A 144,179-nucleotide genomic window follows, 5' to 3' on the forward strand; every position below is an offset into this window, starting at 1 on the left:
TTAATATTTACGCATTAGTTCAACACATACAATCCTAAAAAGATCTATATGAAATCCCACATGATTAGCTCGGAAGTTCATGCCCTAAAAACTATGATATATGCATGCAAATATGCTCTTCAAAACTTGAAAATATGCACTATTAAAATGAAAAAATGGCAGTAGACAAGTCAGGTTAGTAAACTTACATTTATTCATTGAAGGTTGTAGCAGAAATGGTCCCGCTTTCAATACTGAGTGATGAATTGCAGTTTACTTGCACAAATTTTCAACTGAAAAACATCGTCTGTTGTCTCGCAAAACACTTTTGTAACGTTAGAAACTTCTTTCCGCATCACAAGATTTATTGGGGCATATAACTGCTGTACAGAAAGAGGCAAGCCTCTTGGTGTGACAGACGGTTTTCCTTCGAGAATGTCTCGAATATTGCACAACTGTTTATAACCAGGATTTTTGAAGTTACATAATTTATCTTTTCTTTCACTATTTGTTTTATACTACCAGGAAAATAATTTAGATTGGATATTGTTTTTTCGAAAACAGTAAGCATTTCCTTTAAGGGAGATCCTACAGTTTCCACTGGCGTTGCGGCGGTTGTCAAAAAAAAAGAAAAATGGGCATTTATAAAAACAAGATTCTCTTCTAACTCAATGCTTGATGAGTTTGTATTGTTGCAGCTCCATTCGTGTCCAATGAATTAACAACCTCTTTGAATACTTCTATCAGCTGAGCTGCATCCAGCCATGTCCCCCATCGTGTTAACATTGGCGAAGGGAGGAAGTGCTGACTTGACTCTTGAAGGAGATTTAACAAAAATTTTCTTTGAACAGGCCACAAATCGATCTGCCAATGGGAAAGAATTGCGTATTGTCTCAGCAATGCGACTAAGAGCATTGCCAAATAAGTTATATGAATTAAGTTAGGAAAAATACCTTTCAGTGTTTGTCCTGATTTTACCATATAAGTACCTGCAGTGGTGAAAAATAAAAGTAGCCGGTCGTATTTGATTCCAGATGGCGATAGTCCATGACACACTGCGGTTAGTGGCCGGCAATTCACAGACATTACGGTATCGTCTTTTGTTCCTTATTTACGGCGCCTACAATTACACTAGCAATAAATCGGCCCTCAGAATCACCGGTTTCATCTATAGACAATCACACAAACTGATCTGCTAATTCGGTTTGTAAATTTGAAAATACGTTATTGTAACAACGCAATGTACTTGCTTCAGGCACATGTTGTCGAGTGTATTTGGCAAGAAAATGTTTTATGTGGGGTTATTAATTTTATACAAGGGAATATCAGCAGCTAAAAATGCTTGGCACAAGTCGTAAGAAAATTCACTAATCCTACTTCCTCAACACTCTAATAGTTCTTTTTGAACAGGCTCTTTATTTGCGAGTTAAGATGTTAAATTCTCCTTATGTTTTGCTGTGTTTATGTGTCGAAATATATTTCTCACTCCCCATAGTTTTCTCACACGCTCCACAGAACAGTACCCTATTATCTGTAGATATTAAGTCACCTGAACGAGGCTCCGTGGCCCAGACGGCAGCGCGTCGGCCTCTCACCGCTGCGTACCGTGGTTCAAATCCCGGTAACTCCGTGCGAGATTTGTGCTGAACAAAGCGGAGGTGGGACAGGTTTTTCTCCGGGTACTCCGGCTTTCCCTGCCATCTTTCATTCCAGCAACACTCTCCATTATCCGTTCATATCATCTATCAGCCATTAATAAATCACTATGGGAGTGGTGACCCTATCGTACTAATAGCCTACTTATAATTCATTCATCACATCCCTGACCCGATCAAAGACTGGAAAACCGGTTGTAGGTTTTAATTTTCATTAAGTCACATGAAAACTCCTGTAAATAAGTTAAACTATAACTCGAAGTTGCTCTTATTTTCGGCAGTTAAAGAACTTTTTAACGGACACTTTATGCGCGAAACATAGTTTGGTCACAACCAGTTCACAACACCGTTACACGACTGAACAGACAGCTAAGATGATGAAACAGGGGATTCACTGCGTAACATCATAACTCTTCACCACATGACAAGTTGCGCAACATTACTGCCAACATCAACCAGATGAAAAACGCTGTAAAAACCATTAAACTGATTAAAATATGCCTTATAGGCTCAAATATTAAAATATGATGGATTTATCAAAATCACGAAAATATGTAGTTAAATGCACCATAAAAGCGTTCAAATGACTGAAAATTCCATAATTCGTGCACAAGCATACATTTTAAAACCCGTAAAAAAACATCCGAGCCCTAATTCACCGGCAGTGGACAAGACTTTATGAAACCACGGTCTAGCATGACTCACGGCAACCATTATTATTATTATTATTATTATTATTATTATTATTATTATTATTATTATTATCGACCCGGTTTAACTTCGTTCAATTTGTAATAATTAGCATTCCAGCACATTATCAGTCTCGCTCTCTGTCCTTGTGCGCGTACGTCCTGCTGGCCGATAATTCAATGTTTCCGGTCACCTGAACGCTTATTTATCTCCTTTATTAATCTTCCCCCACTCTTACATCAAAGCAATATTTTCCTCAATTATTATTCATAGACTTCAAGACTGATTCTGCTCCCTCCATGACACCTTGAATGTTATTCACTTGACTGTACAACACTTGACTTGTTCCTCCGAGGTTAATTTCTACAGCTAAACTTATGGTGTGATTTTATATCCCCACAAAATATTTACGACTGCGGGCATATATTTTTTCCGGTGCTCTCAAACCACACTTTAAACAACACATTTAGATCACATTTAGAATTTGGCTCACATCCGGTAGCAGCGTCCTCACACATTTAATTATCATGATTTCTTATTCACACATTTCCGGCTCCATGGCTAAATGGTTAGCATGCTGCCCTTTGGTCACAGGGGTCCCGGGTTCGATTCTCGGCAGGGTCAGGAATTTTAACCATCATTGGTTAATTTCGCTGGCACAGGGGATGGCTGTATGTGTCGTCTCCATCATTATTTCATCCTCATTACGACGCGCAGGTCGCCTACAGGAGTCACATCAAAAGACCTGCACCTGGCGAGCCGAACTTGTCCTCGGACAGTCCCGGCACTACATTCACACATAATTTGGGAACCCTCATAAGTGATCCCTACTCACTCTTATATTTGAACACTTAATATCCCATCTTTAGCACTGTTCACATTTATATTTCATATTTAATTCCCGACGGTTGGTGCTGCTGACAGCCACCGGCAAAATATCGGCATCTCCGCATGTACCACAGATATTTCGTACGTCTGGACTTCTTACAACATAAACGGTAAGCCTGACCATATCGGTGGTACGTATCTCATTCAAATGACATGCACAACAAACAAACAAAGTAAGAAACCAGAACAAGGAAACAAAATTCAGTCAATTACGTCTCATTTAAAGGTAAATCATTTGGCCCGTTGTTAATGCAATAGCAGGCCACAAATGGGCTGACATCTTTTTTTACAATTTCCTTCACGTCGCACTGATACATGAGAGGGAAGGAAGCGGCCGTGGCCCTAATTACGGTACAGCCTGGTGTGAAAATGGGAAAAGACGGAAAACCATCTTCAGTGCTGCCGACAATGGGGTTCGAAGCCGCTATCTCCCGGATACAAGCTCACAGCTGCGCGGCCCTCTCGCCCGGTCATATATCTTAACCTAATAACAAACACCTTTCAAGGATATTTTAACACTCCGGTGCCTAATGCAACATCTTTCCGTTGCAAAGTCTAGGTCGATCCAATTTTAAGGATAAGAAGTTGAGTTCAGGAATTCTGCAGAATAATTCACTACACATGTAGTAACCCGTGAAAGTTACTTACACGTGTTCAGAATTCAGTTTTGCACGTAAACTGGTTGCAATTGCTTGACTTGTTCAGTTACATATACCATAATTACAAAAATACGATGCGCATAACCGCGTTTTTCTTCCTTTAGGAGTAGCTGAAAACATTTTTTTCGTGACCCAAACATCAAAAGACGTATGTGAATATTTTGTTTTGTGAGCCCTTAAAAATTAACTATTTCGTGCCCACTTACAAGGAGTTCAGATTAAATTTTTGACAATATACCTGTACGATATACCGAGTACTCCATGCAGCTTGGTGTAAATTTTGGTAGTGGTCATTGGAAGTGGATTAGATAGATAGAAAAATACACAAACGTAGCAAGAGAAATTGGTGTGTTGAAATTCTTTCCCCAATCGACCTGATTATTGAGATGCCTGACACTTTCAAAGAACAGTTAATGTATTCGATTAATGTCCCACAGTCAAGTACCGATAAGTAGAATTTTCGTTACGCTGTTGTACATCAACAGTTTCTTCTGCTGTACATGTAGTTATTAATGATGGAGTTGAGGTGAACATTTCACAGCAGAGATCTTCGTTTTGTCAGGAGGAAATCGCTCTAAGAGTTCTTTTCAAAGTTACTTACACCTGTTCAGAATTCAATTTTCGACGTAATATGGTTGCAGTCGGTTGATTTATTGATTTACAAATGGCGTAAATTAAGAAACCCTGATGTTCACGGCCGTGCTTTGTAGGTGAACATTTTGGTAATGATCAGTGGAAGCGTGTATATTTGAAAGATCAGAAAAACGTAGCAACAGAAATAGGTGTGATGAAATTCTTACCCCAATTTACCTGACACCTTGAAAGAATTATTAATGTATTCGATTAATGTCCCACAGTCAAGTACCGGCACGCTGTAGTATATGTAGTTGTGATTTACTCCAGTGATGCAGTTGACGTGAACGATTCACGGCAGACTGCTGCGATATACGGCTGTGCCATCAAGACGAAATAACAGTAGGAATGGTTTGAAAGTTACTTACGTGTATTCTGTAATCTCTATGAAGTTTGGTCATGGCGCCTGAGTGTCAAAGATAATATATGATTTTGTGAATTAAATACGTCCAACAAATAGTTTAGCCAAGACCAGCTAAAATATATATCAGATCGTAATGCAGAATCCAGAATGGCGGTAGTCTTGGGCCATTGCCCTCAGTGACTGTTGTGAGATTAGCGAAAAGTATAAATAAAGTTGTAGGGGTTCCGCTGTCTGTAATTTTGTATGTTTTGCCAATTTTTCAGATATTTATCCGTTTTAGGTTAACTCAAGACCGAATCTGTGGTTTTTATTTTTCGTGTCTGTTTGTCTGTTCCACCATCACGGCGAAACGGCTGAATAGATATAGATCAAACGTCACATTTAGAGTATACTCATCGCGGGGAAGGTTTTGATATGCATATGATTTTAAAATCTTTGAATAGACGGGGTTTATAGGAAAACCAGAACAGTTTTCCTCCATTTTCTCTTATACTACTTTTCTGGGAAATTCGTGCACTTCACGTCAAACGCCTCTTCATTATAAACAACTTTTCTTATGTTCATAATTTAGCTTAGTCTTCAAATGACGGAGAAAATTACTATTTTCTGCTTGCATTCAGTGACCGACAGACCGACAACGAACCTACAGGTTACCATGGCAACGTCTCTGACTGCTTGCCAGCAGGGAAGTAACGTATTGCCATTTTCGTCATCATTCCTGTAAATTCGTGGTTGTTTCTTGGGTAGAAAGCAAGAGAGTCGTCAATCGGCCATTCTGCAGGATATTGGCGGAATATCATTTGAAGTTATAACCGTCCTCGAATAGCTTAGGTAATAACACCTTAAGTCATCTTCTTATCTGTTTACCTAAGAATCCCTGCGCGTGAATTTCTCCTCTGTTACAGCGTTCTTATATCAGTAACTCATACTTTCATAATTTATTGAGGGACATTTTATTTTCCAATACATTCACTTGGTATTTACATATTTGTCCTATCCGGCTGTCCTCAGATATCATCCTATTTTCTATTAATTTCAACTTTCTTAACTGCATTACTTTCTTCCTTAATTACTCCGTATGTATGCGAGTGCTAATCCTGAAACCTGGAAACTCTTTTCTTTGAGGAAAAATTCCAATCTATACAAATATATATAATTTTCGGCCCCGGGAAATATCGAAATATGGATGAGATTTTAATGACAGTGCATACATTCGTTTCGGGATAATTGGTGGCTCAACGGTAAGTCTTATTACAAAACAGATAGCGCAATCCCCGTTGTATTTGGAGAGACTAACCATTTTGGTCCTATGACTTATTGTCCTGTCTCGATTGTTGATACCTTAGATAGCACTTCATTTCTCGATTGTAATCAAATGTTTCGAACTCGATTGTGATTGGCAGTAGGAAATGTGGCCTTCCATTATCTTCAAAACTTCCTCAATGCCTACCTACATCAGAAACAACGTATTCTGACCTTCCTATTTTGTTTCTAGGATAGCGCTAAGAGGCATGCAATTTAATTTAATCTTACTCACTGCCTTTACACTAACTTACGGAGGAATCCGTATACAATGTAGAATACCGTAGCGAAGCACGGGTACATTTGCTAGTATAAAATAATTAACGCTGATAATGTTCAAAATATCCGAAAAAATTATTATGTGTAACATAAACCGCATTTCCGAAGTTAAAAACCGCGAAATGATATTACTGTACCGTCTAAAATAAATACTGAAATCATAAATATATGTTCGCCCTTCGTCCATAATTCATAATTTATCAGTAAATAGTGACTTAAATTAATAGAATACAAAACACTAATAGCAGTACGTTGAAATACCATTATCAGTTACAATGAACTTCAAATGTGGACGTAAAGATGTATTTTGAAGAATATCAGCCCCACTTTCAGGGAAACCACATAACTATGATGGCAATAATATACCTGAGCTGCTACGTTACTTTCTGAACAATATCGTTTGCAGGCTTTACTATTGTGAGTTCACAACCTCCCTTCACATTTGTGGTCTGGAAGTTGTTAGCAAATACCTTCGGGAAAGGTTTCTCACTTTTGTCATTATTGATAAAATAGTCTATACAAAATAATTAACGGCGATGACGATCGTAATTTCCCTAATGAAGAACGGTTATATTCAACCTAAATCGCGTTTTCAAATTTAGAAACTACAATGATAGTGTTGTATCGTCTGATATGTATTAAAACACAATCACATGTTCGATCTACGTACCTAACCCTAAAAGCACCAAAATTGAAAATCACAAACTTTTATAACATTTATCAGTAAATCATAACTGTGTAAAAGAGATCAAACAAAAAGCTTCCAACTTAGCCCACGTTTTACCTCACACAGACACTCATCATCAAGGATGCACACATTTTTTCTTACTTAACTGAATTCCTGAACTGCTTTCCATTCTGTTACTGGATAAATTCATATAAATAATTGGCTTTAATCAGCACCAGGAAAAGTATGAAAACATTGCAACACAGCGACATAATGGGCACTTCAGACCCTTCTTTTATCAATAGAATGAAATAGGCTTACAAAGTATTTCCTCGTCACTTTCGCCTTCTCTGGTAATAAACCTGATAGAAATATTATCAAGCGCTATGCAGTTCCCACGGCGAGTACTCCTAACCTGTTTTCGCGTTAATGATCTGTCCGTAGGAAATCCAAAAGTTGTGGTATTGGCACAACAGGTTCTTTCCAACACTGTCCCTGGTACACGGAAAATCAACACAGTCAAAATTGCGTTGATATATTCGGCTGTGTCCCATTTGCGATCAGTCCCATTTGCGATCGCAGCAAAATTTGTCCCATTTGCGATCACTCTCATTACACGGGAAAATAAAAATGTGAAGAAAGACCAGTTCGTGTCCAATTTGCGATCACTGTAAAATTATCAGCAGCCTGTCAGGGTTTTCCAACGTCCATGCAGCAAGGGGACTGCTAATTAGGGCGTACTCCACACAATCGTGTGATAAGGATTCTCCCAACTCGTCCCCTCTCTCTTGAACGTTTTTTTTAAAGGTAATTTCCAGCTGTAGACATCATCGTTGATGTAGCTTCTGCGTGCTTACTTACGACATGCAGGTCATTGAGATGAAGAAAGACAAGCCTTGTGCTTTTTATAATGGATACTCTCACAAAAATTTACGGAAAAGTCTTTACGTCACACCGACACAGATAGGTCTTATGGCGACAATGGGATAGGAAAGGGCTTGGAGTGGGAAGGAAGTGGCCGTGGCCTTAAGGTACAGCCCCAGCATTTGCTTGTCGTGAAAATAGGAAACCGTGGAAAACCATCTTTAGGGGTACCGACAATGGGATTCGAACCCGGTATTTCCCGAATGCAATATAATCTTTTGGTGCTATCATTATAGAATTATAATTTCTTCAACTTATTTTAATCAAACATTTTCTTAACATTAAGTTCTGGAATCTTGTACATCTGATCCAAGCGTAGAGACAAAAATTATAATTTTATTTGTATAGGTGAAAGTAAGCTGAGTGGCCGCGTTTTTTAACGCGCTACGACTATGGAGCCGAGCTTGCATTCGGGAAGTGCGTGGGTTCGAACTCCACCCTCGGCTGTTCTCAGATTTGTTTTCTGTGGTTTAATATTATCACTTCCAGGCAAATGCCGGTACAGTTCCTATCCATAGGCTGAGCTCAGTCCTCCCACCCCCTTACCCAATTTCATTCACCACAACACATTCCATCTTCATTTGCTCCTCAACTGAGGTTGGTGCCAGAAAGGGCATTAGGCCATAGAAACATACCGTATAAATTAAACTAATCTCATCCCGACCCGGTATCAGAAACGAGACTGAGAGGTACACATACACACTGACAGAGGAAAGTGGCTAGTTATATTTTGAGTAGCTGTTTACTTGACGTGTCAGTATGAATATATGAACAGTTCGAGCATTATGTAAGCAGTAATTTAATATTTTCCGCTAATGTATAAGAAAGGGGCTGCCTGGACGAGGCGGTAAAGGCGTATTCGATTCGCCCGGAAGGACGTGGGTTGGAATCCCCGTCAGGAAGTCGTAAAATTTAAGAAATGAGATTTCCACTTCCGGAGGTGCATATTGTACTAGTAAAACAGCCCGACTTTATGCATTAATTTTAAGTTGGCATGAAGTATTTCTCAGGGCAATTTCAGGTAATTTATAGCTAGGGCTTGGTACAGGAGGCAGGGTCCTATCTACAAGAATTTTTTTAAATAGATTGAATAAGAGTTTTTTATTCAGAAAATGCATTTCAAAGTGCACATCACTGTCTTCAGCATCGCCCTTTGATGACCCGTGCTCCCAGTTCACGCTGAACGGGCTGGAACACGTTCTGGAAGTTGCCAATATTACGTTGATATAGGGCCGGAACGCCCAGGTTGGTTTGATGTGGGTTTGAGTCTCGAACTTTCGACGTTCTGGACGATCTACGACGATGTTGTGGGGTAATCACTCGTCACGTAACATACGAGTGTCCAGAATTACACAGTCCCCCGACACTTTGGTTTAACAGCACTGTTTCATTTAATATGGTTGCGATATGCCGTCAAATTCACTCTTAATCTTGTAGATAGAATTTATTAGTTCACTAAAGATGAAGGCGCGAATAGCATCGAGATGGGAAGAAAATAAAGCACAGTTCATGAATAGAAATAATGAAACTGAAAACTGTTCACGCACTTGGCACAGTTCGTGGTGATTTTCCGCTAAATGAAGTAGCACTTGGCGTTAAAAGAAATGTATGACTGCTCTAGAGTTTATCAAAGACACTGCTGTCAGCCATGAAATAATACTAAACACTTTGACGAAGAAATAAGGTTGAAATAAAAGGCACAGTTCGTTGTTAGGCGCACTTGACATTAAATAAAATAGGTGAGTGTTCGAGAGTTTATCAAAGACACTGCAGTCAGTCACACACAAATAATTTACACTCTGTTCAGAAGAAATAATACACAATTTTGTTTGAATTGGATAAAGAACACAGTTTGAATTCAGAATGAATCACTTGTGTCGTAGCACACAATTATACTTTTTATCATGGTAATCACTTGCATTAACATTCATGGGAAAGTTCGAACACTTTCATAAATACTCGGGTCTATTCATGAAATTATGTTGACTGAGATTTAAAGTAAAAATGTCACAGTTAATAGTATAACGTAATAGTGTCACACTGAAATTAGTGACATGTTTGTTCAGAGGCTAAGTTTCACACAGACAACTTGGTAATAAAGTCAGTTCTACAAGAACGAAAGTAAGTTATATCGATAAGGTTCTACGAGCGCACAGAATATAAGCACAACTGTTGTCACCTAAGTCCAATACTCGATTTGTCATAATCAGAGTTCCAATACGCGCACGCATTATAAGTTCAACTTGATTGATAGACTCAATGTCCATTATAAAGACTTTGTCATACATTAGAGTTCACACGCGCACAATTTTTAAGTTCGACTTGACAGAGTTTAAGTCCCACATAAAGACTTTGAATATTCGAGATAGCCTCGGTCAGCACTCCGACGAACAACAACACTGTAGTGTGGGGAGTCAGGCTCGCCTCCCGAATACGACTGTCTGATGTGGGTAAAGTGAGCTCTCCTTATATTCAGTTCGGGGCTCCTACGTCATCATATAACGTGATCTCTTTGAGGCTAATTATCTCGCGAATCCCTCGACGGATTTTCTTGAGATTCATAATTTGAGACGTTTATGTTATCCTCTTCAGAATGACGTATCGCTCAAGTCGCGGTGATTATTATTATAGAACTTTATTCTTTTTTCAATCGAATGTTCGCGAAGGCGTGACGTTCATATCCAGAACATACCAGGCCGTGCAGGCTACACGTGGCGTCAGGCGGGTAGTCTATACTGTCCCTGCAGCTACGTCGCACACACACAGCATAGAGTCGTAGTTTCGCCAGTTACTTTCTTCCTGTACCAGTCCTTCAGTAGGGAATTCACAGCTACCTCACTGTTTGTATTGTCACTGATAAGAGTGATCGCAAATGAGACGACACCATATATTCGTCCGTCTACAACAGGCAGGTTTTCCAGCTAACCCTTCGCATTGATCCCTGAGCCTCCCTCAGGTACGCTTGTATCTCCCTTGTTAAGTTCGTGGCTGACGTTGCCCCACACCAGAAAAACGTAATGGTTCGCTAAGCCCCTGTATAGGCCTATAAACATCCGCAGCCCGTTTCCAGTCATTCGACCGGGTCAGGAATGGAATGAATGGAGCCCCGATCTAGCGCCGAGGATAGGAATTGTGACGGCTGCCGAAGCCTGTCGCACTCCTCTGGGGCAATCATTAATGAATGACAGATGAAATGGTATTCCAGAGTGTTGCTGGAATAAAAGATGACAGGGGAAAACTGGAGTACCTGCCCCGTCTCCGCTTTGTCATCTCACATGAAGTGAGAGCCACAGAAGCTCACTTCTATAGGCCTTGACAGTTCATTGTTACTTTATTTGCATGAATTTACCGTTAGTTACTTTTCAGTAAGAAACGGGAAGAGCGCAGACCAGTGATCAGCTGAGTCCATTAAATTAAAACAAATTAAATAGACGCTGTGAGAATAAATCTTTCGTGCCAGGGAAAGTCGTGTTACATCGGGTCCTTGCAGTGCAAGGTACTGATTTAATTTTCAACAGTTAGCAGAAGAAAACCAGTATTAAAAATGAAAATACAATTTTCTGAAATATGTTGTTGTAGGCCTACTCACTTCACTATTAGTACTGGCTCTGTTTTAAAACCTCAAACTTATGTCCTGATATACTCTCTATTCCCAGTACGAAAGTAATATAACATCTAAGTAACTAATCTCTGGCTCTCTTCCGAAGAAGTGGATTAGAAAACTCAAGTTAAATATTGAAAAGCTTGAAGAAGACTTGGGGGTAAAATTTTACAAAATACGATAATGAGAAAAGAGCAACTAGTGACAAGCTGTAGAGGTGAGCTTCACGTAGCCTATGCCTTCTTTACAAGCTTTGCCCAAGTAAATGACAATTCAATCGATTGACTGCTAAGTTTTAAAAGTAATGTTCATGTCATTTTTGTAATATTATAGTGTTTTTTTTCGTAATTGTACTACAGTTAGTAGCACTTACATAAAAATAAAGAATGAAGGACAAGTGGGTGAGTCGAATCACTATGATGTGAAGGTTAATTTATAAAAAGAAATATGCGTTGTTTTACTTTTTTGGTTAATTCAAAAAAGAAATGTTACTTTTCAACTGTTTCATGTGTTGACACTGAGTTGTAGAACTGGCGTTAGCAAAAGCATGCGGACGTGTGTGACACAGCAGGATGAGTTCGCCGTGAGGTTTCTTGGTTTCCCATTTTCGTGCCGGACGAATGTCGAGGCTGTAGCTATCTTCCCAGTACTAGCCAATTCATAGAAAGAAGAAATGCTAAATATATTTCAACCTAGGCATGCAGAGCTAGACAGATGTTTCCTTTGGTCGCGCGATTACACGTCTTTATCTGGAAAATCATAGCTGCCGTGTAAGTTGCGGACATTTGTGTTCTATTGTCCATGACAAACTTTATTAGTCTTTCACACAATGTTGATGTCAACAGTAGCAAGTGTCATGACTGACTTGTTTATTACCCAGTCCATAAACACCTGCTTCATGATCACGTAATCGCTATAGTGACATTCCATGCAGAGCAAAAATGTCACTCGTTTGAGCTGTAGGCAACAGGATAGTGTGCCTTGGCGTATAGTTGCTTGATTGACCATAGAAAGATAGACATGGAGTTATTTGAGACTAGATCGTTTTCCCAACTAGGGCGGATGTAGTTTTTGCACATGGTGAAATAAAGAAAACTTGCATCTACCCGGTGATACTTTACGGCCCATAAGACGTAGTGTGGAGATACACAGTGGGCGAATTGCTACAGTTATAAGCTTGTATTCGGGAGATGGAGGGCTAGAATTAGACTGTCGGCAGTCCTAAAGCTAGTTTTTCGTGGTCTCCCATTTTCGCACCGGTCGAATGTTGAGACTGTATATTAATAAAGGCCACGGCAACTATGTTCCCTCGGCTAGGAGTACAGGGACGGCGTTAAGCAATCGAAATGGACTGTATGTGCAGTCCCATCTCACTTTCAAACATTGCTAACGTACGCGTGTTCAACACTACTCACCGAGAATCTGATGCTTTCCAAGTTGTCAGCTGCCGACTGCACGTGTGTACGCTCCTTGAAATATCGTAGAAAACACAAGACGGCTTATTGACACTCGTTAGTTATTAACGGAAAAAACTTAATCCCTGCGTATGGAATTACAAGTACGTATCATATAGTAGGTCTAATAGAATTGAAAGAAACAAACCCCCGCAGATGGGGGACGTAGACAAAGAATACACCCTGCCTGTCCTAAGAGATGACTAAAAGGGGGCGACCTAGGCGCGGATGGATTTTGGATTTGGTACATGAATTGTACGCCCCTGTGGATGCGAGGGGCTGAATTATTCCACAGGTAATCCCTGCTTTTCGTAAGAGGGGAATAAAAAAAAGGCAAGCGGCCATCAGTCCCCTTTTTTGTCTTTTTTTTCAGGATTAGTTGTATATCGAATCAAAAAATCAAAATTTGATTTACGTGCTGCTTGGGGAAGGGTATCTTACGTGTAGGATTACACACGAAAGCCCAGACGGTATTCGCAACCCGTCGGATGGGAGCGCCATCCCCTTGACAACGCAGGTCCCCGCACAGTCCAATACCACAAGAACATATTATTATTTACTATTTTATACTATATTTATCACTCTATAGACGCTATCGGGTACATACTATTGCGGGTGATTTGAGGAAGGGAGTCCTGGTGCTCATTGGCTCCGTCATCCCGGCCCCCGGGCAATACCTGCTACGACTGTTTGCTAGTTCCGGCTACAGAGGCCCATGATCGGAGTAGGTGGCATTCGCAAATGATGCATTCGGACATGAACAAGCGCAGCATGGAAGTATGAGTTCCAGTTTCTCTGGGTTCAACTAGTGAGCTAAATTTCAAGCTGGTTAAATCAGTTCTTTTTTGTCGTCACATTGCAGGTGTATTCGGCGAACTTGAGGATCTGAAGAAAATGTGCAATAGTAGTTTGTTCCTCAGGACGCGCACTGCACTACAAGCAGATTGGTTGCTCAACTGCGACCACTTCATTGAAATCTCTGTCAAATTGAAAGAGCACAAATCCGTGAACCTGGTTCGCGGAGTAATTTTTCACTGCAAACTCATCTCCAAAGCTGACGATGAGTTGATTAAAGACATGAAGCACCGTGGCGTGACACACGTCCGGCGCATTACGCGCAGAGTCAGCAGTGAAGACCGGTGTCTTCATAGTCACTTTCAAGTTGTCACTGTTACCAGAAAATATCAAGGTAACATCATACCATTGCCGTGTAAAGTATCAGGCATCCCATGCGGTGCTATCAATATCAAAGCTTTGGGCACATGGTATCTCGCTCTTCGAATCCGCCTGTGTGTGGTACATATGGAAGACAAGCTCATGGCATGGAAGAGTGCACACCTCAAGAAGTGTCTTCGAGATAGGAAATGTCCGGTATATCTCAGTGAGAAGAAGATCCAAAAGATCAAGACACTCCCACCAGAAAGCGCGCCGTAATCTTAATTCTATGAATGCACCGGCGAACATACTAGACATTCAGCATGATAGGACAGAGTCAGCCAGGTTCGTCGTCGCTTTTATCAACACCTGTGAAGATCGCCGCTCTCAAGGCGGCAGGTGCTCCTTTGAACAACGCCGGTCGAATGTGGGCACTGCCCAAATTTCGATCACAAATAAGCCTGTGCCTGCTAGAAAACTCAAGTCAGCATAGCAGGCTAGGAGGACATCTAAGTCGCTTTCTCTCAAGAGGTCAACGAAAGTAGCGTGCCTTTCATAACTATGGTTTGTAATCTCTATTTCCCATCAGTTCAGCCTCTTAAAATGAATGATGTAATTGATTTGTAGATCAGCTCCCACCTCCTTTCCTCTTACTCGTAATTATTAACGCCCATCACCCATTATGGGGCTCTGAAATGCGTTGCCCTAGAAGAAGGGAGTTGGATTTATCAATTTTCAGTACAGAGGAACCAACACATTTCAGTGTAGCATACGATATTTTCTTCTGTGCAGCCGTTCGCTCGTTCCCCTGGTTGGGTCGGATGCCAGTGACAGTGGCCATTCTCCTACTAGTCTCACTTTGTTGGAACCGAAATCGATCGAGGTTCCTCCTCGATGGATTCTTAAACGTGGTGATTGATCAAAGTTCACATCACGAGCTGTCTTTAACGATTAGCCGGAGCGTAGACGTTGCTGCTGCTGCTGCTGCTGAGGAGTCCTGTCCATCGTTTTCAGGGACTGCTCGGCAAAAACTCTTTCCTTGGGGGAAAACAATTGCAGCCGCTATGAAAGAACGACGTCAAGCTCATAAAATCTTTCGTAGGCAGTTTACTGTGGCCTATTTGGTAACATTTAAAAAACTTCGCACTAAGGTGCGAGTTCTTATTCGACAGAGAAAAACGCTGCGTGGAAAAGACATGTGTCGTCCATAACGTCACATACACCGCTATCTCAAGTGTGGAGTAAACTGAACTAAAGAAACCTACTTGTCTTACTAAATGTCTGTGTAAACTATTTGATAGGATTGAGAATCGACGACTTGTGTGGTATTTCGAGGAAAGTGTCTTTTTTTCTAGTACCAGTGTGGTTTTCGAGCTGCGCTCTCCAACGCTGACCACTTGATAAGCCTGGAGAATTCTATCTAGGACGCGTTTCTCCGAAAATAGCCAGCAAATTTCGAAGTAACTTGCCTGCTATTTTTGTCCCTTCCGTCTTCGAGTAGGAAGGGAACGTTCAAGAAAATGGAGTCTGGGATCGGTTCCCAGTGTCAGTCTGTTCGCGATTACCATCAATGGTATTGTCGCTGCTGCTGGTTCAACAGTCATACCGTCGCTGTATGTAGATGATTTTGCTCTGACAAAATATGGCCGTCGCAGAGTGGAACGGAGTGGAAATGAAGCGGCCGTGGCTTTAATTGAGATACAACACAAGCATTTGCCTGTTGTGGAAATGGGAAACCGCGGAAAACATATTAACGATTGCCGACGGTGGGATTCGAACCTACCATCTCTAGAATGCAAACTCATTGCAATGCGACCCTAACGGCATGGCTAACTCGTTCGGTCATCTTTGAAAATATATGTTTCCATCAGCAAAGGATTTTTTAAATAGTCATATGGCGTATAGGGTACCCGAGATGTACAGTAGCCCTCTGGCAGTCGGCTCACTTCTCACTGCCCACGTTCACCGGTGATTTCGTGATTCCATTATTGAAGTCTTGAGCAATGATACGACATACGAACTGAGCGGTTCTTCCCAATGTGAAACAGACAATTTCGAGTGGAGCCTACCCTATTGACTCATAGTTATAGGGTAGGCTAGAGAGTTGAGCTGAATAATTGTCGAGTGTCAACTAAATTATAATGCTGGTTCATTAAACTAATAAGTAGAATAACCTAACAGCCTGCCTATTTACTAGCTAGGTACTTTGGAACTACGTTTTGATTCTTTTTAACACTGCAAATAAATCCATCTCTTATTTAAACCTACCTGTAAGAAGAGGGCAGTGAATGCAAGTGGGTATTAGTTTTAAATGAGCTGAGAGCGGGGAGTCCATTATAGCGTACGATTTTTTCAGTGTGCTATGGCTCTGTTTGTCTCACTGCAGCGGAAGTTTAGCTCCCCGCCAATGTCCAGTGTACCGATAATGAACCGTGTGTGTGTGTGTTGTGTCTCACTGATCCGTGAGTGCGCTGCTCAGCACTGCCTGCTGCGAGTCAACTGAATCGTGTGTCGTGAACTCGCAGCTCCTGTGCATCAATTCCCTCGGACATTGAATGAATCGATATACTGCTTAGAATCGTGCCCTGAGTAACCTACACCCTCACCAACATCCCGCCACAGAATTATTACTAACAGTAGCGGCACTTCGTGAGGTTATTTTCAAACGACGTAAAAAAAGACAATTGCACAACCCGAAACATTCGCAATTCGCGAACAAACTATTATTTTTTTGTGTGCACAGTACATAGATATTTCTGATATCCATTGATACGTGTTTTATTAAAGTAAATTGACTGCAATAGTTGTGATGTTAATAGCAAGATTCCGGTGGAGACCAGCGTCGAACTTAGCGGTGACGCATTGCCTGTCCCACTAAATGGCCGGATATTGAATACGGCGCCGACAGAGACAGATGGCTGGCATTGTTAGTGTTGATGAGGCACATTCGTAAGAGTAGACACTTGAACCTTGAGCTTGTTATATCCCAATTCAAATTGTAAGGAAGTTCGTCACGGGACCTGTGGTTTCACAACCAGGAATGTGACTTTTCAATTCAAAATTTCTCGTGCAAGGCTTGAAGCACCGAACAAGTGGCCGCTCACATAGCTATCAGCTTGCACAGGGGTTCGAACCCCACTGTCGGCAGCTCTGAAGGTGGTATTCCGTGGTTTGCCATTTTCACACCAGGCAAATGTACCTTAATTAAGGCCACGGATGGTCACCATAAGACCTATCTGTGTGGGTGCGACGTAAAGCAACAACTCGCTAAAGCTGCTCTCGCCTCCTCTCAGTTTCTTCCGGTGAAATCAGTACTGCATCCTCTGCTTTGTGCTGGCATCCTCTTCTTGTTCATCTCGATTCCGACAAATTTAAGACATTTTAACAATGTTTGAGATGTCTGTCTAGCTCACTTCGACGTGCTGTACTCGGAATAGTCATGCAAAAGTGTTGTGCATTTTGTGAAGTGACTATTCCGAGGTGCCTTACTAATGTTATTTTTATATCAGGTCTGCTTCCTACTATGTTTTTCAGAGTCCGATATTATCATTCTACAATAAATTAAAGATACACCTTTCTTTTTTTATTCGGGAGATAAAGGGTTCGAATCTCATTGTCGGCAGCCCTGAAGATAGTTTTCCGTTGCTTCTTATTTTCATCCCAGGCAAATTCTGGAGCTGTACCTTAATTATGGCCACAGTCTCTTACTCCCAACTGCTTACCCTTTCCTATCCCATCATCGCCATAATACGTATCTGTGTCGGTGTGAAGTAAAACCAATTGAGAAAATTTCTATTTTTTCAATCATTAGCTAAAAATATCTACTTTGAATTATACGTATTCTAACGGACACTGTTATAACTCATAAAACACGTTCTTCAGATTCTTAGACTGATGACGTGAAATGTTCCGACCCCCAAAATGTACAAATATATTCACGAAACACTTAGGCTTCGGCCACAGTGCAGGCGGCGAGCGGAGCGTTGCGTTGTGTGGCGGCAAAGATGAGACTCAAACCTGCGTTAGCAAATGCATGTGGCCATAGTGTCAGCGGCGCGTCATTTTGGAGGGGAAGTTGGCTCAAGGACAACGCTGCCTGCCGCCAGCCGCTCACTCCTGTTTGAGATATCAGCTGCGCCGCTCGCAATGACTGTTCGTGAGTTAACAGGAGAGGAGATGAAAGTGTTAATTTCTGAAGTTCAAACCTGAACTTTCCTACGGAACGACAGAGGGAACAACTTCGAAAACCTAACAGCGACAAGGGAAGCCTGGAAAGAGATTGGAACGATCTTAAATGTACCAGATAAATTCAGTTAAAAATTAATCACGGTTATGGACATAAACAATATTGTCTTTAATGCATCATATTATTATTATTATTATTATTATTATTATTATTGTTATTATTATTATTATTATTATTATTATTATTTTACGTCCTATTGTTATTGTTTAATTAATATTATTATCCTTTGTAATATATTGCCGATATGAAAACTTGTGTTCGTTATTACATCTGACTTTTATGGGTCTCTGGAATTTGGTGACTTGTTTCTGCAATCGCGCTTTAAGTTTTACACAGAAGTCAAAAGTTTGAATGGACATAGAAGTTATATATTTGAAAAATCTTAGCAGGAAATCAATTCAGTTCTCCATATAAATGATAAAATTCCCCACGCATTTCACGTTATTTATTTACCTACTGGATGATTACGAAATTCTCTCCTAGTCCTGCGTCGAATTCTTCAGTTTAGATTTAAAAAATTCTAAAAGCAGAGACAAACGAGAAACCTTTGAAACTGTCTTTATTTAATCACCTCGTGGAGGGGAGACACCGCACCGCTTACTGACTCTCGCTAGATGTCCACACAGGCGCTCTCTCCTCCCCACTCTTCAACTTTTCGACAGCGGCAACGCTCCGCTCGCCGCCTGCACTGTGGCCGAAGCCTTCCCATTGTCTGTGTTGGAACTGAGTGAGGTACATTTCAGTAAGGGATTCGCGGCTGTTGTTGTTATCCTTCTCTTCCACTCTGGAAGCGTGACAACACATTCTTCGTTCAGTCCTGAAAAAGGCATACAGGATTTTTCAAATGGAAATGCTCATGTTTTTTGGGTGAAAAAGGTAGGTGCTGGACAGAGTAGTTGAGTAGATCTCACGCCTCCTGAGCTTAATCTGGGGGATTCGAGCCCAAATCAGTCTCGGGTATTTGAAAGCAAAGCAAAAGTCATGAAGGCCCTTGGAGGGGTCCGTAACCCCGGCATTTGATGGGGTAGAGTTCGGCCGCCTTTGTCCCTAGGATATATATATTGCTATTTGCTTAACATCGCACCGACAGAGATATGTCTTATGGCGACGATGGGATAGGAAAGGGCTAGGATTGGAAGGGAAGGGGCCATGGCCTTAATCAAGGTACAGCTCCACCGTTTGCTTGCTGTGAAAATGGGAAACCATGGAAAACCATGTTCAGGGCTGCCGACAGTGGGGTTCGAACCCGCTATCTCCCGGATGCAAGTTCACAGCTGCGCGACCCTAACCGCACGGCTAACTCGCCCGGTCCCTAGGAATTAACCTGGTACTCATTTTTTATATAGGCTGAGAGGACCTCAAGACCATATACCATTTCTGGAAGTGGAAATCTCGTTTCTTAAATTTGGTAGTATTTGAAGGTGGTCTAATACGCCCCCTCGTATTTATTCGCACACGAAAGAACTCCTGCAGGATAAAATCTAGCACCTCTTCTTCTCTGAAAACCGTAAAGGTAAATAGTGGGAAGTGAAACCAATGACATTATTATTTAAAAAGTTAGAATCCATGACTTATGATCACAGTTTTTAAATCTGTGAGCTTGCTTCGATATCTTTTCTAAGCTTCACTTTCCCAGTCTCAGAATTCGTTTTCGAATGAGCTTCATTCTCTTCCTTTAACATTCCATTCTGTCGAAGTTTTCGGATCATGCTCTCTAGATAGCCCTTTAGCTTTTAGAAAGTATCATGGTTTCATTTCTCCCCCACCATTACTTGTGAAGTTTTATGTGTTGAGAAACGCTCTGTATTTCAGCCTATCAGCGGTTGAGACATGTGTGGTCTGGGTTTGGACAGCATCTCTCCTTATCTTCAGCTGTGTGAGGGATGTCATATCTTTATAACATTTTCCAGACAAGAGCAGGGGAGAAATTTTATTTCTTAGAAATCTTTATTGTTTCTGTTGCCTCTTTACAGCAGCAGACAAGTGGGCCAACACGAAGGTGTTTGTGTTTCCTCTGTTATTCTTAATTTTCATGTAGCTGTGAATCTCTATTGAATGTAATCTCGATTGTCGGTGGACTAATGTAATGCATATGTTTTTTTCTGCTTCCAGGTGGGATTCCAACTTGATATACGATAGATGTTTCCCAGGGCATCGCTGTGGTAAGTGGTGGAGCTTTTCCTTTCACCAGTTGTTTGGGTTCGGTACTACCGGCTGGGTGCACTTCGCACTGGCACAGACAGGTCTTATTTAGGCGATGAAATGGGAAAGCGCCTTCAGGCCTGCCCACAGTCTCCAGAATGCCGCACGGCACATTATTCTTATTATTTCTCCGTTAGGGTCTCCTAGGGACCACGTCACAATTTCTTTCTCCATCTGCTCACTGTGCCTACTTTTCCTCTCCTCGGACCATCCTGAGCCTGTTTTCCTTCCCTCGCGACCTTGAAATCCTTCCATTTTTAACTCTCTTTCTAAAAATCTCTCTCTCGCTCTGCTGCTTCTTCTTCCCTTATGTTGTTTCTTTCCAAATCTTTCTTGACTTCATGAATCCAGGTTGTTGTTGACTTCTTGTTCCACAGATACACTCATGTTAATATCAACCACAACACCTTGAAAAACTAGAGATAAGAAGTTCGTATTCACAGGACATGCTTAGCATTTCAACCATGTCGGCCCTCTGTGTTCAAGGTTCACTCGGTGCACGAGCACCGATTGGTAAAATGTGCCTGCGGCTCTCGTTGTCGCTATAAATCGAAGATAATGGATCAGTGTGACTTGAGCAGACGTGCAGGTTGCCTCGCAGACCTATCCGAGAACCGTACCGTCAAATGAGTGAGCTATTAGCATGAGAGAACGTGCTCTCAGTTCACAGTTCACAAGCCTACTCAAGGCAATATCAGACTTTACAATTACTTGCCATCAAGGCACAACTTACACAAATGAAACGGGCGTATTTCGTACCCAACCTACTGGGCCTTAGCAGAAAAAGAACAGATTAAGTAAATGGCCCGGAGCATCAAAAAAGAACAGATTAAGTAAATGGCCCGGAGCATCAAGTTAAATGGAGGCGTGTACTTGCACTCCTAAATATGCATTCTTGAAACCTAAAAGGCACTAGGCCGATGAAACAGGGGCTATTCCCAAACTATGGAGGTGACTCGTATAAGAATAATTTAAGACATTACAGAAAGGAAGAAAACCAGTTACAAAACGTAGTCACCTCAAACCAATATGAAGGGGAGCTCGAGAGGGTAAATCACTCTCTATCCCCGAATTACAGTTGCAGATTTTATGAAGTTTTTATATAAACCGGCAGAAAATTACATTTTTAGAAAAGTAGGTTACATGGTAAAAGTTTCGGACCTTTCCCGCGGGTTAAACTGCTGAGCTAGCAAGAAATAAAGATGTTAAACGGCCATTACCTTGGTGAAGAACTGCTGCCTGATGAAAGAGGCACTTCCCGCCTCTTGATTCACATACACACACTTAGTTAGATGTTGATCAAGTGGCCAAGAGCCGTGAAAATCCGCAGTTTATAAACCCTCGGGGAAAATTCGAGACCTTTCATGAATAATCAAGACACACCCACAGAATTTTATTGGAGGATACAAAATTTACACTCAAAATCGAAGAAGAAATACGTGATTGGTTGGAAATTAATTACACAAATTGTTGATTGGTTAAATTCAAAACAGGCGGAAAGAAAGGATAAATATTGCCAACCCAAAAATGAATGAACAAAATTTAGTAAAGGAAAAACTTATGAATACAAAATTTCTTCAAAAAGTTCCTTCACTTCGCACCAGGGTGCATGATCATAGGTTTTTGTAGTGACCTCTCTGAGAGAATGTCCAAATTTCCTGATAAATGGTAAACAAAACGCGTAGAATTTTATACAGTACTGGACACTTCACAATCACAAAATTAAGGAGGTGACATCTTCTGAGGAAAAGTTTAAGTAGATTTAGTTCCAAGTTCTGTGTTTCTCCTGTGGAGGAGTTTTAATTGGCGCAAGATTTAAATGTGCGGCGTAGAGGTGTACCTCCCGGTACAATTATTATTATTATTATTATTATTATTATTATTATTATTATTATTATTATTTTACCGGGAGGTACACCTCAACGCCGCGCATTCTAAATCAGCGCCTAAATGAATTCCTCTATCAATCAAAAGTGGAACTAATAACACAACAAATTTGAACTTTAATCAGAAGATGTCACCACCGAAATATTATGTAATTTTGTTATTGTGCAGTTTCCTAAACTGAGTGAATTTCTCCTTGTTTTGTTTGCCATTCATCAAGAAGTTTGGACATTCTCCCATAGATGATACTACTAAAAAGCTATGATCATGCACCCTGGTGCGAGGTGTAAGAACTTATAATTTAAAGACGTGTTGTATTTCTGATTGATGTTCATTTATTTTTGGGTTGGCAATATTTCCTTTTTGTTTCCGCCAGTTTTGAATCTAGCCAATCACTAATTTCTGTAATTAATTTTCAACCTATCACAGGCTTCTTGTTCGATTCTGAGTGTTACTTTTGAACTCAACTAATAAAACTGAGAGGGTGTGGCTAGTTTAGTCTTGAATGATCTCGAACCTTCCCTGAGGGTTTATAAACTGCGCTTTTCACGTTTCTTGCCCAATTGATCGTCGTCTTTCTGAGTGTGTGTGTGTTAAGCTGGAGGCGGGCGGCCCCTTTCGTCTGCAGCTAGAACATTACAAGGTAATGCCCACATAACTTTATTCTTTCTTCCTACCTCTGCAGTTTAATCCGAGGGAAAGGTCCGAATCTTTAACTATGTAACCTACTTTTCTAAAAAGTATATCATCTTCCGGCTAATGTAAAAACTTCGTAAACCCTTTAATTGTAAACCGGGGATAGAGAGTGATGTGCCCCTTCATCTTGGTTTAGGTGACTACGTTTTGTAACTGTTTTTCCTTCTGTAATGTGTTAAAGTCACCTCACAGTAGTTTGGGAAAAGCCCCTGTTTCATCGGCCTAGAGCCCTTTAGGATTTTAAGTGTTCATTATCTTGAAACGCAGTGTGCGCCTCCATTCATTTTGTGTTGGGGCTTGAAGCCCAGGATTTGTAAAGTTCTCTAATCTTGTATTTTCCTTGACTTGTTTCAAGATTGTCGTTGTATCTGATGTTTCATTGTTATGAAAAATTGTTAAGTTTGAAGTTCTAAAAGAAATCTAACCTTTGTTAAAGTTTTAAATCAATCCTTGAAATCGTAGTTAGACGCATTCAAGCTCGCACATTCTTTAACCTCTTTCTGCTCCACGGGTAACCCCGTAAGAATTATTATTCTTAAGTACGCAATGGTGTAGCATAGAAGATGCATTTTGGTTGTTACGACCGATAGTAGCCGCAGTGTTTAGAAATTAATGCATATACGTATTGATGTGCCATTGCCTGTTTCCTCTGCAATCAAGATTGACTTTTTAGACCAAATTTACACTTGCGGAGAAGGAAATCCCAACACCAGGAATACATTAGTTTAGAGGAATGCCATTTAGGCAAGCAGTTGTCTGCGCAAGTTTCCAGGTTCAAGTATGCGCGAGACTGTAGCCGCCACGATTTTGAATACAAGCACGCATTATTTGTGTTGCACAGGTGTCGTATGTCATTTTGTGGGATGGATTTCTACGCCTGTTGCACTTGGTCAGTAAAATCCTGCAGCGGTTTATAGTGATATTGGATTACACTAGATTTGTCGTCCCATAGTGTCCCATGCGTGCTCAGTGGGTGAAGGCCGACACTCTGTTGGAAAACACCCTCTTGAATACTGCGAATAAATAGCAGCACCGCCGGTTCAGTCACCAATCTGACGCACAAATCCGCTGTCTAGTTTCTTGGGATAACGACGAGTGTGCTCCTGCGCTCCCTGGTGTAGGTGGAGTGTGCCGACGCCGCAGACAGCTCCCACGGCTGCTGTCACTGGCACCGAGACACAAACGGCTGTCATTTGAGTGAGAACACAACACATTTTCACTCCGTCGTCCAGTGATCTCTAACGTGACTCCAATGTAGTCGCCGATGGCACTGATTCGGAGTTAGTGGCAAGAACGCTACAGGACATCTAGCTCGGAGCTGTCCTTCAATTAATCGATTTGTTTAAATTCGCTGTGTCACGGTGCCAACGGAAGCTCTGATGGTTCCTGTAGATTCAACACGGCCATGTGGCGGTCTTCCCTCTCCCTTCCCGTGATCATTGTTGCAGACACCGATGGACTGTGGATACATTCCTGCCAAGTCGTTCTGCAATATCGCGGAAAGAACGTCCACCTTCTGGTAGCCCCATTACGCGACATCGTCCAAACTCAGTCGCCTCATGATACTGGCTTCTCCGTATCCTTAAAGGCATCACACCGTCAACACCGGACGATGACTAACTCTCACGAAGCACACAGAGCGTCTACTAGCTCACCACTCTTCGACGACTAGCCCGCAAAATTGGATAGACGTCGATGCAAACACGCCTCCCTCCATCCAGGCGTTCGAGGTCACACTCCCTGTGTGCTACATGAATATCCAATCTATCTTTTTTCCCTCTGCAATACTGCAATGGTCACCTCGGGTAATGTCTTGTGTGTTTTAATTTCTGGATATAAATATATAATACTGTTGGGTATTTTAACAACTGTATCAAGTGATATGTTACGATACCGTAAACTTCCCATCCTGATTTCATACCTCTGTAACAAACCGTGAAATTTGAACAAGTTTTCTCCGGCATCTCTGGCTTCGTCTCTAAATTTCTCTTTAATAAAACTCTCCAAAACCAATCGCTTCTCACCGCCCCAGAGGTTGTTACAGTCGAGTTACTGTAAGCTGCCAGGCCCGTGTGTCTGTCACCTATCTTCAGGGCCCGTGTTCGAATTCCAACTTGTCTATAGATTTTATTCTTGGTCTTACCCTAATCATTCCTTGCTGATTTTATATCTAGCTGGATAGCAGTTAGTAATAGTTAATAATTAGTTTGCGCCCCAGCCACAGTGTTAGTAGTAGTATGTCGTTGGGGCCATCGACGACCACGTTGTCTTGTTACATTTGGCAGTAAACTTTGCCTTCTTTTGAGCCCAGAATTCCTTCTTTCTTTCTGAGTGTGCCAGCTTGCGTTCCTCTGTCCGGAGGACACCGTGGCTTCTTTTCCGTTGTTCGTCTCGGTTTAGCCCGTTCGTCACTATCTTTTCTAACCCTGTGGGTGGGGGATGTAGACAAAGAATACACGCGACTAAAAGGGGCGATCAAGGGATGATGGCGTTAGAACCATGAGAATAATTGTGATTAGCACCATTATGTGCGGGAGAACATGGGTCGACGTTACTTGCGACTAGTCTACGTTAGTTAGGAGCAGTACGATTATGCGAGAAACACTATGTTGTTTGTTATGATGCTCATGGTGTGAGTTCAGAATGGGTCTGCGTTACCTATGAATAGTAACACTTCCTGAGAAACACCATGGGTCTACGTTGCCTGTGGTTAGTGCCAGTAGTACACTAACAGTCACCTAACAGCGTGTGGGGCCTCCTCTGGCGCTGCGAACTGCAGTGAGACGCCGTGGAAGTTAGTTGACAAGTCCCTGGTAGTCCTCTGGACGCAGCTGACACCAAATCGATTGCAGAGCGGCCGCCAACGCTGGTCTGTTCGTGGGTGTACGATCCATGGCACGGACCCTGCGTTCCAGGACATCCCAGATATGCTCGATAGGGTTCATATCGGGGATCCTGGTTGGCCATTGCAGTCGTTGGACCTCCGCTGCATGTTCCTGGAACCATTCCCGGGCGACGTGGGAGCGATGTGGCGGCGCGTTGTCTTCTTAGAACACCGCAGAACCGTCTGGGCGCTGGAAGGCCAAAAATGGGTGGAGATGGTCTCCGAGCAGCTCAACATACCGCGTACCATTCAAAGTCTCTTCCAGAACAACTAGGGGCCCCATTCCATACCAGGAAAATGCACTCCAGACCATAACAAAGACACCAGCGCCCTGGACCACACTTTCGAGGCAGGCGGGATCCATCGCTTCATGTGGTCTGCGCCATACACGGTGCCTCCCATCGACATGGTGCAGTTGAAATCGTGATTCGTCCGACCATATCACGTTACAGTGTCCATCCCTGGTGACTGGCGACAAATGCGCGTCGTTGTGCCCGATGACGTTGTGTTAACAGTAGCACCCGTTTGCGGTGCCGGCTCCCATACCCCCATAGAACCCATGTTCCTACGGATTGTCCACTGGGAGACGTGTCTAGCACGGCCTGTCTTGAATTGAGCCGTGATTTGTTGCACGGTTGCCCGTCTGTCACTATTGACAATCCGTCTCAGATGTCGCCGGTCACGGTCATCGAGGGTGGCTGGATGGCCGGTCGTTCGTCTGTTGTGGACGGTGGCACCCGCATTCAATCATTCACGATACACCCTGGACACGGTTGATCGTGTGAAGCCGAATTACCGCACCACTTGCGAAATCACATTTCCAATCCGTCGGGCACCAACCATCATACCTCATTCGAACGGTATCAGGTCATGACGACGTTCCATGTTATACCTGTCACCTGCACAGCCACAGCTCACAAGGTCTCGTATACAACTGCCGCTGGCACAGGGGGCGTGTGGTGCGCAGATAATATACCTGCGCATCAGTGCTCCGCTATCCCATGCTGTTATGTGAAGAACACCGCATACTCCATAGTGTGGGTCTACATTACATGTGCTTAGTACCACTAGAGAAGGAACACCATGGTTCTGCTTTACCAGTGATTAGTACCATTGTGACCCGGATTTTGGACCCCTTTAAATAAGGAGTATTGTCCCAGTAATAAAGGCATTGTGAATTGGATTCACTGATTGTCTTTGTTCCGGGGATACCCGTGGAGCAAAAAGAGGTTAAAGAAGGTGCCGGGGTGAATAGGTCTATCTACAATACCAAAATTAATTTAAAACTTGAACTGAAGTTTATATTTCTTCAAAAACAACAACTCAACAAATTTTCGCATAACAACATGTCAGGTACGAAGCAACCTTGAAACAAGACAACGAATATCCAAGGTAGTGAATTTTACATATTATGGGCTTCAAGCCCCTAGTTTTACAATTCCCGAGATACCGGATCCAGTTTACAAAACTTTAATTAAACACAAGGAATTATTTAGTTGAGGGCAGAAATCCCCTCATTCAAGAGCACTTGCTTCGAAAATACAATATCTTGCCTTCCAGAGTCACTCGTTAATCTTACAAAACTTTGAAAAGAGCAAACAGATTCTCAGTATCTTACTGCCCACTCAAAGCAACATTACATGAAAATTTACAATCTCTGGCCTCTAAGCTACCATTTGCAAATTGAACTTACTTTTACAGGGGTATTTAATACCCAATCTACTGGACCTTCATGGAAAAAGAACAGATTAAATAATTGGCCCAAGCACAAAATGAATGGAGGCGTACACTGCGCTCCAAGATAATGAAAACTTAAAGACCTACAGGGCTCTAGGCCGATGAAACTGGGGCTATTCCCAAACTACTCAGGTGACTCGCATAGAAATTACTGTAATCCATGACAAAAGGTTGCAAAATCGCAGACACCTCAAACCAAGATGAAGGGGAGCTCGAGAGGGTAACTCACTCTCTATCCCAATTTACAATTAAAGATTTTATGAAGTTTTTACATCAGCCAAAAGAAAAGTTACATTTTAGAAAAGTAGGTTACATAGTAAAGATTCTGACCTTCCCCTCGGAATAATTTGCGGATACAGCAAGAAAGATGGAATTATGTGGCCATTACCTTGTAGATGTTCTGGCTGCCGACGAAAGAGGCGCCCCGCCTCCTTCCTTAACACACACACTTAGAAAGACGACGATCAATTGGCAAGGGAACGTGAAAAGCCGCAGTTTATAAACCCTCAGGGAAGGTTCGAGATCATTCAAGACTAATCAAGACACACCCTCTTAATTTTTCTTGGCAGATTTAAAGTGAACAAGAAATGCGGGATTGGTTGAAAATTAATTACCAAAATCTATGATTGGTCCGATTCAAAACTGGCGGAAAGAAAGAAAAGGAAGTGTTGCCAATCCAAAAATAAATGAACAGAGATCAGTTATGGACAACCTAGAAATACAAAACTTCTTTAAATTATAAGTTCTTTCACTTTGCACCAGAGTGCGTGATCATAATTTTTAGTAGTATCATCTGTAGAAAACTGTTCAAACTTCTTGATGTATATCAAAACAAAACAAGGAGAAATTCAGTCAGTTTAGCAAACTTCACAACAAAACAGTTACTTAATATTTCAGTGGTGACATCTTCTGAGCTTCACTTTTTGACCGTGGAGGAGTTCATTAGGGCGCGTATTTGGAATGCGCTGCGTTGAGGTGTACCACCCGGTGCAGTTTTGTTTCATCATTGCTTTTAGATTCCAGTCAGTGATTCGTTTCGTTTATCTCGTACAATTAGGGACCGATGACCTAGCTGTTAGGCCCCTTAATCATCACTGTCTTGTTTCGGAAAAGAAGGTCTGCGTTACACCAAGGCAACGTGCTCTTAGTTTGGAATCAAACAAGTGAAAGATCTGGGTGGTCAATTCGTTTGAGGTGACCAAAAAATCGTACCTTTCTTTTATGGACTGTGCCTGTGTTACTCTTGTATTATTATTGTACACCTTCTGACGCCCATACGATAGTTTGTAGGGGGAGGGGCTGGACCTGGGGGTATGTAATATTTTTAATATTTTGGAAGATGAATGGCGACTTGTATTTCATGGTAGAGTACCACACACGGTATCCCCTATCACTTCTTCGTAATACCGATTTTAAATCATTTTCTTGAAAGGAAAACACCTGACTATATTTGATTTTTCCTTTCCCTGAGAGCTGGACGGGGTGGGGGCATTCCCATCTTGTCCGCGGGCATGGGCGCCCATGCGTGTGTTGTGAACCCTGATCTTCTCCATGGTAACTGATTTTTTTCTTTTAGTCATTGTTGTTATCAGAACTGACAAGCTCTTCTTGTTCATTCAGATTATCTATCAAACTTAAACTCGGGAAAAAGGAAAGAAATAAACTTTCAGAATTTAGTGTTTTAAATTATACTTTGATCTTTTCTCTGTCCACCCATTCACCCTAGCACCTTCTTACACCTCTGTAAACCACGGAATTTCCTTAACAATTATTATTATTATTATTATTATTATTATTATTATTATTATTATTATTATTATTATTATTATTATTATTATTATTATTATTATTGTTGTTGTTGTACCGGTTGGTACACCTATACGCCGCACATTTGAAATTTCCGCCTTAAAGTACTCCTCTACAGCTTAAACTCTGAACTTTAAAACTGAATTAATTCAACCGTTTATCAGAAGATGTCACTGTGTTAATTTCGAATTATTTTTGTTTACTAATTATCAAGAAGTGTGCACATTCTCTCACAGATGTCTCTACCAAAAACTATGATCATGCACCCTGGTGCGAAGTGACGGAATTTTTCTTGAAGATATTTTATACTCATAAGTTTTCCTATAACTAAATTTCGTTCTTTCATTTGTGGGTTGGCAATATAAATCTTTTCTTTCCGCCAGTTTTGAAGTTAGCCAATCAATAATTTCTGTCATTAATTTTCAGCCAATTGTGTCCTTCTTCCCCAATTTTTGATATGTAAATTTTAGTTAGCCAATAAACGCATGTGGGTGTGTCTTAATTATTCATGAAAGGTCTCGAATCTTCCCCGAGAGTATAAAAACTGCTTATTTTCATGTCTCTCGGCCACTCGTACAACATCTAGGTTAGTGTATGGAAGTGTAGCAGGAGGCGGGAAGCGCCTCTTTCATCTGCCAGCAGCTCTTCTACAAGGTAATGGCCTTTTAACATCTTTATTTCTTGCTAGCTCAGCAGTTTAGCCCTCGGGGAAAGTCCGAAAACTTTCAATGTAACCTTCCTTTCTAAAAATGTAACCTAGTGCCGACTTATGTAAAAGTTTCTTATTACTTTAACTGTAAATCTGGGATAGAGAGTGCTTTACCCTCTCGAGCTCCCGTTCATTTTGAGTTTAGGTGACTACGTTTTCATAACCGATTTTCTACTCTTAATGTATTAAAGTTTTCTCATACGAGTCACCTCTCTAGTTTGGGAATAGCCCCTGTGTCATCGGCCTAGTGCCCCTTAGGTTTTATAAAGTTTCATGTAGGAGCGCAAGCTACGCCTCCATTCATATTGGTATTTTGGGCCGTTTAATTAACCTATTATTTTTCCTTTAAGGCCCTGTAGGCTGGATACGAGATATCCCTGTTTAATTCTCGTAAGTTGCGCCTCGATGGCAAGTGATTGTAAAGCATTGTATTGCCTTTAATAGGCTTGAAAGATTGAGAGCAGGTCAGCTCTTTATGGTGTTTTGAAAGGTGCCTCTAGGAGGCTTGACATTACTAGGTGGGAGCAAGTGCTCCGTGTAATGAGGGGTTTTCTGCCCCTTTGGTAATTGTGGTTGTGAGCTGAGGGCTCAGGAATTATAAACTTGGGGCTCGAATCCCAGAATTTGTAAAGATCCCTTAATTTGTGCTGTCGTTTGTAAAGTTATAATTGTACCTGATTTTTCATTGTTATTTCACCTAGTGAAAATTTGTTAAATCTTGTTGTCTATTGAAAATATAACCTTTATTGAAATTTTAATTCATCTTTCGGACTTGTAGTTAGACCCATTCCAGCCCGCACCTTCTTTCACCTCTGCATTCCACGGAGAACTCCGTAACAATTATTATTATTATTATTATTATTATTATTATTATTATTATTATTATTATTATTATTATTATTATTATTATTATTATTATTATTATTATTATTTGCTAATGCAGATTATAATCGACTCGCACCTCTATAACAAGTGATTGCAGTGTTCGAATGACAATATCTCACCTTGATATGCTGTAATTTTACTTTTCGGGGTTGACTATGTCTCTTCGCTGAACCTGTTCGGAGTATTTTCTGTGTTTCGTTAAAATTTGTGCGTGTCGGCGTTGATGATGCAGATAATCTTTAAAAGAGATAACAGCGGCTCAGGAAAGGGTATTCTGAAGAGAACTAATGCTGGAGGAGTTGACCGTGTGGTTAGGGCCGTGCAGCTGTAAGCTTCCATCCTGGAGATAGTGGGTTCGAGCCCCACTGTCGACAGCCCTGAGGATGGTTTTCCGTGGTTTCCCATTTCCACACCAGGCAAATGCTGGGGCTGAACCTTAATTAAGGCCACGGCCGCTTCCTTCCCACCGAGCTCGATAGCTGCAGTCGCTTAAGTGCGGCCAGAATCTAGTATTCGGGAGATAGTAGGCAGCCGTGAAAATGGTTTTCCGTGGTTTCCCATTTTCACATCAGGCAAATGCTGGGGCTATACCTTAATTAAGGTCACGGTCCCTTCCTTCCCACTCCTAGCCCTTTCACGTCCCATCGTCGCCATAAGACTTATCTGTGTCGATGCGACGTAAAGCAACTTCTAAAACAAAACAAACAATAAAGAACTAATCCGTGTCTCCCTTGTAAGCGAGGGGGATAAGGGGTATTCACATGGTATTCTCGTTGTAAATATTCAGACTTCGTTTACGAAACACTTGATAGCACCGTATTCTGGAGTGGCTCGATCGAAGCCTTTCTTTTATGACATATTGTAGTGAATTTCGTGCTCACAGCAGAACAAAAAGCCGATGCTGAAGCTAATTGAATTGCGCGGCGGTGGTACGCTCGCATTTCTTTAAGCTTGGGACTGTTACAAAATTGGTGCAGTAAAGCACTTGAATGGGTCGTTAACAGAGTCCTAATCACGTGTTGTGCTCCGACTACAATGAGGTCTTCCCGTTGATCGCCTCAGTGTTTTAGAAAGTTAATATACATGTGATGGATACAGGCAGACGATGCTTTAGGTCGCAGCTCGAACAACAACACTCTTCGCGCACCGTCTGACAATTTGCTTTACGTCGCACCGACACAGATAGGTCTTATGGTGACGATAGGATAGGAAAGAGGTAGGAGTACGAAGGAAGCGGCTCTGGCCTTAATTAAGATACAGACCCAGCATTTGCCTGGTGTCAAAATGGGAAGCCGCAGGGCTGCCAACGGTGGGGTTCGAACCCACTATCTCCCAGACCGCACGGTCTGTTCAGTCAGTCGCCCAGGTGGCAGACTCCTGACAGTTGTTTCATCTTCAACAATTTCAAAGAAATTGGAACATCTCCCGTAATAAATTATTTCATTCCTTAATTCCTCCTCCTATTTGGCCCAGATTGCCCCAACTTAACTCAAGCTTATTCGTCTACTAGGCCAGTCACAACTCGGAACATACCGCTTAGTCGAGCAGCTCGTCTACGTGGCCCAAAGTCTTCCCAGCCCAAACTGCAACATATTCTTTACACTACTCTTTGGTCGGAAATCAGGCAGAACAAATCATGCTGCTTTCTTTTGCATATTTTCCAGTTCAATTATCCTGATGTGGAACCATACTCTAATTCGGGTCTAATACGCCTTCTCATTTACATCCTTACTTCAGTTCCAAATTACTCTCACAACGATATGAAGGGATTTACAACGTCATTGATGTGATTACGCCGATGGAAAAGACGATTTTGCTAGGCAAAGTTGAAGGCAGTATACGACGAGGAAGAACAGCAAGTAGATGGTCTATCTCTTCAGGAAGTCCGACTCGTTGGCTGAACGGTCAGCGTACTGGCCTTCGGTTCAGAGGGTCCCGGGTTCGATTCCCGGCCGGGTCGGGGATTTTAACCTTAATTGGTTAATTCCAGTGGCACGGGGGCTGGGTGTATGTGTTGTCTTCATCATCATTTCATCCTCATCACGACGCGCAGGTCGCCTACGGGAGTCAAATAGAAAGACCTGCACTGGGCGAGCCGAACCCGTCCTGGGATATCCCGGCACTAAAAGCCATACGACATTTCATTTCATCTTCAGGAAAGCTGAAAACCGCTCTGGATGGAGGCATCTCCTCAAGAAAGGTAAGGACGCTCAGGAATCAGCAAACCAGTGATCGCCCCTCAGGTACTTTCATCTCACAACACACAGCCTCACTTTTCTGATGTTTATGTCAAAAAACGTCAGTCGCTCACAATCCTCTAACCTTATTTACTAATATATAACATAATCTGTGACTTCAGTTCGTAACTTATATCATTTATATACTTAAGAAAACGTAAATGACGAAGCATACAATGTCTAATCGGATAAAATGACTAATGTACAGAATGTCCAGTAGTAAACAATGTCTACAAAATAAGTCCGATTATTATCTAAAGGGAGGCCGGCCCCGTGGTGTAGGGGTAGCGTGCGTGCCTCTTACCCGGAGGCCCCGGAATCGATTACCGACCAGGTCAGGGATTTTTACCTGGACCTAAGGGCTGGTTCGAGGTCAACTCAGCCTACGTGATTAGAATTGAGGAGCTGTCTGACGGTGAGATAGCGGCCCCGGTCTAGAAAGCCAAGAATAACGGCCGAGAGGATTCGTCGTGCTGATCACACGACACCTCGTAATCTGCAGGCCTTCGGGCTGAGCAGCGGTCGCTTGGTAGGCCAAGGCCCTTCAAGGGCTGTAGTGCCATGGGGTTTGTTTTTTTAAAATTATTATTTCAAGGGAAGAAAAGTCTGTCAGTGTTTAATTTCTAATAATGGCAGGGCATCAAAGAGTGCGACATCCTGTTTTTAAAAAAAGTAGTACCAAATATCAGTGGTAGGTTGAGACAGCGTAAGCTTACACAAATAGAAAATAGCGCTGAAATTAACGGCTACTTAAGAGCGTTTAGCTACCGGTGAAACTGTATGCAGTGAATGAGAAACGTTATGAAGACTATTTCTTACGACACACCATGCATTGCGTAATCTTCTATTAATTTATTTCCTGTAAACATTGTTGGGTCACGTAACTGTCTGCTTGCATTCGCGAGATGGTGGGTTCGAACCCCAGTGTCGGCAGCCCTGCGGTTTCCCATTTAAAGACACCACTCAAACTTATTCGTCTACTGATGTTATTCGACGCCATCTCTCCACTAACAGCTCGGAACGTACCGCTTAGTCGAGCAGCTCGTCTCCTTACTCCGAAGTCTTCCCAGCCCGAAGTTGGCAACGTTTTTGTCAAAAATCACCAAGGACAAATCCTGATGAGGGACATGTACACGAGGTGTAGTGCCGGGAGTACGGCTCGCCAGGTGAAGACGACACATACACCCAGTCCCCGTAGCAGGGAAATTAACGAGTGATTGTTAGAATTCCCTACCCTGCCGAGATCGAATGCGGGACCCCTGTGACGAAAGGCCACCACGCTGACCATTTAGCCATGGAGCCGGACAGTTCCGGTCTTACCAGAGACATATGCTTTCTACCCCTGAATAACTTCATATTTACAACTTATTTTCGTGTATTGTTAGCAAGCAGGTGTAATTACTGAATTGTTGAACTTTCCGTCTTGTACAGAATTCTGCGAGTATCAGTCACACATTTCTAGCTAGGATGAGCATAACTATACACTCGACATCGGACCGCTATGTTCGATATATTTCATATCCTGTGCCAACCTTCACTTCTTGCTGTTCTCCAGGGCAAAACTTTGTTATAGAGAGACGATGCTTCGGCATGATTGAGGAGATCAATTAGTCAATTAGTCAATCAATCAATCAATCAATCAATCAATCAATCAATCAATCAACCATATTTGATCTGCATTTAGAGCTGGAGGAAGATTCCCCATCACTTGTTACTAGTGTTTCCTTTATGATTTCAAAGAAGTTTATCTAACATCTTCTTTGGTAAATTATTCCAGTCCCTAACTTCATACAACCTAGGCAGACAGTTTGTTACCTATTTAAACTACGTGGTCACGGGTAAAAGTGGTTTAAGCAGTCGCTTAAGTGCGGCCAGTAGCCAGTAATCGGGAGGTAGTGGGTTGGACCCCCAGTGTTGGCAACCTTGAAGATGGTTTTCCGTGGTCTCACATTTTCACACCAGGCGAATGCCGAGGCTGTACCTTAATTAAGGCCACGGCCACTTCCTTCCCACTCCTAGTCCTTTCCTACGCCATCGTCGCCATGAGACCCATCTATGTGCGACCTAAAGCAACTTGTAAATTAAAGTGGTTTATAATCTGTAAGACAACGTGTGTTTCCTCCAGTGAATAGAGAATGCTGGGGATACGATGTGTTGTAAGCTGTTCGTGTTTCGTTCAGAACGATGGCGATGTTTGTTCTCGCTGTGTCAGAGCACAAGTTGCCTCGTTCGACTCACACGGGATTGTCCTTCGTGTATTAAATGCTTATGTCTCCTCTCCTCTGTTGAACGTTCTGTATTATTTAAGACGCCGGAAGATGCAACGCTGCCGCCGCTTCCGACAGTCACAACATTGTAAATGGAATGAAACAATGAACGAAGGAAACAATACGCTCAGTGGTTTGATTACAGTGGACAGACAAAACAGCCACCTGGATATTACAGTACGCTGGTTTGAACTTTACAATGCATCACAAGTCATTGTCACAGTGTGATGTATATATACAGGGTTATTCACCTAACATGTCACACGCAAATAACTTCTAAACCATTAAAGATATCAGCATTCTGTTTTCATATTCGTAAGTGGTACGCAGGGTCTTGTACAATAACGTGCTACTTAGTCTCATGTGGGTGACTAACAACCGAGATATTGATACTAACTCCATATTTTTAAATGGAACGGCACAAATTTATACAGCTGAATTATAAGTTCATCTGCGTACAAGTTCAAATATGTAAGTATTTTCAAAATCGGACAATTACTTTTTGAGATATAAATAAGAACAGCATGCGCGGTTTTGCATGCCGCATCAGACGGCGTGAAATCGGGCAAGGACATATTGAGGCGCAAGCTGCTTCCTGGCCTTGATTCCAGCCACAGAACGGATACCAGGCATGTACTGTAAACATAATGTGATGTACCGTAACATACCCTGGGTGTACAACGGGGAAGGGAGATTAAAGTTGTATTGTTTTGTTTTGACATGTAATAGGCTGCGCTCAGTTTAGCGTTTTTTCTGACGGATGGGATTGGGAAGGAGTTGGAAAGAAAGTTGGCCGTGGCCTATCACAAAGGTACCTATCCGGTATTTGCCTGGTGTTGAACATGAGACACCATGAAAATCAATGTCAGGTTGGGCGAGGCAGGACTCGAACCTACGCTCTGCCGAATGCACGCTAGTACAGTCGCGCTGGAGCTCTGCGGAGATTAATGCGTGTAAAATAAAACATAAATAATAGTGTTGCTGCCATCTCACTACGATCAACTCTGAACATTTGCTTTTCTAGAAGGAGCTCTTCCGGTGTTTTGTGTTATGTTTATTTCTCAACTCATAGAGTAGTATGAACTGTACACTAAAAGCAGTGACAATTGTAGCTTTCGTTATGTTCCTTTCAAGGCAAAGTACTTATTTTATTCGTTTTAAACACATCAACCCTTTCTGTCCTGTCATGTGTTCGCCTGTCATACACATTTTGCAAACCCATCACATGTGTAGGAGATGCCTACATGCCTGATACCCATTCTGTGGCTGAACTCACTCCCAGGAAACTGCTTCCGCCTCAATATATCCTTGCCCGACTTCACGCCGTCTGATGCGGCATGCAAAACAGCGCATGCTGTTCTTATTTATATCTCAAAAAGTAATTGTCCGATTTTGAAAATAATTACATATTTGAACTTGTACACAGATTAACTTTTAAATCAGCTGTATAAATTTGTGCCGTTCCATTTAAAAATATGGAGTTAGTATCAGTATCTCGGTTGTTAATCACCCCGACAAGACCAAGTAACACGTTATTTTACAAGACCCTGCGTACCATTTACGAATATGAAAACAGAATGCTGATATCTTTAATGGTTTAGAATTTATTTGCATGTAACATGTTAGGTGAATAAGCCTGTATATATACATATAAAAGACATAGATGTTACACCTCATTACATTAAAATCACATACATTTCCAGAGAAAATCAATCAAATTTGTAGACAATTTGTTGTTAAATAGTTCCCAATAATAGTATACACTGTTTTGCTTTTGGTCGCCAGTAGTGTATTTACACAGGTTGGTAACTGTTGCTTAGCGTGAAGCAGAGCTGTAATAAACACATTTTGCTGTTGGTGGTAAAGAGCACATACAAAAAGAGATGGTTTACGTCCTGAATCAACTGGCCATCACAGGAACAGTATGGTGTGTCCACTACGTTGATGCGATAAAGGTGACTTCTAAAACTTCCGTGATTGAAGCGCATTCGAGTGATAGTCGAGATGAATCGTCGTTGAGTGTTCCATTGTGCAAACCAAGGACGTCGCGGGGGATTCTGTTCAGTCGTTGAGTAAAATTTACCTTTGTTGCTCTTTGTTTCCTCCCACCTCTGTGACCACTGACTATACGCTCGTTGGTACATAATCACTGTATAATCCATGAAGTTGCTGGGAGTATTCAAGACCTGTCCACTGACACATGCTTTCTTCGCTAAGTCATCTACATATTCATTATGTGGTATCCCGATGTGGGCTGGGACCCATACGAAGTTTACTTTAGAACCGCGTCTTTGGAGTTCATATGTTTTTTGAATAATACTGATGTGGTAGATATTGGGTTTCTGGAGGATAAGCGGTGTAGATAGTGTGGAAAGGACGCTCAACGAATCAGTAAGGATAGTGATACTCTTACAGTAGAATCGTCTGGCATATTTGAGCGCTTCTGTTATGTCAATAGCTTCTGCTGCATAGATATAAATATGTTTTAGCAAACGAAAACCTTGAGCTTCATGTTGATCAGGACAATAGAATGCACATCCTACGCCACTTATTGGTATTTTTGAGCCATCAGTATAAATTTTAACAGACGAAGGATACCGGAGAGTCAAATCCTCTTGACATAACTGCGCCAATCTGTGATCTTTTTTGTAGATATGTTAGTGATGTATCCACTTCCATAGGGCATATGCAGTGCTCAAATGGAATATCATATATGTCTTCCACACTCTTTTGACAGTTTTGGGTCAGTAGTGAGTCTATATGTGTGACACTTTGCAGCAGGAGATATCTTTGATTCAAAGAAAGCCGGTCTTCATCGTCTGCTAAATGTTGTAATCTGCGAAGAGGTATTAGAACTGTTGAATTTTTAGTGTGAGTTTGCTTTAGTATGAAATTATCTGAAAGAAACTGTGCACGGATAGTCAAGGGCATTTCTGCGGCTTCTAAGAGAAGAGAATTAGTTGACATGGTTTTCATAGCTCCAAGGCATATGCGAATGCACTGAAATTGAATACTATCTAGTTTATTTAGTAGGCGTTTATTGCCACTGAAATAAAACATGCTTCCATATTCCATCTTCGATCGTATCAGCGTGCGATATAGCACTAAGAGTATAGATGGGTGTGCTCCCCACCAAGTTCGAGTTAATGAGCGTAGGATATTGATTCCTTGTTCCAATTTTGGAAGAATATGTTGCATATGAGCAGTCCACGTGATTTAATGTTAAAAACTTCATAATTGGTCCGTATTGAAAAACGATTGACAACGAAAAGATGAAAGTATATGATTTTCCACCTGTTCAATAAAAATTCAAATGTGATATACATTGAAATGTCACATTTTATTCATAAATATTAGAGACCGGTTTCGGCATATTTATGCCATCATCAGCATAAAGTTAGATAAACAGGGACACAAATAAATTACATACATGTCAATACACAAATAAACTTTCTACCATATTGGCAATTCATAATAGCGTTGATATGTACAAAATTTTGAATGTATAAGAACTCTCATATATATACCTCTTATAAAATTTACGATAAGGTAAAATTGATCTATTCACAGTTCTATGATATCTGTGATGTTTTTTGTTACAATTGTGTGTAAAATAACAAAAGACGTCTTTTAAAATACTTCTGTCTGAACAGCTTATACAGCTTATTTTTAGGCGTTCTATCATTTTAATACTCTAGGAATGTCAATACCCAAATTTTATTAGCTGTATAAGCTGTTCAGACAGAAGTATTTTAAAAGACGTCTTTTGTTATTTTACACACAATTGTATCATAGAACTGTAAATAGATCAATTTTACCTTTATCGTAAATTCTGTAAGAGGTATATATGAGAGTTTTTATACATTCAAAATTTTGTACATATCAACGCTATTATGAATTGCCAATATGGTAGAAAGTTCATTTGTGTATTGACATGTATGTAATTTTTTTGTGTCCCTGTTTATCTAACTTTAGGCTGATGATGGCATAAATATGCCGAAACCGGTCCCTAATATTTATGAATAAAATGTGACATTTGAATTTGTATTGAACAGGTGGAAAATTATATACTTTCATCTCTTAATTGTCAGTCCACGTGAGACAGGAATCATACACAAGTCCGAAGAATTTGGTTTGTGGTTGAACTAAGATGCTGTGTGATCCTAGGATGAAGTTGTAAATTGGTGGTTCAATTCTTCTTTTTTGTGAATATTACTGCCGAGGATTTACTTGCAGAGAGGTCTAACCCCATGTTGATGTAACCACTGATTTACATGCTGCATAGCATCTGCAAGACGACGCTTGGCAGCAAGTACTGTCGTCGCTGAGGTAAAGATGCATACGTCGTCAGCATACTGAAGAAGGCTAACTCTAGGAGGCAGAATATTTTCCAAATCTCGGGTATAAATAGTATACAGTAGGGGACTAAGTACTGCACCTTGAGGGAGTCCTTGCGTCGATCGTCGTGACCCGAGAAGTCTATGGTTATAACGAAAATAAAGCCATCTAACATGTATAAATTGATACATACCCGACACAAAAGTTGGAGGCAATCCAAGAGCAATCAGTCTATCCATTAGTATTGGTATTCGAACATTGTCATACGCAGCGGATATGTTCAAAAAGAGAGCACAAAGGTAGTGTTTATTTAGAAAAGCCGTATGAATCTCTGTGGTTAATATGGCATGGTTATCATACGTGCCACGACCCTTGCGGAATCCATTCTGTGTATAAGGTAGCAGAGATTGTGATTCTAACCACCAATCCAAGCGATTTTTAATCATTCTTTCCACCGTTTTACCAATGCAGGAAGAAAGGGCAATAGCTCGATATCCTGATGGATCTCCTGGCTCTTTTCCTGGCTTGAGGATGGGTACTACAATTTGTGTCTTCCATGACTCAGGTATGCATTTTTGAAACCAAAGTTCATTGACAATTCGGAGGAAAAGCTGCAATGTTTCGTCAGGAAGGTGTTGTAACATGGGGTATCGGATTTCATCGATGCCCGGTGCTGTATTGGCGGAGTTCTTAATGGCCTCACGGAGCTCGTTGATTGTAAATGGCGAACAGAGAAAGTGGTCGGAGTGCTGTTCATTAAATGTACACGGTGGATAACTAGGTGATGGTGGCGTAATTCTATCAGCAAAATCCTCTAACCAAGAGGTATCAGGTGACGAATCCTGAGTACTATAATTTATGTTGCGCAAATGTCGTATGCGTTGCCGTACTTCTGCTATTGGAGTTTCCTTATTCAATGTGGAGCAGTATTTTTGCCAACTCTGTTTCTTAGTTTGCTTGAGAAATCGCTTAGTTCGAGCAGAAATCTTCTGATATTGTAGGTATGTTACTTGGGTAGGGTGTGTTCGGAATTCCCGGAGAGCCGTCCGCCGGAGAGCAATGGCGCGGGAACAATCAGCGTTCCACCATACTGTTGGAGTGTTTTTCTGACCAGGAGGTTTTCTCAGGGGGATAGATATATGAGCAATACGTTCCATCATCTCAACAAAGGTATTATAATTGTCCATGGCGGATGTTTGGGTTCGGAAACAGCGTGTTTCCTCAAGTATTTTAGCCGTAAAAAACGTCCAGTCTGCACCATGCATATTCCACTTGCTTGATGGATATGGTGAGGGGTTACTTGTAGGAGAAGTATCAATGTTTATAAGTATTGGATAGTGATTTGAACCAAGCGAGTCTTTAAGTGCATTCCATTGGGCGATTGTGGCAATGGCGGGAGAGCACATTGTTATATCAACTGTCGATGGACGGTGATATAAGGACGGAGCTAGTGTTAGTGAGTCGTCATTCAATATGGATAGACTGAAAGTGTCGACTCTCTCTAAAATATTGCAACCCTGTCGGTCGGTGAAGGCACACCCCCAGGTAGTACTGTGTGCGTTAAGGTCGCCGAATATAAGGTACGGTGGTGCTAAAGGAGATAAAATTTGATTCCAAACTGCCGGTGTTATAATTCTGCCTGGTTTACAATATATTGAAAGACATGTGAACTCAAGCGCAGGTAAATGGATACGTGCTGCAACGAGTTGTATACCAGGATGTACCCCCACTGTGACAGGCAATACCTTAAAAGGAACTGCGTTATGTATGAAAAGTGCTGTGCCTCCTTTCCCATCGAACCGATCGTCTCGTAGAATATTATAATTTCGAAATCTTATAAGTTTTGATGCGTTGAACCACGTCTCGGAAATCGCTGCCACCTTGATATCTCTGCAACCAAGTTCGTGCTCTAAACTTTCCTTATTAGCAATGGCAGATCTAGCATTCCACTGCAGGACCTTAAACCCATTGAATTTATTTATTAAACTAGATATTAATTCCCGAATGACAAGGGGATTTTCTATGGGTGTTGTCTGAGACGAGTTTGACTAATTCTTCTATAATGAAGTTATTTCGATTGATGGAATGATCAGGAATGTTATGTGGACGAGGAGGATATGGGTTTTGTCTAATAGGTGTAACTAGTAATTGTTAAGGAGCAAACACTCGTTGGTGTGAGGGAGGGTAAGCTGGGGAGGGAGGGGGAGCTTCTTGGCGGCGAGTAGAACGTAGAGTGGAGAGGGAGGGAAGTTTTCGTTGCGTAGGCACGGCATGATGCGATGAGAGTAGCCCTTGTTCCTGTTGACCTTGATATTGTGGATGGGATAACTGTTGTGATGATTGCATTGATGGCAAAGCTGTATGATACTGAGTGTTTATTATAGATGAATTTTGTAGTGGTTGTCGACTACTGTATTGTGGTACAGTAGCAACCATCTGAGCGTATCCCTGACTTTGCTGCTCTGTTGATGTATGCATAGGAGGTGTGTTATAAGCAGTTGCCCTTTTCATGTCTCGCTGTCTAACGTACACCGGACAGTTCTTATCTGAAGCAAAATGTTGACCTTGACAGAGTGCACAACGAACTTCCGTGGTATTGTCACAGTTTTCTGTTAAGTGTGGACCCGCACATCTATTACAGCGCGTTACTCTTGACTTACATTGGCCTTGCCTGTGGCCCAGACGTAAACATATGTCACACTGCACTACCGAAGCAACATACGGTTCCACAGCACAGCGAGTTCCCAATATAGCTATATGAGTGGGGAGGGACTGCGATCGAAAAGTTACGAGACACACTGGGATTGCTATAACTTGATCTGGGTTCGTATGTGATCTTTTGGTATATCTCTTAATACGCACAACTGGATATGGAGAATCAATTTCTTCTAAAATTTCCTGCTCGCTTAACATGGTGTCGACATTTCTGATTATACCCTGTTTATGGATGAGAAAGTTGGGAATGTAAGCTTCTAAATTTCTTTGTTTAAAAATATCACATTGTACAATTAAATTTGCAGATCCTGCCGTGCGAGCTACAATTTTTAAACGATTTTTTTCCAATAGGGCGGATATCAACCACTTCCTTTTTAAAGGCATTGTTATGTTGAAAAATCATAGGGTGTAGTTGACCAACTTTACTGTCCAAACTTTGTACGAAAATACAGTACGGGCCTATGTCTGTGCGACTATATCTATTGTCTTTACTGTGATAGGTAGGCGCTCTCTTATCAGAACTAAGCTTATTTGAACTTGAGTGATTATTTACTGGCACGTCTTTGACCGAGGGATTAGTAGATGTTGAAGTACTGGCGTCTAACGTATCCATGTCTATCAACTTTTCCACTTCGTTTATGGTTCCATTTGACTGTCCTACCATTTGTCCGCAAAATCGTTTAGCTGGTTGATTAGGTATATCTACACTATTATCTAGTAGGTCATTTCCGTGATGAGGAGTACATACATTATTACCTGCAGGTGTGATGCTCTCTTGTAGTGAGGGGGTATGAGTGCCCGTGTTCTGAGCGCCGTGATGTTGTTGCTGGTCCTGCTGCTGCTGTTGATGTTGGTGTTGTTGATGATCATAACTGGCAGGTGCTGGTTGAAATTGTGATGATCCGTTCGATAGAGTAGGCCTATGGTTCACTGAGTCTAATTGAGGTAGCGAGTCGTGCATATAACATGTCTCTAATGCCAACTTAATGGACTGCCCCGTATCTAGGGGGTCAGCCATTGTAACTAAGTGATACTAAACTTTTCCACAATTCAATGTATTAAACGGTAAACTATGATGATTCCACTAATGAAATGTTTATGTCCGAAGACTGGCGCACTGACAAGTAGCGGAGTGCTGTTCGGCTGCTCATGGTAGTTCATTGCTGTACGTAGGACGTATTCCTATTTTATTTATTCTGTGTCAATAAAGAGCTCATGGCCGGATTATGGTTACGTCACAAAATAGATCGTTCATTTTTAAATTAGCGGGCAAAAGTTATTGCCCACCTGTTTGTTCGTTTTCAAAGGATTAGGTAAAGCCAGTAGTGTACACACGTGGAGGGGGGAACAGAAACTTACCATCTAAATTCGGAGGATCCATTTTCGAGATGTCTGGTTCCCAAATTACGGATTACAGTTAATTATTTCAACTTTTTATCTATCCATTCATTTCAAGTTCAAGACGCAGTAGGATCGCTAAATTACAATTGACGCCCAACAGTGAGGCAATGTTACGCAATCGCCATTTTGATTTTTGATACTAACGAAACACTGTAACTAACATGCAAGCACTATTAATTTGGCTGTTGTTCGGCTTCAGAATCGTTTGCGACGAGTAGTAAAGCTATTAAAAAAAATATAAAAAAGCCTCCGTGGTTCAGGCGGCAGCGCGTCGGCCTCTCATTACTGGGTTCCGTGGTTCAAATCCCGGTCACTCCTATGTGAGATTTGTGCTGGACAAAGCGGAGAAAGACAGGGTTTTCTCCTGGTACTCCGGATTTCCCTGTCACTTTTCATTCCAGCAACACTTCCCAATTTCATTTCATCTGTCAGTCATTAATCATTGCCCGAGAGGAGTCCGACAGGCTTCGGCAGCCGGCACAATTCCTATCCTCGCCGCTAAATGGGGGCTTCTTTCATTCCATTCGTGTCCCGCTAGAATGACTGGAAACAGGATGCGGATTTTCATTTGTTCTAGTAAAGCTAGGAGTAGACGGGTATTCGTTTATAATACACGCGCCGGGATCATTCATCGTAGTGGAGAATGAACCAGTTGACCGATATGGTCTGTGATATAATGGAGTATTTAATTCAGGATGTATTTCGAATACATCATGGACCGTTCACGGAAATGTTCTGGAACACTTGAATGAAGTGGATTTTTGATGGATGTCCCCCTCGGCTTATAAGATGGAGGGGCGGAAAATTGATTTACACATGAGAGTTGAGTTCGTGCATGAAGTTGATTTCAGGTTAATTACTCTGTATGACGTTCTAAGTCATGCGTAGGTGTTATCTGGTACTCGGAAAAAGAAAGAACCACCAATATAATTGACTCAGCAAACGCCTGTCCAGCTGGCGGTCCTTGGCAGGATATTTTCGGGTCAGTGATGTATTATATCGCCATCCAGTGGTCCCTTAAACATTAAGAGACTCAAATGGTCTGCACAGCAAACAAACCCGCAGCGCTTGAGTGTGTTAACACGACGATCGTCCGGCTTTTTGGCTGAATGGTCAGTGGAGTGTCCGGGATTATAATCTTAAACGGTTAATTCCTTTGATCCGGTGACTGGGTGTTCATGATGTCATCAATATACCTGCAACACACACACACACACACACACACACACACACACACACACACACAGAGTGAAACCTACTTTCCTATTCATGACAGATACCGCTCACCCAAGCCCTACACCAGACTAGAAATATCCACGGGTACGTCAAAGAATCGTATCGATGAAATTTCATTACAATATTTGTGCTAATTGGAATATAATAATTGCTTTTGCGGAAATTAGGAATAACATGAACATACCGGAGGTACATTTACAGCGAGCGGAGCGCCTTTTAGAAGGCCATATGTCATATGAACAGTGAAACTTATCTCCGAAGAAGTTTCGAACTTTGTCTGTCAACTTATGTTCGCTCACTGGTGGGAGGATGGACAATTAATTTTCAACAGAATTTTTGTAGTCATAGGTTTTGTAAACTAAATTGTTTGTAGATTGTTTATGGTGTTCTGAAGTTTCTAGCACTTGTATCTCTTACCTCCTTCTTCAAATTTTAGCCAATCAAAATTTTGAGATATTTATTAAATTAACCAATCACAATTGGGGGTGTGTACAGAGCTTCGGCCCAGAGAGTTCTGGAACCTTCCTCTCCGCTATAAAAGCTGGAACCTTTTGGGCCATATTGTCTTTCCATCTCTGGAGTCAAGAGGTTTAGAGTGTGTTCGTAGAGGATGCAGGGGCCACACCTCGCCCATCGTCGGAAGGCCAATCAGCTGACGGTAATGGCAGACATCTTTTAATCATGTGATAGTATCAGAAAGCTAACTTGAGCGGAAGCTTTCAAAATTCTTTCGTAATGTAAATTTCTGTCTTTCAATGTAAATTTTCCAAGAAGTCTAAGGACGTTATTGTGACGTAGGGAATAAAGAGTGTGAACCCTCTTTCAGTTCCCATTGAACTTGGTATCGGGCTGATATAGAATGTATCTCTTCTTTTGGACGTAATAGTCACGTCTGTAGTATAGGCTTAGCCATAAGCTCACATAGGATTTTCAAGCGTATTTCAAAGGAGGGCAAGCATTTTAGTTTACGGCCACGTAGAATGGGCACTTATTGCCTCTGTTAAGACCGTGAACACTGTTTATATCTGAGTTAAGGTAAAATTGAGATTATGCTTTGGAGACGCTAGACTGGAATATGTTTTGGAGAGACGCTCTTTCGAACGCTGTAAATTTTGGAGCCTAGTCTCCTTAATTGTAACTGATTGGAGCAGTAGCGCTTTTGTAATAGTGTAACGTTTGAACTACCCAACTCATTATGTCTGATCGTTCTTAGGTTTCAAACAACTACTGTTATAAGAGCTGTGTATCCAGCTGTTATTTGTCATTGTTTAACGAAGTTTAACATCTGAAAAGAGAGAAAAAACAAGCAAAGAAGTAAAATTTCAAATTTTAGAGTTTCAAATTAAGATTTTATCTTTTCTCTGTGCACCCATTCACGCCCTCTATGCTCCACGGGAAGTGCGTAATTATTACTAGAGAAATACATACATACATACATACATACATACATACATACATACATACATACATACATACATACATACATACATACATACATACATACATACATACATACATACATACATACTTTGCTACATTACGACTATGAATTCTGTTACGTCACAGCGCTTCAGTATGCCTTTTGTTCATGTAACACTTTTGTGTGTGAGTTCTTTGCTCACTTAAGTTCTTTGCTTTGCTTGATGTTCCTTGATGGGGCGAATTGTTGACTTGTGCCTATAACTCAGTAATTACAATAATTATTGACCCAGCGATCATGCTATTTTTCTTTCAATAATAATCATTTTTGTGTTATTTACGATATAACTTTTCACCTCCATTTTCCCCTTTGAACTGTCCGCGCGAGTCGCCGTACTTACGCATCTATATTTCTCTACTAATAATATTAATTTACCGCTAATTTTACTGTTAAATTTGTGTCCTCCATTCAGGACAGAAATTACTATGACATTTCACGGATACATACCGTAACTAATATCCACCGAGCAAGTGGACGTGTGCTTAGGATCGCGCAGTATTCGGTAGATAGTGGGTTCGAACCCCACTGTCAGCAGCGCTGAAGATAGTTTTCCGCGGTTTCTTATTTTTCACACCAAGCAAATCCTAGGGATGTCCCTTAAGTAACACCACGGCCATCCCTTAATTAACACCACGGCCACTTCCTTCCCACTCCTAGCCCTTTCCCATCTCATCGTCGCGATAAGCCCTACCTGTGTTGCTGCTACGTAAAGCAAAAAAATTGTAGAAATATCCACACGAAAATATTCTTATTATTATTATCATCATCACTAAATCATTTCAGCAGTATACTCTTGTCATTACAGCGAATAAGTGTAGTTTCCTAAAGGGCGATGGCTTGTGTGTTGTTGTATCTAACATAGATTGCAAACCATATTATCAGCCAATAATGTTCTTATTATTTCTGAGTCTTCAGAACATGTGCAGAAATTCATCAAACTTTTCAAGCACGCCCCCAATGGAGGTGAACTGCATGTACCGTTTTAACCACATAACAGCCATTCTGACAGTACCGGGAATCGAACCCAATGCCCTGAGGACAGCAGCTAATAGCTCTAACGCAGTAAGTACGGACACAGACTTGCAAGATGGAAGTAACAAATCCCAAATAGAAGTAATGGACTGCATTCGAATAAAGTCAGGAGATATAACATTAAGAAATGAAGAAGGTACATGAATATTAAGTTTGTTTCTAGAATAAATGACGATCGCAGAAGTAGGGAGGACATAAAATGGAAGGAAGGCCATTTTTAAGGAAATAAATTTGCTCATTTCAGACACAGGTATGCATATTAGAAAGATATTTTTTAATGTGGAACTCGGCATTGGGAAACATGGCCAGTGACTAATGCACAGGGGTTTTGAAATGTGGTGCTACCGATCAGTCGGAGAGCGGCTTGGTGACTACTAGACACTCAGGGCTTGTTCAGTTAGTTTTTTAGGGGTAAGAACGTTAGTGGTAGATTGAGACATGAGTACGGCAAACAGGTTACGTAGAAATGGGGTGACTTGGAATGCTGCATGAAACCAGCCTAGAGATTGCTGACCCGAACGACATCATACAGTTCGCCATGGCAGCCATCTTGACGTTCCTATACAGCTACCTAACTGTACATTGGATTGCTTTAGGTCACTCGCTTGCCTTTTGTAAGAGGAGCCATTGTTGAGGCAGTTGCCAGCACCATTACCTGGTACGTGCGAAACTGCCATCGATCATCGCGGCATATGGCATCGCGGTAATAAAATGCAGTTGGTTGTTTTACTGTTGTTAGTGCATTTCTCGAGATAGTGGGTTAGTAACCTACTTCCAACACGGATGTTTCTGTGCACTTTATGACTTACCTTTTGTGTACCTGCATCTCATTGTAAATGCAATAAAAGCACTTTTACAATCTTGGCTGCAGTGCGGTAGATCCAACATTCGCTTGTTGAAGATGGTTAGTATCTGATCAGTAACTGAAATTTGGTAGGTTTCGGTCGAATTAATCACTTGGAACTGTCTGCCTGTAGCCTATGGGTGGGGGCACAAAACTGAGATGGTAGTGAGGCTGTAGTGAAAAGACCACCATCGAGAATTCTTTTAAAACCATGTTGGCGGGTAAATAAAGCCACCTTAATTGCTGTATTAGTGACGATGAAGGTGGTTTCCGCCGTGTTAATGCTACAGTCTGCAAAGGTGGTCCACGTAACAGAGCTCAAATATAACAAATTGGCAACTCGAAAGTGTTCTTGTTGTTGTTGTTGTTGTTGTTTTCATGTAAGGGTAGTGGAACATTTTGGTTATCAACCCCGTGACCTTAGTATTGCTCAGTGCAGTCTGATGGTCGGTTTCGATGGCCTCCATAATGCAGGTCTTTCGAGTTGCCTGCGCGTCCATGAGGATGGAGCCTTACTTAGACGCTACAGATCCCAGTCCCCAGATCCAGAACAATTAACCAGTGAAGGTTAAAATCCCCGACTTGGCCAAGAATCGAACCTAGGACCAAATGTCAGCTTGCTAACCTGTTAGCCACCGAGACGGACTACGATAATATTATGGTGTCTGGTGCATGGAGCTGATAATTGTTAGCTTTCGTCCTACAGTCAAGAGGGTAAACCTCAGAATGGCTGAGAGAAGGCTTTTGACCCGGTTCTCTACTCGATCCTGGTGCCGAATACAAGCGATTGCAGACCATTAAGCCAGTCTTAAAATTCGCCACACGGCTGAGCAGGACGGTACTGTGCTTATTCCTAAACAGAGCGATTAGTGAGAGTGACAACGAAAAGTATAATGCTCTTCCTTTCATAACCAGACTCTTACATGTAACAACTACAATATTAACTCTTATAAACATGTAATGTGTGACGAAACCCCTCAGTAAAACTTCAGGAATGGATTCCGCATAAAAGGAGAAGAAAAATAATTTATAAGAATATGTGTCCGAGAATGCATAATTACTGAGCTATCCGTTTCTCCTGTATCAATCAGTCATTTAGGGCATATTCCCTATCTGTTGTTTACCTAGCCTTTTCTTAAATAATCAAAATATTTGGAAATTAATTGAACATCTCCCGTGGTAAATTATTCCAATCCCTGGCTCCTCTTCCTGTAAACGAATATTTGCACCAATTTGTCCTCTTGAATTCCAACATTATGTTCATGTTGAGATCTTTCCTACGTTTAAAAACACTGACTTATTTGTCTACTGATGTCATTCCACGCCATCACTCCATTGACAGCTCGGAACATACCACTTAGTCGAGCAGCTCGTCTCCTACCTCCCATGTCTTCCCAGCCCAAACTTTGCAACATTTTTGTAACGCTACTCTGTTGTCGGAAATCATCCAGAACAAATCGAGCTGCTTTCCTTTGGATTTTTTCCAGTTCTCGAATCAAGTAATCCTGGTGAGGGTCCCATACACTGGAACCATACTCTAGTTGGGGTCTTACTAGAGACTTATATGCACTCTCCTTTACATCCTTACTACAACCCCTAAACACCCTCATAACCATGTGCAGAGGTCTGTACCCTTTATTTACAATCCCATTATGTGATTACCCCAGTGAAGATTTCTCATTATATTAACACCTAGGTACAGTGAACTTTCACCCCATCAACGCAGTAATTAAAACTGAGAGGACATTCCCTATTAGTGAAACTCACAACGTGACTTTTAACCCCGTTTATCATCATACCATTGCCTAATGTCCATCTCACAACATTATCGAGGTCATTTTGCAGTTGTCACAATCTTGTAACTTATTTATTATTCTGTACAGAATAACATCATCCGCAAAAAGACCTATTTCTGATTCCACTTCTTTACTCGTATCCTTTATATATATATATATATAAGAAAACATAAAGGTCCAATAATACTGCCTTGAGGAATTCCCCTCCTAATTACTACAGGGTCAGATAAAGCTTCACCTACTCTAATTCTCTGAGATCTATTTTCTAGAAATATAGACACCCATTCAGTCACTCTTTGGTCTATTCCACTTACATTCATTTTTACCAGTAGTCTCCCATGATCTACCCTATCGAATGTCTTAGACTGGTCAATCGCGATACAATCTATTTGACTTCCTATCTTGCTGGAATCCTACGAGTTGAGGACGTTGAATCCTATACGTTGTAGGAGTACTTAAAAATCTTTGATGATTTGACTGCTGTGGATGATGTAGCAACTATCCGAGTGCGAATTGTGGCTACTTGTCTGACAGTACAATATGCCTTTGCCATTTTGAGCATGTTCGGAATTCAACGCGAAGATGAAAATATGGCATGACAGTAAAGCGGAACATGACACAAGCTAACAAAATGCAGTGTTCGAGTGCACAATGAATAAGGTCTGCTTTGTCTTCTGTTGATGTTACGATTACATTCCAGAGTATCATTAAACATTGCATTATTATTATTATTATTATTATTATTATTATTATTATTATTATTATTATTATTATTATTACACCTTAGTTGAGTGGCATTCCATTTTCGGCCATGGTTAGGATTTTAACCATGGCTCATGGACTGGGTATTCAATTCATATACAACACACACCAGGACTTTTGCCGGCTTTGTGACAAAGAAAACACGTACTTTTCAAAGAAAAATTCATTCTTTTGTTTATTCAAAATATTGGCCTCGGCTTCTACACACTTTGCCCGTCTTTCAGGCAAGTTAAGTTATGACTACCGTGCCAGAAAAGCCGCTTGTCTTTTGCGGCATATCATTCGTCGAGCCATTTTCCAACTTCCTCGAAATTGCTGAAGTGCTGCCCCATTGATAGTCACGGAGCAGTACGGCGGGTGCGGCAGGATGTTCCATCCGAGCGAACTGAAGGTGTCTTTCACTGGTTTTGCTGTGTGAGACGTGTAACATGTCTTCTGGTCCATTCCGGTCGTCTTTTGATCAATGTGTTATTTAAATTCATCATTTGTTGGCGACAGCGTTGTCTTTCACCATGTGTCACATGTTGTGTTCATCGTATGTTTCTACCAGCAAACAGCCTTAAAAGATAAAAGCAATGCGTGCCTCGTTTGTTCTTTTTCACGCACAAACACTGACAACAACACAACTTGTGTGTGTTAATGTCAGACGAACAAACTATCAAATTCATACGCTGCGTACTGTTCGCTGACGCCATCTCTTAGTGAAACCGGAAGACTTATGCATACACCTGGTAGCACATTCCTTCCCCACAACTATAACCAGTACCTCACACGTCAAGCGCTGCCCACCTTCCACGGCTTCTCTGCCTACAATACAATGACATCATCATCTAGTCATTGTTATCTTGATTCATATGGTGGAAGGTAAAGATCATATACATCATTCTTCCATGAATCATTTGAACTCACCGATATCCATTGAAAAGAAATAGCTTAGCTTACTCTATTAAATCTGGCGGCGGAATAATATTGACGGCGAATGATTTGTTGGCAAACTGCTTCAGTGAGACAGGGGGAGAAGCACGCCCGTCGACGGTGATTACATTACACTGGAGTCTGGGGACGGAAATTGATTTTTCGTCAAACCTTCTCGTCTTCTCTGTAATTTGCGCAGTGATCAAACCAACTTCGTCCACCTACAGAAACACTAGCTGAGGTAATGCAGTCGCTGCCTCTTCCAGTGATCGAACTACTGCATTGTACACGTTTGTGTTCTGTCAACATCCCTTATTGAGGGGAAGGAATAAAGACAACAGAACATTAATCATGAAGGAGCATGAAAGGCTTCTGGCTTCTGCTCAGATTGTTCTTCTTTGTCGTTTGTTTTTCGTCACACCGACACGGACAGGTCTTATGGCGATGATGGGATAGGGCAGCGCTAGGACGGGGCTGTATTTACGTCTCTGTGAAGCGTCACTGGGCAGTTTATGAAGCAGTATCACAAAACATCGGAATGAAATATCTTTACACTACCTGCAGTATCCGTCTTTAACGGGCAATCATAAACTCCGCAGCTACTTTCCGCTGGAACTCAGCAGTAATCCCACATTATCGGAGATGAGTGCCAACAGAAGAAACAAAACACGTGACAACAATGGTCACTGTGATATTATTGCTGATCAGTTTCATGAGAGTTCCACATTGTAAGCTTTTATACTTAGTTTCCTTCCGACTCTGGAATATTAGAGCACCTCGAGACAATCGCCACTTAACACGATATTAGCAATGCTTGGTATTGATACGGACTAAGCAACAGAAGTCTAAATTATATTATCATAGTCGCATGATTGGAACTTGTATTCTATATAACTTTTGTTACGGTATGCAATACTTTCCGATAGGTATTTCAAAAAATAAATTTCAAGCACGTTCCCCTAAACTACCATTTGATCCGGCGTGGATAAAAATTACTTATAACTAAGACTGTAACACCTTATTCCTTGACTTTACATTACGATTTTCATTGACTTCTGTTTACCCAGTTTCTCGAATATCTCCGGTATCATAGGTGGTACGATAAAAATGTATAAGACATAATTGATCGGAAATTAGTATTTATCGATGGGACCAATAATAACAGAAATATCCGAGAATTCAATTTTAACCCTTGCCCTGCCGGGCGAGTTGGCCGTGCGGTTAGGGACGCGCGCCTGTGAGCTTACATCCGGGAGATAGTGGGTTCGAATCCCATTGTCAGCAGCCCTGAATATGGTTTTCTGTGGTTTCCCATTTTCACACCAATTTAATTAAGGCCGCGGCCGCTTCCTTCCAACTCCTAGCCCTTTCCTATCCCATCGTCGCCACAAGACCTATCTGTGTCGGTGCCACGTAAAGCCACTAGCAAAAAAAACCTTGCCTTAAACTATCATTTCACTCTGGGTGAATAAAATTATTTATAGCCTAGATTGTAGTGTCTCATTCCCAGACTATATATACCGATTTTCATTACATTCTCCTCAGCCATTTTCTCGTCATGACCGTACAGAGGAATACCTGTGCCAAATTTGAATCCCTCTAGGTTCGTGAGAAGTGTGAGAATTTTCGACTTTATCTAGACCTACATGACAAAAAAAGAGTGGAATTAGGCACTTTATGTGGTAGAGTACACTGCATAGACACACGTAATTCAACTGTTTGTTTACCCTACAGCAGATGTCGCTGCCTGCGCTCTGTCTTGAGCATGAAGTTCGGGGCCACACATACTGGCAATAGCTTGAGCTAGTGTTTACGTATAATGCGATGCGTAATTCCTACTTTAACCGTACCAGAATTAATTCAGGGTGGACATACACAACCACCTGCATCATGCACTGTAAAGGTTTCCAAAAGTGGAAAGATCGGTGGTTGCAGAGAGGGCTTCGGCTGGTCTCCCCGCGGTTCTGCATTCGAAAGACGGAGAGAGGCTGGTCCCCACCGTCACCTGTCCTGAGAATGGTTTTCCGTGGTTTTCCATTCGCCTGCACTAACGCTAATGCCGGGACAGTTCCGACAACCCTCTCACCTTCGCCTGGCCTGAGAGACGGTGTCACCGGCTAGGAGGCCCGCCTCCCCCTTCAGGGGAGGAATGAAAACATTTCAGTAGTGGGGATTATCAAAAACATGGGAAAACTACACCCCCCTCTTATCCAAGTCAAGGATTGGTATACGTTCCTGTCAGCTCTTCAGGGTAAAATATTAACATCGTCCTTAAAACATCCGTTGAAGAGTAAGAGCGTGTGCATTAAAATATTATTCAACCCCCAAACTCTACTAATGCATTTCATTATTCGTTATATCACATCAATAATTTCTGTTATTAATAGTTATATTACCTTACAGCTACATATCATTACCTATATTTCAGAATAAAACTCAAAAATAACATACATATATACATTATCATTATAGACTGTTATGCCTTTCAGCGTTCAGTCTGCAAGGCCCTGTGAATTTACTAAACGCCCCCACAATCCTCGATTTGCAACTAGTGTTGTGGCCTCATTTAGTTCTATACCTCTTATCTCTAAATCGTTAGAAACCGAGTCTAACCATCGTCGTCTTGGTCTCCCTCTACTTCTCTTACCCTCCATAACAGAGTCCATTATTCTCCTAGGTAACCTATCCTCCTCCATTCGTCTCACATGACCCCACCACCGAAGCCGGTTTATGCGTACAGCTTCATCCATCGAGTTCATTCCTAAATTAGCCTTTATCTCCTAATTTCGAGTACCCTCCTGTCATTGTTCCCACCTGTTTGTACCAGCAATCATTCTTGCTACTTTCATGTCTGTTACCTCTAACTTATGAATAAGATATCCTGAGTCCACCCAGCTTTCGCACCCGTAAAGCAAACTTGGTCTGAAAACAGACCGATGTAAAGATAGTTTCGTCTGGGAGCTGACTTCCTTCTTACAGAATACTACTGATCGCAACTGTGAGCTCACTGCATTAGCTTTACTACACCTTCATTCAATCTCACTTACTATATTACCATCCTGGGAGAACACACAGCCTAAATACTTGAAATTATCGACCTGTTCTAGCTTCGTATCACCAATCCGACATTCAATTCTGTTGAATTTCTTACCTACTGACATCAATTTAGTCTTTGAGAGGCTAATTTTCATACCATACTAATTGCATCTATTTTCAAGTTCCAAGATATTAGACTGCAGGCTGTCGGCACAATCTGCCATTAAGACCAAGTCGTCAGCATAAGCCAAACTGCTTACTACTGTACCAGGAAGGCCTAGGTCCTGGTCCATGTTAATTGAAAGAAATGTTATTTCCAGCATTAAAGATCCGACCGACGTACGAACATCCATGTAAATAATGTTCCAGTATGTGCCAGACCCTACGAGTGCGCTAGGCGGAGTCAAGTGACGTCACCTGTCGCTTGAAGCTCACCTCCCCTAGAGATATTTCTCGAAAGAAATTTTCTTTTAACAGCTTTTTAACGCCTTAACCAATTTCAACGGGACAAACGCTGAATTATAGCAAACATCATAAAAGTTAATCCCTGTAAATTTCAAATTAATTCATCAAACGGTTGTTGAGTTATAATAATTTAAAGTCTCTACGAAATTACGTAATCACGGTCACATGGCCGAGAGAGCCGTCACCCCTCCCTGCGCTGGTATCTATATATGTCAAGGCCTGACAGCCCGCAAACTAGTACAAGGACAAGCAAACAGCTGTGTGAGTGAGATAGCGAAGAGACCGGCCCGCGTACAGTATGTTCGCGCAGTCACGGTAGAAGTACTTTCCGTCGTATCTCCGGAACGCGAAATTCTATCACCGATAGAATTATTAAAGGACGTCGCACTGCAGTTAGTATACCGCGTCGCGATTACAATATAATCCTAAAGACATTTAAGACTGTAACGCGAGTGAACTTATTGGAGTACAAATATTAACTATTTCATTACGTGTGGACTTAGGTAACTTCAAGTAACATTGAACTTCTACTGAGCCTAATACTTAGAATTACCAGAACTCATATTCACGTCACATCAACATAAGACTCACAGTAGTAATTTGAGTGAAAAAGTGAGAACTTTTCTGTGTTAATATAACATTATAGTAACAGGATTAGCAGAAAATAATCCCTAGCAACTTCAGACTGTGTTCAAAGACTGTGCTTATCGACTTACTTTCTTTTTTTTTAATGTGAACTGTGTGATTATGAACGTTTCAATAACGACTGTAAATAGCATTTCGTACAGAAAGGACTGTGATTCTTCATACGCCATAAATAGTGTTCAACAGTGTCAGTGATAAACTACTCACACTAAGTAAATTTTCGTGTGCGAAAATCACCCGAACAAGCTACAACTCAACGTGATCCAGTTCCAGCTGTCATCACCTCATTGGGAACGTCAACATCGCCAATCCTGATTCTACATGGAACATTCCAGACGTCCATCTTTCGACATTTGGTAGCAACAGTTCTTGTCATAAGTGAGTAACAAACTGACTAAACTTTTTCATTTATTTTGAACAGTGAAACTTCAGTGTCGCGTGTGAACAATTTTCATAATTTCTCAAAAGTGATAAATTTAATTTCAGTTTCATTTCTCGTAGAAAGACTGTAGGCTTTCAAGTGTGCTATATATCGAGATTGACGAACTGGGAACTGAAAACTTTGATAATTTCTCATATCCATTTACAATTATAAAAGTGTGCTTAGGTTTAAAAAGACTTTAGGTGGAAATTCCCACATATGAAAGACTTTGAAACCAATGATATTTATGCCATTTTTTTAAGGAGATTATTTTCGACATTTAATTTCTATGCAAAATTTGAGTCAATAATCATACCGCAGGGTGAAAAATTAATAAATTGTTTTAAGAAAAAAAATTATTTACCATCTATTATTCGCTCTGCGAGACTATCCTTCTCTGTATCGGCTCCAAAACCCAGTTCCACTCCCTGAAGTCCTACTCATGCCCTTTGCCCACAACTTTTCCTGGTACAGAGAGGATAGTATAATAATAGATGGCGCCGCAACTTCAAGGGCACGATTTTGGAGCCGTACTATAATAATAGATGGCGCCGCAACTTCAAGGGCACGATTTTGGAGCCGTACTATAATAATAGATGACGTCGCAACTTCAAGGGCTCGATTTTGGAGCCGTACTATAATAATAAATGATGCACTAGCAATAATCGCAACATTCAGGGTTCGATTCAAGTCATTATATTTTGAGCACAGGATTTGACTGCAAAGAACTTGTTGTATTTGACTTATTCGAATATTCCGGAAACATGGATAACTTACTTGCAGCTATCGAAGCTCTCAGGCTTAGCATTAATGATCAGAATGCTAAGATTGATAGGTCTAATAACCAGATAACACGAATGAACACGCAAATAGATCGAATTAATACGCAAATGGTAGAGTCTAATTCTCAACTACAGGCTCAAAATACTCAACTTCAACAACAAATGCAGACTCAAAATACTCAACTTCAACAACAAATGCAGACTCAAAATACTCAACTTCAACAACAAATGCAGACTCAAAATACTCAACTTCAACAACAAATGCAGGCACAAAATACTCAACTTCAAGCGCAGTTAACTGAGTCAAATAGTAAGGTTGAAGACTTAACTTCTAAAATTGACAAGACCTTGGATACTAAGTTTGCTGAAGCGGATAAAGTCATTAACAAAAGACTCACTGAATCTAGTGCCCTTATCGAGCAACGATTCCGTGAAGCTGGAACTCGCCTCGAAAAGAAACTTACTGATTCTAGTGCACAAGTCGAAGCTACATTGAAAAACATGCGGGATCAGTTTGTTGAAAACTTAGAGTCTATTAAGGAAGAAATAAAGACAGAGGTCGTCAAGTCTTTAGACAAAGATCTTAGAAATATTCTTCCTTCCGTTCAAGCATTTTCCACTGAACTTAAAGATTTACGGACTGAATTTCAAGAATCCCATGGTAACATCTCACAAACTCAAGCAAAGTTAGCTCAGGTGCAGGAAACCTTGCGAGATGCATTAAAGAGCGACGTGGGTAAATTACGAAGCGAGATAGGATTAATTAAGAGCACACAAGGAGAACTCGACAAGCGTATTACAGGACAGCTAGATAGCACGCATACCCAGATAGCTGCTTTCTCTAAAGACGTACAAGTCATTAAAACTGACTTGAGAAATGAAATAAAAAGTTTAGACACCTCAATTAATTCTAAAATTAAAAATTTGTCCGAAGAAATGAATCAAATTAAACTTAAAGAACATACAACTGACGTCACAATTCCTGGTTCGTCGAGGGAAATACACAATACAACTACCCTTATTAAAGTACCAGATGACAAACCAGTCAAATTTTCAGGACGGGATGAGTACACTGCTCGAGAATTTTTGTTAAATGTCGACGATTACCTGGAAGAGAATAGGGTAGAGGACGATAGGAAACTTAGAGTAGTATCCAAACTTCTAGAAGGACGAGCCTTATCATGGTTCATAGCTTTTAAGAGCAACTTTAAAAACTATGACGACTTTAAAAATGCACTTCTTAAACGCTTTTGGGATTCAGAAAGACAGCACCTTGTCAAGATGCAACTCTACTCTAGCAAATACAATACTTCAGTCAATACTTCCCGATATTCAGATTACTGTCTAATGCAATTAAAGAAACTCCAGTTTTTAGATCCACCTTTGCCAGATATTGAACTTATTCAGATCCTGACACTTCAATATCCGCCTCATGTTCAAGAGATACTAGTCGCTGCCAACATTAAAACATTGGAGCATTTTGACGCTACTTTGCGTAGGTTAGATACGGCTAATACCCAATCTAGTCCGAAAACTAACAGGAGTCGAGAAATAAATACGAATTCTGCGGAAATAAAACCTCCGGAGAGAGAGGAACCCAGGACACGTGAAGAAGGCAGATTAAGCCCTACTAACCCAACCAGATTCCGGAATTTTAGACGTCAGAGGAATCAGGATAGACACCCTTACCAACCTAGGAATTCATGGAGACAGCGCGAAAGCACTCCTGAAGGAAATCGTGAGGCCAGACGGCGAGAACTCGAAAGTAGATGGAAGGACACACGGGAATACATCAGGGAGAGAAACCGTAATCCTGATGAACCTGGAGCGACATCCCTGGAATATCAACGTCAATTCGGACCAAGAGAACAAAGATCACCTGATCCTGACCCAACAGGCGCTATAAAAAAAACGCCGATCTCGCAATAGGGAGATTGACTACCGAACACGATGAGGTCGAAACGTCAAATTATTGTACTGCTGTTATCAATTACTGGCATATTGACGATTCCGAATTACTATTCGAAGACGCACAAACACTAAGGCCAATTATTACACGTTCATTACCTGTCATAACAGTACGCACAGGCAACCTACAGGTGATTACGCTCATCGATTCTGGAGCGCAAGCTTCTTTAATTTCTGATAAGCTTGTAGACTCGCTGAAAGATCAGAACAATGTTTTGTTATTACCTGCAGCTCAGATTAAAGTAAGAGGGATAGTTCCTGATAAGATTGTTAAATGCAAATCCCAGGCATTTTTAGAGTTTGAAATTAACAGTCAGATGTTCGAACACATATTTTTGGTAGTATCACGTCTTAACTTCAACTTAATACTTGGATCAGATTTTATGATCAAATACAAAGGAACCATTGACTATGATGCCAACCTCGTAAGATTACAGAATAATTCCGTAGAACTACAGCTGGTAGGACGAGGTGACCTGGAAGTTCAAGAGAAGGGAGCCCGTTTTGAAGAAGCCGGTGGTGACATTATTAAGCCCGCTGTAAGCGAGGTTGCGCCAGCCGTAGCAGAAAGTAGAAAGGGTGACCAAAGTGAGGACGACGCAGAGTCCCTATTCAATGAGAACTCCATTATAGGTCCGGATTATATAATGTCAATAGCCAGTGTGGTTGAAGACCCGGAAATTAAATTAAAATTGGAGGAGGCTAAAAATGACGTTCTACAGAAACTTGCATGTGTATTCGATGACAAGCCTGGAGAGATAGCTGACTACGAATATCATCTTGATGTAAATGACTTGTCTCCTTATCAGAAGAAACCATATCCCGTACCCGAGAAATATCGAGAAGAAGTTCGTAACTTAATTCATAAAATGACAGATGATGGGATAATTTCGCCTTGCGTAACTAAGTACTTGAATCCATTGGCCATAGTACGTAAGCCTAACGGCAGTATTAGAATTTGCCTCGACGCAAGGGTCCTAAATGACCGACTGACCTTAGAATATGACCGTCCTCCATTACTTAGGGATATCATCAGAAGATTCCACGGCATGAATTTCTTTAGTTGCCTTGACGGAACTTCTTCATACTATCACATAAAATTGGATGCTGAAAGTAGGCTATTCACAGGCTTCTTATTTGAAAATAGGACCTATGTTTTTAACAAAATGCCCTTTGGAATTAAGAACTCGGGAGCTGTTTTGATCAGAGCCTTGGAAAAACACTTATCAGATGATGTAAAGGACATAACTATGATTTATGTTGATGACATTTTGATTGCCTCGAAAACTTTCGAAGAGCACGTGAGAGATGTCAGTCTGGTCCTGCAGGAATTGGAGAAGAAGAATTTCAAGATAAATGCCCAGAAAAGTCAACTTTTCCAAACATCAGTATTATTCTTGGGACATGTAATTAGTGGTGATGGAATTCAACCCAACCCTGCCAAGATTAAGAGTATCATTGACTTTCCTAGACCTCAGCGCATTAGAAACGTGAGACAGTTCCTAGGACTTTGTCAGTTCTTTTCTCAACACTGTCCAGACTACACTGAGACGGTAGCTCCTCTTCAGCAACTACTACTTAAGAATAATAGATGGAAGTGGACTGAAGAATGTGAACGAGCTTTCCTTGCCACCAAGGACATGTTGAAAAACTCTGTTAAACTAGTTTATCCGGATTTTTCTCTTCCATTCTTCATAGAGTGTGATGCCAGCTCTGTAGGAATAGGCGCAGTACTGTATCAAGCGAGACCTGAAGATCCCGATTACAGACTTTTCATCTCGTTTTTAAGTAGAAAACTACGACCTCACGAAAAGTCTTATACCATAACTGAACTCGAAGCTTTGGCTGTTGTTTTTTCTCTCCAGTATTGGAAGAAAATTATCTACGGCTATCCCATTACGATTTACACAGACCATAAAGCTCTGACATTCATACTATCATCCGACATGACAAATGAGAGAGTTTCCCGATGGGCCATTTTTATTCAACAGTTTGACCTCACTGTAATACATAGGCCTGGTCGGAAGAATGCATTAGCAGATGCCCTCAGCCGCAACCCTGTTGAAGTTATTGAAGTTCACGAGGTTAACATCATGACTGATGATGACGAAGAATGTCTTCGCAAACTTCGTTACCTTACCCAGATGCAACGAAGAGACGCCAATTGTAGGGAATTAATTCGATTTTTATCAGGTTCGATTCCCGCCGATGATGATGAATTCCCACGTCTCCAACGACTTTCTTCAAATTTCTGTTTAAGGGATGGAATTCTTATGAAACACATTGACTTAGCCAAGACGCAATGCAGGATTTATGCACCTGTTAAAATCAGGAAGGCTATCATATGGCATTGTCACTCAATTTCAGGTCATGCTGGTACGGATAAAGTTCTCAACCTTATTAAGGAAAGGTTTACATGGGAATATCTTAGGCGAGACATTAGGAGAATTTTACGGTCCTGTGATTTATGCCAGCGGATCAAGCCGAATAATTATCTCCTCAAGGAATTTCCCAAACCGCTGATCCCGGAAAAGCCCGGAGAAATAATGGCAATCGATCTGTACGGCCCTTTGCCAAAGGCGACCAGGGGGAACAGACATGTCATCGTAGTTGTGGATGTCTTTTCCAAATATACTATGTTATTGCCTATCCAGAAAGCTAACGCCGGTAACATCTTAAGGAGGCTGAAAAGAAACATCATCCCTGAGATGGGAAAGCCTGAATACCTACTAACGGATCACGGAACGCAATTCACTTCCGTAGAATTCCAACAGGCTTTGGAAGAGCTCAACATTCGACATATCATGAATTCTATTAGGCATCCGGAAGCTAACCCTGCTGAAAGAATAATGAGAGAACTCGCTAAATTCTGTCGAATTTATTGTAGTGAACATCACTGGAAGTGGATCGAGGTCTTGCCAGTCATGCAAAAATCTATGAACTCTATTGTGCATGAATCTACTAATGACATTCCTCTCAGCCTACATCACGGGTCAAAACCAGAGCGACCTTGGGACAGAATATTACCAGCCCTACCAAATGCTAATGTGCCGCAGCAAGTCAAGATCAACGACGCGCTGATCAGGTTAAGACATGCAGCCGCCATCAGAGAACGACGCCAGCGTAATAGGAAGTTCAGAAGACCATTGAATCCTGGAGACCTTATTTTAATACGGAGACCAGCTACCTCCAACCCTGAGAGAAGGATTTACGCTAAGTTCTGTCCACTATTCGTAGGTCCTTACCGTATCCGCACTGTATTGAGAAACGGGGCTTATGAAATTGTAAAATTGGACGGCACTTTCGAGGGTATTTATAACTCAGCCAATTTAAAACAATATGTACCACAGGAAGAGTAAAGCCTGGAAAAGAAAATCCTGCGTATTTTCTTTTCGTCCAACCAAGGGGAAGATGTACCAGGAAGGCCTAGGTCCTGGTCCATGTTAATTGAAAGAAATGTTATTTCCAGCATTAAAGATCCGACCGACGTACGAACATCCATGTAAAGAATGTTCCAGTATGTGCCAGACCCTACGAGTGCGCTAGGCGCTGTCGCTTGAAGCTCACCTCCCCTAGAGATATTTCTCGAAAGAAATTTTCTTTTAACAGCTTTTTAACGCCTTAACCAATTTCAACGGGACAAACGCTGAATTATAGCAAACATCATAAAAGTTAATCCCTGTAAATTTCAAATTAATTCATCAAACGGTTGTTGAGTTATAATAATTTAAAGTCTCTACGAAATTACGTAATCACGGTCACATGGCCGAGAGAGCCGTCACCCCTCCCTGCGCTGGTATCTATATATGTCAAGGCCAGACAGCCCGCAAACTAGTACAAGGACAAGCAAACAGCTGTGTGAGTGAGATAGCGAAGAGACCGGCCCGCGTACAGTATGTTCGCGCAGTCACGGTAGAAGTACTTTCCGTCGTATCTCCGGAACGCGAAATTCTATCACCGATAGAATTATTAAAGGACGTCGCACTGCAGTTAGTATACCGCGTCGCGATTACAATATAATCCTAAAGACATTTAAGACTGTAACGCGAGTGAACTTATTGGAGTACAAATATTAACTATTTCATTACGTGTGGACTTAGGTAACTTCAAGTAACATTGAACTTCTACTGAGCCTAATACTTAGAATTACCAGAACTCATATTCACGTCACATCAACATAAGACTCACAGTAGTAATTTGAGTGAAAAAGTGAGAACTTTTCTGTGTTAATATAACATTATAGTAACAGGATTAGCAGAAAATAATCCCTAGCAACTTCAGACTGTGTTCAAAGACTGTGCTTATCGACTTACTTTCTTTTTTTTTAATGTGAACTGTGTGATTATGAACGTTTCAATAACGACTGTAAATAGCATTTCGTACAGAATGGACTGTGATTCTTCATACGCCATAAATAGTGTTCAACAGTGTCAGTGATAAACTACTCACACTAAGTAAATTTTCGTGTGCGAAAATCACCCGAACAAGCTACAACTCAACGTGATCCAGTTCCAGCTGTCATCACCTCATTGGGAACGTCAACATCGCCAATCCTGATTCTACATGGAACATTCCAGACGTCCATCTTTCGACATTTGGTAGCAACAGTTCTTGTCATAAGTGAGTAACAAACTGACTAAACTTTTTCATTTATTTTGAACAGTGAAACTTCAGTGTCGCGTGTGAACAATTTTCATAATTTCTCAAAAGTGATAAATTTAATTTCAGTTTCATTTCTCGTAGAAAGACTGTAGGCTTTCAAGTGTGCTATATATCGAGATTGACGAACTGAGAACTGAAAACTTTGATAATTTCTCATATCCATTTACAATTATAAAAGTGTGCTTAGGTTTAAAAAGACTTTAGGTGGAAATTCCCACATATGAAAGACTTTGAAACCAATGATATTTATGCCATTTTTTTTAAGGAGATTATTTTCGACATTTAATTTCTATGCAAAATTTGAGTCAATAATCATACCGCAGGGTGAAAAATTAATAAATTGTTTTAAGAAAAAAAAATTATTTACCATCTATTATTCGCTCTGCGAGACTATCCTTCTCTGTATCGGCTCCAAAACCCAGTTCCACTCCCTGAAGTCCTACTCATGCCCTTTGCCCACAACTTTTCCTGGTACACTACATTTCCACCTAACTGAATCCCTCCCTGCCATTTTATACCTTTCAGCAGATGATCCATGTAAATTACGAACAGCAAAGGTGAAAGATTACAACCTTGTCTAACCCCTGTAAGTACCCTGAACCAAGAACTCATTCTACCAGCAATTCTCACTGAAGCCCAATTGTCAACATAAATGCCTTTGATTGGTTTTAATAATCTACCTTTAATTCCATAGTCCCCCAGTATAGTGAACATCTTTTCCCTCAGTACCCTGTCATAAGCACAACTGCTTATTCCTCTAGTAGCATTTTTCAATTACCTGGCGCATACTGAAAATCTGATCCTGACAGCCTCTCTGTGGTCTGAAACCACACTGGTTTTCATCCAACTGCCTCTCGACGACTGATCGCACCCTCCCTTCCACGATTCCAGTTTATACTTTGCCTGGTATACTAATCAATGAGATACCTCGATATTTGTTGCAATCCTTCCTGTTCCCTTGCTTATAGATAGGTGCAATTACTGCTTTTCTCCAATCTGAAGGTACCTTACCGACACTCCACGCTAATTTTACTACTCTATGAAGCCATTTCATCCCTGCCTTCCCACTATACTCCACCCTTTCAGGTCTAATTTCATCTATTCCTGCTGCCTTATGACAATGGAGTTTAGTTACCATCCTTTCCACTTCCTCAAGCATAATTTCACCAACATCATTTTCCTCCTCCCCATGAGTTTGGCTGTTTGCAACACCACCAGGATGATTTCCTTTTACATTGAGAAGATGTTCAAAATATTCCCTCCACCTCTCCAGTGATTCCCTGGGATCTATTATGAGTTCACCTGAATTACTCAAAACACTGTTCATTTCCTTTTTCCCTCCCTTCCTAAGAATCTTTATTACTGTCCAGAAGGGCTTCCCTGCTTCTTGACCTAGCCTTTCCAGGTTATTACCAAAATTTTCTCATAACTTCTTTTTGGATTCAACAACTATTTGTTTCGCTCTGTTTCTTTCATCTACGTACAAATCCCTGTCTGTCTCGGCCCTTCTTTGGAGCCATTTCTGATAAGCCTTCTTTTTACGTTTACAAGCTGCTCTCACTTCATCATTCCACCAAGATGTTCCCCTTTTCCCATCTTTACACACAGTTGTTCCTAGGTATTTCCTTGCTGTTCCTACTACAGCATCCCTGTATGCCACCCATTCACTTTCTATATCCTGAACCTGCTTACTGTCTACTGTTCGAAACTTCTCACTAATCATATCCATGTACTTCTGTCCAATTTCCTCGTCGTGGAGATTTTCTACCCTTATTCGTTTGCAGACAGATTTCACTTTCCCTACCCTAGGCCTAGAGATACTTAGTTCACTACAGATCAGATAGTGGCCTGTATCATCGAAAAATCCGCGAAAAACTCGTGCATTCCTAACAGATTTCCTGAATTCGAAGTCGGTTAAGATATAGTCTGTTATGGGTCTGGTACCCCTAGCCTCCCACGTATAGCGGTGAATAGCCTTATGCTTGAAGAATGTATTCGTAACAGCTAAACCCATACTAGCACAGAAGTCCAGCAAACGCTTCCCATTCCCATTAGCTTCGATATCTTCCCCATATTTACCAATCACCCTTTCGTATCCTTCAGTTCTATTCCCAATTCTCGCATTGAAATCGCCCATTAGCACTATTCTATCCTTGCTGTTGATCCTGACCACGATGTCACTCAATGCTTCATAAAACTTGTCAACTTCATCCTCATCTGCACCCACACATGGTAAATACACGGACACAATTCTAGTCATAATTCCTCCAACTGACAAATCTACCCACATCATTCGCTCATTTACGTGCCTAACAGAAACTATGTTGCGTGCAATGTTATTCCTGATAAAGAGCCCTACCCCAGACTCTGCCCTTCCCTTTCTAACACCCGTCAAGTACACTTTATAATCTCCTATCTCTTCCTCGTTATCTACCCTTACCCGAATATCACTTACTCCTAGCACATCCAGGTGCATCCTCTTTGCTGACTCAGCCAGTTCTACATTCTTTCTTCCATAAGCCCCATTAATATTGATAGCTCCCCATCGCATTCCATTTCGTTCGCCAAGTTGTTTCCAAGGAGTCCCTCGCCTGTCAAATGGGAGTGGGACTCCGCTACTCCCATAGGTCCGAGGCTTGCTTAAAATGTTCTGAGCTCGGTAAATTCATGAAGCAGGATGCTACCCTACTTGCACATAGTCCAAGTGAGGATCTCTCCTCTAACGGGTTATGAACCACCGGTGAATTGTATAGTCCTAGCCGCCTAAGCACAAGGAGGGCCATGACTCAGAATATGTCCGAGATGCCCACTCCCATTCCATAGCAACTGGTATCCCGACTCTCAGGATCACTTACTAGGCCACTCAGGCGTTGCCCATGGTTCACGAGCTAGGACGTGACTACAGTAACCCACAAACATAAAAAATATTCCTTACACTAATGTATTAGCATGCTAACTTTGTATAAAAGGAAATAAAATTGAAATATCTCATCATAGTTGAAATTGTGTCTTTTGTATCCTTACATTCATTATTTGCCATTTAATGCTTCACTGAATTAATTAAGTCCATCATTTCGCATAATAATTGTCCACGGGGTTATTTTATTTTTGTTGGGATGTGGAGGATTCTTCATATTTGGGTTTTCGTATTCACCTTACGAGATAGGAGATAATCAACAAGTTTCCTCATTGTGGCTTTGAACTGTTACCACACTCTAAAATACTATTATAATTAGAAATACTAACTAGGCAATGTTATATCAATTCGTTTATGACAGTGGAAATCATATATAATCAATAAGTGCGTTTTATAAAATAGTCTATCGATATTAACTCTGAAATTGTGCCACTCATTTATATATGTGTTACTATTAATGATGTATACTCTCATTTCATCTACCGCTGTGCCAATACTTCGACGTAATATAATTCCTCAATCTACAGTTTATTTGGGAGACATTCACATTCTACAGGGCGATAATTCTTAATGCCCCTACATCTACACCAATAAATATCTGAAACTCAATAACCATGCATAATATTTCACGTTATACCACCAATCGACATTGAATCAGCTGGTTTCTAACTCTACGTTCACATCAACATGACCTAACCTTATTGCCTTCATTTTATTTATCATGCATTACCAATATCTATCACATGAATCCGTAACAACAACTTCCTTCATTTAACCTTACGACGAAACAAACATTACATCTCAATACTCTGATTACTACACATTTCTCATATACCTCTTCTTATTAATATATATATTCTCATTTCGCTTCCTGTAAATATCATCGCTGTTACGGTTTGATACTCCCTCGACGACATATTCTTCTGAATAAACGCGTATTCCCAATATAATCCATCTCTTCGTATAATAAAGTCATTACAGGCATGTCTGTCGATTTGGTTTACTCAGTAACTAGGTTATACTCTGCAATTCATGTGTACTCCTCTCAATCTCCCTCCAGTTCATAGCTAAATAAACTTTCCGTGTAGATTGTTATGTTAAAATCGATATACACTCTTCACGTATGTTGACAATAACCTATAATTTCATTTTGAATATATCTGCTACTTAAATTGGAACACACTCGCGGTTAAATGTTTAAGATCTGTCACTGACATTCACAATTTGGCACATATAATTCGTTTTTTAATTTACTACACAACTACTATTAATTCTTAATATATATCGGAAACTTCTCTCTTATCTCGCCTCGTGTGCGTCAGCTGCTGGCTCCTGCTCGTACGCTATGCCATCTCTGTGTAGTTAGAATACACCTCCGGACACGTCACAGCTGGTTACTGGGCATCGCAGTATTGGTAGCCTGGGCAGTCTTCCCCCATCAGCTTAAGCGGTTCTCATCATATTGCCGGTGTCCATGCAAGAAGAAAACAATATTATACGGGCAGAATAAATAGCTAATTCTTTCATTTTAAGCATTAGCAGATATGAATAAATGCTAGTATTTTCTTTTATATCTCGAAATTGCGCTCTTATATGAATTCAAATGCGGCTTATCTTTTTCTTCACGTTGGCTAGTGCTTCTAGATATTATTTTCCCTTCAATCTTGCACCGGTCCGTATATTCCTTTTTCTCCAATATTTTTAATTGAAATGTATGCGTTTCTCCACGTCTTTAGCCGTGAATAATTGAATTCTTCACCAATATTTATATTTTTAATACACAGTTCTCTTCCTGTTTGTTAATCAACCTCTTCTTGGTTCCAGCTGCCTCTGTGGATCAGCGGTAGAGTGTCGGCCTCCGGATCCCAAGATAGTGGGTTCATACCCGGCAGAGGTAGTCGGATTTTTGAAGGGCGGAAAAAAGTCCATTCGACACTCCATGTCGTACGATGTCGGCATGTAAAAGATCTCTGGTGACACATTTGGTGTTTACCCGACAAAATTAATTAAATCTCAGCCATGGACGCCCAAGAGAGTTTCGGTTTACTCGGCCTGCCATCTAGTGGGGGCCTGGAGTAAAACGGAACGTCGAAATTGACGAGCAGACAGCCAGATGGCGTCAAATTGAAATGTCTGCACACGGTAGCTGAGGCCATACGATTATTATTATTATTCTTGGTTCCAAGTGGATTACTTCTTTTTAAAAGCGATCTTCTTTCTCAAGGTAGTAAGAATTAATTGAATTGAATTATTTGTCAAGACAATAGTTGTTTCAACTTTTCGATGGTCTTTCATAAGTCTCCGCCTTCTAACTTGCACTTGGTGATACTTCATATGTGTTTGTGCTGAATGAAGCCAGCGCGCGCCATTTTGTCCGCTACATTTCTGTGCGTACGATTGCCTCGACTGTAACATAATGGTACAATCAGATCAAAAATTAGATGGATGGCTTTTCCGGCGTTTGCTCTATTAACCAGCGTTTCGTCTTAGGTCTGACACTAGACTCTTCAGAGTGGGATGTGTCAGACCCTACCCACTGACGCTGGGGTGTATGCAGGTGAACTTATCAGAAGCTTATTTATGAAGCACAGTCTGATAACTGCATACGGGAGATAAAACTCCACAATGGAATTAATGCCCGCCTAGCAATTCCAAATGGAAATTCTAAGTTCCCATGGAGGGAATTAGATTCTTTTCCACCAATAGAGCATATCAAAAATCAGATCAAAAATTAGATGGATGGCTTTTCCGGCGTTTGCTCTATTAACCAGCGTTTCGTCTTAGGTCTGACACTAGACTCTTCAGAGTGGGATGTGTCAGACCCTACCCACTGACGCTGGGGTGCATGCAGGTGAACTTATCAGAAGCTTATTTATGAAGCACAGTCTGATAACTGCATACGGGAGATAAAACTCCACAATGGAATTAATGCCCGCCTAGCAATTCCAAATGGAAATTCTAAGTTCCCATGGAGGGAATTAGATTCTTTTCCACCAATAGAGCATATCAAAAATCAGATCAAAAATTAGATGGATGGCTTTTCCGGCGTTTGCTCTATTAACCAGCGTTTCGTCTTAGGTCTGACACTAGACTCTTCAGAGTGGGATGTGTCAGACCCTACCCACTGACGCTGTGGTGTATGCAGGTGTATGCAGGTGAACTTATGGTACAATACCAGTGATGCGACTGGCAGACCGACGGTGACGGATCAAGATCGGAATATCCCCGTAACAGCAGCGAGGAACACCAGCAATTACGAGATGACTTCTTGAGGACAACTGGGGTCCTTGTATCTGGACAAACTGTACCCAGTCGGCTGCATAGCGGCCAGTTGAGGTCATTTCGACCCATTTGACGTGTAACAATAGAGAATCATCGTGTTGAGAGGAGATGGGCCATCCACATCTTAATTCGAATTAGATAATAATAATAATAATTTAATTTCATGTGGCTATTTCTAGCCGAGTGTAGCCCTTGTAAGGCAGACCCTCCGATGAGGGTGGGCGGCATCTGCCATGCGTAGGTAACTGTGTGTTATTGTGGTGAAGGATAGTGTTATGTGTGGTGTGTTAGTTGCAGGGATGTTGGGGACAGCACAAACACCCAGTCCCCGGGCCATTGGAATTAACCAATCAAGGTTAAAATTCCAGACCCGGCCGGAAATCGAACCCAGGACCCTCTGGACCGAAGGCCAGTACGCTGACCATTCAGCCAACGAATAGGACTTCGGGTTAGGTGAATGGCGTAATGTCATATCACTTAGGACACATGCACGGTGACAAAGGGTGTGGAGACATAACGGATGCACAAGCATGTTCAGAAGATGCGGGCATTTGGAGATGGATTATGCACGGCCGTCGTATACTTTTGATACCAATTCGAGGAACGCTAACTGCCCAGCGCTGTACCGATGAAGTTCTTTAATAATTTGTACAACACTTTAGGGGTGAATATGCTGCTGAATTCACTTTCGTCGACGACAATACTCGCCCTCACCAGTGAGAAACTTCATGACGGAAAGGGTCATCAAACATATGAATTGGCCAGCTAATTCCCGGGATATGAACTGCATTGAGCATCCATGGAACAGGTTGAAAACTGCTGTTCGTGGTCGTCTACAACCTCCGCATATACTCCCAGACCTCATTAGTGTTGCCCAGATGGAATGGGACCTACTTCCTCATCAATGTACTGATCGCAAGCATGCCACAGAGACCTGAGCAGTGATTGAGGGGGTCATACACGGTGCTAAGGCAGAGCGAAACAGAGGCAGCCTTCACACATTGTAACTTTTTATGATTAGTGTTGTTAGATATTGGAAGAAAAACTTGAGACTTTGTAAAAGTTTACCTTTCCAGGTTGTATGTCTCAGTGATACAAGAAATTCTGTCAAATTTTTTTTCTATTCCATCCTTGATATTCCGATTATGTATTTTTTTTTCAATGTATACAGTATTTTGAGATTTGCATATAACTTTCCATGGGTCAGTAACTTCGTTAAATCTGAATTCGACACTAACAAAATAGCCAGGCCAGAAATTATTTTAACTGTCACAGATTTTCATAATCCTTGCATACATCGCCTTGCAGATTAAACCCCATGGCACTACAGCCCCTGAAGGTCCTTGGCCTACTAAGCGACCGCTGCTCAGCCCGAAGGCCTGCAGATTACGAGGTGTCGTGTGGTCAGCACGAGGAATCCTCTCGGCCGTTATTCTTGGCTTTCTAGACCGGGGCCGCCATCTCACCGTGAGATAGCTCCTCAATTCTAATCACGTATGCTGAGTGGACCTCGAATCAGCCCTCAGGTCCAGGTAAAAATCCCTGACCTGGCCGGGAATCGAACCCGGGGCCTCCGGGTAAGAGGCAGGCACGCTACCCCTATACCACGGGGCCGGCTTTTTGCAGATAAAGAGCCTTAAATAATATCTTCACATCGTCTCGTAATTAAATAAGCGTAACAAAATGTTCATATCTAAGGAGACTTGCGGGGAAAAGCGTAAGCTTAAGCCTCTGACCTCTCTGTTTGGTATGCATCTACCAGTCTCGCCCGTGCCTGCGTACCTATAAGAACTGAGTCTTAAAATATTGAACTCCAAGGTCGCGTACCAAGAGGACTTTGTGTGTCTTCATACCAGTTGATGCGAAGTACTATGTAAAATTCTTGTATATATGCTCCAAAACATGTCCGAAGTAGATTGTACACCCCAAGAAAAAAAAATGTTCCGGTGAATATATGCCTGACAGTGGGTCGTTTACGAGCTAGAAACTGTGCAACATTTTATGGGAAGTGCCTTGACCGGCACGTCTTCACGACACAGCTAGCCGCAGCGTTCAGGGCACGCCCCTCCTGTGACTTTTGGCCACTCATTGCATATTCAAACGTGAAAGTGCGACTGAACATCACCAGTTTGTTGAGGTGTACGGTGTAACGGAAACAGGCACTGACAGTGCGGTTGGTGGTAATGAACCATCCTCCGTACAGCGCCGTCTTGCCCTTGGTGAAACACGTGTGTGGTAAGCCATTTAATGACATTTCGGCCGTGATACCTCGGTGTACCGCTGGAACAAGTGCGTGTACAAGAATAGTAACGCGTATCAGTATTTTTGTATTTGCATGTAAAATAAAAATTTCCCGAGCAAACTGTTCTTACTTTTTTTTTTTTTTTTTTTTTGCTATTTGCTTTACGTCGCACCGGTACAGATAGGTCATATGGCGACGATGGGACGGGAAGGGCCTAGGAATGGGAAGAAAGCGACCGTGGCCTTAATTAAGGTACAGCCCCAGCATTTGCCTGGTGTGAAAATGGGAAAACGCGGAAAACCGTCTTCAGGCTGCCGACAGTGGGATTCGAACTGAAACATGCTTCATTAGCATGTTCCTCTAATGCAAAGATTTGATATGCAAATGAGCTGTGTCGAACTCGATTCAAATAGTTTATGTAATTTCACGGCTGCACTAGAGAGCGCAGCACTCTCCATAATATGTACTGAAGATCGTTTCTTTTACGAGATAACTAGTTTAATATCTTTGAGGCGTATCTTTGCCTTGTTTACACAAGACTGATTAACAATGGAGCCCAGGCGGACCGGTATAGCTTTCCTATGTTTTAAATGGATATTTAACATATTTAAAATCAGCCTTAACTAGCATTCATTTCGTAGGATAAGTATGAATATAACTGGCATGTCTCTCTTAGTTTTTAACCTTGATATTGCGGTGTCTGTAAGACATTCTTTACTGTCATTGATAGCTGATTGATGTGCATCTTCTTCCTTCGCTGCGTGAAAGCGATGTGTGTGAGTGTCTATGTTTGTTATTATGATCATGATACGTTTGGAATTTTAGTCTCCGACTGATTGCATTTTTCGTACACTGCGTTTTGTGGTACTTCGCCATCAATGAATGTACGACTTTCGTGTCGACTAGAAGTTTCATTCGGGTCGTACGAAGCTCGGACCTGATGGGTTTTGGTACGTGATTCTCTCTGTCTGTTTTCCCTGTGCTAATTGCTTGAGTAGTGCACAACACTAGTGGAAATATGCGAGACCTATGAGTGTAACAATGTGAGTCATATTATTTGAATTGGTGTATGATCGCCGCTCGCATTATTACATCCCGACACCGGCATAGTGTGAATGTTCGAGTGACTGAGCGAAGAGAATAGATGACCTGTCGATTAGTTTTATTTTCATTTTTAATCCTGCTTGTGTACCTTCTATTTTGTTCTTGGTACAGCTTTATTTGTTTTGTCGTGTCCCCGCCTTGGACTTTTGCCTGCCCGAGAGGCAGCCATGTTTATCTTCTTATATTTAAGTTACCTGTTTGCCTGTAATCTCCTTGTTTATTATTTCTTTGGTCCAGAGAGCCATGTTGATACCTTTCTAAATCTCTGGCCCGCTTGTTTTTAACCTCTTTGGACGCGTGGGCTTTCGTCTTTTGCGAAGGTGAGAAATATTGTTGAGTGGATAATGCAGCATAAAGATGTGTGATATGAGTAATGTGAATCTCTGCACGGCAAGGGTATTAATACTTAATGTAACGAGGTCAGTGAGCCAGTTTTAACATCTTGAGTGTTGAATTAACAGTAAAGTTGAGCTCACGCCACGATGTTGAGACGTACATTTGAGAAGGTATGTTCACGTTTATGTCCATTGGTTCGTATTGGTTATTGACTTAATTTTCCTGCTTCATGTTTTAAAGTTTACTTTGCCAATAAACCCTCATTTTAATTTTAATTGGAGTTTATTGCTAGTAGCCGTAGTACTGCCCCAGTCACTATATTGTTTATATTATTATTATTATTGAGGGTTGAGAGCGCCGTTTCCAGTTCGGGGCTGTTGTCTGCCTGTCCTAGTCGGGGTCCACGCCTCAATTCCTCCGACTTGTGTTTTTTTACGCGTAGGTGTCTGGTCGGTAAGTGTGGGGTGCGGTTCAGAACCCACTATCTTCCGGATGCGAGCTCACAGTCGCGCGCCCCTAACCGCACGGCCAACTCGCCCGGTTTATCATATTTTAAGCTACCTTATAGTCCGGCTCCGTGGATAAATGATTAGCGTGCTGGCCTTTGGTCACAGGGGTCCCCGGTTCGATTTCAGGCAGAGTCGGGAATTTTAACCATAATTGGTTAATTCCGCTGGCATGGGGTCTGGGTGTAAGTGTCGTCTTCTTAATCATTTCGTCCCCATCACGACGCGCACGTCGCCTACGGGAGTCAAATCGAAAGACCTGCATCTGGCGAGTCGAACTTCTCCTCGGACACTCCCGGCACTAAAAGCCATACGCCATTTCAGCTATCTTGTACGCTATGCTCTGCCCTTTTTAAGAAAAAACCTGTAAACTAATCACATTGGCTAAGTGTTTATGTTTACTCATATAATATTATTAATTATTTTTGTATTATTATTGTTTTTTTATTGTAGACTATATACGGTATGCATCTATCAGTCTCGCCTGTGCCGGTGTAATTTGTCCGCAGAATCTTCACCTGCGTTTTCTAATGTCACTGTGTAATAAGGCGTGCATTGGCCTTCCCTTGAATTGTTTTACTGTGGGCGTCCTTTCTTTCTTCACAACAGGCTGTTCCGGTCGTCTTTTTGGTCAACTTGCCATTTGTGAATTTTGGATCTGGTGATTACCCCGTGCTGGTGTTATTTCAGATCAGCTTTAATAACGCCAATTCATTGAATTTTGTCTGTTTTGGCTTTACTCTCGTTTTCATAGAATTAATCTGTTTGTTTGGTAAGTCTGCATTATTTTAATATGTTCATAGCCTGCGTGTTCACTGTCAATATTTGTGTCTGCCTCTGAGTCGGTAATGTCCGTCGGCGAGTTTTGGGCCGAGAATTTTTCTTATGATTTTCCGTTCCTTCTTCTCAATGTTTACAATGTCTGCTTTCCTGCTTTCCGCAGTTACTTTCAGAAGTTCAGTCTGAGTTTAGGCTGTTGAAATGTAATGGGTTAAGATTGCTAGGGCTTCTGCAAGTGCTAAGCAATCTGTTGCTACTTTTCATGTCCTGAAGTGAGTGGTTGGTCAATTTTGTGGACTAGTTTCTGTTTGCGCCATTCTTGTATCACTTTTTCAAGGACGCAGTTGTTTTGTCTTAGAACCGTTTCAATTTCAAATGGATATGAGATTTCCCCCATGAATTTAACTGTGTACTTTATTATTATTGTTATTATTATTATTATTATTATTATTATTATTATTATTATTATTATTATTATTCAGTGACCTGAAGTCTAGGCCAAAGACCACAGTAAGTTTGGAATTGATAAAAATAATGACGGGGAACATAGTGAAGAAGGGTATTCATGAGCCTAGTTTCAGTTCTGTTTGTTCTGTGCACTAACGACAGTAGTCAATGTTCTGTTATTGGATTACTTGTGTGTGACGATTACTTTTATGGTAATTGTAATTACGTACTTAATTTGAACTAAGCTAGTAATTAATTACTTTTTACTTACTCAGACCCATAATCCCGTTAAACTCTCATTCCGCTTGTAATTACTATAGTTGAATAAACTATTAAGTCATCTCCTTTTTTTGTCATTTCTGCGAAACAGATGGTACTCTTTAGTGATGTTTTCGGTGATTTATTATTATTATTATTATTATTATTATTATTATTATTACGGGGTTTCCCGTGGAACGCAGAGGTGAAAGAAGGTGCCGGTGTGAATGGGTCTAACTACAATGTCAAGAATAGAATTTAAAACTTAAACAGAAGGTTATATTTTGAGAACTTTAAACTTAACAAATTTTTCATGCCAATATTACAGGTACAAGTAGCAATCATTAAACAAGATTGCGAAAAATCCAAGACTCAGAACCTTAACATTTTGGGTTTTAAGCCCCTAGCTTTACATTTCCTGAGTTACAAGCTCAAATTTACAAAGAGCACAAATTTATTCAAAGGCAGAAATCCCCTAATTCATGGACCACTTGCTCCCAAAATACAATATCTAGCCTTCCAGAGGCACTCGTTACAATCACAAAATTTGAAAAAGAGCTGACAGGCTCTCAGTTTCTTACTGCCTACTCAAGGCAACATTACATCACTCTCTGGTCTCTCAAACCACCATTTACCGGGCGAGTTGGCCGTGCGCGTAGAGGCGCGCGGCTGTGAGCTTGCACCCGGGAGATAGTAGGTTCGAATCCCACTATCGGCAGCCCTGAAAATGGTTTTCCGTGGTTTCCCGTTTTCACACCAGGCAAATGCTGGGGCTGTACCTTAATTAAGGCCACGGCCGCTTCCTTCCAACTCCTAGGCCATTCCTATCCCATCGTCGCCATAAGACCTATCTGTGTCGGTGCGACGTAAAGCCCCTAGCAAAAAAAAAAACCACCATTTACAAAATTGAACTTACTTTTACAGGGGTATGAAATACCCAACCTACTGGGCCTTCGTGGAATGAGAATAACAGGTTAAATTAATGGCCCGAACACAAAATGAATGGAGGCGTGTACTTGCTCTCCTAGATATGAACACAAAAAAATCTAAGGGGCTCTAGGCCGATGAAACAGGGGCTATTACCAAACTACTGAGGTGACTCATAAAGAAATTACATTAACACATTACAGTAGGAAAAACAGTCAGAGAAAAACGTAGTCACCTCAAACGAAGTTGAAGGGGAGCTCGAGAGGGTAATTCACTCTCTATCCCCGATTAACAGTTAAAGATTTATGTTTTTACATTTGCCGGCAGAAAGTTACATTTTTAGAAAAGAAGGTTACATAGTTAACGATTCGGACCTTTCCCTCGGGTTAAACTGCGGAGTTAGCAAGAAAGAAAGATGTTATGTGGCCATTACCTTGTAGATATACTGCTGACCGAAGAAAGAGGCCGCCCACCTCCTGCTTTGACACACACACGTAGTAAGATGATGATCAATTGGCCAAGAGACGAGAAAAGCCGCAGTTTATAAACCCTCAAGGAAGGTTCGAGATCATTCAAGATGAATCAGGACACGTCCTCTTGATTTTATTGCTTAAACACGAGGTGAAGAAGAAATACGGGATTGGTTGGAAATTAATTACAAAAATTAGGGATTGGCTAGATTCAAAACTGGTAGAAATAAAAGGAAGAATTGCCAACACAAAAATAAATGAACACCATTCAGTTACAAAAATCTAGAAATACAAAACTTCTTTAAATCATAAGTTCTTTCAGTTCGCACCAGGGTGCATGATCATAGTTTTCAGTGGTGTCATCTGTGGAAGAATGTCCAAACTTCTTGATGAATGTCAAACAAAACAAGTAGAAATTCACTCAGGTTAGGAAACTGCACAATAACAAAATTACTCAATATTTCAGTGGTGACATCTTCTGATTAAAGTTCCAAGTTGGTGTAGTTTCAGTTTCACTGTTTCACCAATAGAGGAGTTCATTTAGGTGCTGATATTATTATTATTATTATTATTATTATTATTATTATTATTATTATTATTATTATTATTATTATTATTATTATTATTATTAGCCCGCCTGGTGGCCGTGATCGTTAAGACGTGAAGTCTGTATGGAACGACGCCGTGGTAAGCGGGTTCGAATCCCGTTGCTCGAAAAAATGTTTACTATCAGATTGTTGGCCGGTAGAGTAGGAGAGCTGGTGGTATACAATTTATAATCACTAGATTGCGTGCCAAACGCCTGAATTAAATTCCAAACCTCTTCCCATTGCTCATATGGAGTGATGGCATGTGGCGCTCTTGATGGTGATTCGTCCGTCGGATGGGGACGTTAAGCCTTGAGCAGACCGCGTGGTGCTATTCAACAGGACTAGGCTATGTGCCGGCACCATGTTTCACCCTCTCCCTTCCTACTACCATATATCACGTCGTTCATTTCATCTCCTCTGGTGAAGGTGACGTCAGGAAGGGCATCCGGTCGTAAAAACTTACTTCGAAGATTCATCTGACTTCATACGCGAATGCCTTTGAAACATTTGGAGAATGGACGGCTCGCTGTTAGTGGAGGTGAGCTCTCGGTTTCCCTACCAGCACTTTCACGTCGTTAACTATCTACTAAGTTAGCAAGGATCTCATTTCACTTCGAGGTCGCGAAGTACCACAATCTAGCTCACGTTTAAATATTAACTGCTCGTTCCTGGCATTCATCAGACTTATTATCTATATACAGTATAGTGGCGTGCGCTGAACCTCATCCACCCCAGCGCTGCTGGGGTAAAGAACTTTGTATTAACATTTTCTAATTATTCCTTAGAACGCTTTTTCTGATGTTTTATAATGTTTAAAAACTGGGAACATCTAAGCCAAGCCAAGTACAGCTGTCACGACAGTCCGCTCACACTACTGCAGTTCAGCTTCTCCAGCGAGCTGGGTTTCCTTGGCGGCGCGATAGAGAGCTACTCCCAGCGAAATTTAAGGTCGCTGGAGTGACGCATGCAGTTGAAGCTTCCTTGTCCTGGAAGAGAGGGCGGAGCTATAGGCCCTCCCGCGAGAGAATTTATGGCGGCAGGCCAGTTAGCTTAGGTAAGGTAATGTTAGTTTTAATACTTGACTCTCGAAGGCTTCAGCGTCACACACTAGGGACTGCGAGAAAAAAGATCAACATGTTAACAGTATAGCCACTTGCACATCGTTATGCTAATAAAAATAGAGCCAATATATGAAATCAATTGTAATCTAGAAGAATATATTTTAGTCTTGGGTTTCGGCATGTATACAGTTTTTTTTTGAGCATTTCATTGATCGCACGTGTAGAGTATTTGTTCCAATAGCCGCAGAAAAATATTTAGGTTGGCCAGCGTTAAGCGCGAATGGTTGTCTGTCATGGTGGTATATAGTGAATTTTTGTAGTGTTCCTTTTGGATTATAGGTGAAGGTTTCGCGAGTTTTGTGGCATTCTTCATTAATATAACGTGTGTTGTACGTTGTGACAAATACTTTCCCTCGTTTGATGCACGTACACTCAGTTTGCCAGTGAAACTTCAACGACGATAATATACCAGTTAAATTTTGCTAATTAGTTTAGATTAGTTTTTTAAGTAAAAAACAAATAGTCCTAGTGTATTCTTGTGAAAAGCATGAAGCGTGACTAGATGAAACTGTAAGCACACTGTTTAAAATCTGCTATAGGTTAAGTTATGACGGTGTCGTCACTACCGTGGAAGTATGTGCGAGCGTGTGGTTGAAAATATTCTTGAAAGATCTTTCTCAGTTAGACCTTTCCACGAAAAATACAGCCTTATAAAATGGTAATGCCGACTTTAGTGGGCCTACGATTGTTTATACAGTATGTGTCTCTGTAATTCGTACAGGCTTCAATTTATTATCAAGTCTCGTATATTCACATTAACGATTGAAAAAGTGAAATAAAACGTACATTGCTGATAAAAACATGGTTTGTCAATGACAATTCGTTAGTGAAAACCATACTTATTTACATACAGGCAAGAAGATTTGATGCCGGGCTGAGTGGCTCAGACGGTTAAGGCGCTGGCCTTCTAATCCCAACTTGGCAGGTTCGATCCTGGCTCAGTCCGGTGGTATTTGAAGGTGTTCAAATACGACAGCCCCGTTCGGTAGATTTACTGGCACGTAAAAGAACTCCTGCGGGACTAAATTCCGGCACCTCGGCGTCTCCAAAGACCTTAAAAAAGTAGTTAGTGGGACGTAAAGCAAATAACATTATTATTACAAGATTTGATATTAATGTGCCGGCATCGACAAACGGTTGTATCAGTTGTATTCGTACAGATGATGATGCCCACCGTTTGGTTGCGATGCACGGAAAAGTCTCAGTGAGGGCATACGACTGGTCAAGTGCGATAGTCTCCTTCCTAGTGTATCTGTGCTGGACATCGGTAGGAGTGCAGATATAAGTATGGAGCTCAAGAACACTATACTTAAACTGGCACTTAAAGCACTTTCATTACGAAAGATTGAACAGCTGGTCAGTAGAACACATTCTACTGTGCAATATGTGGTTGATACATTTAAATACAAAGGCACTAGTAAGAACACGCCAAGGAAACCGGAGAGAAAGTGTTTAACTGAAAGGAAAGAACGGCTTGTTGTTCGGCTTATAAAGTCAGATTCCAAATTAAGTGCACCAGTATTGAGGCAACTCACGGAGAAATGAACTGGAAAGAAGATCAGCAACTCCACCACCCGTCGCATCCTGTATCGGCATGGGTACTATGGAAGAATCCCTCGGAAAAGGCCATACGTAAGTACAAAAAACAGACGGCTTATACTGACTTTCGCTAAGGAGCATATAAATAAGGAGAAAGAATTCTGGAATTATGTTATCTGGTCTGATTAGACAAAAATAAACCTTCCTTGGGTCAGATAGCATCCACAGAATATGGAGAAAAATTGGTACGGACAATGATGTGGCGAATACACTCCCAACTGTAAAATACGGTGGTGGGTCTATAATGTTATGGGGCTGTATGTCGGCCAGAGGTGTGCGTAACATACATTTCATCGGCGGAATAATGAACAATGCAATCCCGCGGGCAAAAGTGAAGCAGAGTGCCGTAAATATGGGGATGCCACCTGTTTATATATTCCAGCATTATAATGAACCAAAACACGCTGCTGATATTTAAAAGACACGGTTGAACTGGAACATTCCTAAGCAGCTCAGAACACCTTCCCAGTCTCCGGATTAAAATCCCATCGAACATCTTTGGGCTACATTGAAGAGGAATGTCCGTAGGCAACGTGTGCGTACGAAGGAGGAACTTGAAAGCGCGAGTCTTCAGGAATGGCAGAAAATCAGCCCCGGCATTAGTGTATTCAATGCGGCGACGATGTCAGGCAATTAAAAAGTCTTGGGGACATTCCAGTAGATAATAAAATGTTCCAGGAACCCTTTATTTCAAGTGTTCAGTTTGCTTGTACGAATAGGAATGATACAAGATTATGGGCGCGCTTTACTTTATTAGAAGCTGTATGTGTGGTTAACATGATTGCAGACAGATACAGTAGATATATGTTTTCTGAAGGCTTTGTTGAATGTATGTTGAGTGAATAAAATCCTTTTCAGTTTATTACTGGCAGTGTGTTGAAGTACTAAAGCAAACAGCCCGTACGAATAGAATAGGTACATACTGTATATTTAAAACTTTTTTGCAGCTGGGGTAATGGGTATGTTCACCGCACACAATTGTTGTACCATCACGTTTCCCAACGGCAGTGACATTTGTCAACAAGATAATGCGCCATGTCACAAGACCAGGAGTGTGATGGAGTGGTTCGAGGAACACAGTGGCGAGTTGCAATTGATGTGCTGGCCCCCAACTCGTCAGATCTTAACCCGATCTAAAACATCAGGGATGTGGTTTGAAACGTTGTCATAATGTTCTGACTGATCAGTGTATTTTACAATTTGTAGATACGTCTTATGCGACGATGGGATAGAAAAGACCTAGGAGTCACAAGGTAGCGACCGTGGCCTTAATGAAGGTAATTGCCGGATGTGAAATGGGAAATCATCTTCAGGGCTGCCCACAGTGAGGATCAAACCCACTATCTCCCAAACGCAAGCTGACAGGTACTTGACAAACCCCGCAGCCAGTCGCTCGGTTTATTCCCCTCCAAACACTTTGCATACCCTCAAGAGAAGAATGTACCTGCGAGGAATATCACGCGCTCATTTATTTTTTTGAGCGACTGTACACACCTCGTGAGACACATGGAATCATAAGCAGTTTCCGATGAAATCCCTTGGTACTCGTAATTCTCGTCTAATTTCCTATCGATTGATGAGATTTTTCTGTTCTAAAATAAACATGTAAGGTGTTTCAGAATGTTTTAAACGCAAGTCTACGTGTAGTAGATAACTGAAATCAGCTCGGATAATTAAAGTAATCCTATATTCTTGAGCTATGTAAGGAGCTTCGATATTTTTATTACATTACTTGTAACGTGAACGAGCTGGCTGTTTGGCACACTCGGTTTTCCATTCGAAAAATTTGCAAACGGGACTTTCACTTCTCGAGAGGCACCTTGCCATGAGGTTCACTCAGCTTGCACCAAAAATGAGCATCAGGTTAACTGTGCTGGGCTTGGCACCACGTGGCGAGGTTATGGGTAGTGAACGTCTTTGCTTTCGACTCGTCGAAGGATTTTCACAGAAATGGCTTTGTTTTGTTTTGCTTTCCTTTTTTTATTCGAATGTAAACAGACAATAATACTATTCTAGCCAGTTTTCAGCAGTATGAGGAGTAGTCTTTTTCCCGACTGGAGAATTCTGAATAACCATGCAACCGTAAAACTGAGACATCTGTGTTTGTGCTTTAGACCCTTTCTGAAGAACACCCTCCTCCTGAAACTTGTTGATAGCCTGCGTGGCTCAGACAGAAGTACGCCGGCCTCTCACCAGTCAGGTAATCTGGATAGCCAAGCTACAAATAATGTAACGAGTTGGCGGGGTAGTATGATCAATTAACACTAGACTGGTAGCTTCAATACTAAGATTTATTAGCTACGCACTAAACTACACAAGACTACACACAACTTTTGCTCATAACACAGACTTATGCAGTTCGCGTGCTCTCTCCCTTCGTTTCTCACTTGTTCTCACACTACACAGTTTTACACTCACACACAAGGTCCCGCGTCGCACGGCTACACGTTCTTTCCTTCGCCGACAGTCCGCACTGTAGCACACTAGTCCGATAATCACGGCAGTTCACATACTTCACTACACTGGCAGTCGCTCACGACTGAACCACGCCAACTTCTAACTCAGTCTAACTCTCACAACTCCAGGCATGTCGTTCCTCTCTTATATACCTGCGCTGGCTCTTCTAGAATCGTCCGGATGCTGGATGGATCCGGGAACATCGCGAGATGGAACACTCCAGATCAATCGTGGAGTAATAATAATAATAATGGCGTGTTGCCTCCGAAGAGTCATTTGAGTCATCGTGGAGTCATTTCCATACTCCTCTGCGACAGGACCGCGAGCGGAAGCGAGTGCGGCTTGCCTAGCCTTAAGCGCTGCTAGTGATTGGCGCAGTTGAAGCATAAGGGGTGGGTCTATACGGTGCCGGGCCGGGCCCACTGCCAGTTGACATGGCGGACGCTATGACCATTACAGTAAGATTTAAAATTACCGGTTACTGCTTTAAGGCAAAAAACTATATTTTGTGTAATGCGGAAACTTATCTAATTTGGATTGGTTCCTTGCGACTCCGCTGTGAGCAAGTTTTTAATGCCATATAGAAATGAAAGGATTAAAGGGTTTGAAAGAGGGTAAGCTGAGGTTTCAGGACCAGTTTTAATGGAAGAACATTTAAAGTTCGTGCATCACAGAGAGCTAGTAACATTTTGTGGCGGTCTGGAACAGCAACGGAGCGCTTGTTTGGCCAATATGCAGTCATGTCCCTTGTTCCACTCCCTTCTCGTGACACAGTGACGTGTGTGTACTCTTCCTCCTCCCGGCTGATACTCCGTGGTTCCGGTAAACATCTGTATGTTGTGTTCCACTCGTAGCATTCAGTTGATTGCTATTGATGTGCGTCTATAATGCACCTGCTCCAGCTGTAAGGCAAGGTGGATCAAAGTAGCTTCCTGAATGTTTAGAACAGTGTCATTAAATGTAGCTTCGATGTTTTCTGTTAATTCAAACTCAGTTTATGGAATCTGTAGTAGCTGGTCCAGTGAGTAGTGAGCGTGCGCGGGCAACGTTACTTGAAATTCCTGCGTCAACCAGTACATGTTCCAGATGTATCATCGACATTGGTTAGACTGAGGGAACTGAAGTTCGGGACCAAAATGCCATGTATTGTGAATTTGACGTGCGATGTGCCGTATCGAATACCGACCCAGACATGTGAGACTATTGAAATGAAATATTATAGCCCTGTGTTTTGGTTTCCATGTAAATCTGGACGTCTCGTGCCTATATTTATGGAGTCGGCAGTTGATACCTTGATACCTTACGCTCACCAACACTCGCCCCCTCCCCCCCCCCCACCACCACTATGTCCAATAAATAAAACCTATAAATAAGTGTACAGTAATTCTCAGCACTGTCGAGGAAAATGAAGCTTTTTTGTACTTTTATAAGCCTGTTGATATCGAGAATATAGCCGAGAGTTTTATTTGGAATCCGAACTAGTGTGATGGGACTTTTGATTTCAGAAATCTCCTGTTCGTTGGTTGGGATTAAAACCCCATCCGTCCTGATGCTAGTGCCGATATCACTCGGTTACCATGTACATTATTATTATTATTATTATTATTATTATTATTATTATTATTATTATTATTATTATTATTATTTCTTTATTAATCTTTTTACCTTCCAAGGTTGGTTTTCCCTCTGACTCAGCGATGGATCCCACCTCTACTGCCCTTGGAGCGTGATACTTTCGGTCGTGGGATACAACTGAGCAGGAGGCCCAGTACCTCACCCAGGTGGCCTCACCTGCTATGCTGAACATGGGCCTTATGGAGGGGATCGGAAGATTGGAAGAGATAGACAAGGAAGAGGGAAGGAAGCGGCCGTGGCCTTAGATTAGGTACCATCCCGACATTTGCCTGGAGGCGAAGTGGAAAACCACCGAAACCCACTTCAAGGATGGCTGAGTTGAGCTCCCGAGGCTGAACGGACCCCATTCCAGCCGTCATGCCACTTTTCAAATTTCGTGGCTGAGCCGGCAATCGAACCCGGGATGGCAGCTAATCACACAAACCACTACTCCACAGAAGCGGACATTATTATTGAGCGGGATCAGTGATTTATGTTCTGTAGGTAGTCATTGTTAGCCAGCCCCGCGGGTAGCATGTATGCCTCTTATCTGGAGGCTTTAGGTTCGATTCCCGGCCAGGTCAGGGATTTTTACCTGCATCTGAGGGCTCGTTGGAGGTCCACTCAGCCTACGTGATTACAGTTGAGGAGCTATCTGACGGCGAGATGGCGAACCCTGTCTAGAAAGCCAAGAATAACGGCCGAGAGGATTCGCCATGCTGACCACACGGCACCTCGTAATCTGCAGGCCTTGGGGCTGAGCAGCTGTCGCTTGGTCGACCATGGCCCTTCAGGTTTTTTTTATTTTAGTTAGCGATGAAGATGATCTTGTAGTTTTCTTTACCTGAAACGACGTTTCACGAAGCAAGTGAACTCCTCATAATGCATGTTGCTCTGCGTCTAGTAATTTGTTTGTTTACTTTACATAGCCCAGATATTGGTTGCTTAAGTGGTGAATCTACCGCGTTTCCGACACCTGTCGCACATGTGGGTTTGCCCCGGTTTAACGACCAGATGCCCTTCCTGACGCAACCCTATATGGAGGGATGTAATCACAAATGCGTGTTTCTGTGGTCACTGGTACTGTAGTGTGTTGTCTCAATATGAAGAGGAAAGTGTTGGGAAAAACACGAACACTCACTCCCAGGGCCAGAAGAATTAATCGGACGCAATTAACATCCCCGGGACCCTGTGAACCGAAGGCCTCAATGCTGACCATTCAGCCAATGAGTCGAGCGTGAACGCAGGAACAGAACGAGACTTGGAAGAACAGACACGTCTCAGGTTAGGAAGTACGAAGGTGAGCGAAGAACAACACAGGCAGAGAATGCGCAATTACCGGGCAAATATCAACGCAATACTTATACGGCCGTGCGGTTAGTGCGCTTCGAACCCCACTGTCAACAGGCCCAACATGGGTTTCCGTGGTTTCCTTATTTTCACACCAGGCTGTACTTTAATAAACTCCACGATCGCTCCCTTCCCATTCCCAGTCCGTAACTGTCCCATCGTCGCAATGAGACCTATCTGTGTCGTAAAAAAATGTAAATCAGTATTATTTTTCTATTCGAAAAATATGCACAGCAGCGTAGACGGAGAATCCCGTGCTAAAGATGCCACAAACACCCAATCCCCGATACCGACATTACTACAATATTTAGTCGTCGGAAGGACGGCTGGAGGAATCCTCTCAGTTGTCGCCCACGTGGCAGATTCCTATTTCTTATTTTAAAGAAGTTAAAATTTCCCGTAGTTAATTATTCCAATACGTACTTCCTCTTTTTGTCCTCTTGAACTCCGACTCCCACTCCACTGAAGCTTATTCTATGGTTTCCGGAGTTTGGTGAACAGTTCGAAGTCAAAAGGCGCACACTCGAACAAGCTGTTCACAGAAGCGGTATTGCGACATACTGTAGAATGAAGGAACCACGCGCATCCTCCATCCACATGTGACACCTTCACGTTCCTATACGGAGGTCTATTTTCACACCACTACTGGACAGCTTCGTATTCGTCCGTCTGTATAGGACATACTGGGAACTTGCTCAAAAGCAACCTTACGACTGATGGAAACATCAGTCAATTTTCCTATTTTGTATGCCTTTTTCGAAGGTCGAAAGTACTTCCTGCTGGCCTTAGAATTTCTTTTTCTGAGTTCAATAATTACGATCCGTATCATCCAATACATCACTCATGTGTATGAAATAGTTATATATCATGGGTATGTGTTCACCAGACTGCTACTACTTGATAATAATGTATGTCTAGGGCAAACGTTACTTCCGGGAAGCCCTCCGGCTATTTGTAGGAGGACCAGTGCAAAACTTAATTTCATCTGTATTTTTAAATGAAGAAACTTTCTCAAAGATCCCCACTAACCTAAATACTGTGCTCCTTACATTTGAAAGAATTGAAAAACTACATGCCGTTACTGTTTTGTTCTGTTACATAAAAGATGAACACTCGAATCCATTGGCTGGGCCATTGTCTATTTTATACTTATTCTCTTTGCCTTGACTTCAGATGATATCTCGATTCACATCGCTCATTTACGATAGCAAAGAAGCGATAGTATAACTCAGTGATTGTTTCCAACCAGCATGCCAATTCTACTTTCACCTGTCAACCAAAGAGTATATGTAATTTTAGACGAATTTCTCAAAAATCGTGATTAAGATATAAAATGTATAGGTTTTTTACTTCTCTTATTTACTAAAAAATTTGTATTGATTTTAATGACGAAGGAAAAGTGCAAGTCATGAATTGTGAGCATCCGGGGCTGTATGACTGATGGGGCCAAAAGCCATTTTTTAAAAATCCTCATTGATTGGAAACTGCATTCTTTTTCAGTGTTAAATGTTATAGCTAGGAATGTGTGGGGTCATTTCCTACAGTTGGTTGAAGTCATAGAGTGGCGGTGGTGAAGAAGTACAACTGGGCAAGGCCACACAGGGTCCGCAAATGAACCGCCCGTTAGGCGATAACCGTCGATATCTGAAGAGAAGTCAGATATGACAGCTGGCACAAGCAAGTGAAAACAATGGCAGACTCAGATAAGAGTCCCGTGGTCGCGTGTTACTCCTTGTAGTCGCCTCCTACGACAGGTCCCTACCGACTGAAGTCTGCATACCTCCTTACGTTTTCATCTTCCTAGAATTTCCTTTGCCACATTCATATGATAATGTTTCATAGCTAATTTCCTTCATTCCATGAAACTCTAGTTCAGTTGCAGGTATCTTTCATTGCCGTTGATATTTTACTGAAAACACGCACCTATGGACTGGGTGGCCATAAAGACAGTCAGTCAATGGGCTAGTGACCGCGATAACGTGAATGTTATATTCCATTTATGGGTTTGTGGAGTCTCAACAAATACGGCTATTGTTCAGTCAAGGACAGCACTGTTGTGACTGTGTTTGTTTATAGCCACGCTTTACAACGACGAGTACTATTGTTTCTTTTATCGTTGTGCTCCGCTTTATCTGCGATACTTACGTTCTGGAAGAGCACTGACAGTTCATCGTCAGGGTCGTGGGCTCACAACAAGTCTTTATGATGTAAGGACGTAGTCAAACCACTAGGCGGAGTGTCCTCAGTTCGTACTCGAGTTGACGTTTAACCCGCCATCACTCGCGCCGTTAGCAAATGCCATATCTCTAGTATTAACTGCCGTATTTATGCGAACACCTCTTTGATGGAAGGAGTCCAACAATTATTCGAAATATGAAGGTATCAGCCAAAGAAAGAGAAGGCCCACGAAGGGCGTGAAAATGAAGGACCCCTAATACGTCGGGGTCGTAAAAGAACAGCAGTTGACCAAGGGAGGTCGGATGAAAATGAGGAGCCTGGCACAAGTAAGTGGAAGCAATGCCAGGAGCCAGCTAAGGGCCCCGTGGTCGCCAACACACGCTCCCAAGTCAGTTCTCACGACAGACATCGGATACTTTGGGTGATATTCTAGCATCCTCACCGACAGGGGTAGGGTGTGGGATGAGAAATCAGACATTTCTGCGGGGATATACCTCAAAATCTCCCTCTGTGTATACCCTGACGGCGAGATAATAAGCAGTAATGTAGCGATATTTTTCTTTCGTGTGTCACGGAATTATATCGGCTAAAATATATATTGACGTAGTTAAAAAAAAGATCCCAAGAGTATTTATTCAGTTGATGATAGGAATTCCGATTCATATGCTCTAATCTGACACTTCGAAAACGTGTTATATAGAGGATGGTTACCTAGTTGTACTTCCTCTTGAAACAGTAATCACCACCACCACCACCACCACCACCATCACCACCACCAGATACCCACTTAGGATCACTCCACATATTTGTTACTCTCACTTAAACAAAAATAATTCCCATCAGAGCATATTGGATAACATCTAACACGGGAGCGATGGCATCACAACAATATATCGCGGATTAAAAATTATCATACCTTGGTCGAGATCGCCTGGTTTTCGGGTTCCATGCACTCGCCTCCACGTGGGGTAGTATTTGACTATCTCGATATTTGCGAGAAGCACAGCGGTGTCCCCACCTCACCATTCAGCCTGGCTTGGGACCGCTTTGCTCCTCCGATAATTGCGTTGTGTTGTGAATATACAAACAGTTGGTTTCCAGACCAAGAATGTGCAGACAATACATCAAATGAGAAACGTTTATCTGCTAATAATTTATCTTTCTTTCCATGATGGTCTAATAAGGTTATTCTGTACTCCTGATCAAATTGTTTGTTGGCGTGTTATCACACACGAATTCAAGAACAGTTTTTGATTCTTCTTTTGTTTAGAAATGGTGTTTACGAACTGCCGAAACCCCTTTATTTTTCGTTGGTTCTGGTTCTCAGCGAATGCAATATTGATTGTTTCAGAGCAGTTGGCGAGCAGTTCTTCTAGTGTGAATGAAACTTAACGCAGTGGTCTCTTATGATAACTTGTCATTATGTCAAAATTATGACCGACTTCTTCCGTGCTGAAAACATTTCAACCGTTGTGAAGTAAAAGAATGTTCGCAGCGTACCCGAAGCAACTTCAATCGGAAAGTTTTAGGCAATTCACTAACACAGTTATTGTCACTATAACAGTAACCTAGAAATTGTTCATATCTGGTCGCGCGTCAGAAGGAGAGCACTGCATAGGAAGTTCTTCGTGTCACTGCTTACAAAAAATATCAACTGAAATTTTAGAACAGTAAAAGAAACCAATATTTTTCAATTCATAATAGCCGACCTTTGTTAGAGTCGTTGACACTGTAAGTTCAGTCAGTGTCGTTTTGGCGCTTCCTTCAACACATCTATAGCAACTAGTGGCTGGTCGGGGAATGTTTAAACATATTTCACTGAAGTGAGAACAAAGTCAGCAAAGCAGCATAGTTCTTTCATATGCGCATCACCATCTTGGCCGTCTTCGTTAATGACTCCCGACTGAACGCCACATGAGTAGAAAAGGGCTTAGGCAGTCGAGTTTAAGCGAAAGGCATTGCACTTTGTATTTCGAATATGCTGGACAAAACCAGCGCTGTTAAGTTCCATTTTGGAAGGGAAATTGGGCCGTAGCTGCCAGTGACATGCAAGCCATACATTATTTAGATAAAAGCATGTCTGGAAGACAGATCGGTTTGCGATGTACCTTTCAACACGTGCGTTTATCAAATCCCTACCACACTTTCTGTCATTCATCCTCGGTAACTGTACCCGTCACAGGTAATGCCGACTCCGTTTGAATGCAAGGGAACTAAGCTACCGGCTAAGCTGATTCGAACCTGCAAACCATCAGGTGATCACGTAATGCTCCTCTCCGCTCGACCGTACAAGTTCAATTGAAAATTAGAAGTTTTAACTCAGTACTACAGTTTTTAACTTCGTTTGGTTAATTCACCTGGCTCGGGGAGTGGGTTTTTGTGTTCATATTAATACACACTTATATACAACACAACATACGATCACAGAATAGGGTTGGCATCTGGAAGGGCATCTAGCCGTACAACTGGGCTACCCCAATAAATTGGGGAAGATGCACAGAAGGTAGGAGAACTATTTTATTTTCATGGATGTCCTGGAATTATGATCTGCTAAATGAGGCATCTCCCGAGGCCTGACCTGCGGCCGTTTTCCGGTCCTTGTGTAAGTGTTGTAGATACAATAAATCCAATAATGTTAATGTATCCTTCCACACGGATGTCACAATGTATTTTGTGTCGCATGTTCATGTTATATTTCATACTAGCTGATGTACCCGTGCTTCGCTACGGAATTCTCAGAAAGACTGACTTTGTGGTTTTCTAACTGAAGTCAACATAGGTCATTACAAAAACGTCATGAGGAATGTAGCGATTAAAAGCAATATTATCAAATGAAAAACTGCACATTTTCTCACTCTTAACGAACAGTACTACGGTGCCGATCTAACAGTCCAACGTCCCAGTGCTGGAATAACCAAGACTCAGATAGCCCTGAACACTCCTCTGCGATTATTTATGGAAGTGTGCACACTGCTCATTCTAATCAGGGCCAAAGAGTGGGGATTGAATAGCTCGAATGCTATGATGAACCAGTGTGTTACGTACCAGTAGCATCAGAAAATTTATGAGCCAGACGAAAGGCATGCTAAAGAAGAAAGTTATCTAACTCCCCAGCTACTTCCCGCCAGTATTCAGGCAGGCTGTTATACACAGTATGAGCGAGCGTGTTGGCCGTGTGGTTAGGGGCGCGCAGCTGTGAGCTTGTATCCGGGTGATAGTGGGTTCGAACCCCACCGTCCGCAGTCCTAAACATGGATTTCCGTGGTTTAGGATTTTCACACCAGGAAAATGCAGGGGCTGTACCTTAATTAAGGCCACGGCCGCTTCCTTCCCACTCCTAGCCTTTACCTATCCCATCGTCGCCATAAGACGTGCGACGTAAAGCAATTTTTTTTAAAAAAAAGTACTCGGTACGCAACAGTAATCCAATCTACGTATATCAGAGATGAGTGACAACAGAAGACACAAATCACATCACAACAAACAATGGTCAATGTAATGTTATTGTTGATCAATTTTATGAGCTTTCTATATTGCAGGCCTCACATTTAGTTTTCTTTCGACTCTGTGATATTAGGGCGTCTTATAAAATTATTTATAGCGTAGACTGTAGTTTGTTATTCCCCGACTTTTCATGCTGATTTTCATTAAATTCTGTTTACGCATTTTCTCGTGACTCTGCGCTGATATAGACTTAGTAAAAAAATCCAAATTCATGAATATCTCTGTGATTAAATTCGGTACGTTAACAATGTATAAGACATAAGTGATCGGAAATTTAATAACTTCTTACATAACTACTACTAACTTACGATATAACCAAAGTTATGTTAGTTATGTAGTATTTATCGATACGACCACTAATAACGTAAATAACCTATTTGAGAATTACAATTCAGGCCTTCCCCTAAACTACCATCTCAGCGTGAATAAAATCATTTATAGCCTAGATTGTAGCGGTTCATCACCCGACTTTACATACCGATTTTCATTACATTCTCTTCAGCCGTTTTCTCGTGATGCGTGTACATACAGACAGACAGACAGACAGACAGACAGAAATTACGGAAAAGTAAAAAATGCATGTCCTTGTTACTGTGGACATGACCAAATCAGAAATACCATTATTTTCAAATTCTGAGCAATGTACAGACAAAACTCTTATTTTATACATACTGTATATAGATATCCTTCTTGTAGAAGAGATAAGAATAGATTCCTTAGTAACATTTGTTTTGAGATTGAAGACCATGCAAATCAAAACCACAGCAAGGATCTTTTTGACAAAATTAGAATAATCACTCGAGAATTCAAGCCATATTCCTGGAATATACAGAACTCAAAGAGGGATTTAAATTTAATTTCGTGTGGCTATTTCTAGCCGAGTGCAGCCCTTGTAAGGCAGACCCACCGATGAGTGTGGGCGGCATCTGCCATTTGTAGGTAACTGCGTGTTATTGTGGTGGAGGATAGTGTTATGTGTGGTGTGTGAGTTGCAGGGATGTTGGGGACAGCACAAACACCCAGCCCCCGGGCCATTAGAATTAACCAATTAAGGTTAAAATCCCCGACCCGGCCGGGAATCGAACCCGGGACCCTCCGAACCGAAGGCCAGTACGCTGATCATTCAGCCAATGAGTCGGTCAAAGGGGGATGATGTTGTGGATATAGAGAATGTTCTGGAAACATGGAGATTATACTGCCAGGATCTGTGCAGTGAACAATGTAATGCACAAGACCAAGTGAAGATAGACAAGCAGTCAGATCCTGAACCTGACATCCTCCGAGATGAAGTAGAAATGGCTTTGAAAATGCTGAAAACTGGAAAAGCGTGTGGACCTGATGGAATAAGTGCTGAAGTCTTGAAAGCTACAGACGGTGCTGGAATTGAAATGCTGTTGAAAATCTGCCAAGCAATATGGAATTCTAGAAGATGGCCCGAGGAATGGGTACAGTCAATCTTTGTCCCAATCCACAAGAAAGGATCGAGGAAAAAATGTGAAAATTATCGCTTAATTGCTTTGATTTCACATGCCAGTAAAGTTATGCTTCATATCCTGCACAAGAGACTCCGAGCATTTCTAGAGTATCAAATTCCTGAAGTCCAGACTGGATTTATGAAAGGAAAAGGTACTCGAGAGCAGATCTTAAGCCTAAAACAAATCATAGAAAAGCTAGAGAATTCAATATCTGTGCTTTATTGACTACCAAAAGGCCTTTGATACTGTCAAATGGACCCATCTTTGGAAAATTTTGTATGACATGGGTTTGCCACTCCATTTGATTGATCGCCTCAAGTCCTTGTATAAGGAAAATACAGCCACTGTGAAGATTCAAAACAAACAGTCTCAGCAGTTTCGTACAAGGGCTGGAGTTCGCCAGGGATGTATCCTGTCACCGTTACTTTTCAATATCGATGGTGAATATGCAATGAGAACTGCATTAGAAGGCTGGGACAAAGGGTTTTCCATTGGGGGATGCAAGATCAACAATTTGAGATTTGCTGATGACACCACCTTGATAGCATCATCTGAAGAGGAGTTGACAGAGCAGATCAAGAGAGTAGAGGAAGCAAGCCTAGAAATTGGATTACGCCTAAATCGACAGAAAACCAAAGTCATGATTGTTGATCGTAAGAACAACAACAGTCCACATATCAAACAGATTGGAGGGTGTGAAGTTGTACATCAGTATGCATACCTAGGCTTCTTACTATCCAATTCTGGTGGTTCCAGAGATGAAATAAAGCGAAGAATTGAAATAGCAAAGAATTGAATTGAAATAGCAAAGGTAGCAATGATCCGTCTGCGGAAGATCTGGAAAGATAATAACATCACCATCAATACAAAAAAAAAAAAAAAAGATTGTTGAATCTCTAGTCTTCTCGGTCTTCTTGTATGGCGCAGAGATGTGGACCATCCTCAAACGTGATCGTGAACGGATAGAAAGCTTTGGAATGTGGTGCTGGAGGAAAATGTTAAGGATTCCTTGGACAGCTCATCGCACGAACACATCAATCCTGAACCAACTTCAGATAAAAGTTTGTCTATCGTGTAAGGTCTCTCAACGAATTGTACGCTACTTTGGACATATAATGCGCCCAGATGGTAGTCTACAAAAGCTGATTGTTGAGGGCAAAGTCCAGGGAACCAGACAACGAGGACGAATACCAACGCGATGGATTGACATGGTGAACGGCCCCCTACAGTGTTCTCTCAGAGTAACCACATTGAAAGCTTTAGATAGGGAAGAATGGCGGAGTATGGTTCATCGGCTAGAGGGCTGAATATTATGATACTCACGACGCCTCAGTCATGAGGCAAAACGAAGAAGAAGAAGTATATAGATATATAGATTACATTTCAGGCCTTCCCCTAAACTACCATTTCACTCAGTGTGAATAAATTATTGATAGCCTAGATTATAGCGACTTATTCCCCGACTTTGCATACCAATTTTCGTGAAGATACGACCACTAATATAATAAATATTTGAGAATTAAATTTTTGGCCTTCCCCTAAACTACCATTTTTCTCAGCGTGAATACAATTATGTATAGTCTATATTGTAGCGACTTATACCCATCTTTTTCTACCGATTTCCATTAAGATACGACCACTAATAATATAAATATTTGAAAATTAAATTTTAGGCATTCCCCTAAACTACCATTTCACTCAGCGTGAATACAATTATTTATGGCCTAGATTGTAGCGGTTCATCACCCGACTTTACATTCCGATTTTCATTAAATTCTCTTCAGCCGTTTTCTCGTGATGCGTGTACATACAGACAGACAGACAGACAGACAGACAGACAGACAGACAGACAGACAGACATTACGGAAAAGAAAAAAATGCATTTCCTTGCTACTGTGGACATGACCGATACAGAAATACCATTCTTTTCAAATTCTGAACAATGTACAGACAAAACTCTTTTATATACACTGACTGACAGTGATAATGCAACACCAAGGAGGAGTGGTTCGAAAGGGATGAAAGTTGGGGAAAAAACAGACGGCACGGACGAATAATTGATGTTTATTTCAAACCGATATGCAGGTTACACAATGCGCACGGCATCGACTCAGTAGGATGTAGGACCACCGCGAGCGGCGATGCACGCAGAAACACGTCGAGGTACAGAGTCAATAAGAGTGCGGATAGTGTCCTGAGGGATGGTTCTCCATTCTCTGTCAACCATTTGCCACAGTTGGTCGTCCGTACGAGGCTGGGGCAGAGTTTGCAAACGGCGTCCAATGAGATCCCACACGTGTTCGATTGGTGAGAGATCCGGAGAGTACGCTGGCCACGGAAGCATCTGTACACCTCGTAGAGCCTGTTGGGAGATGCGAGCAGTGTGTGGGCGGGCATTATCCTGCTGAAACAGAGCATTGGGCAGCCCCTGAAGGTACGGGAGTGCCACCGGCCGCAGCACATGCTGCACGTAGCGGTGGGCATTTAACGTGCCTTGAATACGCACTAGAGGTGACGTGGAATCATACGCAATAGCGCCCCAAACCATGATGCCGCGTTGTCTAGCGGTAGGGCGCTCCACAGTTACTGCCGGATTTGACCTTTCTCCACGCCGACGCCACACTCGTCTGCGGTGACTATCACTGACAGAACAGAAACGTGACTCATCGGAGAACACGACGTTCCGCCATTCCCACATCCAAGTCGCTCTAGCCCGGCACCATGCCAGGCGTGCACGTCTATGCTGTGGAGTCAATGGTAGTCTTCTGAGCGGACGCCGGGAGTGCAGGCCTCCTTCAACCAATCGACGGGAAATTGTTCTGGTCGATATTGGAACAGCCAGGGTGTCTTGCACATGCTGAAGAATGGCGGTTGACGTGGCGTGCGGGGCTGCCACCGCTTGGCGGCGGATGCGCCGATCCTCGCGTGCTGACGTCACTCGGGCTGCGCCTGGACCCCTCGCACGTGCCACATGTCCCTGCGCCAACCATCTTCGCCACAGGCGCTGCACCGTGGTCACATCCCTATGGGTATCGGCTGCGATTTGACGAAGCGACCAACCTGCCCTTCTCAGCCCGATCACCATACCCCTCGTAAAGTCGTCTGTCTGCTGGAAATGCCTCCGTTGACGGCGGCCTGGCATTCTTAGCTATACACGTGTCCTGTGGCACACGACAACACGTTCTACAATGACTGTCGGCTGAGAAATCACGGTACGAAGTGGGCCATTCGCCAACGCCGTGTCCCATTTCTCGTTCGCTACGTGCGCAGCACAGCGGGCATTTCACATCATGAGCATACCTCAGAGACGTCAGTCTACCCTGCAATTGGCATAAAGTTCTGACCACTCCTTCTTGGTGTTGCATTTGCTCTGTCAGTCAGTGTATATAGATGAGATTTTATAGTCGGTCACATCTGACAGTAATAGCTACTTGAGATGCCATACGAGTAACACGCGTGACTTTAAGCTCGTGGAATTTAAGTGTTTTGGCAGGTGTAAACAATTGCGACAGTGCTGTAATTTGCCACAGTGCATCTATTTGTATCGTGGAATCAAATACTATCAACAATTATTTCGTTCTTTGTTCGAGTGCCGTGCAGTTAGTGTAATAGTGAAATGGCGCCAGGAACGAAGAAGATCAACAGCAGGCCGAGTGCAGGAGTGCCAACCCAACAGAAGACACCGTGATGAAAATAATAGAAAAGACACTTCAGTCTAAGGTATTCGTGGAATTAATAAAATTGTGAGTACCATAGTGGACAAAATTTGTGTTAAAGGGACTAGAGGAATCTGTGCAGTTCAATATCAATGCATGTGAGGTAGAGGTGGGGACGGAGCGAGTAGAACTGGAGAGTAACTCGGTTCTTCAGGTTTTCGTGACGTCACAGCGGAGCACCGATTCAACTCGAATACTCCGTATAGCGCTGCGGGTGTTTCAGTAAACCTTCCAGCCAGGCTAGACTCGCAACACCACTGTGCTGTTGTTCAGACTCCAGACTGAGACGTCCGTTCTATTTGTGTTTCCTTATACTATATATATCTTTGTTTAAAGTTGTTGCGCTGTATTTTCTACCGATATTTGTAATAAGAAAGAAGCAATAATGCCATGACAGTCCTCCCAAGCATGGCAGTATTTTACTAGCAGTCCAGGTAGAAAATCCGCTACTTCTAAAATTTGCAATAAAATCTATTGTACAGGTGGAGGAACGTCGAATTTATGGAATCACATAAAACGGGCGTATCGTAAGGACATGGTACAAATACAGTTGCACATCGTGAAAGTAATTCCATTCCTACGTATGGAAGTTTGCATAGGAGTTTGGCTACTTTTGAATGCGAAGACAAACAGTCCCTGAGGGTTGTAGAGGATAGGGCCCGACCTGTAGCTTAGATCATTTCCAACAGAGCAGAAAAGAACGAGGCCACCATAGCTCAATTGGTAGAGCTACCAACGCGAACTCGGGAGGTTGTGGGTTCGGATCCCACTGGTGTCCGTTTGGCCATTTTTTTTTTCCTGTACTTAACATCTCTTCGACACGCACTAGATGTATGCAACATGACCTAATAGGTTGAAAGTCGATTTCGATTACAATACGGTCGTGAAATTTCAATATTCATTGACCATTAAGTGAACTTGCTCCTGCTTACCTTAGCGTACCTGCTACATCTGTGCCCGCATTGGAGGTGTTTTGCATGTGCTGGACAAATTCGTTCGGACCGAAGGTCGTCGCTTTCTGCAGAACGAGCTGAAACTCTGATATTTCTGAATGGAAATTCCTCCCATATAACACCTGTTCCATGCAATACAGAACACTAACGGTACTTCCCATAGGTACTGTCTGTGTACAACGTATTGTGACTTGATTTTAATGCTTGTCACAAGATGAATTGAGTTCATTTGTATACTTTACTTATTTCCATTTTTCATTTAACTCTTTACCACATAGTTAGTCCGCCTCTGTGGTGTAGTGGTTAGCGTGATTAGCTGCCACCCCCGGAGGCCTGGGTTCGATTCCCGGCTCTGCCACGAAATTTGAAAAGTGGTACGAGGGCTGGAACGTGGTCCACTCAGCCTCAGGAGGTCAACTGAGTAGAGGTGGGTTCGATTCCCACCTCAGCCATCCTGGAAGTGGTTTTCCGTGGTTTCCCACTTCTCCTCCAGGCGAATGCCGGGATGGTACCTAACTTAAGGCCACGGCCGCTTCCTTCCCTCTTCCTTGCCTATCCCTTCCAATCTTCCCATCCCTCCACAAGTCCCCTGTTCAGCATAGCAGGTGAGGCCGCCTGGGCGAGGTACTGGTCATACTCCCCAGTTGTATCCCCCGACCAAGAGTCTGAAGCTCCAGGACACTGCCCTTGAGGCGGTAGAGGTGGGATCCCTCGCTGTGTCCGAGGGAAAAGCCGACCCTGGAGGGTAAACAGATGATGATGATGACATTCACTCATACCCATACTCGTATTTCAGGCATCATTTAAAAATATATTTCTCTCTATGTAATTAATATTCTAAATTACCACACACAAGGTTTCACCTTACGTGGTATTTTACTGATATCTACTCGACTCTGTTGAGGTTGGTGTGATTTTGTTATGTATAATAATAATAATAATAATAATAATAATAATAATAATAATAATAATAATCATCATCATCATCTGTTTACCCTCCAGGTTCGGCTTTTCCCTCGGACTCAGCGAGGGATCCCACCTCTACCGCCTCGAGGGCAGTGTCCGGGAGCTTCAGACTCTTGGTCGGGGGATACAACTGGGGAGAATGACCAGTACCTCGCCCAGGCGGCCTCACCTGCTATGCTGAACAGGGGCCTTGTGGAGGGATGGGAAGATTGGAAGGGATAGGCAAGGAAGAGGGAAGGAAGCGGCCGTGGCCTTAAGTTAGGTACCATCCCGGCATTCGCCTGGAGGAGAAGTGGGAAACCACGGAAAACCACTTCCAGGATGGCTGAGGTGGGAATCGAACCCACCTCTACTCAGTTGACCTCCCGAGGCTGAGTGGACCCCGTTCCAGCCCTCGTACCACTTTTCAAATTTCGTGGCAGAGCCGGGAATCGAACCCGGGCCTCCGGGGGTGGCAGCTAATCACGCTAACCACTACACCACAGAGGCGGACTAATAATAATAATAATAATAATAATATTTTCAATGTGTGCAAGAGATAGTTACAAGTTCAATTTATTTTAAGTATTAATATGTTAATAATAATACTACTACTTCTGCAATATATGTGGTTTAGTTACAAGATTAATTTTTCTCAAGTAACAATGTTATTAGAAGAGTTATGTATATAAGAAACAGAGTCCTGAAAATATGTAAACAATATAATGAGTGAATGAATACTACTACTACTACTACTACAGTGAACAGTCTCACAGGCGTCCTAATCATATTATATGGAATGTATTTTTTTAAGAACTTGCTTGCCTTATTCTGCCGACATAAAATTGGCTGCTGAGTCGGAATTGTGGAATTATTTAAGAAAGAAACTCGTAGGTTCTAATCGCCCTTGTTTTTATCATGCAGCAAAAGATTGACCTTCATGTTCCTCCCAGAGAAAATCCTGCGTGATGCCAAGGTTTTGTTGTGCATTTCGAAATAGCAGCGGACATTTACGCCTTAAATTAAGGTCTCTCATCATACGGACACTCACAAAGGTGTTTCCATTTTGTGGGACGTGTTGAGGTTATATGCATCATTCCTGGACATACCATGTCTGTGTGGGAGAATGGGCTTCATGCTTCACGGCGTTATGAAAGTTATGACGTGGTCACACAGCGCTGATACAGTCGTAAACTGCGTTAATGCTGGTGATCTCTGCCATGAATTTGATTTGATGGTGTGTTTCCACCCATAGGGACACTTATGCGTGTAAATCCTCGTCTCATGTCCGATTGTGGAGAAGCTGTCAGCGGGTCTCAGCGCAGCTTCTAATAATTACTGTGATAGTATTCAAGTATTCAGAGGATATGTCTTCTACCTCTTATCCAGTAGCTTAATGATGAAATATGTTATTTCACGAAAGATATCAAATATGAATCATCATTCTTCTTATATTCACAGATAACATATGAACTGGAAAAAATATTCGCGTGTTTCGTGAACGTTTGAATTTGTATTCTTCGAAATGAACGAAATAGCAAGAAAAGGTACGTGTTTGACATGTGGTGTTGGAGAAGAGTGCTCCGTATGTCTTGGTCAGAACAACGACAATTTTAAACGAACTGGAAATTGGGAAGTAGTTGTCCACATTTTTCCTCCAACAAGAAGTGCAGTCCTTGGATGTAGAGGAGAAGGTGGTAGTGTTCGGCTACGTGCCACTTTCATGATCTAGTAAAATTGAAAGTATTCCTAGAGTTGTTTCTGCGCATAGGAGAGAACAACATGGAGAACCCTCACGAAAAATATCAAGGAAGATCACGATTCTCAGTGGGTTAGCCGCTCGGCTCCTGTGTACAGAGGGCAGGGAATACCCGTAATCTTATTCATTTCCGAATTTCTTTTAAATTACGTTGTACGTAGACTGGCAGTAAGCCTGAGAGTGTCTGCACCAGGGCAGCGGTGGTTCGAGATTCTTAAAATGAAATGTCACGTCCCTTATAGCCTAAATGGAAGTCCCGCGGTTTGACACGATGGTTCTAGGACGTTTGACCGGCTGATTACCTGCCAAGTGTCAGTTAATGACTTTAAAATATTCCGTACGGTACCAGTTGAAAGAGTGGAAAGTACTGCGAAGTAAATGCGATTTCCTATTGAACGTATTCACTACCGGCCTGTCCATTAGTCAACATCTAAAATTCGTTCGGTGTCCGCTATTTATACACTTTTAGCCTCAAGAATAAATTGTGTGTGTATATATATATTCCATTGTACAGTTCTGATTACAAAGCAAAAAATAAATAAATGATGGTTCTCTCTATTAGAATATTTTTTTTTAAAGTTATGTAACACAGTAAAAAATGACTCGAACAGATTTCCACTACCGGTACGTTTACTTAATGTTTTATAATTTTGGGTGTTTTTTATCCAAACGAATAACAAGTTCATCATGGCATGTTTCATTCCAAGTTCTGCTAATATGAGAGAGCGCACAAGCAGCATCGCAGGTTTGCCGAGCCGTTCATCATTTCTTCCTTCTCTTTGAACTTCCAATTCTCAGTTGATACTTTATGAAGACGGAGTTGGTATTTTATCCCTCTTCTTCCAAACACATCACTACGTTTTTTATTCTGGGGTGGCCTTCCTAACAGTGTGTTCAAATGGCTGTTCCATCCCTCGACAGCATTTCTTGTCCTATGACGCCTTTGGTGACAGTTGAATATTTCTATTGGAAAGTCCGAGTTCTCCAGGCACCAGAGTTAATTTGGCAGACTCTGCGAGGGCATCGTCGTTTTCACAGTACTCATTTGAGAGCCCTGTTTCTTGTACTCTGCACCAAAGATATTCGTTCATATGAGCAAAGCAACCATTTAAATGTGCCGAAGGTAGTACTCCTCGAATCGCAGCCATAGCCGCCATTTCATAAACCAAGTTCATCGTTTCTGGATTCCACTCTGGAACAGCTTGACGGATTAATGCAAGTTTATTTCTTTTTGTTGGGTAATAGGGCACACACAATGGGGTTGACGTTAGGTTAGTTTCTTCATCCCTACTCCCAAAATCCGCATGTTTGTTGTATTTCTGTGAAAACTCTATACTAGAGCACTTAAAGGTGCCATCCATGAAAAAATTTGAAAACATTTCAAACTCTCTTTGTCCTTGTCACCACTGTCCTGTTCTCCATCGTTCCGTCAGCCATCTTCAGGGTTTATTAATCGAAAAGCACTTCTTTGCTGTTGTTCGGCTCTCTGGTGTTCCCTTGCGCATCATAGCTCTTCCGACGTAAAGTTCTTGTAATAGACTTCGCAACTAAGTCGCACCCTATAAAAGAATGACAGTCTCCTCCTTCTTCTGCGCAACTGGGTCACTTCAGATGACGCGGAATCACCATTTGTTGAGCTTTCCTCCTTGCCCAACAGTTCATTGCTGTTTCTCCGACGTGTTGGTTTCTTCTCATCTTCCTTGTCTGGACAATTTTCCTGATTACAGTTCTATCCTGCATATTTGGTAATCCTCATTCAGTGAGGTGCTTGCACCACTTTGATCTCGTGCGTGTGATTTGCAGAAATTCGTGTAGTAAGTCTGGTGTTGTTCATTCTTTCCAAATGGCTTAAAAATTGAATTCGTCGTAGTCACATTGTATCAGTAAGTTTAGATATTTCCGACTTGGGTTTCGGGGAGTGTATCCTATTTTTAATTCGGGGTCCTAAGATTTTTCTCATGAGTTTCCTTTCTTTAATCCCTAATCGTTCCCTTAACATTTTATGACGTAAACTGAGCGTTTGTGAAGCATAAAGAGCTCCAGGTTTGATCACTGTTAATGTTACTGTTCCAGGACAAGCAATTTTTGTTGTAAACATTCTTTGTGTCTTGAAAAGCAATCTCCATTTTGTGAATTCTTGAAGATACTGATTTATTTTCATGGCTATTTTCAGTGTTGTGTAGGGGTAGCGTGCCTGCCTCTCGCCCGGAGAGGCCAGGGATTGTTCTCTCGACCTGAGGGCTGGTTCCAAGTCCACTCAGCCTACGTGATTAGAATTGAGGAGCTATCTGACGGTGAGATGGCGGCCCCGGTCTCGAAAGCCCACAATAACGGCCGAGAGGATGCGTCGTGCTGACCACACGGCCTCTCGTAATCTGCAGACCTTCGGGCTGAGCAGCGGTCGTTGGGCAGGCCAAGGCCCTTTCAAGGGCGTTAAGTGCCGTGGGGTTTGGTTTGGTATTCACCTAAGTACTTATACTCTTGCATATCAGTGTAAGTTCAGATGGAGTATTTTAGTTTCCATACGAAGTTTTAAATCCGACTTTTGCTGCCTGCTCTTCCAGTACAGCAATTTCTTTCTGTGCATCAGAGATGTCCTTGGCAAGTTCGCCTCTGTTAGTGTGATTAGCTGCCATCGCCGGAGGCCCGGGTTCGATTCCCGTCTCTGCCACAAAATTTGAAAAGTAGTACGAGGGCTGCAACGGCATCCACTCAGCCTCGGGAGGTCAACTCAGTAGAGGTGGGTTCGATTTTCACCTCAGCCATCCTGGAAGTGGTTTCCCGTGGTTTCCCACTTCTCCTCCAGGCAAATGCCGGGATGGTACCTAACTTAAGACCACGGCCGCTTCCTTGTCTATCCCTTACAATCTTCCCATCTCCCCACAAGGCCCCTGTCCAACATAACAGGTGAGGCCACCCGGGAGGGGTACTGGTCCTCCTTCCCAGTTGTATCCTCCGACCCAAAGTGTCACGCTGTCACATTGTCCTTGAGGCAGTAGAGGTGGTATCTGACGCTGAGTCCGAGGGAAAACCAACCCTGGAGAGTAAACAGATTAAGAAAGAAACGAAGATCATCAGCGAACGCTGGACAGTAATGACAATAACACCCCTATATATTTTTCTCTAATCCAGATTATACATAAAGTGGTTTACTAGTGTAGTTTAAGTAATTTTAGACATAGTCCAGTTGTAATGTAAATAAAGTGTCTGTATAAATATGTGATATAATTTAACTTTAACAGTTGCCATTGTTGAATGAGTACTTCATGTACGAGTAATGTGTCGCTCGTATTGTCTTGTAAAATACAATAGCGATCATTTCTGTAAGAAGCTACGGGATAAGAAACTTTGTCGTAAAGATCGCCGAGAGCCTGGCTGTGACTTTTCTCCCTCCCTCGCCCTTTTCTTCACCAATTGCGTTCGTTTATTTACTTCTAGCTGCGCATCGTTCACACACATGACTGCTTGAAGGGTCACTAATACTTTTATTTCCTCTTGATTTTGTAATTGCAAAATTCTTATCGGATTGTTGCTTTACACAAATCCAAGTCCATCGGCTGTCGCATCTTCCTTTGTGCGTATCCCTCCAAGTGCGCACACAAAAGCCGTACGATATGACCACCTTCCATGGGACACAATTCCGTGTGACCTTCAAGCCCAAATCGGCCAGTTCATCATAATCGCTTATTTTACTTGGTGATCAGTAATGCAGTAACAGTAATGTTATCCATCCTTGTGCGCCCGAACGCCGTCTACGGTACGTCTATTGTACTGTTTTGTTTCAGGATGTATACTTAAAAAAAGACTTTCCTATGATAATATTGATGTAAACATAAGCGATAAGTATAGTTTAAAAGGCAATATAGATGTTTTCTTCAGAGAATGTTGTCCGGCTCTGACATCAAGTGATACGGATTGTCTTCGCGTAAATATTTGGGAATTGCGGGAAAACCGTTCGCTGGTAGATACGTGGTACGAAATGTCCACACACCGCAGCTTGTCAGTTATTATTATTATTATTATTATTATTATTATTATTATTGCTTCCTTTCTTAATCCGTTTACCCTCCGGGGTTGGTTTTCCATCGGACTCAGCGAGGGATCCCGCCCCTACTGCCTCAAGGGCAGTGTCCTGGAGCGGGGGATACAAGTGGGAAGGAGGACCAGTACCTTACCCAGGCGGGCCTCACCTGTTATGCTGAACAGGGGCGTTGTGGGGGGATGTGAAGATTGGAAGGGATAGTCAAGTAAGGGGAAGGAAGTGGTCGCGGCCTTAACTGAGGTACCATCCCTGCATTTGCCTGGAGGTATGCGGGAAACCATGGAAAACCATTTCGAGGATGACTGACTACTCATTTGACCTCCCGAGGCTGAGTCGACCGCGTTCCAGCCCTCGTACCACTTTTCAAATTTCGTGGCAGAGCCGGGAATCGAACCCGGGCCTCCGGAGGGTCGCAGCTAATCACACTAATCACTACACCACAGGGGCGGATATTATTATTATTATTATTATTATTATTATTATTATTATTATTATTATTATTATTATTATTCTGGCATTGCAGTTTGGCAACACTGCTCTCCCCCATTGCAGGAGCTGGTGTCAGTTAGTAGTGAAACAGGTCATACGGCCTCCCTCTGTAACGTGATTGCATTGCACTGACTCGCGGAACGACCGTTAACTACGTGTTGGTGAGTCGCACTCCTTCAGTTCTACTCTCTCATTTCATGTTCTGGTCGTCACTTTGTTGTTAGATGCATCTTCGTAATAGAACAGTTAAGTACGTAGCTCGTTACAACTGTCCTTGTACTTAACGAACATGGAGTTAAAACCTCAAATAAAATGTCAACATTTTCTGCTAGGAAAAAGAAATGATAATAACTAGAAAAATACCAAACGTCATGGAACAACAGTCGCCAAAGGCCATGGCCTACCAAGTGACCGCTGCTCAGCCCGAAGTCCTACAGATTACGAGGTGTCGTGTGGCCACCACGACGGATCCTCTCGCCCATTATTCTTGGCTTTCTAGACCGGGGCCGCTATCTCACCACCAGATAATAATTATATTATATTATATTATATTATATTATATTATATTATATTATATTATATTATATTATATTATATTATATTATATTATATTATATTATATTATATTATATTATATTATATTATATTATATTATATTATATTATATGCCTCCCCTGTGAACCATGTGACCTTGCCGCGGTGGGGAGGCTTGCGTGTCCCAATGATGCAGATAGCAGAGCCGCAGGTGCAACCATATCGGATGGGTATCTGCTGAGAGAACGGACCACTGATCTCTATACATGGATCGCTGATGGCAGGTCTCCGCTGCAGGAGAAAGTACGCCAAGTTGAACGCGCGGTTCGCCATGTTGGCGTACCCAACCTCGAGCTCTCCTTATGGGGAAGCAATGATAATATAGTCAATTTTAAGTCGCAATTAATGGCGCATTGGAATAATTAAAAATATAGAGACATGTTCACTCAAAGCATAAGGACATTGGGATCACTGACACGTCATTCCGAGGTCAGTAAATCTCCGGGATAGCAATAAACATGAGTGTATAATAACGGCCGGCAAATATTAACTTAGCTGCTGAATACATGCAATTAGCGATCGGTAACACAATACGAGTGAAAACCAGTTTCTGGAAACATTGCTGTAAATTGTATACATGCATGCCACGAAATTATGCATTCTTAAAATGATGTACCTATAAACGTAGCTCAATATACAGGCCTAGATTCGACATATCGTAATCGGTGCTTGATAATGAATTTCTGTTTCCTGTTTCCAAGAAATAACGCGCATATTATCAAATTAAAATATCATTGAAGCAAATGTACACATTTATAAAACCAGAAAATATTCAAAACTAGTCAATATATCACATTGCCTGCAGCTTAATGTACTATTACAAACCTCTTTAATTAAATTCAGCTAGCAAAGCGATATTGATAGTCATCATCAGAAATATGTAACACCAGTTAAAAGAGTCCCAAATACCACGAATAGTATAATGGAATAGCCCCAAACACCTACCACACTTTCCCTTCTCCCACCACTCCAGTGTCTGAAACCCATAATTATTACTGATGTAAATAAGGTCTAGAATTCCTCCAGACTTCATTTTCTAAGATTGTTATAAGGTCACATCAATTATTTTATCGAAACCGTGAGTTTAATTATGAGAAAAAAAAAGCAAATCTTTACTTGCAGTTAATGTTCAGTAAAATTGAAAACAGTTAGCTGTACATCACTTCTAAGGTGTTTTAGAAGGCTCCCAATTCTCCCGCCTGATACTCCTAATCGATGATCTTAGATGTTCGGGTCTCGAGAAAGGAAACCTACAAAAATTAATTGCCATTTTGCTCCCGGAATATGCGAAATAAGATACAATAAACCTAAAACTCAAAACACTACCCTAGGAAGATTCTTATGTACAGTATAAAACTCCCCGAGCCGGGCTGAGTGGCTCATACGGTTAAGGCGCTGGCCTTCTAACCCCAACTTGGCAGGTTCGATCCTGGCTCAGTCCGGTGGTATTTGAAGGTGCTCAAATACGACAGCCCCGTGTCGGTAGATTTACTGGCACGTAAAAGAACTCCTGCGGACTAAATTCCGGCACCTCGGCGTCTCCGAAGACCTTAAAAAGGAGTTAGTGGGACGTAAAGCAAATAACATTATTATTAAAACTCCCCGATGAAATGATTTCTCCTTCTGCTGATCGGTTCTGTTTGTACATCCATAAGCTGAATACTGCGGTATGTTAATACCCCTGTCGTGATGGCACCGATGCCGGGAATCGAACCAAGGTATATTAAGTCCCATAGCATATATTAAGTTAAGGAGATTAGAATTGAACTAGTGGATCCCCAGTACAGGAGACCACTAGGAATGTATAAACGAAAAGATAAAGGGTTTTCTTACAAGAAGAATTATGGTAATTAATTGTGTAAAATGTGCTACCTTATATTTGAAACATTTAGAATTGGATATGTGAAATTACTTGTTCTTCAAGTCCTGCTACGGAAGGCTTATGAGTAACTTGTTATTGAGTTGTAATCTTATCTATGTAAACTGACCAAGGGTTGAGTAAATGAACAGTGGCTAGCTACAAGCACAAATCCAGCATTCAGAATAATTGGCATTGGGAGAGACAAGGAAAGAATACATGACTCATGGAAGGATGGAGCATCGGAAAATCTCCACTTCATGGCAAAACATTCCACTCAGTGAGAGATATGAGTTAGGCTGAGTGAGACAGAGAATAAGTGGTTCTGAGATTGACCACTATAGCACCACCTACTGGAGAGGGATCCCAGTTGGGGGTAGACTAGTACTAGGGTGGGAGTTCCCCCTCTCACTAGTTAGCAAGGGCCAGACCAGGATATATATACAAGCTGCAGAGGCTTAAGGGATATCTTTAGTCTTGGACAGGAGAACGCTCTACGTAGGTCAAGAACGTCGGTAATAAGACTGGAGGTGCTTACATTCAGAATGAGAGAGAGGAGTAGGACATAGCCGCGTTAGAAGTGATATTGGAAAGACTTAGTCTCTCAGACAGTAGTGGGAGATGCGGATTTAGGCTTAGAGACAAGCTAGAGGGCAACTCTCAGGTTTTCAACATAGACTCTACCCAGGTCGGAAGTCAGTATTCTAAAAGCTTCCGGAGCAGGCACATCACTGAAGTATGCTGTAAATAGACATTGTAAATATGTACGGTAGTTGGGAAGTCAGAGTTGAATTCAAATATATATCATATTAAATGGGACTCAGTACTTCATTTAATGGTTCAGGGCACCCAACCCACAGATTCTCCAAGCCGCTCGGGAGAACAAATCGTCCAGAACATCTCGGGACAAGGTGAGTCACGACAGACATACGTTTTTGGTGTCAGGTGTGGGGTGCCCTTAGTTCGAACTCCGACGAACAGTAGAACCATATCAGTCCGAAAAGCGCGCATCGCAGAAGATTGAACCGCGCACCGAAGAAGATTGTTCGAGAACCGCGCATCGCAGAAGATCGAACCACGCATCGTAGGAGCCACAATTCAGCCCAGCTGCAGGGAGCCAACAGCCCAGCAGCCTATTAAGCAGACTATAAGGATCGCAGCCAACAAGCCCAGCAGCCTATTAAGCAGCCTACACGGATCGCAGCCAACAAGCCCAGCAGCCTATTAAGCAGCCTACACGGATCGCAGCCAACCAGCCCAGCAGTACAGAAGACATCGTAGGGTGAGTCCACTTTAATTCAGTATGGCAAGTCAGGAGGAGGATGTAGAATTAAATGCAGGAAGGCCAGAATTTCAGATAGCAGAGGCTGATGATGATGCACGTAGCTTAGAAGGACCATATGTAACTGTAGTAGAGGGACACAGACTGATTGGTCGAGAATTTGACGGTAGTCAGCCAGACAGACTACGAGAGTTTCTTGCCAACGTAGATGCGGCTGTACGCATGATCAGGGAGAATGATCAGGCACTTTTCTTTAAATATATATAGACAAAAATTACAGGCAAGGCCCGAGAGAAGCTCTTGGTAAGAGCTGATATTACTAACTGGGAGAACGCTAAAGTAGCGCTAAATGCATATTATGGTAGGCAGGGCACGTTAGATCTATATATCTGCCAAATGTTCCAAAGCAGTCAGGAACCGCGAGAGAGTGTAGCATCCTGGGCGCATCGCGTAGACACGATGGCGTCAGCTTTCAGGGATGCTTTATTAGAGGGCGAATGCCTAGAGGATAGGCATGCACAGTTGAAGTGCGTGAGAAAGATAGGAGTGGCTAGTTTCACACAAGGGTTAAACAACCCAAGAATCCAATGTAGAGTGCAGGATCAGCAACCTTTAAAATTTGAAAGAGCCGTGGCAATAGCTAAGCAGGAAGAAGCAGTCATTATATCCAAACAGGCTAAGGAAGGACTGCAAAGTAGGCGGAACACACTAGGGTTCAGACGGAGAATTGAAACGAACAAGCCTAATGTAGCAAAACCAGAAGGAAGGTGGCATCCTAAGCCTAAAACAGCAATGGTTAGGGTGATTTGCTACAATTGCAATAAAGAGGGCCACCTAGCTAGGCAATGTACAAGTCCGAGAAAGGAAACACAGGGTCAACCTATCGGAGAGTCAGAATTAAAAAGATCACCGACAACGCTAACGTGTCGGTATTGTAAGAAACAAGGGCACATAGAGAGAGACTGCCGAAAGAAGCAAAGGGACCAAGTAGGTGTACAAACGCGAACGGTCCGCACGGTCAAGGCGGGCATGAGGGAGAGTACCAGGGGTACACGAACTTGTTACAATTGCCATAGGAAAGGGCATGAGCAAGAAAATTGCAGGCTACCGATTAACAGACAACATACCGAAATAACGAGATGCTATTCGTGTGGTAGAGATGGTCACTTGGAAAGGGACTGTTGGAGAAATGTACTTGGTAAACAGTCCACTAAACAGTGCTATGCTTGTGGGAAAGCGGGGCACTTACAGAGGTACTGTCGCACGAAAACAATGGGTCAACAGACAGGGAGAACGGACATGAAAGTCTTCCGAAGGTCTGGAGACGAGGGTGACAGGGGGTCGCAACAAACCGAGGAGGGCCCGTTTGGATCAGTGCGTAGCCAAGGACAGGCTATGAAAACCAGGTTAGCAACAAACTAAGCAGGGACCGAAGGCCGGAGACAACCTCGGAATCCCGTAGAAAGATAAGTCTCGAAAGTTCAGATGACGAACGCACAATGTTACTTAGCATCGTCCAGAGAGGAAAACCACTTCGATTCTTGTTAGACACAGGGTCAGAAATTAGCCTGGTCAAAGAAGGAAGCGTACCAAAAGTATGCGCAATTATGAGGGGACATGTCATAGAACTGACCGGGGTCAGTGAAGGCAAGCTATATACCAAGGGTACGGTACAGTTTGAGATAAGTGGTTCCAGTCACACCTTCCACGTAGTGGGTAAAGACATTAACTTGACCCAAGATGGCATTATTGGGAAAGACCTCTTGTCAGATGGCGTAATAAATTACAAGGAAGGCTACGTCATAATAAAAGGGACCAGGTACTCAATGGGGGCTCGAGAGACAAAGCTGATCCGTCTCGAACCTAGGACCGAGAAGGTAGTGGCCATTGAGGTAAATAAGAATCTACCTGTTGGCGTAATAGAGCGAGCAGAAGTAGCACCAGGGGTGTATTTAGCCGAATGTTTAACCAGGTCCCAGAGAAATGAGGCTATTGTAAGCATTATTAACACCACCGAGAAAGAAGTAGAGATACAGAGCCCTGTGGTATGCATTCATGAGGTTGATTACACATGCCTGTCACAAGGGAAAAGGGTAAGGCTAACCAAGGAGACCGAAGACAATGGTTTAGGTTTCGGAAAGTTGCGCTCACAGAGAGTGACCGAACAGCTGCGGATAGACCATTTGAACATGGTAGATGCAGAGAAAATATTGGCCATCTGTACAGAGTATGATGATGTATTTCACTTAGAGGGGGACAAGTTGACCCATACGAAGGTAATACAGCATGAGATTCCAATATCTAGGGAACAACCTCCTATTAACGTACGGCCCTATAGGCTCCCAGAAGCACAGAAGGGAGAGATACGAAAACAAATAGATAAGCTGTTGGAGGATGACATAATCAGTCCCAGTGTGTCACCCTGGAATGCGCCGTTACTTTTAATCCCAAAGAAACTAGATGCCTCAGGCATACAGAAATGGAGGGTCGTTATAGACTATAGGAAATTAAATGAGGTTACAATAGGAGTTAGTTATCCCCTACCATTAATTTCCGAATTGTTAGATGCCCTTGGAAAGGCTAAATATTTCTCGACTCTAGATTTAGCGAGTGGGTACTACCAAGTGCTACTGAAGCCTGAAGATAGGCCCAAGACCGCCTTCTCAGCACTAGGGCAGAAGTATGAATACAAGAGAATGCCGATGGGTATCAGAGATGCCCCAGCCACATTCACAAGGCTGATGAACACTGTGCTAACAGGGTTAACTGGCATTAAATGTTTATGTTATCTGGATGACATAATTGTGTATGGTAGCTCAGTAGACGAGCACAATGCCAAGTTACGAGTAATACTCCAGAGGCTGCGAGAGAATAATTTAAAACTCCAGCCTGATAAGTGCGAATTTTTAAGGGCCGAGGTGGCATTTTAGGCCACGTAATCACGGAAGATGGAGTCCACCCAGATGCTAAAAAGGTCCAGGCAGTCAGGGATTTTCCCAGGCCGACCACTAGCCGCCAGATCAAGCAATTCTGCGGGCTGAGTGGGTACTATATGAAGTTCATCCCTAACTATAGTAAAATTGCAAAGCCACTTTATGAATTAGTAAAGAAAGACGTTCCCTTTGTGTGGGGAGACAGACAGGAGGAAGCGTTTGAAACACTGAAGCGAAGGCTAATAGAGGAGCCTGTACTGCAATATCCAGATTTTGAAAAACCCTTCGTTGTTACCACTGATGCAAGCAACGAGGCGGTTGGAGCAGTACTGTTACAAGGACCCATTGGGGAAGATCTTCCAGTTGCCTATGCAAGCCGGACGCTTAACAAGGCAGAAGTAAATTACAGTGTAACCGAAAAGGAATTATTGGCAATAGTGTGGGCAGTGAAGTATTTCAGGCCGTACTTATTTGGGCGGCATTTCACTGTAGTGACGGACCACAAGCCATTGAAGTGGGTTTTCAATGTGCAGGACCCGTATTCACGCCTGCTGAAGTTTAGGTTAAAGCTGGCAGAGTACGATTTTGTCATAGAATACAAGCAGGGTAAGCGGAACTGTAACGCCGATGCCCTAAGTCGTAATCCCATTGTAGAGAAGAGCCAAACTAGAGTGGTCAGTTCAGCTCGGAAAGGACCCCAGACGGAGGTCAGAAGAGACACTCAGTATCCTGGTGACGTTAAGGTTAGAGTAGCGAGTTCAAAACCCGAGGACGCCAAGGCAGAGGGAATCGAAGTCGGCTACACCACGGACGAGGGCTCCGAGGACGCTAAGGCAGAGGAATCCAAGCCCGAAGGTAGTTCACCGGAAGGAGAAATAGAAGGGCTAAGAGAGGAGGAGAAATTAGCCATAATGAAGGAGTGTCATAACTCATTAATAGGAGGCCATCAAGGGATTGCGAGGACATTCGCAAGACTGAGCGAGCGAATACAGTGGAAGGGTATGAAAAAGGACGTAGAAAAGTACATTCGCTCTTGTCCATCATGTCAGCGAAATAAGGGGACTCGGCCAGACATCAGAGCCCCCATGGTAATTACAGATACTCCAAGCACAGTCTTCGAGAAGATGTCGCTTGATGTAGTAGGCCATATGCCTTTGACGGAAGCTGGTAACAGGTACATTCTCACCTGCCAGGACCAGCTGTCCAAGTATCTAGTGGCAAGTCCAATGCCAAATCAAGAAACAGATACGGTGACACGTACATTAATAAATAATGTCATCAGTATATACGGGATACCCAACCAGATATTGACTGATCAGGGTAGTAACTTCATGAGCGAGGTGTTCAAAACACTCTGTAAGGTGTTGAGGATACAGAAAACTCACACCACAGCGTTCAGGCCACAGTCAAATGGGAGCATTGAAAGATCCCATAAAGTATTAGTGGAGTACCTTAGGCACTATGTTTGTGCCAATGAACAGAACGATTGGGACCGGTATCTCCCAACGGCAGCTTTTGTCTACAACACGACCAAGAGCACAAGTACGGGGTTCACGCCTTACGAATTGATATTCGGTAAGAAGGCAAACATCCCAGGAGTATTGCAAAAACCACCTGAGTCAGGTTATAACGAGTATCAGACAGTGGCTGAGGAGCTAACCCAGCAGTTAAGGAGAAACCACGAGGCAGCAAGACGAACCTTAATAGAGAGAAAAGAAAGAGAGAAGCAGGACTATGACAAGAAGCAAAACGAAGTAACCTTCCAAGTAGGAGATAAAGTTTTGTTACGTAATGACGCACTGCAACGAGGGAAATCCAGGAAATTGAGCCCACCTTTTGAAGGTCCATACATTATAGTAGGCGTATCAGGTGTAAATTGCACCTTACAAATGAACAAAAAGGGAAAGAGAACAAAGGTTCACAAAAATAGACTAAGGATGTTCCTGTGAGAGCTAAGTGGGATAACAAAAGAGGTAGACAAATAAAGGAAATTAGCTAGGTTAATAATGCGGGAATGTAAACAGGCAGTTAAGTAATAGAAATTAAGTTTTGGGAAATTTATAATTGTTAGGTAACGAATTTCCTGTCGTACCTTACAGTTGACAGAAGACGATGGCGGAGATAACGAGTTGGTTCCACATCGTAGTAACCCTGTGGATGATGATGTCGTCTCATCTCGAGGCAGGTGGAGAGGTGACAGACGTCAGAGTGACGCCATATGAGAATACACCTGGTGTATATTTCGATGACCAGGGCGAAGTGCAGTTATATACTACAGAATGGACCCTAGTAACGTATGTAAATTTGAATCAGCTGACAGAAACATTTGCTCTAGCTCAGAGATATGTGAGACGAACGAGGTTGCTATGTTTGCAATTAGAAGTTACTTCAAATTTTACTTGCCAGCAGGACGTAAATATGCTGCAGACACATTTGGAAAGAATAAAGGGATCAAAAGATGTTATTAATAGGATCACAAAAGGCGTGGCAAGGGAAGAAGGGAATAGACGAAGGAGAGGATTAATTAATGCCGTAGGATCAATAGCGAAAACGTTATTTGGAACACTTAGCGAGGACGATGCAGAACGATACGAGGGAAAGATTTCTGAGCTAGAGAAGGAGCAGCTCTCTATTATGAAAATTGCTAAAGAGCAGATGATTGTTGTTAATTCCACCCTACAAACCATGAACAGCACCATCTACGAGGTAAATGCAAATGAACTTAGAATCAGTAAGAATTTAGATGAAATTAGATTGTATTTACAGAATGAAACACTCCAAGTAGCCGGAGCGATTAGGCAAGCAGAATTGGAGATAGCTATTAATAGACACTTAATGGAAATTGAAGGTCTTCTAATGCAGTTGCATGATCATTACAGTATAGTATTGGAAGGTATTATGAATGCTCAGTCTGGGATAATACATCCTCAGATAATTACACCAGATGAGATCATTAAGGCCTATAGAAAAGCGCAGGGAGATTTTCCAAGAGGTATTTCCTTGCCATTTGAATTAAAGTCGACTTATGGCTACCTTATATACAGGGTAGCTTCAGCAGAAGTGTTTTTAAGTAAAAATTTCTTAGTGTATGTAATGAAAACACCCTTAACAGATAAGACAACCTATTTATTGTATAAAGTGATACCTTTTCCTACTCAAGTGATAAATAACCCTAATCATTACGTGTATGTGAACGAGGAAAAGAATTATATAATCATGGATAAGGAAAAACAAACATTCGCGCAATTGAGTGAAGAACAATTAAACGAATGCAAACAGGTAACTTCCATGTGGAAATTATGCAAGGTAAGGTTTCCAATTAATACGGTGCACACGCAAAATAATTGTGTTGTTAAATTAATTAGTGGAGTCAATCAAATGCCTGAAAATTGTGCCAAACGCGTGTTGCCCGTTAGAGACTTGATGTGGATTCTCATAGAGAATAATAAATATATATATATATGTGTCCCCTGAAGAGAAAAAGGTGACTTGCATGTGCAAAGATACTACTAGTGATATCATGCTTAAGGGTACAGGTACGATAGAAATAAGTCCTATGTGTACACTGTATGGCCCAAATAGTAAAATTCAGGGAGTAGGGAAAATAAATAGTACGCAAGACAAGGATTTAGTGCCAATGATAGCACTACAGTATGATTGCTGTGAGCAGATAGACAGTGAATTAAGGTTAGATCAGGTCCCTGAGTTAAATAAAGTAGCAACAACTAACTTGTTAAATCACATCGATGACTTACGTTGGGCTACCCATAAGACAGAGGAAGTAGAAAACATGGTCAGACAAAAAGAGGAAGAAATAAGGCAAAAAGCCATGTATCAACATGTAAATATATATAGATACATAGTCTGGACCATGGTGAGTATAGTGGGTTTATTCATATGGTGTTATTGTTGTAATTGTTGTTGTTGTAATTCCTGTAGAAAGGTAGGATACTCTTTCAGTAAATGTATGGACGATGCGAAGGAGCATTGTCCAAGTATCTGTATCAAACAAACTGTAATCAATAAGGAAGGTAAGGCGAAAACCTCGGAAGAGAATGTTAATGTGATATTTCAGCACCCCAGGCTTGTTGGGAGACGTCCTGACTCACCTGCGGGGCTTTTGAGACTGGAAAGTCCCAGGCTCACTGAGAGACGTCTCAGTTCACCTGTGGAATCCCGAGAAGTAGTAGTTATCGAGGCAAGTTCACACGAGATAAGAGAACGAGGCACGCCACCACCAATAGCCAGGAGACCGTTGAGGTCATCAGAAGCGAGGCTGTGAGTTCCTCATAGTCGAAATGGACGCAAATGTGTTGCGCCCATTTCTTCCCGGGTAAGGGAGGTGTCGTGATGGCACCGATGCCGGGAATCGAACCAAGGTATATTAAGTCCCATAGCATATATTAAGTTAAGGAGATTAGAATTGAACTAGTGGATCCCCAGTACAGGAGACCACTAGGAATGTATAAACGAAAGGATAAAGGGTTTTCTTACAAGAAGAATTATGGTAATTAATTGTGTAAAATGTGCTACCTTATATTTGAAACATTTAGAATTGGATATGTGAAATTACTTGTTCTTCAAGTCCTGCTACGGAAGGCTTATGAGTAACTTGTTATTGAGTTGTAATCTTATCTATGTAAACTGACCAAGGGTTGAGTAAATGAACAGTGGCTAGCTACAAGCACAAATCCAGCATTCAGAATAATTGGCATTGGGAGAGACAAGGAAAGAATACATGACTCATGGAAGGATGGAGCATCGGAAAATCTCCACTTCATGGCAAAACATTCCACTCAGTGAGAGATATGAGTTAGGCTGAGTGAGACAGAGAATAAGTGGTTCTGAGATTGACCACTATAGCACCACCTACTGGAGAGGGATCCCAGTTGGGGGTAGACTAGTACTAGGGTGGGAGTTCCCCCTCTCACTAGTTAGCAAGGGCCAGACCAGGATATATATACAAGCTGCAGAGGCTTAAGGGATATCTTTAGTCTTGGACAGGAGAACGCTCTACGTAGGTCAAGAACGTCGGTAATAAGACTGGAGGTGCTTACATTCAGAATGAGAGAGAGGAGTAGGACATAGCCGCGTTAGAAGTGATATTGGAAAGACTTAGTCTCTCAGACAGTAGTGGGAGATGCGGATTTAGGCTTAGAGAGAAGCTAGAGGGCAACTCTCAGGTTTTCAACATAGACTCTACCCAGGTCGGAAGTCAGTATTCTAAAAGCTTCCGGAGCAGGCACATCACTGAAGTATGCTGTAAATAGACATTGTAAATATGTACGGTAGTTGGGAAGTCAGAGTTGAATTCAAATATATATCATATTAAATGGGACTCAGTACTTCATTTAATGGTTCAGGGCACCCAACCCACAGATTCTCCAAGCCGCTCGGGAGAACAAATCGTCCAGAACATCTCGGGACAAGGTGAGTCACGACACCCCGTAGAATGTTTCTTCATTCATATTTCAGATAAACACATACATATTTAAATTTAATCTTGTAATTCACAAGCATACTACAAGGCAACGAACCTAAATTCGTAAAATACACTACTATTTATTTTGCAATAACACAGCACAGAACACTCGTGAAACTACAATCAAGAGGCCTGGCGTCACTGAACTAAGCATAAACAAAGCAAGCGCGCTCCTCGTGGTCTACTGCACCGTGCGCTCGCTGCCATCTTACGACGCCAGTCATCTTCTATTCGGCTTACTGCTACCCAAGCTACCAGCCATCCAGGTATAGAGATCAGTGGACCGGACTGACGAATGGTTCATCGAAAGGGGGGGTAGCAGCCTTTCGGTAGTTGCAAGGGCGGCAGTCTAGATGATTGGCTGATACGGCCTTGTAATAATACTCAACATGGCTTAGCTGTGTTGATACTGCTACACGGCTGAAAGCAACGGGAAACTACAGCCGTAACTAACTCCCGAGGACATGCGGCTCTCTCTGTATGAATGATGTACTGATGATGGCTTCCTCCCGGGTAAAATATTCCGGAGGTAAACTTGTCCCCCATTCGGATCTCCGGGTGGGGACTACGCGAGAGGGGGCGATCATCAGGAAGATGGATACTGACATTCTGCGAGTCGGAGCGTGGAATGTTAGAAGTTTGAATCGTTGTGGTAGGTTAGAGAATCTGAAAAGAGAGATGGATAGGCTAAAGTTAGATGTAGTTGGTATAACTGAAGTACGTTGGCAGGAAGAACAGGATTTTTGGTCAGGCGACTACCGAATTATCAACACAAAATAAAACAGTGGTAATGCAGGAGTTGGTTTAATAACGAATAAGAAAATAGGGCATCGGGTAAGCTACTACGACCAGCATAGTGAAAGAATTATTGTCGTCAAGATAGACACTAGACCAATGCCCACCACAATAGTGAAGGTCTATGTGCCTACTAGCTCAGCGGATGATGAGGAAATCGAAAGAATATATATAAAGAGATAGAAGATTTAATACAATATGTAAAAGGTGACGAGAATCTAATTGTGATGGGAGACTGGAATGCAGTGGTAGGCCAAGGAAGAGAAGGTAATACAGTAGGAGAATTCGTATTGGAACTAAGGAACGAAGGAGGAAGTCGGCTGGTTGAATTCTGCACTGATCATAATTTAGTCCTTGCCAGTACTTGGTTCAAACACCACAAACGACGGCTGTTTACGTGGACGAGACCTGGAGACACGGGAAAGTATCAAATAGACTTCATTATGATTAGGCAGAGATTCAGAAACCAGGTGTTGGATTGCAAAACTTTCCCAGGAGCTGACGAGGTCTCTGACCACAACTTGTTGGTCATGAAATGCCATCTGAAGTTGAAGAAATTGAAGAAAGGAAAGAATGCAAAAAGATGGGATCTAGACAAGTTGAAAGAAAAGAGTGTGAGGGATTGTTTCAAGGAACATGTTGCACAAGGGCTAAATGAAAAGTCTGAAGGAAACACAATAGAGGAAGAGTGGATAGTCATGAAAAATGAAGTCAGTAGGGCTGCTGAAGAAATGTTAGGAAGGAAGAAAAGATCAACTAAGAATCAGTGGATAACTCAGGAGATACTAAACCTGATTGATGAACGACGAAAATACAAGAATGCTAGAAATGAAGAGGGCAGAAAAGACTGCAGGCGATTAAAGAATCAAGTGCATAGAAAGTGCAAGGTAGCTAAGGGAGAATGGCTGAAGGAAAAGTGTGAGGATGTCGAAGGTTGTATGGTTCTAGGAAAGATAGATGCTGCATACCGGAAAATCAAGGAAACCTTTCGACAAAGGAAATCTAGGTGTATGAATATTAAGAGCTCAGATGGAAAGCCAGTTCTAGGGAAAGAAGACAAAGTAGAAAGATGGCAGGGACATATCCAACAGTTGTTTTGTTTGTTTGCTAGTTGTTTTACGTCGCACCGACACAGATAGGTCTTAAGGCGACGATGGGATAAGAAAGAGCTAGGAAATGGAAGGAAGTGACCTTGGCCTGGTGCGATAATTGGAAACCATGGATAATCTTCAGGGCTGCCGACAATGGAGTTGGATTGCAAGCTCACAACCGCTCGGGATAAAGTCTAAGCTGTGTGTATGAACCGGATTCATCTCAGACGAATGGAAGAGGACCGAGCCAGTTGGCCATGCGGTCGGGGTCGCCTAGGTGTGAGATAGTCAGTCAGCAGCCCTGAAGATGGTTTTCCGTGGTTTCCCAATCTCACACCAGGCCGCTATATCCCGAATAGAAGCTGACACCTCGGCTCGGTATTTTTACAGGCGAGTTGGCCGTGCGGTTAGAGGCGCGCAGCTGTTAGCTTGCATCCCGAAGATAGCGGATTCGAATCCCACTGTCGTCAGCACTGAAGATGGTTTTCTGTGGTTTCCCATTTTCACATCGGGCAAAAGGCTGTACCTTAATTAAGGCCACGGCCGCTTCCTTCCAACTCCTAGGCCTTTCCTATCCCATCGTCGCCATAAGACCTAACTGTGTCGGTGCGACGTAAAGCCACTAGCAAAAAAGAAAAGAACTCCTGACGGACGAAATTCCAGCACCTCGGCACCTCTAAACACCGTAAAACCAATAAGACTTGAGGGGCAGCATATGCCCTTAGAGCAGGTATCATCATAATGAACCACATTGTGCTCGTTCCCGCCCCCGCTGTCACCCTCTGATTAGCATCACCATCAATTCTGAGCCACATCACCTCGGTTTCTTTCTTCTTGTAGACACAGTTTCAAAGACATTTTCTCCTCTCATCGATCTGTCGAGTTCTAAACAGGAGTTCTTTAAGTTATGGAGTCGCTACATTCAAACACCGTCAGATATGAGTGACCTCAGTCGGAAGTCAGCAGCAGTAGAGACACGTCAGTGGCAGGGGGTCCCAAACCCGGCAGTATTTGAAGTGCGGTGAAAAATGTCTGCCTGACACATCTGGAGTAAAACGGAACGTCGAAATTGACGTTCAGGCAGGCTAAATGACGTCATAAAGCTGCACATTCTCCTGACGTACCTCCAGGATGCACGTCATCATAATGAAGGAGTCATATCACCCAAAAACATCAGTTTTTTTTTGCTATTTGCTTTACGTCGTACCGACATAGATAGGTCTTATAGCGACGATGGGACAGGAAAGGCCTAGGAGTTGGAACGAAGCGACCGTGGCCTTAATTAAGGTACAGCCCCGGCATTTGCCTGGTGTGAAAATGGGAAACCACGGAAAACCATCTTCAGGACTGCCGACAGTAGGATTCGAACCAACTATCTCCCGGATGCAAGCTTAACAGCCGGGCGCCCCTAACCCCACGGCCAGCTCGCCGGTCTAAAACATTCAATGACTTTGAATAGAATTTCGTAATATTTCTCTCTGTGCCTGTTCATCACGACTTTAGTCATCATTTATCTTCGTCTCCAGTTCCGATATCCGGTTTGTGGTCTAGTTGTTAGTGTGATTAGCTCCCACCTCCGGAGGCCCAGGTTCGATTCCCGGCTCTGCCACGAAATTTGATAAGTGGTACGAGTACTGGAACGGGGTACACTCAGCTTCGGGAGGTCAACTGACTATAGCGGGGTTCGATTTCCATCCCAGCCATCCTCGAATTGGTTTTCCGCGGTTTCCCAATTCGCTCTCAGGCAAATGCCGGCATGGTACCTAAGTTAAGGCTACGGCTGCTCCCTTCCCTGTTCCTTGTCTATCCCTTCCAATCTTCCCATTCCCCACAACGCTCCTGTTAAGCATAGCAGGTGAGCCCGCCTGGGTGAGGTACTGGTCCTCCTCCCCAGTGGTATCCCTCCGACCCAAAGTCTCACGCCCTTCAGGCAGTAGAGGTGATATTCCTCGGTCAGTCTGAGAGAAAAACCAACCCTGGAGGATAAACGGATTTAAAAAGAAAAGAAAAGAAGGAAAGAATGCGTCTATAGACTTCGAACCGTAGCCGATGAACGATTAACACGTACGAGGACAGTGCATCATCGTGTAGCTAGCAGCAATGGTTTGAACGTGAACGGGCTTGTGTTCGAACTCATACAGTATATTCATTGCGGTAATGGGATTGTTACAGGTGAGGGTATTTAGCGAGGGCGTATTAGTTATTGGTAAGACCACTATGATCATGACCAAGTGTGAGGTCTCAGCCATAGTTTGTGGTCCCGACACGTGCTGCAGCAACCCGCACATAGGGAAGTGCGGAAGACGTTTATATATGTGCTAAATATTTCAGTGAATAAGTTGAATTTTCTTTGCTTTCAATTCCTAAACTCAATTCATTGTGTGTTGTGTACTTCAAGCATGTATCTTATGTGGCTTGTAGCAGTATCAACACAGCTAAGCAGTGTTAAATATTATTAAAAGTCCATATCATTCAGTCATCCAGACTGCTGCTGAATCATTCGTTAGTCTGGTCTCTCGACAGATACCCATCCGATATGGCTATCTGCTTCATTGGAGCGCGCGCCCACACATCACGCTACCAGCCACCAGAGTAGGCGTCAGGAAGGGCAGCCGGTCGCATAACGGGGCGGACGCCGATTAATTGGAGAAAATGCAAAGAAGAAGCCAACAGTTTTATACCGTATGAACTTTGTGTAGCACTGTCACCTGCAGTAGTCTGCAGTGCATAGGCAGCAGGTATGCATTATGCAGTGAGCCTGCGCTGCTAGCAGAGAGTACCGAATACGACCATGGCATACTTTCGTTCTTTGCGGTGTGGCCTTCACCTGCTTTAGTACAGGAAACTGAACAATGGCTTTGGTAAAAATGTGCATCTCCTCATGTTCCTAATATGTGATGTGCGATACGATTCTGTACCTTACCCACTGAATGGCATGGCACAATAACTTCTAAATGGAACTGTCATGGGCTCTGAGGCCACATTGCAGCGAATGGAATCTGTCTATTGCGACCCGCATAATGTTTGCTTTCCCTCAGCCTTTTTATACTGGAGTCAAATAACAAGTTTTACTTCTTTTACGGATTTCAGAGTCGCTGAATTTCCAGATAGTTTTCTAAAGCAGTTCTTTTATGCGGAGGAGGGCAAGGACTGCCCCGGGCGCCGACTTCAAGCAGCGGAAAAAAGACGTATTTAGTGAAATGTTGATGTTCTGTAACACTTTTGTTTCTTGTAGTTAAGTCTCTGCCGACATGAATAAATAAACGTTAGGGAGGTCACGTTGGCGGGTTCGATCCCGGCTCAGTCTAGTGGTATTTGAAGCTGCTAATATTCGTCCGCCTCGTGTCGCTAGGTTTACTGGCACGTACGAGCACCGTGCTCTTCTCCGAAAACCGTAAACACAAGTCGTTAACCAGTAACAGTATTATTATTATTATTATTATTATTATTATTATTATTATTATTATTATTATTATTATTATTATTATTATTATTATTATTGTACAACAGGACATTAAATAAAACAAACAACAGACCACACGGCACTACAGCCCTTGAAGGGCCTTGGTCTACCAAGCGACCGCTGCTCAGCCCGAAGGCCTGCAGATTATGAGGTGTCGTGTGGTCAGCACGACAAATCCTCTCGGCCGTTATTCTTGGGTTTTCGAGACCGGGGCCGCTATCTCACCGTCAGATAGCTCCTCATTTGTAATCACGTAGGCTGAATGGACCTCGAACCAGCCCTCAGGTCCAGGTAAAAATCCCTGACCTGGCCGGAAATCGAACCCAGGGCCTACGGGTAAGAATCAAGGACGCTACCCCTACACCACGGGGCCGGCAGGACATTAAATACTGTAATTAATTTATTGTATCATATTTTCTTTTGGACCTTTTGCATTTGTTAACTATAAGTGTCTTAGTGCCAGGTCGAGAACGTGGCCTGTGCTCTCCTTCTTCAGCTTTGATATCTGTCCAATAATGAATACTTTTGTGGGAGGTTTTAGAGCAGTTCTGTTTATTCCGAAAAAAAAAGTAGTCGTGACATTTAGTGTGAATTAAACGTTAAGTAACACCGTACGTGAGATGGTAAGCCACTTCAAATGTTATATTATTTAATTAGCTGTAGTGCCCGGCTCTGGTTCCGTGGTTCAAATCCCGGTCACTCGATGTGAGATTTGTGCTGGACAAAGCGAAGGCGGGACAGGTTTTTCTCCGGGTACTCCGGTTTTGCCTGTCATCTTTCTTTACAGCAACACTCTTCAATATCATTTCATCTATCATTCAATAATCATTGCCCTAGAGGAGTGCGACAGCCGGCACAATTCCTATCCTCGCCGTTAGATGGCGCCTTCATTCATTCCATTCCTCACCCGGCCGAATAACTGGAACAGGCTGTGGATTTTCAGCGGCTCTGTCTGATGTTTGAAGTGATATTTAGATTTATTTATTGTGAGATTGATTGATAATTTACTAAACCTGTGTATAATAGTAAGTTTGTTTACTTTATCTCGTTTCGCGATTGTCTCTGAAGTAGCTGGTACTTTCAAGTAAATAATGAAATGAAATAGCATATGGCTTTTAGTGCCGGGAGTGTCCGAATACATGTTCGGCTCGCCAGGTGCCAGGTGCTCCCGTAGGCGACCTGCGTGTCGTGATGATGATGATGAAGACAACGCATACACCCAGCTCGCGTGCATGAGAAATTAACAAATGATGGTTACAATTTTCGACTCTGCCGGGAATCGAACCCGGAACCCCTGTGACCAAAGGCCAGTCATGGAGCTGGACAGACAAATAATAATAAAAGTTATACGTCGCGCTGATTGTCACCAATCAGCCTAAAGACCCCACTCGCGGTCATTTTGGATATTTCCTTTTTCACCCTTTCTGAGCCCCCATAGCGATGGAATCTGAAGTTGGACTTAAACGGCATCCATCGTGTCACAATTCATCTCAGCGACCCTGAAAAATGTGGATTCGACACAAATGTCGGTCATTTTCCATTATTTCTACATGTCATCCGCTCCCCTAGAATGTCTTACCCCCACATATGTGTACTAAGTTTGGTTGAGAGCTGTGCTGGACTATACACACATAATCTCGGCCATTTTGGACATATCTCTTCTCAACTTAAATGGCATCAAAATGTCACACATTTTAAAATTTATTTTTACAATCTGCTTTACGTCGCACCGACACAGACTTGTCTTATGGCGACGATGGGATAAGAAAGAGCTAGTACTGGGGTTCGAGCCCACTATCTCCCGAATGCAGCTGCACGCTCCTACTCACTTTGTGTCACACTTCATCTCAGTGACCCAGAACACTACGGATATTGGTCGCATTCGATTATTTTTACACGCCACCCCCTCCTCACCCTCGCCCCAATGGATACTAGGGGTTTATTGCCCCTAAGAGGTATACTGAAACATACACGCATAGATCCAGAATCTCAGTCATTTCGGACATTCTTTTTCATACCTTCTCAACCTCCATTCCGACTGGAGCTTCAGCTATGACTTAAACAGCATCCGACACTAATATCGGGGTGGTCTTGCCCACAGTTGAGATCTATTTTGGGACATACATTCATTCGTAATCTCGGTCATTTCACTTCTCTCTTCCGTGCCGATGGGCTCAACTAGGACTGGAGCAACATGTCACTGTTCATCCCAGCGACCCCGAAGACTATGGATTTTTTTAATATTGGTCGTTTTCTATTATATACTTCACCCCCTTTCCACCCCCGCCCAAAGGGGTGCTATGGGTGTCTTACCCCGACATTATTTTCTCCACATAGTAAGTCATGTGTGTACCAAGTTTGGATGACAGTTTTGCTGGAACACTGGGAGGACATCTGGAGTGTTAGTGTTTGTCTCAGCGACCCCATTAACTGTGGATATCCCATCATCCCACCTCAACCCCTAGGGTTGCTGGTATGGAAATGTGGATCCAGGAGCCGTAAGTTTCTCGGCAGATTAACGCTAGTTAAATATCGGCCTTGTAATTAGCGAAAGCACTTTGGTGCTAAAGAAAGAAAGAATAAGTATATCACAGATACACAACGGAAAGTGTTCAAACAGAATCTCTCCTTGCCTCTCCAACACTCACGCACGTGCCGACTTCGAACACCAGACCTGTATTCTAGAACTTTTGAGGTGACGTTGCCCGCCGGTCATTTCTACATCCGACTTGTAGAGCGGGCTTACTGTGGTGCGAATAACGGTTGGTCCTGTAGGGACGTGGGGCTTAAAATGAGGTTTTCCTCGTCATTGTACGGCATATTTGATATTTCGCATATATTAGCCTAAACCTGGGGAATGGAATGGGCTGTTAGAGGGTCCTAAAAGGTAACTAGGCCTATACAAAATTAAGTTCAGTTTGGTGGAACGGCAAGGATTTGTATAAGGAACAGACGGATAGACGGACGGACATACATTCGGCTTTATATATATACAGATAGATTTTTAATGTTTAATAGACAAAAACTTTCGAAAATCGGATCATGTGTCAATATTATATGTGGTTCCATATAAGAAATTCGTTTGGACCGGGACTGCTTTCATGCTGGCAAATCTCCCAATACGCTGAGCATCTTGAAATACCACCAACTATCATCGAAACCGCCTACTCTGGTTCAGAAAGCCAGTGCTCTACCATCGCCCAACCCTGCACTGCGCTCAGACCGGTGGTATCCGATGTTGAAATACTCCAGCATGGTACGTAAAGTCCTGAGGAACAAACTTCCGGCAGCACGGAGTCTCCAAGAACCCTATAAGTATTTAGTGGGACGTAAAACTATTGTTATTATTTCTTTCTTACTTAATCTTTTACCCTCCAGGGATGGTTTTTCCCTCGAACTAACCAAGAGATCCCACCTACACCGCATCAAGGGCAGTGTCCTGGAGCGCGAGACTTTGGGTCGGGGGATACAACTAGGAAGGAGGACCAGTACCTCGAACACGCATCCTCACCTGCTAAGCTGAACAGAAGCCTTGTGGGGGAATGGGAAGATTGGAAGGGACAGACAGTGAAGAGGGAAGAGCCCGGCCGTGGCCTTAAGTTAGGTACCTTCCCGGCATTTGCCTGGAGGAGAAGTTAAAAACCACGGAATACCACTTCGAGGATGGCTGAGGAGGGAATCGAACCTCGCTCTACTCAGTCCACCTCCCGAGGCTGAGTGGACCCCTTTCCAACCCTCGTACCAGTTTTCAAATTTCTTGGCAGAGCCGGGAATCGAATCTGGGCCTCCAGGGGTGGCAGCTAATCACACTAATCACTACACCACAGAGGCGGACCCGAAATAGAACCACCAGGTGACTTGTCTGCGTATTACGGGTCGTTGAGCTCTGAGTTTGCATTTAGGAGATCGTCAGCCCTAAAGTTCTGTGTGGTTTCCCCATTTTTACCTTAATAATAATAATAATAATAATAATAATAATAATAATAATAATCGTATGGCCTCAGCTACCGTGTGCAGACATTTCAATTTGACGCCATCTGGCTGTCTGCTCGTCAATTTCGACGTTCCGTTTTACTCTAGGCCCCCACTAGATGGCGGACCGAGTAAACCGAAACTCTCTTGGGCGTCTATGGCTGAGATTTAATGAATTTTGTCGGGTAAACACCAAATGTGTCACCAGAGATCTTTTACATGCCGACATTGTACGACATGGAGTGTCGAATGGACTTTTTTCCGCCCTTCAAAAATCCGACTACCTCTGCCGGGTTTGAACCCGCTATCTTGGGATCCGGAGGCCGACACTCTGCCGCTGATCCACAGAGGCAGCTATTTTTACCTTAATTAATACCGAAGTGAAAACAAAATATCATAAGCCGCAATAATTCAGCACTTCTAGGCTACGTGAAGTACGATCCACTTTTCTGTTCGGAAATATCCATTTAAAAAAAAGGCTCGAACCACCGCCGGTTTAGTGACAAATAGCGGAACTCAGCCAGCTATCTCGTCGCTTTGCGAAAGCGCGTCTAAAGATAAGAATGAACGAGATGCAAGCTGAGACAGAATAGCATTCGCGGCACTTATAGCCTTGCGGAGTCGGACGATACAATTTTTTTAACCAAAATTTTTGACACCTTTAATTTTTCACAAAGTACGATTGGAATGCGTTCGTCACGTGCGAATGTTTTGTGTTATTATTGGTCACGTGGACTCGACACATGTGGTGATAGCTTGCCCGCAATTGATTTGTGCAAGTAGGCCATCTGAAGCTGCCTTGACTTAGTAAAGACGCGCCTGCGCATTGCACGCTAACCCGAGTGAAGCCTCCTGCGACGACTAGCCGTCCCTATATGTCCACAAACACATCATCTGATGATGACACATTCCTCGCTCGCGTAGGGCAGGCCCACATTTCATGCAGCTCAACTGTTAGCAAGTGTACTCCGAGAAGTTGAGGTTCAACCCTGGTCATTAGCAGAGAACGAACAAGCTCATCGCAAGGATAATATAAACCCATGCCAGGAGATAATAATAATAATAATAATAATAATAATAATAATAATAATAATAATAATAATAATAATAATAATAATAATAATAATAATAATAATAATACTTTTACGTCCCTCTACCTACATTTGACGGTTTTGGAAGACGCCGAGGTGCCGGAATTGTGTCCCGCAAAACGTGCCAGTAAATCTAGGGACACGAGGCCAGGATCGAACCTGCCAAGTTGGGGTCAGAAGGCCAGCGCCTCAACCGTCTGAGCCATTCAGCCCGGCATTTCAGAAGAGATTGGTAGGTTCGAATCCCACTGTCGACTTCTACTGTACTATCAACCAATCAAAAGTCAAGTCATCTGGGTACAGGATATGAAGGCCCTTGGAGGAGTGACAGTTAAAGGCTCTCGGTACTAATTGAGGCAGAGTGATTAGCTCTATGCCTGGCCGCCTCCAGACTGAACGAACCTCAGGGCCATATGGTGTTCCAGAAGTGGAAATCTCGTTTCTTGAAATTTTCGATCTGCTGATGGGAAATCGATCCAATGTCCGTCCTGGTGAACCGAGCCTCGGACAAGCAGCCCCTACTAGCAAGAATTGTGGTTAAACGATCTCAAAGAGGTTGGCGACGATTGCGGGTGATTAATTGTGACGAGTCCGTGGGAGAAAATTCCCACTAGCGTCTGTTATATATATGGTTGTTTCTTCTTATACCGAACTCGATAGCTGCAGTCGCTATCCAGTATTCGGGATATAGTGGGTTCGAACCCTACTGTCGGCAGCCCTCAAGATGGTTTTTCCGCGGCTTCCGCACTTTCACACCAGGCAAATGCTGGGGCTGTACCATAATTAAGGCCACGGCCGCTTCCTTCCCACTCCTAGGCCTTTCCCGTCCCATCGTCGCCGTAAGACCTATCTGTGTCGGTGCGACGTAAATAAAATTGTTTAAAAAAATCGTCTTCTATTCTTCTTCTTCTCCTCATAAGGTTGTATAGGCATTTTAAGAGGTGTATCCGTGACTTCTAATTCGAAATTCGTTGGCGTGTCATGAAGTGCTGCTTCCTGGTGCCGGCGGTTGGATACTAAAACCTCACAAAGTCAGGAGGGTAGGCTATTTCGATAACGTTTCTGAAATGATAAATATAGCCTGACAACTGATTATAGAAGACAAGACAGGAGGGAAGCGTGGACGAGGATGTTCTGGGCGCAAAATCTCCGACAGACAGAGAGAGGCCCACGCGGCTGAGCGCCTTCCACTCTTACAGAAACATTTTCTTGAGTTTCAATCAGATTTAACACGTTCGCGGCCGATGACGACACATATGCGTCATGACTCCACTTTCACTCAGTGCCGATGACGGCACATATGCGTCATGACTCCACTTTCACTCAGTGCCGATGACGACACACATGCGTCATGACTCCACTTTCACTCAGTGCCGGTGACGACACATATGCGTCATGACTCCACTTTCACTCAGTGCCGATGACGACACACATGCGTCATAACTCCACTTTCACTCAGTGCCGATGACGACACACATGCGTCATGACTCCACTTTCACTCAGTGCCGGTGACGACACACATGCGTCATGACTCCACTTTCACTCAGTGCCGATGACGACACACATGCGTCATAACTCCACTTTCACTCAGTGCCGATGACGGCACATATGCGTCATGACTCCACTTTCACTCAGTGCCGATGACGACACATATGTGTCATGACTCCACTTTCACTCAGTGCCGATGACGACACACATGCGTCATGACTCCACTTTCACTCAGTGCCGATGACGGCACATATGCGTCATGACTCCACTTTCACTCAGTGCCGATGACGGCACATATGCGTCATGACTCCACTTTCACTCAGTGCCGATGACGGCACATATGCGTCATGACTCCACTTTCACTCAGTGCCGATGACGATACACGTGTGTCATGACTCCACTTTCACTCAGTGCCGATGACGGCACATATGCGTCATGACTCCACTTTCACTCAGTGTCGATGACGGCACATATGCGTCATGACTCCACTTTCACTCAGTGCCGATGACGACACACATGCGTCATGACTCCACTTTCACTCAGTGCCGATGACGGCACATATGCGTCATGACTCCACTTTCACTCAGTGCCGATGACGACACATATGCGTCATGACTCCACTTTCACTCAGTGCCGATGACGGCACATATGTGTCATGACTCCACTTTCACTCAGTGCCGATGACGGCACACGTGTGTCATGACTCCACTTTCACTCAGTGCCGATGACGGCACATATGTGTCATGACTCCACTTTCACTCAGTGCCGATGACGGCACATATGCGTCATGACTCCACTTTCACTCAGTGCCGATGACGGCACATATGTGTCATGACTCCACTTTCACTCAGTGCCGATGACGACACACATGTGTCATGACTCCACTTTCACTCAGTGCCGATGACGGCACACTCCGCGCCAAATATTAAAGCTCGTATTTCCACCAATATGTATGTAAACACACAGACCTCTTATCTGTGCATTGTTAAGGTGTTATTAAACATATGTGCATCAGATCAATCTCTGTAGCCATAACAAGTCGGCATACATTTCTACGATGTCAAGTGGGAACAGTGAAGTTTCAGAACCTTCTCACACGTCTTAGCAGGATAAACACGCGATTTGCAATTAATAATGATGATAGTCTGAACGCTAGTGACAGTGACGACAGTGTGAAAAGTGACTGAGTGAGAATTTTAATCACGCTGAGGGTAATCACTTTAATTTGTCTCTCCTCGTGAAGGTAGTCTCGTTCACTCGTACTGTCATGAATATTAATCCTGGCAAACACTTTGATAATGGAATGTAATTCTGTTCACTAACAGTTCCAGATTTATTCACTCGTAAAAAACTTCCTAACATTCAAATTCCATCCGAATAAACAAAAATCCTAATGCACTGTTCTAAGTCTTATTATCTGCAGAAATGTTTCGATCATTTGAGAAAATACAAGTCCGATGGCACTGTTACGGGGTCTAAGTTTATTAACTGGAGAAATATTTCAAGTCAACTTAAAGCGTTTGACACCTAACAAAATAGAAGTCTTAGTACACTGTTCTGAATTTAATAAGTGCACAAATATTTTAATCACTTGAAGGCATTTAACTCATGTAAGAGAAGGCTTTATGGTTAGCTTGTGCATTTAAAGATAAAAATTTCATTATGTTCCGTATTGAAATATATCACAATAAAATTGATATAATAAATAAGGTAGTTCAACCTATTCAATACAAATAAATACGAAATGTAGAGTTACATTCCTATTTAATTAACAGCGGAAGCGGTACCGGTTTCGACCCCAATCCGGGTCATCATCAGCCGAATAAAACGCAAAAACCAATGCACAGGTATGAAAGAAATTAAAGATCAAGTCCACATAAAAACAATTGTAGAAATAATCGACCACCTTGAAACCGCAATGTTCACTGACTGTAGAAATAATTCAATGACTTCTCGTGCGAACTGACAGTTCTTGCTCAGAAAGCTGAACCTCTCAGCCCGGTTCACGTAAAGATCTGATCATGGTGAGCTAAATTGCATTGTGTGGGCTAGAATGTCTGATTGCTCAGTATGAATACCACGAAATCTTCAGTAGTGTACTTGCATTACATTCCTTGTTCTAATCATCTTGTGTCCCAGCTTCGCGGTCATTCAGACGTCAAACGGCAGAACAAACAGACATGCTCTCAAGGTGACGATGGCAACACGTACACGCAGGCATTCCGACATAAACAAACAACTGTGCCCCACTCCATAGCGAAAAGGAGCGGTTAGTGCTATACATCCACTACTGCAGCAAGGGACACCATTTCTGCACAGTATAATATATACAGTAGCGAAGCTGGCCCCAGGAGCTCTGAAATTTGGAGTATGGATTGGCGATCACGGGGCCCTTAGCTGAGTCCTGGCATTGCTTCCACTTACTTGTGCCAGGCTCCTCACTTTCATCTGTCCCATCCGAGATTCCTTGGTCGACTCTTGTTCTTTTTCTACCCCGACGCTATTAGGTTTCCGAGGGCTAGAGTCTTTAATTTTCATGCCCTTCGTGGCCTTTGTCTTTCTTTGGCAGATACCTTCATTTTTCGAGGTGTCGGGTCCCTTCGTTTTTTTCTCCTCAGAGCTAACAACCTTGAGTGGACAAACCGTGGGGTGGCCTCATCTACATAATCGTTGGACTCAACATGAAAGGAAACATTAATACAAAGAATACCCCAGGTGGTAACAAATCCACCCCTATTTGTAATGGGGCAAGCAGGTCATCGGATTCTGGGGAGTCTGCACCTTCATGTAATCCACCATGCAAACAACGGCAGAAAAGAAATAGAAATATCACCTACTTGGCTACAGTGAACATCAACTCGTTGCTAAAGACTGGTAAACTTAAACACAGTGTAGACGTGCTGAACAAATATAACATCAAGATTGCAGCACTACAAGAAACACGATTCACGGACGAAGATGCATTTGAATCCCAAGGATACAGAATATACAAGGGGAAACCAGGCATCAGGTGATGAAGACAGTCCTACATCTTGGCACTGGGTTTGCTGTTCATCATAGCTTGATTGATCACATAATAGGGTTCACTTTGCCTAATGGTAGGACCTCCTCAATATCTTTGAGGTTCCGCAATAGGGCATATACCATAATGAACTTCCATGCAGCCACAAACGACACAAATAGAAATGACCTGGAAGCAGTTGAACAATACTAGAACATTCTAGAAGAAGCTCTGGACAAGATCCCACAACATCATACCACCATACTGATGGGTGATTTCAATGCTCAGGTAGGAAAGGAGAAAAAATATCACAGGATAGTGGGCCTCTACCCAGCCCATAAGAGGACAAATAAGAACGGAGAACGTCTTATAGACCTTTGTGACAAATATTGTTTTGTCCTAAAATCAACTGCCTTCAAACACCTGCCTAGGAAGGCGAAGACATGGAAGAGCCCAAATCCACTACTAGGTGAATTCCAGATAGACCATGTGGCCATGGACAGAAATCATCACAATGAGATTCAGAATGTCAAGGTGCTAAGGGGTGCTAACTTAGACTCGGACTATTACCTATCTCTGGTAAAAACCATCCTACAACTACTGAGAAGGCCATCGAATGTCGGCAGAAAGGCTAAAATACCGAAGTTCAACATCCTCCGACTGAGTGATGAAGACTGTGATTTCAAAGTCACTCTGAAAGAAAACACACAGAAGCAAGGGTGGCCCAACCTACAAAAAGCTCTACTGGACGCTGCTCAGAAGACCATGCCTGCCTCATCCAACAAAGGAAAACATGCATGGTGGACCACTACATGTGACCATGCTATAGAAGATAGGCGCAGAGCCTGAGTCACGTGGTACCAATGCAAAAATGAGTGTAACTACCAGGCCTTCCTTACTCAAAGGAAAATAACTGCCAGTATAGTACGACAGGCTAAGAGGAACCATAACAAGGCTCTAATACAACAGGCGGAAGAGGACTTTAAGAGGCACAACTCACGAGATTTCTACAGGAACTCAGAACAGACAACGAAGTACACAGCTCCCACCCTTCATCTTCGTGGACCTGATGGGAAACTTCAGTTCAACAACAAGGATTGTACCAATACTCTTGCAGGGTATTTCAAACAGCTCCTCAATGCAGAGGAACCTAAAGAGAGATTCGCATTCTCTGAGCCTATCTCCAGAAACCGAGACTCCACACCGCCAACCATTGAAGAAATAAGGGAGATTATCAAGAGCCTAAAGAACAACAAGGCCTCAGGTGAAGACGGTATAGTAGCGGAGATGTGGAAACATCCTGACGAACAATCCATACAAAGCATCCATCAGATCATAGAGGATATTTGGGCAACGGACACCTTACCTGAGCAATGGACCTCAGCGGTGATCCATCCTCGATACAAGAAAGGTAGTAAGAAAGACCTCGACAACTACAGAGGCATCTCTCTAATATCGGTTACATACAAGATCTTTTCTAAAGCCCTGCAAACCAGAGTGGTCAGTCAACTGGATTCCCAATTAGGTGAATATCAGGCCGTTTTCGCGCAAATAGATATTTGATAGAGCAGATACAGAACCTCAAGACAATCCTGAGGTACAAGAATCGTGGCGGACACCAATGGCTAGTCATACTAGTGGACTTCCGGAAGGCATATAATTCAATAGATGGGCAGACCCTCTTCTCCACCTTATGGGAATTAGGCCTGGATGAGAAGACCACCAGACTAATCCAGGCTACGCTGAAGAACACCACCTCCAAAATAAAGTTTAGAGGTGAGCTCTCAGAGAGTTTCTCTATCCAAACGGGAGTTAGACAAGGTGATGGAACTTCTTGCATTCTCTTTAATTGCGTTCTCCTCATCGAAAATAATCGTTTGGCCTCCTCCATTATTTCATAAGGATTAAAATAACCTTGTCTGGGTCCGACTCGTTGGCTGAACGGTCAGCGTACTGGCCTTCGGTTCAGAGGGTCCTGGGTTCGATTCCCGGCCGGGTCGGGGATTTTAACCTTAATTGGTTAATTCCAATGGCACGGGGGCTGGGTGTATGTGTTGTCTTCATAATCATTTCGTCTTTATCACGACGCGCAGGTCGCCTGCGGGAGTCAACTAGAAAGACCTGCACCTGGCGAGCCGAACCCGTCCTGGGATATCCCGGCACTAAAAGCCATACGGCATTTCATTCACATTGTCGGGGCATTATTTGCATGAATGGTTCAGAAGTTATGACCAGTTTAGACTGTAGTGGTAATACGTTCCCTGTTGTCTGCTACCTCGCCGCTAGAGGTGCTAGTGTCGCTCCAGCTGTCAAGTGGACTAGACTGTGATTTCTGTGCATGCGCGTACCTAACTACTTCAGTACGGATGTGTTTCGCCTCGCGTACTAGATTGTCGAACGTTTTGATGAACACAAGTTGCCGAAAGGACGCAATTGGGTCTTCTGACCGGAAAACGGATTCTTTCAGCATACCCTACATGTAGGCATCTGGGGGCGTGAGATTCGGGTGTGCGAAGTGAGCTCCAAGGGCAAGTGACTCCTCATAGCTCCATCTTGCTGCATTGGCAAGTTTCTGGTGACTGTTGAGAGCATGTTGGTAATTTCAGTGGTTTGTTTTGTATAAGCTTGCATGCGGGAAATGGTGGTTTTGAATCCCTTTTTCACACCGAGCTCGATAGCTGTAGTCGCTTAAGTGCGGCCAGTATCCAGTAATCAGGAGATAGTGGGTTCCAACTCCACTGTCGGCAGCCCTGAAGATGGTTTTCCGTGGTTTCCCATTTTCACACCAGGCAAATGCTGGGGCTGTACCTTAATTAAGGCCACGGCCGCTTCCTTCCCATTCCTAGACCTTTCCTATCCCATCGTCGCCATAAGACATATCTGTGTCGGTGCGACGTACAGCAAATAGCAAAAAAAAATCCCATTTTCTATGGTTTTCCATTTCCATATCAAGCAAATACCGGAGCTGAACCGTAACTGAAAGCACACCAACTACCTTTCCACTCCTGCCCTTGTCTTTCCCCATCGTCGGCAAAAAGAGGTTGGTGAAACGTTAAACAAGGGACTGTCTAGTCGAGGTGGTGTTCACCTGGATTAACGTGGATGCGTTTCCCCGCCAGGAAACACATGGCCCTGGTTAATTCCTGGGGGCAAAGCCAGTCTTGTATAGAGCTAACCGCTGTACCCTACTTATTAATATTGAAGCACGGAACCTTCCACTCCTCCACGGACAATCGTGGCCTGTTTTGGAGATAAGTACACATATTTTTTCTGCTGGTTGGTAGAGCTCTGAATACATATGCCGTCAAAATTATGTCATATTTCATTAGAAAATGATGTTGAAATTTGATGTTCGTTGGCTAAATAATATTTAATGATGACTGAGTTAGTGCTTTGCTGAGAGTGTGAAAACGTTCGCTTCTTGTGTGTAGAACGTTTACACACAACCTGCGCATGCATACTACTTGAAGCTGCAATGCAGTGATGTACCGAGCATTCACATGTCCTGAAGAAGCTTGGTACGGCGGGTCGTATAAGCCGAAGCTACTACGTACCTCACAAACATCGCACTCTACTTCCTGCCGGCCAGTGGCTCAGCCTTCTGACCCCAACCTGGCTCAGCCCGGTGCTCGTGTTGGTAGATTTACTAGTATGCAAAGGAACTCCTGCCGGACACAATTCCTGCACCTCGCCGTCTCCGAAAATCGTAAAAATAGTAGTTAGTGGCATTATTGTTAAATTTAACCCTTGACATTCGAACAAGTTTGGTTACATAATTCTACTCGTATTTGTTTTACTAAAAAGGATAGGGTGTAATGTTGTCTATTCTGACTGCTAAAACTCAACAAGAACTGAAAATCTGGAAATGAAGAATTTGCAGTTATATTTTCGTTGGTTACTTTTACGCCTTGTGTAGCACGTCTCGATGTTGTCCTAGTTTTCATTGCAAAGATTTTGAAGAAGTGGTTTCTCTTCACCTCACTTAGCACAGTCTTCTGCAATATTGCGAGTGGCTCCCTTTACGGACATGATACTGTCCCACAATTGCTAAGAACTTCAATTATGCTATTAACGCGCGCTGTTATTGGAGTGAGATATATCGGAACATACGAGTGCAAAGTGTTTTTAAAAAATAATGTTTTACGAACTGCGGTCATTCATCTCTACCTTCTCTACTTAAACATCCTGTATACTAAGTTGTTACATTGTAACAACTGATTGTGACCCAAGAACTTATATTGTCCAAACCTCTTTCAAAACAATTCAGGATTGTTTGTTTGAATGGTCGATTGAGCTCGTTGTCTATGAAACTAAATTCACAGGAATCTGGACGTTCATGTTTCATTTTGACGCAGATATTCACAGTCGCGTACTGTAGTCACTTAATCGCCTATTAGCGTGCAAGGTTTTAAGTACAATATAATTCATTATTTCCTCACTCCTTAATTTCTTATTGTTCTGTTCTGCCAGGTTTGGAGCAGTTATTAGTCCGATAAACGCGTCGGTTATGCTCTTTACACCCTCCAAATACATTCTTCAGATCACTGATTTCACACTCGCTTGCAGCTCTGGTAAGCTTCTGACCGGCCTTTCAAGTCGGTTGAGGGAGGTCTGCAGACCTTAGGGATGAAACCGGTTCTGTGTGAGATGATCGTTCATTCTTGTGATCGATTGAGTAGTGCGTGGGGGAGAGCCTGCCTCAGGAGCTCGAGTTGAACAACAGCTAACACACATTCAACTCAGCTAGCATGTAGATTTATTACCAAGGTATCTGCACAACCTCAAATCAGTCCACAGAACTTAGTGGAGTAGCTTCCCGCCTGGCTAGCCCGAGCTCTATTACCGGCTCGGCAACGAATTTCCCACCCGCCTCCAATCCTACCTGGTAACTAACCCCGTGCCGTGGCCCCATTAATCAATAGTATTTGCTTCCCATTTTCTACAGACTAAGGTCATTGGCTTCACACCTGGAAGGCTGAGGATGGAGATGGGGCTTTTCATCTCAAAATTCACGTGGCGTCAGGAAAGGCTGTGTTATAGACTGGGCTGCCGACAGCGGAGCTCGAGCTGAACTTCTCTCGAATTTCCAGCTATTAGCCACTCGCTCGATTGTTGGAACTTATGACGACAAGTTTTGTCGTGGAAAATGTCACACAACATATGCAATAGCAATAGGAAATTAGAAGGGCTAGCCAAGTCGACGACCTGCAGAATACACGCCGGCTACTACCCCACTGCAGACTAGTCTTTCGTTTCCTCGGCACAGTGACATTGTAGCCGGCGAGTCCAGGAAGTGGTAACCGTAAATATTTGCATTGGATTTGCAGTTGCATCTTTTCTTGATTTCGAGGTGTCTCCTTTGACCGCATTTCTCTTCTGTCATGAACTAGTCTTTGAAGATTAAGATAAATTATTTTCATTTATTATTATTATTATTATTATTATTATTATTATTATTATTATTATTATTATTATTCCGGAAATTACTGTGGAAAGACAGAGGTGAAAGAAAGTGCTGGGGTGAATGGGTCTAACTACAAGGCCGAGATATGAATTAAAATTGCATTAAAGGTTATATTTTCGAAAATAGCAAAACTAAACAATTTTCACATAGAATTTCAAAATTTAACCAATTCTCACTTAGTGAAATAACAATAACATAGCAATTTTAAAAAATACAAGATTCGGCAAAGAAAGGAATTAAAGATTTTAAATCTTTAACATATTTCGGTTACAAGACCTTACTTCTACAATTTAGGGGTAGCTCAAAAACCCAAATTTGTTTCAAGAGCAGAAATACCATAATATTGCTCCTCATTACACTACCCGGCCTCCCAGAGGCACGTAAAGAGCTGACCCGCTCTCACCTTTCTGAGCCTATTACAGACCATAACAGACCTTAGCATTAATTGCCCTCAAGGCACAACTTACAAGGAAACGGGGGTATGTTGTACCCAACCTACAGGGCCTTAGCAGAAAAGAACAGGTTACGTAAATGGCCCGCAACACCAAGTAGAATGGAGGCGTGTACTTGCACTCCTATATGAAACTTTTTTTTTTTTTTTTTTTTTTTTGCTAGGGGCTTTACGTCGCACCGACACAGATAGGTCTTATGGCGACGACGGGATAGGAAAGGCCTAGGAGTTGGAAGGAAGCGGCCGTGGCCTTAATTAAGGTACAGCCCCAGCATTTGCCTGGTGTGAAAATGGGAAACCACGGAAAACCATTTTCAGGGCTGCCGATAGTGGGATTCGAACCTACTATCTCCCGGATGCAAGCTCACAGCCGCGCGCCTCTACGCGCACGGCCAACTCGCCCGGTATGAAACTTTTTAAAACCTACGAGGAACTAGGCCGATGAAACAGGGGCTATTCCCAAACTATGGAGGTGACTCGTATAATAAAATTTTAAAACATTACAGAAAGGAAGAAAACCAGTTACAAAACGTAGTCACCTCCAATCAATATGAAGGGGAGCTCGAGAGGGTAAAGCACTCTCTATCCCTGAATTGCAATTACAGATTTTAATGAAGTTTTTGCATCAAACGGCAAAGAAAAATTACATGTCGGAAAGATAGTTTACATTGTAAAGGGGATTCGGACCTTTTCCGAGGGTTAAACTGCTGAGCTAGCAAGAAATTAAGATGTTAAATGGCCATTACCTTATTGAAGAGCTGCTACCTGATGAAAGAGGCGCTTCCCGCCTCCTGCTACATGTCCATACACTAGGTTATAAGTTGATGAAGTGGCCGAGAGACAAGAAAATCAGCAGTTTTTATACCCTCGGGGAAAATTTGACACCTTTCAGTAATAAAACAGCCGTGTAGACGATACACTCAAAATCGAAGAAGAAAGACACGATTGGTCAAAAATTAATTAAAGTAATTCTGGATTGGCTCAATTCAAAACCGGCGGAAAGAGAAGATTAATATTGCCAACCCACAAATGAAAGAACGAAATTTAGTAATAAGAAAACTTATGAATACAAAATTTCTTCAAAAAAAGTTCCTTCACTTCGCACCAGGGTGCATGATCATGGTTTTTTAGTAGAGACAGCTATAAGAGAATGTCCACACCTCTTGATCAATGGAAAACGAAACAAGTTGAAATCCACACAGTATTGACAACTTCGTAATCACAAAATTTACGGTAGTGACATCTTCTGAGAAACTTATGAGTTGACCCAGTTATTAAAGTTCAGAGTTTCTCCTGTAGAGGAGGATTTATTAGCGCAAGATTTAAAACTGCGGCGTTGGGGTGTACCGCCCGGTACAATTTTTTTAAATTTTTTTTTTGCTAGTTGCTTTACGTCGCACCGACACAGATAGGTCTTATGGCGACGATGGGACAGGAAAGGGCTAGGGGTGGAAAGGAAGCGGCCGTGGCCTGATTTGCCTGATGTGAAAATGGGAAACCACGGAAAACCATTTTCAGGGCTGCCGACAGTGGGGCTCGAACCTACTATCTCCCGAATACATTATTATTATTATTATTATTATTATTATTATTATTATTATTATTATTATTATTATTATTATTATTATTATTATTATTAGGATACCCGTGGAATGCAGAGGTGAAAGAAGGTGCGGGATGGAATTGGTCTAACTACAAAGCTGAGATATGGAGTAAAATTGCATTAAAGGTTATATTTTCGAAAATAGCAAAACTTAACAATTTTCACATGAAACTTCAGACTTTTACAAATAACAAGAAGTCAAATCAGGTACAAGACCAGGAAAGCCAAGATTTAGAGACAATTTAACAATCTGGGCCACAAGCCCTAATGTTTACAATTTCTGAGCTCTCAGCTCACAAACACCTATTACCAAAGGGCAGAAATCCCCTAATTACATGGAGCACTTGCTCCCACCTAGCAATGTCAAGCCTCCTAGAGGCACATTTACCACAAATAAAAGAGCTGACCCGCTCACGATATTCTGAGCCTCCCAAAGGCCACAACGGACTTTACCAGTAACAGCCCTCAAGGCACACTTACAAAGAAACAGAGGTATCTTGTACCTAATGTACTGGGCTTTAGCAGAAAAAGAATAGGTTAAGTTAATGGCTCAAAATACAAAATGAATGCAGGCGAGAACTTGCACTCCTAAATATACATTTTAAAACCTAAAAGGCACTTGGGCAATGAAACAGGGGCTATTCCCAAGCTATGGAGGTGACTCGTATACAGCATAAATTTAACACATTAAGGAAGAGTAGAAAAATTGTTACGAAAACGTAGTCACCTCAAATCCAAAATGAAGGGAAGCTCGAGAGGGTAAAGCACTCTCTACCCCCGATTTACAGTTATAGAAATATGAAGTTTTTACAGAATTCTATATGTTTAAGAGTTAGGTTAAATGGTAAATGTTTCGGACCTTCCCCGCGGGTGAAACTGTTGAGCTAGCAAGAAGTAAAGATGTTAAGCGGCCATTACCTTATTGAAGAGCTGCTGCCGGATTAAAGAGGCGCTTCCCGCCTCCTGCTACACTTCCATACACTAGGATAGATGTTGTTCGAGTGGCCGAGAGGCAAGAAAATCAGCAGGTTTTATACCCTCGGGGAAGTTTCGAGACCTTTCATGAATAATGAAGACACACCCACAGGATTTTATTAGTTAATGTTCACAGTTACACACAAAATCGAAGAAGAAACACAGGATTGGCTGAAAATTACTTACAGAAATTATTGATTGGTTACCTTCAAAACTGGGGGAAAGAAAAGATTAATATTGCCAACCCACAAATTAAAGAACGAAATTTAGTAAAGAACAACCTTATGAATACAAAATTTCTTCAAATAAAGTTCTTCCACTTCGCACCAGGGTGCACAAGAAAGAAACAAATAAAAATTAATTTTTAGTGTCCAAAAGCAGCAGCTATACGTAGGGGTCTTTCAGTATTTGAAACAGTTTTCCTTTGATTTTCGGTTACCGTACAGTAGCGATTGTTTTATGTCTATCTTTCGTACCCATGCACTCAGACATGTATTGCACATCAGAAGGCAGGAAATCTGATGATAATGGGCGTTCGATTTCTGTAACTGGAAGTTGTGTATATCCAATATTATATCTTGCTTGCTTTCCTCGGATCCTCTTTCTAAAACTTTGTTTTTTGTTTGTTTCAGGTAAGTTGGAGAATTCCGGAACCATGCTGCTGACGATGGCTTCCTGGACATGGTTTGACACTTCAAATACTACGGCCTGTAAAAGTTGACAGTATTGTGATTCACTGCATGTTACAGGACTGATGACACTTGCGTACCATCCTTTTTGCGGAATCATTTCAGGATATTATTTCAATGAAACTTGGGAAGCTCAGTTCTTCTACTTGTTTACGTACTTTAGAGCTGAAAAACCCCGCCATTTCAATTTTTCTTCCATTACCTCTGGTCAAATCGTGAACTTTCCAGTAAATAACGGTAATGCCCGTTGCTCACTGTAAACGTTTCGTTCAAAATTTATTGTACAATAATTTAATTTAATAAAATTTATCTTGCTCACGTCAAATTGAAGTTTTATAAAACCTTTGTTAAAACTTTTCGTAAAATAGAACATGTTCTGTTGCATAACATTAATTTTGCGAAACGAACCAATTAGTGAAGCTGACATGACGAGGATGCTGGCGGAGCGCCTTTGTAAACATAAACAAACATTTAGCATGCGGGTGGACTAAGGGAACGCCAATGTATCGGCCGAACACAAGCTAGGCTCATGCGAAGGCGAAGATAAACAGGCTTTGAACTCAATTCTTGGCAGCAAAAACACATCTTACTTCAGAAGATGGCCATCCTGATGCTTCCACGGATTTTAGAAAATAATTTTACCGTGAACAACACAACTTATTTTCGTCATATTTTATTAAAACAATTTTATGAAACAGTTTACCGTGAGCAACGAGCATAATAGGGCCTATAACTGTATAATGTAGGCAATATCTTATCATTTATTCAGTCGGACGTAATTCAGCAAACCCTCACCATGATTGAACCAAATATCTTGCGACTTGTTTTACATGTGTAATAATTTTTATTTTCTTGTGTTTGTATATGAATTTCCCTGTGTGTATCTGTGGTAGAGTGTCGGCTTTTGGATCGCAAGATAGCGCCCTCAAAGCCGACAGAGGTTCGGAGCCAGAAGGGCAGTCGACAACACTCTGTCATGTGTACTGTGCGTTGTCAGTTTGTAAATGAACTCTGGTGACACATCCGGGATTCATTCAGCAACATTAATTACAGTTCAGCCGTCCGACTCATTGGCTCAGTGGTCAGCGTTAAGGAGTAGTATAAGTCAGGGATTCTGCCGGCTCCGCCTCCACAGGCCTCCCAGGGGCCTCCTCCTCCGCCGCCGCATGGGAGGCCTTCCCAGGGGCCCGCTCCTCCGCAGCCAGGGGCCTCATCCAGTGCTGCCAACTTGCCATTACTAGCGCGAAAGTTGAATTTTAAACAAAGCCACGTGCTTTCTGAGAGCTATTATCAACAACAACGCATCTCTATCCTCACTGCTGCCATCTTGACGAGCCTAAACCACAGTGGTGCCAACTTAACCTCACTAGCGCGCGATTTGAATCGGTAAACAAATCCACGTGCTTTTTGACAGCTATCAGCGATAACAACGCATCACTAACGTCAGTGCAGCCATCTTAACGGGCCTAAACCTCAGTGCTGCCAACTTAACCTCACTAGCGCGAGATTTGAATTGGTAAACAAAACCACGTGCTTTTTTGCCAGATGTCATCCGCCATCTTTAATCAACAGAGCACCGTGCTGCCCTCCTTAGCTACATATCTTTGAAATGTGGTGGCGGATAATTTGAAAAATGCTTTTTGACAGTAGCCATCTTTAATCGACAGAGCACCGTGCTGCACTCTTTAGTTGAAATGTGGTGGCGGGCAATTCTATGTGACAGCAGTATCTTTAATCAAGAGGGCACCATGCTGCCCTCTTTAGTTGAAATGTGGTGGCGGCAATTTTAAAAAATTCCACGCGCTCTTGTTTGGAAACAATGCCACGTGCTTTTTTGACAGCTGTCATCCGCCATCTTTAATCAAGAGAGCACCGTGCTGCACTCCTTAGCTGCATACCTTTGAAATGTGGTGGCGGCAATTTGAAAGATTCCACTAGCTCTTGTTTGGAAACAAACCCACGTGCTTTTTTTGACAGCTACCATCCGCCATCTTTAATCAAGAGAGCACCGTGCTGCACTCTTTAGCTACTTACCTTTCAAATGTGGTGGTGGCAAATTCGAAGTGCTTTACAAACTCACGTGCTTTTTTGACAGCTGTCATCCTCCATCTTTAATCAAGAGAGCATCGTGCTGCCCTCTTTAGCTACATACCTTTGAAATGTGGTGGCGGCAATTTGAAAAATTCCACGTGTTCTTGTTTGGAAACAAAGCCACGTGCTTTTTTGACAGCCGCCATCCGCCATCTTTAATCAAGAGAGCACCGTGCTGCACTCTTTAGTTGAAATGTGGTGGCGGCAATTTGAAAAATTCCACTCGCTCTTGTTTGGAAACAAACCCACGTGCTTTGTTGACAGCTGTCAACCGCCATCTTTAATCAACAGAGCACCGTGCTGCCCTCTTTAGCTACATACCTTTAACATGTGGTGGCGGAAAATTTGAAAAATTCTTTTTGACGGCAGCCATGTTTAATCAACAGAGCATCGTGCTGCAATCTTTATCGTAGTAGTGGGCAATTTCTACGTCAGAGCTGTCATCCGCCATCTTGCATCGCAAACCTCAGTGCTGCACTTTTTAGCTACTACCT

This window comes from Anabrus simplex, chromosome 4 (assembly GCF_040414725.1).
Source record: "Anabrus simplex isolate iqAnaSimp1 chromosome 4, ASM4041472v1, whole genome shotgun sequence".
In the NCBI taxonomy this organism is placed as follows: domain Eukaryota; kingdom Metazoa; phylum Arthropoda; class Insecta; order Orthoptera; family Tettigoniidae; genus Anabrus; species Anabrus simplex.